Here is a 128,579-nt window from a genome sequence, read left to right as displayed (position 1 = left end):
AACCATTATGTCTAGTAACATGAAATTTGTGGGGGTGTTTTTTCTGCAACATTAATACATCATCATACCGAAAGACGTCCACTGCTGGACATAGGCCTCCTCCAAGGCTCTCCACTCAGGTCGGCCTTGTGCTTTCAGCATCCACCGCGATCCCGCAATCTTAACCAGGTCGTCGCTCCATCTTGTTGGAGGCCTACCGACAGCTCGTCTCCCGGTCCGCGGACGCCATTCGAGAACCTTCTGACCCCATCGGCCATCAGTCCTGCGCGCGATGTGCCCCGCCCACTGCCACTTCAACATTAATGCATATCGTTGGTATTTTTCTAGGAATAACAAAGGGCCTTTTTTGGGAAATCATGGTGTTTCAATTCTAATGATATGATAGGTAAGGTTATCGTTCGCTGAATGGTAGATACATCATAGCTGTTCCATTTAATTTTTAACTTCTTACTTATAACCTGTAGGTACAAAATCTACCTGTGACAGCGAAATAAAAATTGATTGATTGATTGAAATAAAAAAAGAACGAAAGAAATAAATTTTATGTAAATAAAATATTGAAGATTGATCCCTGTCTATTCCAGAAATACTAGCTCGATTCCCCATTTCGCTGTAGTTACCGAGTCTACCAATTTAGCATACTGTAGAACTTATTTGCAAAATAAGAGATTTTTAAACAGAATAATTAGCGTAATTGTGAAAAAAAAAATGTTATTTGCGGATAACGTGGCTAATAAAAGTGTAACAAGCGTGCCTAGACTGTATAAATCATACTAATGGCTTATTTAGTACGTGTTGTAATGCGCTTGAAGGTTATGTGTGGTGTTAATTATGGTATCGTGTTATAATCACTGTGCATGTTTTCGCACATACTTTCACGACTTATAATTCACTGACTTTATAACACTAATCATTTGCAATAGTACTGTAACTATTATTAATATTTTTTTAATTCTCTCCTATTTACATGCGTTTTTACTTTTTAGTTGGGTTTTGAAAAATCCCTATAGAAAGAGGTTCTTTTGGTCATCCTAGAAGCTTGAAATTTGGTATGAAAGTCATAATCATAATAGCACAACCAATAAAATCTAATCTGATCTATTTCAGTCACCACCTAAAATGTGTCCACACAGTGTTCCTTTTTGCTTAGGAGAGGGGGTCCTTCATCCTTTATAGATATGAACCTACAAATTTATAAATATGGAATCCTCGCTGCGTGAGTCCGATTCACTCTTAACCGAATGTTGTAAAGAATAACTTATTTTCAAAATAAGAAACAATAGAGAAAATTGACATCTCGTTTTATTCCGTATATCACTCTTGTCTGAAACAATAGTACAAGACATCCAGAAAGCTTTTTAAATTTAACAAACTCAATACGTCAAACCAATCGGCTTTTCGTACCTGGCTAGCCGTCTTTATGGTTTTTCTCAATTTATTTCCTCTAGTTCAGAAAGCTCAAGGGGACGCTAAGACGGGACTTTTTATACCGATCGAAATTTAAAACTTTGGAAATCCACTCAATATATTCGGGTCGATCATCGTGTTCGATTATGTTCGCTTTTGTTAAAAAATATAAATGTTAAGGATTCCTAGCTCGATAAATATGCGGCCCTTTGAATATTTTATACTCTTATACTAAAGGCTCATTCCAGAACGCAGCTCGGGCCAGGTGTTTGACAAGAATGAATGTCTGGCACCGCGAAACTCAGTTTAAGCGGTGACAAACGATGCCTGTTGTACAGTTTGCGATGATTCAATGCGATTATTGCTTTTTAACCGACTTCAAAAAGGAGGAGGTTCTATGTTCCAATGTTTGTATTTTTCAGTGAAGAGTTTTTCAGTCAACTTCGCAAACTTAGGGTTAAACACGTGGTAAAAAATACGCGAACAAACTCATCTTCGTCTATCAAGCTTCAAAAAACAACATTCAAAGACCATTGTGCATTTCATCGCGGTATCAAGTAGGTAAGAAATTTTGCAGAGCGCTGTCCGTCTATAACCAACTAGTCAATAAAACTGTAGTAGTAAGCTATTAAAAAAAAATTGTAAGTTATAACCTTTTTGCTGTTCTAATAGACAAAGAATAGGTTGAAGTAAACTAGATGAATTTTTCATTGCGCTGTCTACCTTTCTGTCAGTTTCAATCCATTTCTTTTGTCAGCTTTTATTTGATTTGTTGATACTCTTATATTGTTTACAAACTTTTACCCGTGGAGACCCGTGGCTTCGGTCGTGTGAATTAATTGAATTAAAATTCCGGGATATTGCAAATATTCCCGCGGAAATTCTCAAAATTTACATCCGGAATACCATTAACGTTGTATTTAAAAACTATGCCGAATTTCATGTCTCTAATGCCAGCACTTAAAATTTTGGGATTTCATCCCGATCCCGTTAGGATTTTAGGATAGAAGTAGTCTACTTGTTATTCCAGATGCATTTATTTACATACCTACCTAACTTCGTCTGAAATTCCGGGATGCCCAAAATTCTCGTGGGAAGCCCTCCTTAAAAAGAATTATAAAAAAAAGAGTTTAAAAATTAAACAATGTTTATTCCCACAAATAATAAAAAAAAATAATTGCCTACTGCTAGATATTTAAACATCGACATCTATGTACATATAAACTGCATGTTTTTTACACCAAAACGGCGCACAAAATTTGTTCACAGCACGGATTTGTGAACCTTTCACTACAGTGTGTTGACGTCCGTGACAGAGGTTGTGTCAAAATAATATTGATGATTGATGCGCCGCAGCGTTTTGTACGAAACAGCCAGTAATGTATTTAAATATAGTTCAGTTAACGTGAGCGAAAACCGTGGCTAAAGTCTTATACTAAAATAATTCAAAGACTAACACACCTGACATATTTACGGCCTTTATTAGGCCGCGTACGTACACGCAAACTTATAATTGTTATGTTAATTCTAAACACGAATGTAACTTTTGACTCGTGGATAAAATTTATAGCTAAACTTTGCCCCATGTCTTCCTTATTAAAATTTTGTCCCGGGCTCTGACGCCGGGGTCATTATTTTATTGCATAAAGAACCTTTTATTAAATAATTCTAACGCAGCACGTTTTCAATTACGTTTATGTTAAATGTTTATCGGGTTTTCGCTAAGCCGGAATCTATGGTGGGGACGAAAAAATTAAGCACAAACGTAGGAAGATTGTGCGTTTGTTTCATTTGAAGCTGTTTGAAATAATGCTCAAATTGCCGAAATGCAAAGCTAAGCGTACAAATATTCTTCCTTACCCTATTTATTTTTCAGGGGTTGCAGCTATTATTAGTTCTCTGTCCTTTTCCACAATTTTCATTTGCTATAAAGTAATGTGTTCATTACTAAACACAGTTTTTTATTATTATTATTTAGTTAACTTCATCACATCATCTCAGCCGTAGGACGTCCACTGTTGGACATAGGCCTCCCCCATAGACCTCCAGTCGCTTCGGTTGGAAGCGGTTTGCATCCACCGTGAACCCGCTGCTTCAACCAGGTCATCCGTCCATCTCGTTGGTGGACGTCATACGTTGCGCTTGCTGATTCGTGGTCACCATTCGAGAACTTTTCGGCCCCAACGGCCAATGATATTTTAGAATATCCTGACAACACTACAGTTTCAAACAATCTCTAGTAGGTATATGAAAACGACAGTGATACAACATAAAACTACCACCGAATTTTAATAGAAAAGGTCATTAGAATCATCGTTTCGTCTCATGATCAATCCAAAGCAATTTATCTCAGTCTTTAGTTTATGTAAGTACTGGTAAATTTCCAAAATTGTCGTCTTAATTCAATAACCTTTCCGCATCAGTTTATAAATATAGCACCACCAATCGACAAACTTACCATTTGTGAGCTGACCAAACACGATTTCATTTCCCATAGATTTTATATGACAATAGGTAGCTATAACGTCACTAATTTACCAACTCAATCGAATAACTATTTCTTTGTTTTAAATCGACTCGAAATGTAATTTTGCCGTTAGTTAATATGGTTTTCAGAGCTAAACTAAAATGTCATTTACGTATATTATAGAAAACGTGACATATCCTATATTTCGTTCTAAATTAACCCCGAATACAAGCCGAATACATTTTAAGGCAAAAACTTCAAATTTTGGAAATCCCGAACTCCCGGAAAAGTTAAGGTATTGTTATCAAGAATTAATTTATGGTCCCGCAACCAAGAAAGGCGTTTAGTCATTCTACTCACAGAATACACAGTAAAAATAACTGAAACAGTAATACTATAATATATTTGTTAAACAACAGGCAAACAAACTACTACAAACTTAGTGGTATTGGTTAGAACATTTATCATTATCAATGTAAAGGTAAGATGAAAGGTTTTTCCATTTTGCACTTAGACTGTGCACGTAAAGCAATTTCATTTTGATACTAAGTACATTACTACCCACAAAGAGAATAATTATCATATTTAGATTGAATCAAAATACATCTTCAATTCAAAATATTATGTACATTACCTATTCTCAACGTTTTCTGCTGTGCTTCAAGTTTTAACGACCAAGATCTTGAGTAGACCTAAATGGTATCTCGCTTGTGTTTTTCACTTCGATTGCGGACAGTACTGGACAGAATTTTTATAGTCCGAGGAGATTGTAACGGGTAATCGTACTGTTTTTAACGTGTTGTGTAGCTCCACCTAACAAACAGCAAACAAACAATTAAATCACAAAGGGTTCTAATTGTCCAATTTCAGGATATTTAAATCAGAAACGGCACCCGCTTTGTTTGTTATGACAATAGAAGAAAATTGTTTGATTGCTGAACGAACTGCGGACCAAAATACATTTGCACCTTTTGACAAAATAATACTGCGAATTGGAGACTCTTTTGGACCGGTTGTGGAATTTAAACAAATGGCAGACAAAGCGTAATTTTTAACAGCCCTAGTTCATAGTTACAATCAGTTAAAAAATAATATTCGAAACGGGATTACGGAATTCGAACCTGCAGTTGGTACCTACACTTGGAAAAATCTTGACTTTTCCTGAGCAAACGTACCTACTGTCAATAAAAAATAAATTATATTAAGCGATAATTTTGTAGCTATGAGATTTACTTATATCGTTTTTGTACAGAATATTCATAAATATGATTTAAAAACTCGGCTTCCTAAGATCATCTTCGTATCAGCCGAAAGGCGTCTGCTGGACAAAGGGCAATCGTTCTAACGCTATCCGCATCCTACTAGTTCCTGCGACCTTTTCTAGTTCATTTCCACGCTTCGTCTTCTAATTTATGATCACCACTTTAGAAACTTCCCCATCGGCTGTCGACTCTACGATCAATGTGCCCTGCCCTTAAAACTTAAGTCTGGCAACTATCCGAGCCACGTCAGTGAATTGGGTTCACCTGCGAATACCTTTACATCAGGTTTAATCACGCAGTGTGGCAAGAAGCATAAAAACAAGAACAAAACAACGGAATCTAGAACTTCCTCCTTATGAAGTCAGTTAATAAATACTCGTACACAACAGACGCTTCCTCAATGCCACAAACCGTAAATTATTCACCGAACAGAATTATCTAGTACCTGCCTCGCCGAACCGGCCCGAGATCATTATTCTTAAATTTTTACTAATAAAAGGAAAGTCCAAAATACACTCTACGGTGAACATTGAGTGATGGGTTGACATTTATTTCCTAAATACATCACTCTGCCATTGTTGGCTTCCTTTATGAAGAAAGATAAAATATTTCCCGAAGCAGCAGGCATTGTGGGAAATGTCGCGGGGGGCAGAAGGTTCTGAGAGGGACAAGCCACAGGAGGGGACAGTGCAATAGGGATGTTGACACCATTAAAAAATAATTCAAAGACACGACTCCAGCAAAAAAACGCTTTATTTTAGCCCTGAAAACTAGATTAATTTTCGATTAACTGCAAAATTAGATTTTTTGTTGCTTGATCGAACAAGTGACGTCATATGTTGCTATTTTCATTCAAACTCTATGCGAGAATTGTGTTTTGACAGCACATAAAAAGTACGTCAGTTGATTGGTGGAATCAACATCCCTATTATAAACACAAAACCGAGTTCGTTCTTCCCTTTCATTCTAAAGGGAAAGTTTCCTTGTGTTTCAATGAATGTCGTGTGAAATCCATTATTGCATCTCGTCCTTAAATTACCTAACAACTATGGAAAGACGAAGCGATTGGCAAATACATTTTGTCCTCCTCGTTAGAATTAATAAGAAATAATATTCAATTCCAACGTCAGTGTTTTTGGATGGATAAAACTTAGGGTCCTTCAAGATTAAACCGAATAAGCTACTGAATTAGTAAAGTACAAGTTTGGATTAGCCTCCAATCCTTTATGTACGACAGAGATAATTTTTGAACCTTGTCCCTGCTGCCAAGTTCCATTACCATACTACCCGACGACCGAAAAGTAGTTTTTATCAACATCATCCTGATAGATGCTCCTCCACTGTACGGCGTTTCTTGCCCCGTTACGTGCAAACTTTAGAATGGACTGGTAGGAGGGGTCTCTATCGTTTGCCCGAATTTCATATGCCCGAATGTATTGTTTTCTAGAATTTTCATTTGCCATTCAGAGTCTATATAAAACTAACCTAACCTACTGCATTCTATATGATGACATTTAAAAAAATCCTGAAAACAGCACGGTTCTATTATACTGAGCGGCAAAAAATGTGGCCCTTAAATGTATGCAGTAAAAGGTAATTTTGTATGGAGAGTGGGCCAAATTTTGTGCCACTGAGTATATTTTATGGCAAACGTTGGTATGGCAAGTGAAATTCGGGCAAATGAAATTCGGGCAAGTAAAGGTAAACGCTGGTGGGAGAGGTACTCCCGGCATGCTACAACATGGTTGCCTTTAACAGGCGAGTCAACCACCTTTTACAAAGCCGGCAACGCACCAGCAGTCCCTATGATACTCTATATATCACTTTCCGTCAGGTGAACTGCATGCCCGTTTATTGGCTTTTATATAAAAGAGAGAGTAAAAAAGATTACCATTGATTTTACCATTGAATGATTACTATGATGGAAAAAAAAATGTCTTCCATACTCGATAATAAGCGCTTTCCCAGAGATAAGATCAAGCTAGATCGATTTGTCATACCCGAAAACCCCTACATACCAAATTTCATCGAAATCGTTGGAGCCGTTTCTGAGATTCTGATTATATATATAACAATTGCTCGTTTAAAGGTAATTTAAAGGTATTAAGTAGATAAAATATATAAGTACTAATATAGAATATAGAGAAAGCTATTTCAAATTATTTAAAAGTCCGGAATCTTTAGCAAAATATTCGACATGTTTAGTAAGTACTCTAAGGTTTTTCATATATTTTTTTTACTCAGTATAAAGTAACTCCTTTGAGACGGTACATTTAATTTTATTTACAATATACATAGACAATGTCAAACGTGCTCAACCTCTAGCCAAGATATTCCACGTTCGTTCGTAGACTTCGTTCATAGAAGGGTCTAAATTAAAATGGTATAACATTTTGAGTTTGTAAGCTGTTTATTTGAAGTGTGATATATAAGATGACTATTCGTGAGTTACTTATAAAGTTGATCAAAGCAACTTGCCAACATCATTAGCCAGTACTAAAACTTTCACCGATTTTATTAAGACTAGTAAAAGCATTGAGCAAATACTTAGTTCCTAACGTAAAAGTTTTTTCGGTTTGTTTTAGGCGGAAACCTCTCCAAACTATTTATTTGATTTCGGCGCCTTATAGGCTTTATCTCGTGTTTACTAAACAGAAGTGCACTTTTCCGATCCCTTAATAGAGCTACAATCAAAATTATAGTATTTTCTACAAAACTACGGCAAGACCATTATTTTGTGTTGTAATCGTAATTAGAGCTATCAGAATAAAAATCAAGTCACTGGGAAGTAATAAAAATAATAATATAATAATCTTATCTCAATCTACAAACCCACTTAATACAAGTTCATTTAATGTAACTTTCACTTAATTATTTTTTATTTAATATAATATCAGTTATACTTAATGTTATTAGATACAATGTACTGTAGATATAAAGTCAGTTTTCTTTATCAAACATCTGGCCAACGAGCTGGCGAGTCACCTGATGGTAAGTGATCACCACCGCCCATGGACACCTACAGCATTATTAGGACTGCGGGTGCTGCGGTTGATTTACATAAAGAACTAATTTTATAACATCCACACATAATATAACCTAAACCTATTAAAGATATAAACCTCCCATTTCACTACTCATCGTACATACAATATTATATGACAAATATCTGTGATGTTGTATGTGTTTATTCGAATAAAACAAACGAAAAAACAGAAAAATTATCTACCATATAAAATTTATCAAGTAGTTGCGCGGTGAAACAAAAAAAAAACCAGGCGCTTCGCTGACCACTGTATCATACACTCGCTCGACCTTTAATTCTATTGATGCTTAAAAATTAAATTTTATGTACAATAAATGAATCGTAAACATCTAGTAATAAAAAGTTGAAAAAGCTATAAATTTATACTTATTATAATGCGGCAAACGGCGAAGTTGGTTCAATCAACCGTCATAATCATAGCTATGTGAAATAAACAAAATACAAATATTACTACACAAAATTAATGCCCTCGCAGAAACGTTGAGTTTGAAAATTCGAAAACGAAAGCGGATAATCTCCTTAACCTTTCAGAATAGATATAAACGCGTCCTCCTCACCCTTGCGTCTCGCCATTTCTTTCCAGAACCTTTGCACAAAGGAAAACGCCTACGTCAGTGAATTGACGAATATTTATATCCAAAACTCACTGTCTATTGAACTGCCGATATTCCGTTGTAGCATTTAAGAAGGGACTGGTTAATTTTGTACCTTCGCAAAGGTTTGTGCTTTGATAATGTCGAGATATCTACAGATTATAATATTCAAAGGCTCGCTTGTCATGATCTGACGAAAAATAAATAGACGAGGAATTGAGGATAGACTTTTTACAAGCTTTTATTTTAGCAGTAGGTACTTGTGTGTGGTAAGGTTATGTTATAACTTATAAGTCAAATTTCACCCACTTTTGGTATTTATCTACCCAATCAAATTGATACAAAAGTAGGTAGCTACAGATATATAATATAATTAGGATGACAATGCAAGAAAAATCAACAAAAAGTGCAGTTAGCAAAAAGTTTAAGTAAAAACCGGCCAAGAGCGTGTCGGACACGCCCGAAATAGGGTTCCGTAGCCATTACGAAAAAATTAAGTAATATTTTTCAAAGGATTTCGTTTTTATACGGAATCTTCCATAGTTTAAATAGGTATATTTTATATCTTAGGCTGCTATTTACTCTTAAACTACTAATAATTCTCAAGCAAACTTAGCCGTTATAGTTTTCCTTAAAAGTTTGATATACTTACTACCATTCTGAATATTTTCAAATTTTTCCACCCACCGGTTTGGATTTTAGAGGGGGGGGAAGGGGGACGCTCGATTTTAATGAAAATTTGCACTTTAAAGTTGAATATTTCGCAAACATATGGCTGAATCGAAAAATAGAACGGTTTTAAAAGATCTATCCAACGATACCCCACACTATAGGGTTGGATGAGAAAAAAATCACCCCCACTTTACGTCTATGGGAGGTACCCTAAAAATTTTTTTTTTAATTTTAATTGTACCATTTTGTTGGCATAGTCTATACATATATCCCTGCAAAATTACAGCTTTCTAGCATTGATAGTCCGTGAGCAAAGCCGCGGACGGACGGACAGACAGACAGACAGACGTGGCGAAACTATAAGGGTTCCGTTTTTGCCATTTTGGCTCCGAAACCCTAAAAAGCGTTTAATAATAGAAAAATATTAATAATATCTGGAACATTGAAGTATTAGAGTAGAGTCGAAGAAAACCATATAAATGTCAAGTAAATGCTAATAACAACTTTATCAACCAACTCCCAACATTGTTAAAACCATAATTTCTAGAAGATGATTCGTAAGTGCTAATACTTGTCGCAGGAGTCATTTTTTCCCATCGATACGAACTTCGGATCGAGTTGCGAAAAGCGTTTGAAATTTTGTCAGAACTTCCCGATTAGATAAGAGTATAAGAGGCGCCGCTAAATCCTATTGAAGAGTTTTCCTTTCCATATTCCTGGAAAAGATTACGCCCATTCTTGGGAGTTTTAAGTGAGCCTGGTTAAGAAGTCGACTAAGTTAGAATTTTCTTTACCGAATCTATTTCGCGCCAACGTAACTTGAATTTTCTTCGCGGGATAATCGCTCTTGTACCTATTTGTAACGGGTTAACTAACTAGTTAGACTACGTGACGGTTAAAATATGTGCAGATTATTAAATAATAATTAACGTCGGACTTACATTATAAGAATGTTAAACGCGTCAATCTGCCCACTAGAAGTGGGTAAAAATTTGGCCCGAAAAGAAAAATGCTTGTTTTTATCCTGTTATCTAAACATTTCATCACCATCAGGGACGAAATACTTACTCATAAGGTGCTTTCACTCAATATTTTCCGTAGCATGTTTGTTCAGAATCTGAACACGGACACAACGATAAGTACATCGGCGTCCGAGTGGCCAGCCGCCGGGGGCATTATTGTTACTTTCCGTGAAATTTCGTGGATGGACCAACTTTACTATTTCGGGAAACAGTTTTTGCGCCGCGGTCTGCGGCCAACGCTGGATAATGTGGTGCAAAGTTGGAATTTGGGAAGTTTTATTTTCGAAACGGGCAAAAACGCTGCTGTTTGAATTTTGTGTTAATGTAGTGTTTAATTAGGGTGATTCTTCTTTTGGCAATCTTCACGGCTTTAGATATAAGAATAGGTACAATTTTTATTTTTCCTTTAAAGATCGAATGTACTTAAGTAAAGTGTCTTTAATAAAATAGTGTAAGTTAAATTTCATCTGGGTACTTTTAATGACCAAATTAAATTTGGTACAAAAAAGTACCTATGCACAAAAAAATAAAATGCAGGGATATTCTAGTCATCATAAAAAGCTTGTGTGACGATTTTTTTAACAAAAACTATTTTTTTGTGATATCGTTGAGTAAAAAATTTTTTATTTTTGAGTTGTTATTTTTGTCCTAGTTCGCACCTTTCCACAACTCTCTCTCTCTCTCTCTCTCTCGCTCAGAAAAAAAGTCCACGAAATAAGAAATAACATTTACAAAAATTGCTAAAAATATTTTTTTTTTACATCGACGCCTTTAAATCAAACTGTTTTTTAATTTACATTTGATTTAATCATCTATACAACAGGGATATTCAAGTAGACAGTTGACGTTGAAAAAATGTAACCATGAAGAAAATTGGAGGCAAAAAATTACTAAGCACCCTTAAATCTCTGCTACGAAATATGTCATTCATTTGACTAGGCGGGGAGATGTCGAATAAATTAGGCTCGTGATTTGGATGATAGTTCCATACCGTGGAAGTATAATGAAAATGTAAAGCTGTTGAAAAAAATACAAAAAGATCTATCTAAAAATAGTAGATAGTACAACAAGTGCACAAAATGCAGCATTTTTTCCGAGACGTTTATATCCCACCAAGCCCAGACGAGGGTTGATAGTTAAGTTGAGAGCAAATGGGTTTCATGAACAAGTTTTCGATTGCTGGAAAAGTAAACAGCACCATTACAAAAAAAACAGTTCCTAGATTTCATTCATTATATTTCATTGCCTGTATTGCCTGCATTTTGCAGGTGGTAGGACCTTGTGCAAGGTCCGCCCGGATTGCTACCACCATCTTGCTCGCTAATCTTGCCGTAAACCAGCAGTGATTGCACTGTTGTGTTTCGGCGTGGAGAGTAAGACAGCAGGCGAAATTACTAGCACTTGAGGTACATCCCATCTTAGGCCTCTAGGTTGGCAACGCATCTGCAATACCCCTAGTCAATACATCATGCTGCATGGAGACCCACTTGCTCGTTTGACATCCAGTCTAATAAAAAAAAAGATCTATATTGTTTTCAATTATATAAAACCCAGATTATGAAATAAAAAAAAACTTTATTTTATAATGCACTTTATTGTTCTCGGCTCCTGATTGCCTTGCTCAGAGACGAAAGTTTGGTTTCATGCTCTAGAACATAAAAAAAAATTATGCAGCATACATCCAGAATCAATACGAAGATTATGAGCATGAGGAGTGAAAGTAACATTTAATGGATCTGCGGATTGATAGGCTACGTGTAATTTACTTTAACGATGAATGTTAGGATTTATTTTAATACTAAATATGTGGTGAGTTTTAAATTAATAGATTCTAAAACTCGCATTCATTTATATTTTAATCAATCAATATATTTTTTACAACTGATATTTTTTGTTTCAGGTAAAATCTGGTACACGAACCAAAATCAACCCTTTTCACTGCCACAAGCTCCCCTACAATAAAAAAAAAGGTTTTTTCGTACCCTTTTTGAGATACACCGAGAAACTGGAGACTTTAGACCGGAAGACATGATCTTGAATAATTTTAACCTCTTAACGGCTGTGTTTTTTTTCGTTGAACTGTTTCCTTTATACTTACCTTTTTAATGAGAGGGTATTATATTTGGAGCTGTATCTTTGACTACATTTCCTGTATCATTTGTATTTTTTTTTTTATTATTTTTCAATACCTATCTGTGGCTCGCTTTATCAGTAAGTATCTCGAGAAAACTATGGAATTTTCTTCGATAGCGAACGGCTATCCAATGTCCTCACCAGGATGTTAAACTATCTTCCTACTAAAGACAGAGATAATTATTTATGCACTTATAATATATTGTATTGTATTGTAACTCTTTATTGTACATAAAACATATGAAAATTACAATTAACAAGAGAAAGAGATGTGCAAAGGCAAACTTATCCCTTAAAGGGATCTCTTCCAGTTAACCTTTGAACGATTAAAAGGTAAACAGAAACAAGAGTAGACACTACAATGGAAAGATAAAAGGACTGAAAATTTTAAATTAACCTAAACAATACATAAAAAATAAATAAATAAACAATAGTATATTAGTATAGTAATATTTGGCAAAAAAAAATATTTTATGTAACATTATCTAGTAGGTACTTATGCTAAAAAAATAAACTTTTTTTTACATAAAACTGACCATGATTGATCCCTATCTCACCTGAGTAAAGTAAATGTGAAGATATAAAGTGCAGATGAGACCAAAGGTGATTCAATAACAGCCTATTCACTCTAGCCTTGAAGAGCCCTAGATTGTATTTATCCGGAAATACAGACGATGGGAATGAAAATCTACACTGTGTGTGAATAAAAAAACACTCGCCCGGTTTTTTAAAGTATCTGTTGTATAGGATCGTTTCTGTTAGAGCAGAACGGATTTTTTGTTTCGTGATCCAAATAAAAACATGAAACAAAAAATAACAAAAACCAGACTGATTTGCACTGGAGTCGACTTTATTGTGGGTCATAAAATGAAATTGAAAATGTATGCCTGCAGGAGCCAACGGCTTATTTTAATGGCAACATTAAATTAGAACCGTATCGGTCGATATAAACCAATCAGTTTGTATATTTCCGTAGAAAAATATAATATTAACACGAACACAGCAAGCGACCGGATAACCAAGTGGTTAAAAAACATACTATAACACTTGAGGTTGCCTGGAAGTGATCGCTCTTAAGCGATAAGGCCGCCTATTGCTTACCTTGTAATTTTTTCTCTGTGTATCTGTTTTCTGTATCGCTTACTATGTCTGATGTACAATAAAGAGTCTTTGTATTGTATTTTCCCGGGTTTGATCCCCGGTCGAGGCAGAAATTATGTATGAAATAATCAAAAATCCAACTGCTTTGTAATCCCCTTTCATACATGCCATACATTTGTCAAGGAAATCATAGCGAAATTGATTATGAAAAAAAAGAGGTTCCACCCTGGTACGTAATTCAGGTTCCTTCTATATCTAACAAACAAACATACCTACTCATATTCGTATTTATAATATTATTATTAGATAAGGATTACTACTGAGAATAGTCTCAGAAATGCCGTAATAATATTTAATTGCGTCGTAGTAGCTCCGAACTTCCATGTATTTTTGAAATAGAATGAGATTATATTATATTACCGCTATAACCAGGGGTATCGTTAAATATATAGCTTAGTAGTGTTAGATTTCTCTATAATTTATTGAACCAGGCGTTCTTTACGGAATTCCATATTAACCCTTTAACCGCCATTGTTTGAATTATAAGATAAGACACAAAATCCAGCTAATTTCACCAAAGTCTTATAATTAAGACAAAATGTCAAATAGTTTTGGTGTAGGTGCAACACGGGCACATACGAATGAAAACGTATTGGCTTGGCGGTTAAAAGGTTAATGACCTATAAACAATTACTTTGCTCACCCGCGAATGCGCTATCTATCTATGCAATTAATGTTGGTTCATGCAACTCCACTCCACTTACACGCTATAGGAACACATAAAACACACCAATTCAGCCATCCATCACCACCACCACACTACGCTGACGCGTTTATAACTCAAGCAAAGTTCATACTCAGGGCAGCACAACCGTTCAACATGCTACCAGATGTTAGCTGTACCATATGAAGGGTCCACGGAAAGAACGTGTCTAGTCACCTAAGCAACTTTTGAGTTATAGCGGTTTGAAAATTATTCATCACGAACAATTACTATGGTTACTGTTTATTAAGAAGTTAAAAAACTATATTTTTTATTGTTTTCATATTATTTAATTAAATGGTAAGTCATAGTACTTTGCGAGCTCTACATTTTGAGTTTAAAAATCTCAATTAAAAAAAAATGGTGGGTAGGCATGTTCTTTCCGTGAACCCTTTATATAGGTACAGTGTGCTACCGGCAGCCAGGCTTTTTTGGGTTCCGGAGCCAAAATGGCAAAAACGGAACCCTTATAGTTTCGCCATGTCTGTCTGTCTGTCCGTCCGCGGCTTTGCTCAGGGACTATCAATGCTAGAAAGCTGTAATTTTGCGCGGATATATATATAAACTATGCCGACAAAATGGTAATACCTTATTTTAATCGTAATGGCTACGGAACCCTATTTTGCCGGTAACACACTGTAAAATTTATTGCATAGACGTAGCTATCGCTATTTCGCGGTTGAGCAAATTAATCGTATTCAGTTCATAAAATTTCTCTATGTTTTTTTAAGTTTAGACCCCTCTGGGTCTAAAAAAATAACTTAATTATTTTTACTACACATTTTTCTGAGAGCGTCAGTTTAATTCGTAATTCAACGATGCCAATGCTCTCTGGTAGAACGAATCACCGCTGTAACCTAGACAGAACAAAACTTAGCTTATATAACTTTCCTCGAACAACTGAGAACTATTTCTTTGGCTGGCAGTAAAAACTTTTATCATATTGTGCTTAGTGCATTGGAGGGGTTAAATTTACTGTTCATCCATGACTGTGAGTCTAGAGCCAGCTAAATTAACTTTCTGCCATTTATAAATGCTTTAAGGCGATGCTTTTTTCACATCATCAAATCAAATTTCAAATATCATGGGAGACTTGACGCCAACTGACCTAGTCCCAAACAAAGCTAGTACTATGGGTACTAGGCAACGGATGAACATACTTATATAGATAAAAACAAACTTAAATACATATATTAAACATTCAAGACCCGAGAACAAACATTTGTATTATTCATACAAATATCTAATAAATCTAATAATACTAAATAAGTACACTATCAAAAAACACATACACACAGTACATAATACGAGTAATAACACAACTATAACAATATTACTCAAAAGAAAATAAGGGCCCACTTGGTATTTCCATGCAAATTGCCGAAGAACCAGAAGCTATAGAGACTCTAAGGGATTTCTAGAATAGTCAGAAGTATCTAATTATTTAGAAGCGTAAAATTTGTTATGAAGAGAGCACAAGTACAAAACAAAAAACTGAAAAACGAAAATGAAAACCACGATGTAAGTTTCGGAAATAACCACGAAAAGTTACTGAAATTTCAAAAGTTCAATTCAGCTGCTCTAGCATGCTCATGATTAACGCGTGCGAAGCCGTGGATAAAATCTAGTTTCAAATAAATCAGTGCGAGGTAATTTTCACGAAAATTTAAAATTACACTTGAACAAAAAGTACATCCTTTTTGTTCCAGTGAAGTCGATACTTCAAAGCGCTGTATGATTAATGCAGGGTTCTCAAATTTTTATATGAACAAATGATCTTTATTTTGAAACTGAAAGTACTTCAGAATTGTTATTAAATCAACCTAAACTATAAGGTTCTACAAGATAGTCCTGAAATATATCCTGAACAGTTTACAGTTTTAGTAAAAAAAAGTCGGTCTTATTAAGCAGTTGGGAAATGAATTAATGATTTGCGAAGAGAATTTTCGACTAAAAGCTAGTAACCCGCAATGCAGCATTTTAGTCTTTCGGTACAGGTCCAAAGGTGTATCTTTAGGTGTAAACGAAAACTCATTATTTCCGTAGTTCTTCCAGTCCAACTGAAAAATAAAATACGGCACTCCCCTGCGCGTGATAGAATGACAAAGACATGCAAATTTTATAGTTTTACAACTCCATAAAAGATCACACATGTCAAAGCTAATGTTTTTACTACCCAATTAATGAACCAATTATTAGCTACCGATAATTTTATAACTAATAAAAAGTACTTACTCCTAGTTAAGTTGCGAATGGTCAAATAAAAAAAAAACAAATACTGAAAGGAGTACCTAATAAATGTCTCGTGTTTCAAAAGAGCGACATGTCGGATATTAAAAATAAAATACCTATCCACGTAAAGGGAACCATCATCATCATAACCATAGAACATTTACTGTTATACACAACACACACAAACATCACGCCTGTATTCCCAAATGGGGTATGCAGAGCACACGAAACCACATTTAGCAATTTTAGGTTTTAAGTTTGACAAAAAAGGTACAATAGTGACGTTGCTAGCCTGTGTGTTGTACTACTTGTACTGTTATAGCTCGCACATTTTCATTACATTTTCATGCAAGTAGTGCACGCTTGTGTCGTATATTTAGGTTGTACTTTGTTTTACAGACAACATTTTTATAGAATTTTGTTCCGCAGACATTTTTTCTCATATTATCGTTTCATAGAGTAGGTAATCAATACGCAGAACGCTTGAAATCAGTGATTTTTGTAACAAATAATTATTTTTACGAAAAAAATTGATACGCATTCAGAACAAATCAAATATTCTTTATTCTCATATTATTTAGTTAATTTAAAATTTAGACGAATAAAAACTTTCGCGATTTCGAACCTTTTATACAGATCAAACAAACAATATTTGTTAAAAATAATTCTACAGTTAGATAAGTTTGTTAAATAAAAAATGATTAAGTATAAAATTAATTGAATTGTTTTTCTAATAAACATGTTTCATGCAAGTAAATAGTCGATGAAACAATAATATTCGAAGAAAAATACAAGGACCAAATATTATATGAAACATTTTTTGCGAAACAAAATTCTACATAATTTCTGTGTGCGAAAGAAGAGAACACCGTCATATTTCTATGAACGCGTTAGCTACTTGTACGAAAATATGCGAGCTACATGCATGTGTATTTCCAGCCTTAGACACAGGCCTCTCCCATAGACCTCCAGTTGGGAGCGACCTGAGGGCCTATCGTATCGTACCGTCCCCCTCACTCTCGTATTAAATAGTTAAAGCGTCAGATCGATGGAACGACACGAACTTCATTTCATTTCAGCTTGATACCTCCACGAGTTCCTGAGAAAACGGGTCTTGACAGCCAGACAGACTCACAACAAATACAATACAGTAACTGTCTAAAACTTTCGTGATTTTCACTCATAGTCAAAATGTCGCGCACAGGACTTATCACGCTAACACACACGAGTAATATTTACCTCGTCGTTTCGGCAACATTACAGTGGCCGTGGTCGCGAGTGAGTCTACTCGTATTTTGACTATGAGTAATTTTTAGTTCGATAACTTCAAGTAGCAGTTCTAGGTAAGCAAAAGGCGGCCTTATCGCTTCAGAGCGCTCTCTTCCAGGCAACCTTTACAATAGACAGAAATACCTATGAAATAGTTTGTAGCAGATGGTGCAATGAACAGTATATTACAGCAATAGAGGGTCCTATAGGGGCTCTTTTTTTTACAAGCTTTTATTTAGCCTGTCCCGTTGTCTGTCTGTCTTTCTGTCTGTCTGTAATCAAATCTTGCATGTTTAATTTGACCAACCTCCAATAATCAGATTGACTTGAAATTTGGAATACTTATGTAAATCGCATGACAATACAACGTCTCCGCAGGATGGAACTCTTCAACGGTTAATAGCATCGACTTGAAATTTGGTAGGTATGCAAATGTAGTTTGGATGACAATGCAAGTAGAGTCAACAAAAAGTCCAGTCAGCAAAAAAAAGTTGTAATTATTAAAAAATTACTTTTTATGGTTATGTTATTCCTTTTGAGGTACGGAATCCTAAAAAACAAGCTGATCATAACAACCAGCATAAATAACGAACTCGTAATAAAGCCTCAAGGTAGCGGCCTCTTCATATTTTTTTCAACCCTCGATAGTGGTCGCGTAAAGCATAGACTTTATATCCCCATGTAAAGGGACATCGTAACTCCCCCTTAACATCCACATGAAAAATTCACACAATCATGAGTACAGTCTTTACGTTTCTTTTATTATTGTTGACCCATAAGAAATAAGTACAGCGCGTGCCCAGCCTGCGGGCCATATTAAACGTTTCTCATAAAGCCGTAAATGTAAAGAGAATACAGAGGTAAACAAAAGCCACGTTCTTCTCCAATAAAACGTAAATTATTAACTTTTTATTATGGAAAGTTGTGTTGCGCTTGCTGTTGGTTCTTAGGACTTCTTTATGTTTGTTTTTCGTTCGCTGTCGAGTGTAGTTATGTAATCTGAAATTAATCTAACTTTAATTGTTTTGTTTTTATTTTGAAGGCATATGTACAGGCGTGGTCGTGGCCTAGTGGTTTGACCTATGGCCTCTCAAGCAGAAGACCGTGGGTTCAAGCCCCTGCTCGCACCTCTGTATTTTTTAAATTAATGTGCGAAATTACATTTGAAATTTACCACGCACTTCATGATAAAAGAAAACATCGTGAGGAATCCTGCACAAATCTGCGAAGTAATTCAATGGAATGGAATGGATGTGAATTTCCCAATCCGCACTGTGTCCGCTAGGGAACGAACCAAGACTTCTCACTATGAGAGGAAGCCTGTGCCCAGCAAAAAGATTATACTTACGTATGCTATATTTCATATCTATTCTAATATTTTAAATGCGAAAGTGTGTGTGTTTGTATGTTTGTCCGTCATGCACGTCGAAACGGAGCGACGCATCGACGTGATTTTTGGCATAGAGACAGTTTATGGGCCAGAGAGTGACATAAGCTACTTTTTATCCCGGAAAATGAGTTCCCGAGGGAACAGCGCGCGGTAACCGAATTTCACTCGGGCGAAGCCGCGGGCAAAAGCTAGTACAAACATAAATGTGAAGTTTGGGTAAACTCGTAAATTGTCATTTTTTCACAGAAATCATCATAGAATCAGGTAAATTTGAAGTTACACCAAATGAAAACAACTTTACCTACGCTTACATTTTGGCGTACATTTCATAAAACATTTAAATGAAGTCATGCGAGATGCTTTAGATTATGTTGTACATAACTGGAACATATATTTACAGTAAAGGTTTTACCAGTCATACTTCACTTCAAACAGCAAAGTTAATGAAACGTCAGTTTAAATCTCTTTCTAAATACCATGTCGTAAAATGTCGCTAGATAGACCAGAATTCTAAAAGCAAGCAGTTTTTTAACAGCTAGTACCTACGTGAAAGAGTTTTAAACAACAAAATGTTGGTTAATTAATTCGAAATTCATTGCTTACAGATTTAAGGCGAGTTTTGCAAAATAATTGGCAGCGCTTCGTTAAAGTAATGGAGTACTCAGAGTTTTAATCTTAGTTGTGGTAGTTGAGACTTGTGCATCATAAATATTGGAGATGTCTGGATGCTCATAAACGGGTGCGTTGCAGTATACATAAAATTCCCACTCCGATTATTGGAACTCCGAAAATATTATTCATAGAATTTTAAACCTGTCTATCTCTAACCATAAAACCCCTGTTATAAATTCAAATCATTCAAATTCATTACGACAGTTAATATAAGTATCGTTCGTATTACTTTTCTTTTAAGAGCGTTTATCCCTGCTGAGCTGGCAACGTTGCATTTTTGTTAGTTTTTCTCGATTATTCCATAAAAATTGAATGAAAATTAAAAATGTCTAACCCCACCAGCACCACCTCGACTTTCGGCGTCTACTCGTTGTCGACAGGTGGTCCGCGGGTGGACGCCGCGTTGACAACGAGTGGACCTCGCGTGGTCAACGAGTGGACATCGCGTGGTCCACTAATTTCCGAGTAGTATTATTATGAAATGATGGTTCACGCGAGGCAAGCGTACGAGCAGCGAGCTATCGAGTGGTCTACTCGCCGTCCGCGCGTGGACACCTCGCAAGCGAGGCTATTCAGTGACGGAGTTGATGTAATGAGCGCATGCCCATACAAATTCATATAAAGAATACTAACCGCTCGCGGCAAGGCGGTGCTGATCGGATGCCGGGTGGATCTAATGAGCTGTGACCTTTAGTTTACGTAAACATATTTATTACCTAAACAGTTGTGGACTTCAACACAGACAACAAGGTCTACCATCTGGTGGCATGGTGAACGGTTGTTGTACCTACTGAGGATGAACATTGGTTGAGTTCGAAACGCGTCAGCGTATGTGGTAGCGGTGATAGTAGGGTTTGGGTTAATTGGTGTGCTTTTACTGCGTGGAAGTGGAGGAGCGCTTGAAAATGCAATGACATTTATTGCTTCTTTAGACGTAAATAGCTAATTATGATAGCAAAGTAATTGTTTTAGTTCTCAAGATCCAACCGCAAAATCTTCATTGCATCAACCAGTCTTATCTACGGGACTAAACGTCCACTTACTCCAGCCCCGCATATGAATCCTTCGTAATGCACTCCAGACTTGATTCATCTCGCGGGACGTTGACTAAGCGGCTGTCAACGCAAATTCAGTGGCGGTCGGCCGGGATTACCGGGCGGGGGTGCCGTATGACCAACTTATGGGGCGCAATTATGGTGTGACGTGCGAAACAACTGTCTTGAGAAACTGTAGAAAATTGACTACGGTAGCTTAATCTTTTAGTCTTTGCACCACTGCGTTTTTTAAACGCGCATTTCTAAAACACTCGTCGACGAAAATTGACGAAATCGACGAAAATTGACGATATCGACAAAAATTGACGAAATCGACGAAAATTTACGAAGTCGACGAAAATTGGCAGCGCGTTTTTCTTTCCATAGAGCAGCTATAACTTGCGCGCGTATCGCGTTTATACGATAGAAATGCGCGTCGTCGGCGCGCTTAAAAAAAGCGGTGTGCTAAATTCCTTAGGCACTTTCTTTTTTTATCTACACCTTGTATTCATAACTTATCTAGTGATGTGTCGGATATTTGCATTTACTTATTCATATTTTACGATTTTTTTGTAAACAATGTTGCCCGCGATTTCGTTTATCGCTATCCCGCAGAAACGTAAATGTTAATCCGTGATGTTCTTTTTTGAGTTTCAAACTAACATCATACCAAATTCATCATGTTCGCTCGCGTTAAATTTGGGGTAACATAGATTTACTTTCTATTTACGATCCCTTTTTTCCTGTTTTGATTGATTTTTCGGAGGATTATGTGGCGGATACAGACAGTCGTTTTAGACAGATGGTGCAAATTATTGGAATTCAAAAATCAACTCAAATAATCATAATTCGTACAAACTTTGAACTCCTGTTTAACATATTCAGGGGTGGAATTCCAGAAAACGTTAATGTGCCTATATGTGTTTCTTTTGCCCGCAACTTCGTAAGGGAGACCGAGGAGAGTTGTGACAGAAGAGAGTAGTGACAACGCCGATTTTGAAGAACTTATTAACTAAACTTACTAACTACTTGTAAAGCGAGCTTGCAGTAGCACGCGTTTGATAGTTTGAGACTTGAACTAAAAAACGCGCGCTATTGCGAGCTTGCTATCAGTTAATAAGTTGCAAGAAATCAAAGTTGTCACTACTCTCCCCTGTCACAACTCTCCTCGGTCTCCCCTAGACGATATAGGATAACTTCCGCGGGATAAGAATACGTAAATTCTATAGAAAGCTACCTTGTCCCTGATTTAATTGAAACAGGCTTATTTTATGCTGATAGATATGACCCTTTCGATCAATTAAAAAAAAACACTTGCACTAATAGAAAGCTACTTTTATTGACTGATATTGGCTACCTATTTTTTTCTCGGGAAAATGCGAAATTCCCTGGAGACAGAAATAAGTGAGTTCTACATTAGGACTAATTAAATAAGTGACTTCAAAGTTCAATGTCTCAAAAACTGGACTGATTTTAATAAAACCTGTCTAAGAACCATCGCTAGAAAACCTGCTATCAAACAAAAAAAAACCGCATTCAAATCGGTCCACCCGTTTAAGAGCTACTGCCACAGACAGACACACACACACACACACACAGACACACATAGCGGTCAAACTTATAACACCCCGTTTTTTGCGTCGGAGGTTAAACATCTTTCAGTAATATAAAGCTACACTGTTTTTAATTGACATAGGCTACGTTTATCCCGAGAAATTATATTTTAAAATCCTTAATTTGTCAATCTAAGACAATGTAGCTTTCTATTATTGCAAGAATTTTAAAATCTGCCACGAAATTGAATTCACTTATTTTTATCTTTCTACAAACTCTCCACCTTTCCCGACCTTTCAGAAACTCATAAATAGCTTGCGAGTTCGTTTTAAAGAAATCGGAAACCAAACCAAGGCAACAAAATCAAATCTCAAAACTAAACACGAATAGCCAAAATGAAAGCAGTAGGTAATCACCGTCAAAGTCTGAGCGTATGGTAGCGTATATTTTTTGTAACTTATCTCTATTTCCTTTTTTTACAATAAATAATTTACAATACAATAAGTATGTGGATGCCGCAAAAATGGCCTGCCGCCTGAAATGGCAATGGGCTGGACACACAGCAAGAACTAAGGATGGTCGGTGGAGCGAAAGGATTCTGCATTGGTACCCGCGGGAGTCGGCCAGGCAGCGCGGACGCCTGTGCCGCCGCTGGCGCGACGACGTGGAGGCTGTGGCAGGCGTTACCTGGACCAGATCCACCGCTGACAGAGACACATGGCAAGAGATGGAGGAGGCCTATGTCCACAAATGGACAGCCCAATAAGAAATAAGCAGAAATCGAATCATTTATTAATTTATGAAAATAATTTAATAAAAATGTTATTACTAAAAAAGGAAAAATGTTTTACGCATGAAAAACATGAAAAATTCATAAAAAATGTAAATCAACTTGCTATTGGAAATAAAAAGGCTTTTATTATTATTATTATTATAAGTATGTGGATGACTATAATAATTATATACCTAGTATTTAATTTATTCTGTTCACTAACAGTAGATAAAAACAAATATACGAGTATATCAGCGATTCTGAACTACAAATGCAGGCCACTACATATTAAAAGTCATAATGTTTAATGGCTTTCAAAGTGTCCGAAAATTTTATGGCTTTAGAAAGAAGGAGTTACGGTTTATGGCAATGTTCACTATGACAAACATTACATTATCGCTTACAAGGTTAATGGATCGCGAACGGGACCCAAAGTATCCATTTTAATAACTGTTACAATAGTAATATTCCAAGCGTACTCGTATTATTATCAACCGCAGCGGACTAAACTAAATCAATCTGTTTTCATATTCAAATACATCATTACGAAGGGTAGGGTAAGACAGTGATCTGTCAAGTCTTGAGGGAAATCAAAGGCAGTTACTTCAGAAACGGCCTACTGTTATTGCAACGGTGTTTCGCGTAATAGCGTAATTTAAGTTGGTATGTACTGTCAGGGAAGTTGGACGAATTTAATTTGCAAAAGAATATGATAAGAAAATATTATTGAAAAAGTTTCGAGCCCCAGGCACGTGGGTGACATTTCCGTCTTACAGGTATTTTTTTGTTAAAACTTTTTATATTGTTATTTTTTTCGAGATAGAAATTGTAGTACATTTACGTATGATTTCGCCCGTGGAATCGTTATCATCTTCACTCGTTAGTATTTTTTGTTTTTCCAACTTCGGCTGCATGTTTTTAGGGTGTGTGCGTAAAAATGCCTGGCCGATGGGGTCAGAAGGTTCTCGAATGGCGTCCCCGGATCGGGAGGCGAGCTGTCGGTAGGCCTCCAACAAGATGGAGCAACGACTTGGTTAAGATCGCAGGATAGCGGTGGATGCGGAAAGCATGATTAGTAGGTGCCTACATTGTATAAGATATCTATGTGCAAAATTTCAAGTCTCTAGGTCCAGTGGTTTGGGCTGTGCGTTGATAGTCAGTCAGTCAGTTTAGAATTTTATATATATAGATTAAATTTTAGACCGATTTATTTGCCTGTTAGTACATGGTATGGGCCCACACGAAATTGTTCAATGCGTAATGACAGTGTCCAATCTGATGAGGGTCGGGCCCGGGGCCAATCTGAAAGGAATCCCGGTTAATATGTCCGTTATTCCGAATAGGGTATGTACCTACAGCTTCACGGGGCAGATGCCTCAGCGAGTCACTGTGACTTGCGATACGAGGGTTGGGCAAGAATTTGTTTAAATTTTTTCGAATAATCGACAATGGTCAAGACAAGTGACTATCAGCTTTCTAAGTAAAATGCAGACCCCTGCCCAGTTTTATGGAGAATGGCTTGGAGTTTCTTTGCGCGATAGAATCCGAAGAACATAGAGTCACCGACATAGTTTGAAGAATAAGTAAGTTGAAGTGGGTAGTCTACGTTACTCGAAGAACATGGAGGAGCATGCTACTGGGGGAAAACGTTCTTGAGTGACGACTAGGAGGCAGGAATAGGAACATGCAGCGTTGACAGACGTTCCAGTGTCCGCCCGTCTCTTGCAGGGCTGGGATGTATTTTTCAGAATGTACCTATATTACTGTGGCCGTCAAAACTAACAAATAATAACAAATAACTAATAAAATAAAGTTAAGAACTGAACTGATGCCCCATTTCAAGTAAAGTATATTTTTGTGTTTATTAAGATCTTAAGAATGTACAGCAAAATGATAAAAAAATCCTTTGTGAATGCGTCTGACTCTTAATTGGCTAGCTATTTCCGCTGACGCTATTGGTGAGATTAACATTAACTTAGCTGTCCCTTCACCTGTTCACTAATGTCACAGCCTAACAGCAGCAATCGTATAGAGAAACTTAGCTTGTACATCGTCCATTTTAGTGCTAGAATGGAATAATGAATTGGGTCGAAGGACAAAGCCAGTAATCGGTTGTAGGCAAGTTGTGAGGTGGCTTTCATCGGAAGCCTATTAAGGATATCGAATTGAGATTGGGAATGGATTCGTTTGTGTCTTTGATGTTGGTTTATGATCAAGAGTTCTATTAGTTCTGTGGCTTTTTATTGTTCAGGGTGTTTTGTGTGTTTTTTACTAGAATGAGGTTGAATTTACACCGTGTTTTTGTAAATTATACTGAAAAAGAAAAAAATTGCTGAACTAGTTTGGCTACTTGACGTTTAGCCAAAATTTACTAAGTAGGAACCAAAATAATGCAATATTGGCCTTAGTTTTGTAGTCACTCAAGTTATGTTACAAGCAATATTTTTTTTTGTTACTGTTAGCAAATCTTTTTTTTGTGTACACTGAAATAAGTGTTTAGTGTCAATTTTGTATTTATGTTATAACATATTTTGATGTAAAATGTGTTTTATGAAAGTGTTAGAAGACTTTTGACAAAAACAATTTATTAAGAACTAAGATCATCGACATAGCTCGAATAATATGTAAGTTGAAGTGGCAGTGGCCGGGCGGCATCGTTCGAAGAACAGACAACTGTTGGGGGAGAAAGGTTCTGAACTTTGTAATCAGATAATCTAACCAATAGGTTATCCGGCCACTCTTTAGTAACACACACACATACACACACACACACGCACGCTCGCACGCACGCACGCACGCACGCACGTACGCACGCACACGCACGCACGCACGCTCGCACGCACGCACGCACGCACGCACGCACGCACGCACACACACACACACACGCACACAAACACCACGCCTGTATTCCCACATGGGGTAGACAGAGCACACGAAACGGTTTTTTTAAGTTTGACAAAAACGGTACAATAGTGACAGGTTGCTAGCCTGTCGCCTACGGTATACCTTAACCTATATCCTCAGTCGCCTCTTACAACATCCACAGAAGAAATTGAGAGGTGTAATTCTAACCCGACACCACCCGGGTATTCTCTTTATTAAATGTTTGAATATCTACTGGCGCTTCGCAAAGGATTCCGTGGTATCCCTTCCCTCTGCTATCAGACCGACTTGCTGATTCGTTTTTTAATTATCTGGATCTCTCACAAGTCCCAGTTAAGAGCACAAACAAAGGTGCCTCAAACAAAAGCATACTCGGAAAGGTTGTCAGTGCCATGCCACTTGAGCTGCAAAATTGTTTCTCCAACCACCATTATCTTGCTACTGTGAAAATAAGACTGATTTTTCGGATTTAGATGTCTAAAAAAACTTTGTTTCTACAGATACTTAGGAAAACAATGATGATGTCGCCTTTTATATAATGCTTGTAATATTAATGCTTGTTTATAGAAATATTTGTTTGAGTAATTTTCTGTTCAATAACTTCAAGATGAAGCCTGCTGTGCTATGGTGGTTTCATCGTTCGAAACCACAGTATTAATAAACAACGGGAATATAAATTTTATCGTTTGCGTTACACAACAGGTGTAGCCACTTTTTCAGTACTGCCGTTTGGAAAAAATACTTTTACTTCCTAAAAACTTATCGCAGTAATTTCATTTCCCAAACAAGTCTTAGGTACATTAAGGTATATATATCTCGCAGTTTTGTTCATTTAGTCAAATTGTTTTTGGCATCATTTAATTTTGTCAAATTTTATTAAAACTATATTTAATTAAGCAATCGTTTTCTTCTGACTAATAGGCTAAAAATGTTATTCAAATTGTCACTTCGCACGCATACTCAACTTATGTATAGCACGTGACCATTTATTTTGTGATTCAGAACGGGACATTAATTTATTTAGGTCAATTAACAGGTAGTCAATGTAAAAAAAAAACGCTTTTAAAAGTAATATAGGGTAAGGCCGCGAATTTTAACCAATGTGACATAGAAATAACATAAAAAAATACGTGACGTTACACATAAAACGTAACGCAATTTTTTATAAAGCCTAGATCAAACTGGTAAAAATCCCATTAGATAACGTATGTATGAAAAAAATACATGTCATATAATAAAGTGAAGTTTTTAGTTTACTAGAACTTTCTGACGATACTGATCTTAAATCTGTCCTATATGAGATCTATAGAGCTAAACATGAGAATGTGGAAGTAGAAGTACCTCTAGTTGACGAACATCTTTCCAAAAGTGTATCTTTACATGCCTCTCTAACACTGACAATAAGGTGCACATTTATAAGCATAACGAATTTGGATGTGTTTTTTTTTATTTCAACTGGATGGCAAACGATCAAATGAGTAAGAGATCACCACCGCCCATAAAAATCTGCAACGCCAGGGGTATTGCAGACGCGTTGCCAACCTAGAGGCCTATAATGGGATACCTCACGTGCAGTAATTTCACGGCTGACTTACTCACCACGCCGAAACACAACAGTGCAAGCACTGCTGCTTCACGGCAGGATTAGCGAGGAAGATGGTGGTAGCAATCCGGGCGGACCTTGCACAAGGTCCTACCACCTAGTTGTCAGCATGCTTGTGACTTCGACTGTACAAGCTATTAAATACCTCAAAGAAATGGCCAAAACCCTAATCACAGGTTTATTTGGAAGTAGTATCTTAGTTAAGTGGACAATGTAAAAAGATGTTTTTGGAAATAAATTATTATGATTATTAAGTTTAGGTAACAAATGAACTAAGTGAATCTCTCCGTTTGTCTCTCACTTTAAATACGCTATGCATGTAGCAGGACGTGAACACAGAACTCGCCACAATTCTCTTGTGCCGATCCCTGCACCTACAGATTAAAATTTATTTAACTTCAAAATATCCATCTAACTAACTTACTGTGCGTGCAGTCATTGGAAACCTAATAATAAACTGGTGTAAGTTAGAATTTTTCTGTGTGAACTTCCCTTTACACATTTTTCGTTACGTTATGTACAAAATACGTAGCATTTTGTAAAAATGTAACGTAATCGTAACGAAAGTGTAACGTATTTTATACAAAAAATCGTTTATCATGGTGAATAACGACATTTTGAACATAATAACACATGCCACTTACATGGAAAAGATTACCCTATCGTATGAAAAAACAACCAGTTAAAAATAATCACTACTTACCCTCAAATCGAACAAGCACTTTCGACGTTTTTTCGAAAAAAAACCTCCGCGTCACTTTTGATGGCTGTTTGTCAACAAACTGATGAGATTTATTTATCTCATCGATGTTGCCCCATTAGAGTATTAGTTGCCAGTGTACAAAAACAAATTTCTACGAAATTGGCGTTAAAGGTAGCTTAATTAAGCGTCACTAAGTATTCGTAACGAAAACGTGGTTTTTTTGGCACGTGAAAAGAAATAAATATAAAATGAAAATTATTTGATTATCATGATTCCGCAATCGGTAGGACTATCGTTATATCATAAAATTTTGTTTAAACAAATCATGATCATGAGAAGTTAAATAGCATGAAAATAATAAGGTATTAAGTACTCATGGTCAAAAAAATAGTCAATTTTCGTTACGTTTTGGACGGTAATATATTTTTATTATTTTTTTAAAAGGTTTAAATCAATTATCTCATTTGCGACCTTGAGAGTTTATATCGTGTCATATAATAAAAAAAAATTAAACCTCTAGGTGTTATCAGTTTTTTTTATCAGCGTTCCAAATTTGAAACGTCCAAATTGGTCAAAATTCGCGGCTTACCCATATTTAGAAAAGTTTAACTGTTATTATATTACAAATTAAAAAATATATTAAAAATGTTTATTTATATTTATCAGAGGAACAAATTTGCTTTAACACAGTTGGTGATGTTTTTAAGTAAGAATGAAACTCTTGGCAACGTTTTTTTCTGCTCACTTAGTTGGGTAAGGCCGCGAATTTTGACCAATTTGGACGTTTCAAATTTGGAACGCTGATAAAAAAAACTGATAAACCTAGAGGTTTAATTTTTTTTTTATTATATGACACGATATAAACTCTCAAGGTCGCAAATGAGATAATTGATTTAAACCCTTTTAAAAAAATAATAAAAATATATTACCGTCCAAAACGTAACGAAAATTGACTATTTTTTTTTGACCACGAGTACTTAATACCTTATTATTTTCATGCTATTTAACTTCTCATGATCATGATTTTGTTTAAACGAAATTTTATGATATAACGATAGTCCTACCGATTGCGGAATCATGATAATCAATAAATTTTCATGTTTTATATTTATTTCTTTTCACGTGCCAAAAAACCACGTTTTCGTTACGAATACTTAGGTGACGCTTTTTTAAGCTACCTTTAACGCCAATTTCGGTAGAAATTTGTTTTTGTACACTGGCAACTAATACTCTAATAGGGCAACATCGATGAGATAAATAAATCTCATCAGTTTGTTGACAAACAGCCATCAAAAGTGACGCGGAGGTTTTTTTTCGAAAAAACGTCGAAAGTGCTTGTTCGATTTTAAGGGTAAGTAGTGATTATTTTTAACTGGTTGTTTTTTCATACGATAGGGTAATCTTTTCCATGTAAGTGGCATGTGTTATTATGTTCAAAATGTCGTTATTCACCATGATAAACGATTTTTTGTATAAAATACGTTACACTTTCGTTACGATTACGTTACATTTTTACAAAATGCTACGTATTTTGTACATAACGTAACGAAAAAATGGTAAAAGGGAAGTTCACACAGAAAAATTCTAACTTACACCAGTTTATTATTAGGTTTCCAATGACTGCACGCACAGTAAGTTAGTTAGATGGATATTTTGAAGTTAAATAAATTTTAATCTGTAGGTGCAGGGATCGGCACAAGAGAATTGTGGCGAGTTCTGTGTTCACGTCCTGCTACATGCATAGCGTATTTAAAGTGAGAGACAAACGGAGAGATTCACTTACCTACTTAGTTCATTTGTTACCTAAACTTAATAATCATAATAATTTATTTCCAAAAACATCTTTTTACATTGTCCACTTAACTAAGATACTACTTCCTAAATGGTAAAACCTGTGATTTAGGGTTTTGGCCATTTCTTTGAGGTATTTAATAGCTTGTACAGTCGAAGTCACAAGCATGCTCACAACTAGGTGGTAGGACCTTGTGCAAGGTCCGCCCGGATTGCTACCACCATCTTCCTCGCTAATCCTGCCGTGAAGCAGCAGTGCTTGCACTGTTGTGTTTCGGCGTGGTGAGTAAGACAGCCGGTGAAATTACTGGCACGAGGTATCCCATCATAGGCCTCTAGGTTGGCAACGCGTCTGCAATACCCCTGGTGTTGCAGATTTTTATGGCGGTGGTGATCTCTTACTCATTTGATCGTTTGCCATCCAGTCGAATAAAAAAAACCACATCCAAATTCGTTATGCTTATAAATGTGCACCTTATTGTCAGTGTTAGAGAGGCATGTAAAGATACACTTTTGGAAAGATGTTCGTCAACTAGAGGGTACTTCTACTTCCACATTCTCATGTTTAGCTCTATAGATCTCATATAGGACAGATTTAAGATCAGTATCGTCAGAAAGTTCTAGTAAAAATAAAAACTTCACTTTATTATATGACATGTATTTTTTTTTCATACATACGTTATCTAATGGGAATTTTTACCAGTTTGATCTAGGCTTTTATAAAATTTGCGTTACGTTTTATGGTAACGTCACGTATTTTTTTATGTTATTTCTATGTCACATTGGTCAAAATTCGCGGCCTACCCAGTTATCACATCGCCTTCAGAACCGATTTTCCGCGCGATTTTTAGAAAACGGGACAATTTCGCGCCCGGTTTTCATTTTGGGGACACCGGGACTCGTAATCAAAAAAAGGGACAGTCCCGTTCAAAACGGGACGTCTGGTCTGTATACCAGGGAGTCAGCAAAGCGAGCAATGAAGAATATTCGGGGCAAGAGCAACTAGGAAAATATTTATGTTAGTTTAGAAGACTAAAACTCAGAATCTAATATTTTTTGACAGCCTGGAGAACCCTTCGTAACTGGGTAAGGCCGCGAATTTTGACCAATTTGGACGTTTCAAAATTTGGAACGCTGATAAAAAAAAATGATAACACCTAGAGGTTTAATTTTTTTATTATTATATGACACGAATATAACTCTCAAGGTCGCAAATGAGATAATTGATTTAAACCCTTTTAAAAAAATAATAAAAATATATTACGTCCAAACGTAACGAAAATTGACTATTTTTTTTGACCACGAGTACTTAATACCTTATTATTTTCATGCTATTTAACTTCTCATGATCATGATTTTGTTTAAACAAAATTTTATGATATTACGATAGTCTACCGATGCGGAATCATGATAAATCAAATAATTTTCATGTTTTATATTTATTTCTTTTTTCACGTGCCAAAAAACCACGTTTTCGTTACGAATACTTAGGTGACGCTTAATTAAGCTTCCTTTACCAATTTCGGTAGAAATTTGTTTTTGTACACTGGCAACGAATACTCTAATAGGGCAACATCGATGAGATAAATAATCTCATCAGTTGTTGACAAACAGCCATCAAAGTGACGCGGAGGTTTTTTTTCGAAAAGCGTCGAAAGTGCTTGTTCGATTTTAAGGGTAAGTAGTGATTATTTTATGTTGTTTTTTTCATAACGATAGGGTAATCTTTTCCATGTAAGTGGCATGTGTTATTATGTAAAATGTCGTATTCACCATGAACGATTTTTTGTATAAAATACGTTACATTTCGTTACGATTACGTTACATTTTTAACAAAATGCTACTATTTTTTGTACATAACGTAACGGAAAAATGTGGTAAGGGAAGTTCCCCAGAAAAATTCTAACTTACACCAGTTTATTATTAGGTTTCCAATGATGCACGCACAGTAAGTTAGTTAGATGGATATTTTGAAGTTAAATAAATTTTAATCTGTTGGTGCAGGGATCGGCAAAGAGAATGTGGCGAGTTCTGTGTTCACGTCCTGCTACATGCATAGCGATTTAAAGTGAGAGACACGGAGAATTCATTACCTACTTAGTTCATTTGTTACCTAAATTAATAATCATATATTAATTTTTCAAAAACATCTTTTTACATTGTCCTTACTAAGATACTACTTCCTAAATTGGTAAAACCTGTGATTTAGGGTTTTGGCCTTTCTTTGAGGTATTTATAGCTTGTACAGTCGAAGTCACAAGCATGCTACAACTAGGTGGTAGGCCTTGTGCAGGTCCGCCCGGATTGCTACCACCATCTTCCTCGCAATCCTGCCGTGAAAAGCAGGCTTGCCTGTGTTCGGCGTGGGTGAGTAAGACAGCCGGTGAAATTACTGGCAGTGAAGGTATCCCATCATGGCCTCTAGGTTGGCAACGCGTCTGCATACCCCTGGCGTTGCAGTTTTTATGGGCGGTGGTGATCTCTTACTCATTTGATCGTTTGCCATCCAGTCTAATAAAAAAACCACATCAAATTCGTTATGCTTAAAATGTGCACCTTATTGTCAGTGTTAGAGAGGCATGTAAAGATAACTTTGGAAAGCTGTTCGTCAACTAGAGGGTATTTAGCTTCACATTCTGCATGTTTAGCTCTAATAGATCTCATTAGGACAGATTTAGATCAGTATCGTCAGAAACTTCTAGTAAAATAAAAACTTCACTTTATTTATATGACATGTATTTTTTTTTTCATACTGCGTTATCTATGGGGAAATTTTTACCAGTTTGATCTAGGCTTTAAAAAATTTGCGTTACGTTTTATGGTAACGTTCACGTATTTTTTTTATGTTATTTCTATGTCACATTGGTTAAAAATTCGCGGCCTTACCCAACTATGAAATTTTTAATTAGGATTAAAATTTTATGTCAATATAAATGGTATATTTTGGGAAGAGAATGTGATTTCAGATGGTTAATTTACTAAATGACAAATGAAGAAAGATGACAAAACAAAATATGTCTGAGTAATTATTTGTTGAATTTTTCGATAAACTGTAAAATTGCGATAAGTTTTTTGATGATTTTTTGTCAACAGATTATTTGAGAAAAATACTTTGGGATATTGTGATAATTTCGGAAAAGATTTTTCCGATGTTACGGTACTAATCCCTTTTTCACCTCTTTCGTTGTGAAGGAGCACAAGTTTTTAAAAAAATGTTATCCTTTTGAACCACCATTTAGTATAATAGAATACCCACCATTTACCCTCTTTACGAACTGAACTGGTTTTTAAGCTATAGTATGCCTTTTTTTTAGTTCATGTGACATTTCTATTTGTCTTGCTAGTTCTGTGTTCGAGGCTAATGCAAACATTCTAAGAAATAAGCACTTGTTTTTGTAACAAAATGCCTACTAATGGTCGACTTTATCGTTGTATTAAGGAAATGAAATGTGAATGTTTTAAATGTGTACAAGATTTTCTCCTTGATGAGAGCTACTTTGGCGAACGAAGCGTTTGACTTCAGAACACTGATTAAACATTATGTATAACAATTTGGATGGTCTAATCTGCAATTTGCAAAATTCTTTACCTTTAATTACACTGGGAAAAAAAATGGAGGTTCATTTAAAAAGGTAAGGCAGCATTCAACTGAAATATTTCGTGAAAATGGACTTGTCAATAATAAATATTTCGTTGTTTTTTATTTCAATGCGTAACGTTTCTTTGAGGCCTGTGATTACAGCATTTTAAATACGTGAGTCTCTCTTATTGTTAAATAAATATATATCTCGCGTCTTCACCCAAGTTAAGCTCGACATGTTTCGCACTAATTCGTTAACCTTCCTCTCAGAGCACACGCCACGGCGTTTGCTGTAAAACGCACTCAAAGTGCGCTTGATTAAACTCGATTAAAGACGTGATTTATCCGTTTATTTCACTATTTTAGTATCCGTGTCTAATTTACTTCAAATTTATGACTATTTCTAATATCCCTGCACAGAGAGCTAAGCTGAACTTTGGCGAAGTATATCATAATTAACATTCACGATACAACTGATCCATTTTAATTCGTTTTAGGTTACTGCAAATAAATCTAGTCCCACTATCGTACGTGTGCTGTCTGTTTTGTCGGTATCCATACCAATATTATAAGTGCGAAAATGTGTTTGTTTGTATGTTTGTCCGTCTTTCACGTCGAAACGGAGCGACGGATCGACGTGATTTTTGGCATAGAGATAGTTTACGGACTAGAGAGTGACATAGGCTACTTTTAATCCTGAAAAAAAGCACAGTTCCCGTTCCTAACGCCCAAGTCAAATTTTTGAAATAAGAACATCAAACTTTATGTAATTCATGATGGAGTTTGATGTTCAAATAACAATAAGTCTTTTATAAAGGGCTGGGCGTTAGGAGGATAACCTAATTACACGCGGGCGAAGCTGCGGGCAAAAGCTAGTTTAAAAAAATAAAAACTTGCCCTTCCCTGTATAAAAAAAATAAATCCGTAAGTTAATGTTGATTATGCCAAGAAATATTTCTGCGTCTATTACAATTTGTGGCTACTTGAATCATTAGTTTTTTTTTGCAACTTAGGAGTTGCAGACTAAGAGGTGGAAATTGAAAAGGTAGCAAACAAACAAACAGACCTACAAACTTTTTTATAATATACCTAGTGGAATATGGTGTGTTAATAAATAAATCTGGGGGCACGGGAGTGCCCCCGCCAAGACGAGCCAAGCGAAGCGCAAGGGCACTACCTACCTTTTCTCGAAACGCTTCGTCGTATTTTTAAATCTTCTTAACTTGGGTTCGGATTATACCAGATAAATTTTCGGGATATGATGTCAGTGGTTGACTTATTAAAACTATAAATTTTCAATTGCATAGCTCTTATACTTTAGATTTTATTGATATATAAAATACCCCGATTTCGTCACTGACTCACTGATGATCATCAATATTCTTAAGGTTCTTCCTGAAGTCCTAGAAAGCTGAAATTTGGTATGTAAGCTGGTAATAGTATACGAACAACGAAAAAAATCTTAAAACTTGAAACTTGAAACTCAAAAAGTAATCAGATCTCTTGTAGAGCCAAGTTTCTAACCCTACGTGCCCAGCTCTAAATCTATAAGCCCTAATTTTACACTAAAGTTGCGACGAAATACTAGAGCAGTAGCTCGTAGCGCGTAGCAGCGTTTTCCCGCTATTAATCTCGTAGGCGTGCAAACCGTGGACTAAACTGGCGAGTCGGCCGCACGAACCTTTTGCAATTTGTCATATGGGCTTGAACTTAAAAATCTACATTACCAAGGATTTTTACAAGTTTTCAAATGGCTGTTTAAAACCCTAATGCTTAAAACGGTTTGAGCTGTCTCTGCCAAATATTCACCCTGACCTCAATATTAAATGTATCCGGATTTAAAGATAGGGTCACACCTAATTCATTATTTATTGCAGGACACGTAAACGTCCTTGCGGTGCCAGAATAAGGGAAAAGATGACGAGAGACAACAATATATTTATAGGAATTCGACTGTACCACTTGCCTTGGTGTTTATAAAGTGGTTTATAAATTAACCCCTTCTAAATGGATTTAAGTAGTGCTTAACATTTTACTTATTTCAAATTGTTTTGCGATTTGGCGAAATATTTCTTATGGTAAATGTATATTAATATTTTACAACAAATAAATAAAAACAGTTGGACAACCGGTTAGTCCAGTGGTTATACCTGACTACGAAGATTGAGCTGCCAGGCGCGATCCCCAGTCGGAGTTGATATTTGTATAAAAAATACTTACGGATATTTGCGCTGGAGTCTTGGGTGTTTAATGTACATTTTCTCAAAAATTTCCGTAAAAGTTGACATTATTCTTTACATATCAGAAGGTGAAGTGCATAGCTTATGGTCAGCGAAAAATTAAAAAGTTAAAAAGATTGCAGGCGCGCTAGCTCGACAATAATGAATTAGCGCGCCTGCAATCAGTCACTTTTTTTTAAAGTTAAAAGGCCATGGAAATGTTGGCACAAGTCGTATACAGCCAAGTCTAATGGCCGGTATCAGATATTTTGTTGGAACTCCGGACTTTTTCTATTGGGTCTGAAATAGCTTGTGGTGTTTTCGGTGGAAAAATACACCTGCAGTTTATTTTTAATGAAAAAAGGCGGGAAAGCATAAGAAAAATATTATAATAAAATTAAACTTTATAATATATTTTGAGAAAAAGTTTATTCTATTTCAGAATTATTCACCATTTTTGAGAAAAGCTTTATATTAGTCTCGGCTGGAATAGCAATTGCTGGCTTCGTGTTAGTTACTCATACTCAGCCAGCAATTGCCTACTGCCAGGCCACGACAATAATCTACTATTAAGTATGCATCTTTGTATTTAAGGATGTTTATAAGTACTCGTAACACAAGTTTTACTTACTTTGGGATTAGGTAAATTGGTGTCAAATGTCTTGATATTTACCTATTATTAGTAAACGCATTCACTGCCACCGACGCATATAAGCGTTTTTGGAACTTCCCCCCAGTGCCGCTGTCGTAATTATTCATACATTTTGAACGCACATGTGCGTCGGTGGCACCTGTAGTCAGTCAAGTCAAGTCAGGTGGCTGTGAATACGTTAATTTTCTAGATTTTTTATTATACACTTTTCGTCTTTATTTTCTACTTTATGGGTCAGTTCAACTTACTGATATGCAACTCCTTACTAACCTACATATGTAATCCAATCAAGGTAGGTACCTACGGCCTCAAATCTTGTCTTGCCATGTAGACACTATTTAACAATTTTATGGCTGTCGATTATGTCGGATCCACAATTCAAAGTCAAAGTCAAAATATTTTTATTCAATTTAGGCTATAACAAGCACTTATGAATGTCAGAAAAAACTACCACCGGTTCTGACAGGAGGCTTGTTTGCCCAGCACTGGGACGTATATAGGCTTGGATGATGATGATGATTATGTCGGATACAATTAACAGTGCAGCATATAAAACTGTTACCGTGGGTAACACGATAGACTGGAATTCTAGACACTGTACCTTTATTCCTTTAAGTCAGTTACGTACATGCACTTGTGTTTAATTCAATAAAGGCCGTCAAAGACGGTCGTGTCGCGGCTACGTTAGTACGTTAAAATTATGGAGCTAAACAATGTCACGTGAGACAAAAGGGAGTGGGGGCCCTTCAGTGACGAGCCCTCCCTTTGTTCTGCGACCCTGGTACCAGCCATGTTCCTATCACACTCCGGTCCAAGGCGTAGGCTTAATACCTATAAATAAACAATAATAACTATATAAAAAAAATATTTTTTTAATTATACGGAAAGTTAAACGCATTAAAAAACCAGAAAAGGAACTCTGTAGCTGTGAATCGAATTCAGTCGGACTCGCACACTTAGGGTTCTGTACAAATATAAAATTTAGCAAAAAATAATCTTTAGTGATTTATTCTTAGTGGATCAGTGATTTTGACTTTTCTTTTCCCTTCTAGTGCTATGATGGTGAGGCCTTAGTTCTCGCCAAATTTAATAATTCTGGATTGCAGCGGTCCGGGGATTGCTTTGGGGTTTAGGTTTGGTTAGGTTAGACTAATGACGAAGCATGTTACAGTTTGTTTTGATAATTATAATGTCAGCGGAAAGTATATTATAGACAGGTATGATTTCCGAAGTTTTTTTTGTTAGAGCACTATCATATAAGTAAGTTTGAATTTGCATGGAATTTAGTACTATCCTAGAATGTCCATCCCTCTGCCAGACCTTTTTACATGAGCGAAGCCGCGGCTAACCGTCATCATATCAGCCGTAGGACGTCCTCCACTTCGGATTACGTCACTTACCATAAATTAATTTGCCATAATTTCACTTGCCGTACCTACCAACGTTTGCCATAAAATAGAACCGTCCTGTTTTCAGGATTTTTTTAAATGCCATCTTATAGAATGCAGTAGGTTAGGATTAGGTTAGTTTAATATCAACTCTGAAGGAAATACTATTTCAGAAATAAATTAATTTATGGCAAATGAACATTATGGAAAACGATACATTATGGCATATGAAATTCGGGCAAACGATAGAGAACCCCTCCAGTTGCTTCGGTTGGAAGCCGCGGCTTAAAACTAATGATGAAATAGTTATTGGATAAAATGAAAGCCAAACTTTATGTGAAAAAGGATGTTCCTAAATCGCCTCTTCTATCCCCTTGTAGCGCAACATCCTATGTGATACAGGAAGTAGTGTCTCTTTAGACAACCGCGCGAGATTGCTTTTGTGTACAACAATGAAATGTTCCGTCCACTTTTACTGTACAAGCTTCAAGGTGCCCACTTTATTTGTCGGTCTTGCCCGCGGCTTGGTTAAGGGAAAAATCCTGAACGAAAATCTAATTGTGGGCCGCAAAGTTTGGTGAATCTTTGTTGTTCGTACAAGGGCTTTTAGTGCTGCATAAGTGCCCTACTACAAAATAATAATAACGAAATTTATCCATGCGTGTAACGTATGTATGTATTTTGATAAAATTTGATTTCTGAGCTGAAATTCGGGAATATAGGCTGCTTAATAATTAGAAAGTACCTGGGCGATCGAGCGAGTATAGGCTACTTTTATTCCGCGAAAGCGCAAAATTCTCGCGGGAACAAGCGAAGTTGCGGGCAACAGGCTAGTTCTTAATAAATTGCAACTGCGTTAACCTCATATTAACATCATGTGATCTGGTTATTTTGCCTCTGATTCACGTACCGATAAAATTTAAATGCCAATCAGATTGTCACAATTAAATGGAAAATTGTTTAATGAGACAGGATTAACGCTATCCATTTGTACAATTACTATTTACAGTACTAACCGCAGCATGATTGAACCTCTCCGTATTATGTCAAACAAAATTTCCAGCCGTAACCGAAATCGAACCTTCGCTTCTGAGCCCAGTTTTGGCTGCTACCGAAAATCTATTCTATTTTTACTAGCATCCGACTGATGTTTCGGTTTCGGCATAAAAAGCATGTTTTGGCCTAAGAAAGTTCAGTTTCGACCAAAAAGCTGCCTATTCTTTCGGCCACACTCGAACTCGCAACGAATTTCGATATAGTGATAGGCTCCCTAATCAGCCAATAATTTAAAACAAGCTCACTTTAATTAAAATGAATAGAAATTCCAAAATCGACGTACGTTTTCCTTGCAACTGATTTTTCCCTTTCGATTTGAAGACATCCAAATGTCACATTTAAGAAAAACAGATATCGACAGGGATTTCCACTTTTCGGCTGTTCGTAGGTATAGGTACTTAATAGAAATCCGGCCAAGGGTAGCTACGAGTATCACTATATCGAAATTCGTTACGTCGATTTTCATTTCATTGAAAACTGTATTCCATGTTGTTTTTTTTCTAATCACATAATCTTCAATTCATTACTTTTTATATAATCGATCAACTTTTCATCGTAAATCGTTATGAATTCGTCTCAAATCGTAGCGTAACGGTTCATCGAATTTACATGTCATGGAATAATCAGTTATTAATAGTATCCAATTACCGAAACATGATTCACAGACGGTGCGTCCTATTATGTACCAAAATATAAGAATAAAAAAAATTGTAGACTACTGTGAACTATCACATGACAGAGTCGACGGAGCTCCGCGAAGCGCTTCGCGCCTTGATGCAATACTGATCTAACCTATTAATCTTGATAGAGCCAAACTTGCTAAATCTGATCTGCTATCATTATCATTGTAAACGATTTACTGTGTTATAAGAATTTTAGGAACTGAAACTTACGATGAACCAAACTTCTAGTAAAGGCGATTCGATGAACGCCTATGTCGATCTACAAATAAAACGATGAAGTCAAATTCGATGAGATTCTTGTGTAACCGGTAATTCGAGCAATTATAAGCGATGTAACGAAGTTCGATAAATGCTTGATTCCTCGGTGAGAATAAATTCTGCAAACGATAACTGATGAAACTATTTTCGGTAAAATGATGGATTATGGATGGATTCGCTTGCCAAGCGAGGCGAATAGTGGTCAATCAAGCGCCGCAATGTAATGCAACTTGCACGATTTTTCTTGCAAGTCTAAACTCGGCTTAAGGGTAAGCTTATTGTTCGACGTCTTTCCACTGACGACACGTCAAAAATATTTATGAAACAGTTGCACCCCACCAAACACCATCTAAAACAAAACTTGTTTCCCTAAGAACATCTCAAACGGAACCGGGTGTCAGTATTAAATATAATTAAACTCGAAACACTCTGAACAATAACGCTCCGAGCAGATTACTCAAGTTCAAGCCTTCAGCTTAGGCTTCCCCAAATAAGCAAGGAAATTAGAGCTCTGCAAGCTTACACAGCCTTTACATATACACTTGTATAAATACTCACAAGACGGGATAAGTCTTCAAATACTTACTCGATTTCCATTTGTTTCGTATCTCTGCTGGCTACGCCGAGTTTAAATGCGCTCTGCCAAATGTGGGCTATTGTTCGATTGAGGTAGGTACAATCATCATCATCATCCCAGCCTATTTCCGTCCCACTGCTGGGCACAGGCCTCCTCTCAGAATGAGAGGGCTTGGGCCGTAGTTCCCACGCGGGCCCAGTGCGGATTGGGAACTTCACATTGAATTACTTCACAGGTGTGTGCAGGTTTCCTCACGATGTTTTCCTTCACCGTAAAGCTCGTGGTAAATTTCAAATGTAATTACGCACATGAATTTTGAAAAACTCAGAGGTGCGGGCCGGGGTTTGAACCCACGAACCTCTGCTTGAGAATCGATAGGTCAAAGGCCACCACGGTTTACGTTTAAGTACGATGTTGTAACTGAATCTGAGATCATGCTATCCTACTTATAGGTATGTATTAGATATCAAGTAGCTGTAGTCCGCGATTTCGTCTGCGAAGAATTCCTTTATAAATATCCCGCGGAACTGTGCAAATCTCCGTGATAAAAGATATCCTTTGCGTTAACCCAAGTTCTGTACTCAATAAATATACCTAAGTAGTCGGAATGAGTGCCAAGCTGTACAATAAGTTACCGTTGAAGCTGAAAAGACTGCCGCCTTTACACTTTAAAAGAAACTTTTTGTTTAAGTAGTTAGTGGAAGTGCTTTCACAGCAGTAGTATGGCTGATTACGAGTAATTAACTTTCTCGAAAAATCATAATCATAACTGAATGGCCTAAGAAAATTAACTTAATTTATATTAAAACAAAATAAATTAAATTAACCCAACTTATAATATAACCTACAAACTAAGACCTAAAGTACAACCTAAAAAAAGGTGCCCATAATGCCAGCCGCATTTCCCCGCTGTATGGCCAGCGCCACCTGCTAAACCAGTACGACCCGGAGCGGGGTCGCAACCCCTGTCCCGTAGCTACGGCCCAGCTCCCACACCAAAGACTTCGCTTCAGCCCCCAAGGACCAGCCGTCTCGACACGAAGTCATACGTTAGCTCCAAAGCTGAGTACTGAGTACTTAATTTAGGAAATGTAATAAATAATACATAAATAAATAAATATCACGGGACAATTCACACCAATTGACCTAGTCCCAAAGTAAGCTTAGCAAAGCTTGTGTTATGGGTACTAAGCAACGGATAAATATAATTATATAGATATACTTAAATACATAGTAAATACCCAAGACCCGAGAACAAACATTCGTATTTTTCATACAAATATCTGCCCCGACACGGGAATCGAACCCGGAACCTCAAGCTTCGTAGTCAGGTTCTCTAACCACTAAGCCATCTGGTCGTCTGGTCGTAATAGAATAATAATATAAGACATAATTCGTGTAATTCCTATTCCTACTAATATTATAAATGTGAAAGTTTGTGAGTGAGTAAGTGAGTGAGTTTGTGAGTGAGTGAATATGTTTGTTACTTCTTCACGCTGAAACGGCTGGACGGATTTATGATGGGAAACAATTACCGCCGTCCTTACAAAAACCCCGCCGTCTTCAATTAAAATGCGCACTCATTCCCAGCATCTGCATGTAACACAGAATTACAATTCTCATTTCCACGCCACCATCCTCGCACCTAATTTTTCCCCTCACAAAGATACAGAATTAAAATAAACTTGGTGCTGACGAAATAAAACTGTTTTTTAATTTTTTTTTAGACGTCTCTCGCCCTTAACGTTACGGGCCAGGAGTTATTGCCAATGGAAGTGGCTAGTTATTTATGGACTTTATTGTGGCTTTGCCGGCCCTGTGAGAGACTGATTTGTGCTGAAGTTTTTTTCGGTCAATAAACCTTTACAAGAGTTCAACAAGTTGGGTGAATGATAAAAATGACATGCAAAATAAATAACTGAAAAAAATCTAATACATCTGCTCAACACCCCAGCCAAACCCGCGCCAAATTTCATGTCGCTAATCCTATAAATATCATCATCATCATCATCCCAGCCTATATACGTCCCACTGCTGGGCACAGGCCTCCTCTCAGAACAAGAGGGCTTGAGCCATAGTTCCCACGCGGGCTCAGTGCGGATTGGGAACTTCACACGCACTATTGAATTGCTTCGCAGGTTTGTGCAGGTTTCCTCACCCAATCAATACACCTCAATCCTATAAATATAAATACATGTATTGGAGACTTTATACCGATCGCGTAGGTTATCGGGATAAGTAGCCTAATACTATGTGTTCCAAACGTCCAGCTATCTTCATACCGAATTTCATCCAAATCCATCATCAACGAGTAACATACACACATAACTCACAAACTTTCACATTTGTAATATCAGTAGGATACTAGGAGTCTATTTGCAGTTTATACTTGTACGGTCATGGACTTTAATTTATGAGCTTAAGGGGCTGTTTCACCATCCATTGATTAGCGTTAACCGACGGTTATATGTGATGCCGTCTCCGTCTATTCGAACAAAACAAATAGAGACGGCATCACATATAACCGCCAGTTAACACTAATCAATGGATGGTGAAACAGCCCCTTAATTTATAATTCAGACGACCAGATGGCTTAGTGGTTAGAGAACCTGACTACGAAGCTTGAGGTCCCGGGTTCGAGTCCCGTGTCGGGGCAGATATTTGTATGAAAAATACGAATGTTTGTTCTCGGGTCTTGGGTGTTTACAATGTATTTAAGTATGTATCTATCTATATAATTATATTTATCCGTTGCTTAGTACCCATAACACAAGCTTTGCTAAGCTTACTTTGGGACTAGGTCAATTGGTGTGAATTGTCCCGTGATATTTATTTATTTATTTATGAGCCACCATGGAGTCTTTTCAAAACAAAAGTCATTACGATTTTCCTTGTTAATTAATGCGATGGCACTATGACGTTTACTGTGAAATGGTTCCATGATGTTCATGAATTAAAGTCCTTGACCGTACAGTCTCACAGTAGAACGCTCTCACAGTGTGTCGTAATGACTCCCCTTGTCAAGCAATGCGATGTCAACATGACTTTTTCTAAGAAAAGGTTCCACGGTAGGTCACGACATTAAGTTGGTTCGATAATACTTATCTCAGTTTTATTTACCAACAAACTGACATAAAATACACAACTTATTGCCGGCAGACGATAACAAGAAACTCAGGCGGTAACTTTTCCATTTATGACAACAGATACAGCTTGAAAGCAACACCAACTCAACTGTAGAGTATCTGATCTTATTTAACTATAGTTCTGCGTTCAGTATAACTAACTTTACTACGAGGCAAAGAAGTTAGCTGAGACCATTTCGTGATAATTTGTTAGTTTTTCTTCTTTTTCGTAACTATTGCAAATGTTATGAGTGTTATTCCTTTTTCTTTCGACCACAATAGATATTGCTACTGTAATATTAACAGTAATGGAGTAAAATAAATCTTGGGAGACGATATAAATCGGGATTTACATTATAATTACAGGCAAAATCTACTACTAAGGACCATTAGGTACAGACGGACAGTATTCCAACTGCAACGTACTCGTATTCGTTTTACTTGCTTTAGGGGGTTTAAGGGGTTTTTACTACTTCTATAAGGATATTATGATGCTAGAAGGCACTTTTCGTTATCAACGACGGCAGATTGGCTACATTGTCCAACACATCAAAGCTTTCAAGTGACCAAAGGACCTCATTGGGTGATTGGATTCAGCATGCTGGCCACGGCTAACCAAGAGACACGGGTACAAAACGCAGCTAGCACTCCCATTTTGGGACTCTTTATTTTTACTCTTAGTTGCTGTTATGGCATGTAACAATAATTATTTGAAGTGTACTCACTCTTAACTCCCTTTTTGCCCACTTACGAGTACATACATGTATACTATTCACGCTATACATGACTAATAAGTAAGCTGCCAAAGAAAATTATTGACCAGCTCATAAACTGAGAAAAAGCAGGTGTTCACAAAACTCCAACATCTTCAATTTCTGCAATTCGATTAAAACAAATACAAAGACACACGCGCCGGCGACGTCTGTAGCGGGAAAATGCAAATTATTCCCCAAATCTCATAATGCCACATAAAAAATGTTTATGAACTCCGTCCCTTCCAGATTTTAATGTGTATGCCATCCGAGCCAATCCTCGGAATACAGAGTGTCGGAAATTAAATTAGAATAAACATAATTAAACAGTTGGCCCCCATTTGCTTCGACTTTCAAAATTACAGGATTTAGGGGATTAAATGCCGTCCTGATGTTAAACGCGGGATTTGGGTCCAAAAATTTATAATGCCTACGCGTTCGAGTTATTTTTTTAATTAATTCATTTGCATAGAAATTTCCGCGGACGTTCACACGGAATAAAAGATGATACATTATGGGGGAGAGAGTTCTGCGAGGATTTGCGTCGTGATGTTGGTACAGTCGTAGCATGAAAGGTTCGCTACCTTTGCTTGGCGGGGTTTTCTACAAGCAACAAACAATAAGAAGCTTTACTTGTTGTGTTACAGCACAAAGTAAATAGATGTCATATCAGCGAATGTGACACAAACAGTAGTGGTATCAGAAAAGGTTCTAAATTTGACACTGAATGTTAGCAATTAAAACAAGCTCGCTAAAACACAAAGTAAAAGATTAATAAAAAGACTAAAGACTAAATATATTATTATATTACCATAAGTCTACGTATTTATCAATTATTGTGAAAAAAATCCCACTGTAGTGTCGCTTGCTATTTTTTCTAAGCTGGTTCGATCACACTGCCATGTCAAGTCAAAAAAAATTGCAACTCTCTTTAATAGCACGATAATGGAACATAGACGAGGCAAAAACGGCAAACTATTTTGTTCAAAAATTAACTGTGTAATTTTGAATGTCAAATATCATGCTTTTTCCACGCAGAAATTTGCTTGCCAAGTTGGGAAAAGCCCCGTCCAGTATAATAAAGAATTTGAGAACTAACAAACTGTTTAATACCACGACTGTACTTTGTCTAGATTTTCAGTACAATAAATTTTCATTATTGCCCCGTTCTCCATTAACGAACTGCTAATTGTGAACAAACAGGACCGAGGAACAGACGACATTATTACCTATCTTAATTTGGGAATGTTTGTCATAATTTATTCACGGTATTGTTATGTACCTACTACTTAACTAACTATAAGCAGAATCAACGCAAACCCCGAAAATTATATTTTTTTCATTTAACGGAAAACCCACTTTGCAACAATCTGTCAATACTGATATCGAAAATCAGTAATAAAATAATTAATAATCATAACCATTCGAAGCGAAAACTAATAATGCATGAGTGCAAATTACGAACATGTACCAGTATTTAAACGAATTTAATTTAAGCGGCAACCATTTTATGTGGACCTTTGGTCGCTTGCACACTGGTAAATCCAGCCAGTGATCTAATTTGGATGCCAGTGCTACCATTGTAGTTTTGGCCACGTATCCAATTTATGTTTGCCACATATTGGGTTTCCGCGCATACACAGTGGTTCGGCGAGTCCGTTATACGGGAAAAAAAGTCTAGTGCTTTGTGGCAGCCCGTTTCGCGAAAAACAACCTGTTACATAACTCGCCGAATAAATGGTGCTTTTTTGATGAAACTGCGAAATTGCGATTGTCATTTTTTATTAGCTGTCACTTTTTTAATACCGCGGGTGTTTTATGTGGAGGATTTTATTCTGTGTGCTATTTCAACTTTTATTGGGTTACAAAAATGTGATGGTGTTTAATAACAAATTAAACTATTTTAACAACGTTGTAATTTTCGGAGATGTTTTTTTTTCTGTTTATGTGTTTTTTAGATTACGTATAAAATATAACACATTAAAATTTTAAGAGAGAAACGTTTATTTTTCTGATAAAATAATATTTGAAAAATAAACGTTCCTCTCTTAAAATTCAATATACCTTGGAGATTACTGTTTTTAAATTAGAGCTTGGAGATTATTATTTTTGTAATAATCTCCTCTTATCTGCTTTTAGGTATTAATTAAATAAAGCTTAACTTTTAATCATAGTTTATGAAGCAAAGCGTGCGGCACTTTATTAAAATTAAATGGAATTACCCACATAGCACCCTCTCTTTCTTAACTCGAGTCAATGATCATAGTACTTTGGCGTAATTATTATATTTTTAGTGATGCAAGATCTTTTACTTTTTTAAACTATAATCTTTTATTTGTAACTTTTAATTGCCCAGGAAGGCCCCACACCAAACCCTCGTTACCAAGTCAATGTACGGGATTTGTCAAAACGAATCACTTAATGAGCCCAAAGGCAAAGATTTTATTAATAACACAAAAGTCTACAAGCCATAAATAATCGAATTAGGTTATCGAGTAATTTATAATAAGAAAAATCGGCCAAGAGCGTGCCGGACACGCCCAAAATAGGGTTCCGTAGCCATTACGAAAAAATTAAGTAATATTTTTCTAAGGATTTCGTATTTTGTAGCCGTTATAGTTTTCCCTGAAAGTTTGATATACTTACTACCATCCTGAATTTTTTCAAATTTTTCCACCCACTGGTTTAGATTTTAGAGAGGGGGGGGGACGCTCGATTTTAATGAAAATTTGCACTTTAAAGTTGAATATTTCGCAAACAAATCACTGAATCGAAAAATCGTTTTCGAAAACCCCTAATGGTTTTAAAAGACCAATCCAACGATACTCCACACTAGGGTTGGATGAGAAAAAAAAATCACCCCCACTTTACGTCTATGGGAGGTACACCAAAAAAATTTTTTTTTTAATTTTTTAATGTACCATTTTGTCGGCATAGTTTACATATACATCCGTGCATAATAACAGCTTTCTAGCATTGATAGTCCCTGCGCAAAGCCGCTGACGGACGGACAGACAGATAGACATAGCGTACCTATAAGGGTTCCGTTTTTGCCATTTTGGCTCCGGGACCCTAAAAATGAGCTATTTTGAGCGAATTAGCTCGTTGAAATGGCAATGGGCAGGCCAACTAGCACGGAAAGCAGATGGTCGTTGGGGCCGAAAGGTTCTCGAGTGGAGACCGTGGATCGGCAAGCGCAGCGTAGGACGTCCACCAACGAGATGGACTGATGACTTGGTTGAAATCGCGGGTTCACAGTTGATGCAAGCCGCTTCCAATCGAGGCAACTACAGATAATATGATGATGATGAACTATTTTTGAAAATAGAAACTTTTAAAAAGAATAAAACATTACCTACACCTATTTTTAGGTAATTTTTAAAATGGAATTCTTAACACGTAAATAGGTACACTTAATACGAGTACCTATCCATTAAAATAACATGAATATTTCTCAATATTTCTGACTGCAAAAATCTCATACATATTTCGGCCCTAAAAAGGGCAAACATAAACACTGTACATGCATTCGCACTCATAAAAGTCAGCGAAAAGATTTATTTTGGTCGAACTGATTAACATTTTTTTCAAATGCCCGAAATATCCACAGCGGCTGGAACAACATGCTGTAATTTAAGGCAAGTGCACATTTACGCGAGATTTTTTTTTCACGGCAAAAGACAGTCTGCACGAGTGATTTTATAATGTCTAATAGGTACCTGTTTGTCAGACGATTTATGCAATGGCGCAATGTGATCAACTAAAACTGAATAAATTAAGTAACTAGTAGGTACTACCACTTTATTCACACAAAAATCGGTTTAGTTTCTTATCTGATCAAAACACAATTTATTGTTAGTCAATAGTAGCGACTAAGGTCAAGCTGTCAGTAACTAGAGCAAAACACCATTCATAAATAACTTTAGCAAACAATCATTGTATGTACCTACATATAAATCATATCCTATAGATGCAGATTACACTTAGTTGACCGAGTAAACTATACTATCATAAAACCAACCATAACATGACACTAATACATTGATGACTCACGCCTCGCCGAATCAAACAACATTCGGACTAAACGAGCGATAGTAACAGAACATTGCGTTAAGCCCACCTCAGTTTTGCGCATGAACGCAGTGGTTACTCCACTGGCCGAGGATCCCTAAATTCAGTTGGGTCCGAATCGTACTAGCGTTAACCTGTGCTGCGCTCTTCTAATACTGTTATAAAGTTTCGTTAGTTCAGTTCGGTCCGCGACTTCGGATCTCCCCAGTGGTTAAATGCAACAATAGAGAAGTTTGGATGTTTGTGAAGCGAGTTGCTGCTGATTCTTGTGGTAAGTTCTTTTTAATTGTATATTTTTTATTATTATGTAAGAAATACAAGTTTTTAATGGAAAAGTACGAATCACATGGTCGTCGTGTGGGATCACGCATGAAGAATTTTAATAAAACACGGATTCATCTTCCATGGCTATTAAAATAAAATTACGTACTAAACTAATAACTACGTTATTAAAGCTCACTTAATTTTATATTCTTAGTTACTTCATCATTACACCTAGTAATTAATGAAATACTTAAGCTATTTGCTTAGTAATTTTTGCTCAAACTTTTATTCATTTATCAAAACGGCTTTGAATAGCGAAAACCATTTTTCAATTCAATGTGATTTTTCTGACGGCCGTTCTCTCCTGGGATTCAAAATGAGAAATGTCTCTCTGGAAAGTTAATAATAAATGATGGGAAAAATTGAAGCCGAATTCATAGCTGTAAATATTACGTTACATCCGGGATAAACCTGCGTCTATCCATGTTAATAAGATGGAAATCTAATCGGCATCGGAATGGTAAAAACGTGATACTTTAACGTCATGACTGAAGGTTGAAGGAAGGAACTTGAATGCGATCGACTATTCGTCAGCCTAGAAAGGATACTTAAATATATTTAATAAACGTTAAAGTTTGCAAGTTCATTGTTTCATTGTTTGTATGTTTATGTTTCAATCAAACTAGAACGGTTTTACGTTTTTTTTTTATTCTATGCAAACAGACTCACTGAAAATTTTTAAGCGATACAAATTAAATTTTCTAGCGTTAGTTGAATTGGGAACGCTAATTTTGTGTCACGCAAAAAAAACGTTTTGTTTAAGGATGCCTAATAGACAAGGACAACATTTAAGCCTTCATTATTTTAATTATGTGAGTATTATAGTTAATTATGCATCTAAAGATGAGGAAAATTTCAGTCTTCTGATGCATTTTCTTGAGGCTCAAGTGCCCTTTTAATGACCTGAGGCTGTTTCTACCGTAATCCTTTACCGGGATACGGTTATAAGGAAAAAAGGGAAAGCGATTCCGATTTCGAGTGCGATTGATGATATTGATCGAATAATAGAGATCGAACGTAGCTAAAGTTCACACCAGACTTGAAGATCTCGTGAATCTTATCAAGTTCACTTTCACGTGGGGCCGCGCTCTCTTTTACCAATTTAGTGTTTGAAAAACTTATGAAAAAAGGTGCGTCTATTATTTATAAACAATATTTAAGCAAAACGATACCCAACATGCACCGTTTTCTATTTTTAAATAATTTTCTTACCTTGACTGACGTAAAAGCTCTCCGCATTACTCCGTTAATTGTGCAACTGTGTTCAAATTCGAACGGCTGTCAAACGTCACTGTCCGTTTTTGACATTTTATATTCGTTCGGAAACGCGTCATAAAATACAAGAGGTGTTTTTTCGTGATTAAGATGATAAAAATATTTTTTTAAAGTTATGTATAGAATAATATACAAAATTACTTTAAGGGTTAACAAAAAACTTATAAACCGCTTCTTTCTGTCACATGGTATATGACGAGGGTAGACACTAGCGACCACGACCAATCAGTCGTAGCGATTTAGAAGAGAAGAGACCTAGTCTATGATTACTTAGTGGTAGAAAGATTGTACCTTTTTAACCCCCGACGCAAAAAGAGGGGTGATATAAGTTTGACCGCTATGTGTGTCTATGTGTCTGTCTGTGGCATCGTAGGTCTTAAACGATTGGACCGATTTGAATGCGGTTTTTTTTTGATAGCAGGTTTTCTAGCTATAGTTCTTAGACATGTTTTATCAAAATTGGTTAAGCCGTTTTTGAGATATTGAACTTTGAAGTAATAAAGTCGGGGGTTTCCAACTTTTGTTGGTTATTGCTACAAACGCCATAATGACTTCTGTAGCAGGCGACGATGTATCTGTGAGCTATATTGAGAATATATAAATCCCTTGTTTGACACTAGTGTTTTCTCGTCATGTTTGGAACTTGGTCAGTAAAGTGTAAATGTGTCGCATGATAAGTATTTTGATTTGCCGATTTGATAGGCACATTGTGGGCCAAAATTGCCACTGAGTGGAGTCCCACAAACTCGAACGGCAACTCGGAAGACCTGAGAGCGATGGTTTCATGAACTGGATTTTATTTCGTGGTGCTAGTCGCTGGCAGTGGAACCAATGAGGAGTAACGATTGCTAAGTAGAAAAACTTCCACTGTGATAGAAAAAATAAAAAATATATAAATCCTTCGTCTTCTCCACTATAGCAAAATTAAATGCTAAAGTTTGTGAGTACGCATTGTCTTTGTTACTCTTTCACGCTGTAAAGGCTGTACATAAAGACAGATTTACATGAAATTTGGTATGTAATAGCTGAATCTTTGAAATAATACCTGGGTTGCTTATTATTATTATTATTAGTTATTTATAGAACGTTCATAAAGACCACAATGTAATTTTTGTAATTTCTCAAAGGAACTTTATAAAATCTTGGAGCTTTATTTCAACTGCCAGACTTAATTTAATGATTAACATGAACAAAGCAATGTAAGTGCTATAATTTATATTATTAGCTACCTTTGCGTACAAAGAAGTCCATGCAACGAGCAATAATTTGAGTCGATGGCTGAACATTTTTTGTAGGTCTAAGTACTTAAAAGATGAGAGTCAGCGAGAGGCTTTTAAAGGGAAGTAAGAGGAGGAAAAGTACAAGCTGGATGAATAAAAAAGGGACTCGGAAAATACGGAAGTGTCTATCAAGAATAATTAATTATGCTTAATCAGGTTTCGAAATTAAAGGAAAAAACATGGCGTTGGATTGAGGAACTCTTCCTGTTTTTGAAGCCACATAGTTAACGTTATTTGTCATTTATATTAGCAGATTTGGGGTTTTTCGTAACTCGACGACTTATGCAGCGTGCCTATTTTATTTTACATGATCGGCTGCAGGTACTAGCTTCTGGATTCCTCCAGAACTTTACCCAGGCCTTGCAGACCCTTCACGTTGCGGATCACTTCCTGGAGTGACCCGGTAGTGCCATGAAACGTTATTTGTCATTACATCATCTCGGGAACACCCAAATACTCCGAAATATTTATTCCGAATTTGCTTATTCCGATTTTCAAAACTCAGATTTTCACAATTCCTAAGACATATAATTCCGATTACTTAAAAACACTAAATTTATTTTTCCGAATCACAACATATCCATTTTTTTTATATCCGATTCTTATAACTCCGAAGAATGAAAAACACGAAATGTTATTGGCCCGAAGTACAGTACTGTATTCCGACTATTAATTTTCCGAAATGACATTGTTAATTCGACAAACTAAACTTCGTGGTTTTAATAATCGGAATCTTGATCCTCGAATCTCGAACTAATATCAATCAAATAATATCAAATTTAGGTAAATTGACCTGCGTAGGTAAGGTTAGGTTAGGTTAGAATTGCGTCAAGGTGCGTAGCGCCTTAACTGCGCGGAATAGGAGCTTCGCGAAGCGGAGCTCCGTCGACCTTGTGTCTTGTGTTTTAGGCTAATCTAACCTACATAGCTTACGTTAATAAGTCGGGATTTATTATTGATCGGTGTGATGATATTCGGAATTTTGAAATTCGGTATTTTAGTAATCGAAATTCGTATTTTTGACATTTCGGATTATTATTGAGTCGGACTTTTTATTGTTCGGTGTTTTAGAGTTTGGAATTTTGAAAATCGTAATTTAAAACCTTAGATATTTTTAATTTCCGGATTTATAAAAATCGGATTTATGAAAATCGGAATAGTCATATAAGGAGTTTAAAAACATTTGGAATTATAAAAATCAGTATATTTTGAAATTCGTGATTCCGACTTTCGGAATTTCAAATAAATGGAATATCTGTCTTGCTCCTCCGCCAAGTAGTGAGGCCAAGTCGTGCGAAACAGCTACGTTTGAGTTGGAAAAAATGTTTTTTCATGCAATTTAACCCACCTTCCCTCTACATAAAAAAAATCGTAAATAACCAACGCAAACGTAACTGAATCCACCACCAAGAGAACCACCACCACCACAAGCATAAAGAAGATCCCGAACACTTGTTTCGCTTCTCTCCGAAGCATCATCAGCGGTTGTTCACCCTACGACACTTGGCCGAAGAAACCAAGCCAAGCGTTGGACGGTCAACAAACAATTGCATGAAAGAATATTTTTTCCAACTCAAACGTACCTAGCTGTTTCGCACGACTTGGCCTATATATATATATATATAAAAGAGGGGGAAAACGAGCATGCGGGTCACCTGATGGGAAGCAACTACCGCCCATGGACACCTGTCAACACGAGCACCTGTTTCAGCTTAGAAGTGGTAAAACACACACACGCACACACAAGGAACTAAACATGTTAATTTCAATTGTTACCATATTCTAGTAGGTAGGTACGTTTGTGTCAGTTACGTAGAAAATGGCGCTCATTTAATTTCTTCCCTTTATCCTTGCGCTTTAAAGAAGCTGGAGTCTATTTTAAAATAGGACAGAGGGACAAATTTAATCAGTTAAATAATAAACAAACTGAATTAAACAATTAAAGAGACTAACTTCACGGTTAAATTACTTTGATCAGTAAGAGGGAGAATTGGTGTCGTTTTAAAAGGATGACTAGCATAGGAAGAAAGAAAGGAAATAATTTCTTTATAACAGCAGTGACACATTACATTACACAGGTAAGAAAAATGCATAAGTAGTTGCCGTTATAAAAAGGGTAAGAGTAGGGTGGCTTGCCTTCCAAAAGGCCGAAATAATAATAACTTACCCGAAATTTTGCAAGAGCCGAAATTGTGAAAGGTCCGTCCATACTGCTAGCAGCATCTTACTCGCTAATCCCGCTAAGCAGCAGTGCTTGCGCTGGTATATTATTGTGGCGTGGAGAATGAGGCAATCAATAAAATTACCAGCACAGGAGGTATTCTATTTTAGTTTTGTAGGTGACTAACATATCGGTAATATTCTGGCTTTGCAATCGTTCATAAATGGTGTTACTTAGGTATTTACCATTAGGTAACCCGCTTTTTTGTTTTCCCCATATTTCATCCCTCAACCCCTTAAGGTGAACCATGAACCTGTGGCATGTCATTTATACATTATATAATATAAAAAACATAAATATTTGGAATCGCAGCAAGATGGATAAAATCTGACTTTTCCAGCAACCTTTAGCTATTTAGGAAAACAGTTAAGCCTGAAAGAAAAAAAACCGGGGCAAATAAAGGGAAAGGAGCCCCGTAAATCATGAGCCTTAGGCAGCGCGCGAATTTCGTTTAATCTTGTATACAATTGTCTAATACCGTTTCCTTCCTTGGCGTAAATCAAGCCAAACTAAGCCTGACCTTTTGTATCGCCAGTGAGCACTCGCTGAGTCATATAGTTACAATGCTCGGGTCTAATTTAGGTTTTTAAGTTTGTAATGTTGTTAATAGGGTACGTTAAAAACGAACAATGAGGGTTATTCAATTGTACTAAATCGAAACGATAGTTATAGATAAATGCTATGTTTAGCTATGTTGATGACATGAGAGTAGGCATTTAAAATGCATTGATTTCTGATTTTGGTGCACAATCTTTACTAGTGTATACCTCCATTCATCCTTACTAATCCCTACTAAATTATAAAGGCGAAAGTATAACCCCGTCTGTCTGTAACCTTAGACGACTGAAGTGGTTTAGACGAACTTTAATTATTTTAAAGCCGCAAAACTGTATAGTTCTCGCAAAATAGCGATAAGCCAATTCTTAAAATACAGAAAAAAATCAAATGAACAAAAATGACTAGTCACGCTTAGCCCAAAGCTGTGGAATTTTGTACAAAGTTTTTATTTATGATGGAAAACAGTAATGAGGACTGTTTCACGAAATTCTTCCCGGAAAAGAGTTCTAAGCAAAGCCGTGTCTTAAGCTGGTAAAGTATAAGAAAGAGAGAAAGGCAAACAAATGTTTATTGCTCTAATTAAAACTAACACATTGCACTGCACTTTGCTAACCGTATTCGCATTATTTAATCTACATTTGCATACCAAATCAAAAATCAAGTCTATTGAAATACATAGTAAAAGTTACATAAATATTTCTGGTTATTGAGATAAAATAGCTCGTAGCTTCTGTTGCACTATCCCGCAACACTTAGTTCTAGTTTATTCCATTCCAATTTCAAACTCGCATCTCAACGTAAAACGTTTTCCTTTAAAAATAACCCGGTGTTCTGAAATACCGTTTTATTACCGGTAAATTTATAGTTCGCAGTAAATAAAACGTAAAGGAGACGGCGAAGTTGTGTCAGTTGTTTAAAAATTCAAGCAAGACAAACGTGTAGTTCCGCGAGTTTTAGAACCGCTGGCAACTTACGTAGTGGCTGGTGAAGTTCCAAAATCGTGATGGGATTTGCAAAGGTGATATTAAACGGTTTACTTTGGCAAAGCCGGTTTTAGAATAGGACAGAACGATCTCTTTTGAATTAAAATAAAAACTTTAATTCCGTAAGTAGGCTGCAAAGGGCTCTTTTAAGGGTGAAGACCAAAAAGCTGCACACCGTTAAAACTGCGTTAGCAGGTAGTTAAAATTTACATTAACTTTTTCCATTGTGACACGAAAATTATTGCATTTGTATGGATAATTTTCGTGTCACAATGGAAAAAATTAATAGTAATTATAAATATAAATACCTGCTTTAACGGTGTGCAACTTTTTGGTTTTCACCGTTAAAAGCTTTAACTTGCTATGTATATTTAATGTATGACGTATGTACCTATCTATGTATGTGCGGGTCAATTTTTGCAAGTTGAATTTGACCCACTTCCTGTGGTCAGACTGACTTGAAATTTGGCTTACTTATGTAAATCTGGTGAATGCAATAATCTAGTAGTAACATCCTAGTGGTCCAGCCAGGATCGCGTCTGCAGGGCGGAACTCTTCAACGGTTTATGGCATCGACTTGAAATTTGGTACAGACATGTAGTTTGGATGACAATGCACGTCAAAAAAAAGTACTATCTACAAAAAAGCTTGTATTAAAAATGAACTTTTTACCCAAAACATATTAAGTACTTGTATCGTTATTATATTGTCAGCGTTTTCCAAAAGGCTATCATTCCCAAGAAGAATGCGCAGCAAGAAACTTGACACAACAACAACTACAATATAGTCAAACAAAGTAAATAAAAATACCTATTTACTTCATTTGACGTCTTGTCAGTACTTATAAAGAATAAGTATATGTACACTTAAGTAAACGTCCAAGTGCTGGTCACTGTCCCATTAGTTGCAATCTTTAATTAGATGTCGTTAGCAATGAAGCTGATAGCAAGGCGTCATTCTGTTGAGTATTAAAAGTATGATATTAGCACTTTCTGGTGCATTTAACTAAAACATAGTGGACGTCTTTCGGCCGATGGTAATTTATTTAATTATTTGTCAACAAAAATTTCAGCATTACAGTTTAAACACCAATGCGCTGTAAAATTCAAATTATACAAAAAAAGACATATAAAAACACAAAAATTACATACAAAAAAAAAACTATTTAGGGATTTTTGAAAATCGTCTTGGTCGCTACCCTAAAACAACGGAACACCACACACACCCTCCGGCCAGAAGTCGGAGCGCAGGAATATCTGCTGGTGCTTGGCAGGTACTTGGAGTCTAAATGAGCTTAAATTGTTAGCCCTTTGAGACTCGAGCGGGAGGATGGGCAGCTCTAGATAGGCTCCCTGTAACCGGGCCTTTACTGCCTCGCGGACGTGTTCGAACACCTTCTCCGGTGTCGTCTTCTTGTCCAACCGAGACAGGTAGATGTCCACCATCAGTACTAGTACATTAATGATGAATCTACTTATTTTTATATCAATATAGAAATTAGAACATTTAACAGAGAACTTGTTATGGAAAAAAATGTTTATCTATGTAGCTGTTCGCTGGGTGAGTGCAAGAGTGGCACAAGTCAAAATATAAAAATAAATTATAATTAACTGTACCACTGCACTCACCCAGCGCGTGTGTACCATCCAAAGAGTGTAGATAAAGGCAAACGGCTAATACAGTTAAGCATAACAAAGCTAAAGCTTATGAATCAGTATGTGAAATGTTCAAACAAAACACTTTATTTACTCTCTCGATTGATGATCGAACGTCTCGTCTCGGCCCTCTAATATCTCCGGCGATGTTCTTGCAAAATATCTATCCGAGATTAGGCTATCAATCAACCGAATATGTGACCAAATAAATCAACCAGTTGATGAAGAAGTTGACAGAATGGTTGACAGATTCTGTTGGGATATTCGGGAGACCGCCTTTTCGGCACAAACCGTTTGGGCACTGGATGGAAATTTCAATGCTACCTTTTCGTATGGGCAATTTTTTTTTTCTGCCTTACAAAGAACGATGGGTCACAAAAGGACAGAAATCTTCAGAAGCGTTCAGAGTTTAACTGTTCAGAGTGACCTGTGAAATCTATTTAATGTGATTTGATGCATGTAAACGTTTAGAAGAACTTTACTTCGATTTTTGAACCCGTGAACATCCTGCATTTGAAGAATTGCGAAACTGAAGTGGGCACATTGCTCGCAGGACTGATGGCCGATGGGGTCAGAAGATTCTCGAATGGCGTCCGCGGACCGGGAGACGAGCTGTCGGTAGGCCTCCAACAAGATGGAACGACGTCCTGGTTAAGATCGCGGGATCGCGGTGGATGCGGAAAGCACAAGACCAGTCTGAGTGGAGAGCCTTGGGGGTGGGAGAGGCCTATAACCAGCAGTGGACATCTTTCGGCTGACATGATGAACAATGAACATGTGTCGAATTACAGAAACGCGTTGAGCAGTGGAAAATTATAATTATTTACTAAGTATTGTTTTCAAGTTATTGAGAATTTTAAAGCCGTAGTGTTCTAGTGGTTTGACGTATGTATTATCCTTTCAAACATTAGGATCGTGGATTCAAACACATTCTCGCAACTTTGAATTTTCAAGATTCATGTGCGAATTTACATTTGAATTTTTCCGTGAGCTTTACGGTAAAAGAGAATTATGGCCCAAGTCATTCTGAAAGGCCTCTACCCAGCAAGAGTATATAGGCTGGAATGAGTTGAAAATTTTATTCCAGCAGTAATTTTAAAGAAATTTGCATTTTGAAACGGTTTAATCACCGGTGTGATATAAAAAATCGGCCCCTTTAAATTAACATTTAATTTTGGCTGTTTGTTTTTGTGAGTCACCAATCCGTCCAATCTCCCCTATACTGAAATAAAATCAGCTTTTAATTCTTTATCCGTTCCATCAAAATTTAATAAAAAACTAGTCTCAAAATTTAACGTTTTACATCCAGGAACAAAGAAAATCCGCTAAGTTGCCGTGTGTACATTGTCTACATTGTGTGTCCTTAAGCTGAGAGAGATGGCGCTATAATAATCACATAAGCTTGTCCCGCTCGCTTACTTTTTTAAGACCCTTTGTTGGACAGACTCGTAAAGCTCGAAAAATGAGAGGACGTACATTTCCTTGCGTTCCTAAAATTAAGTATGGACAGTCGTGAAGAAAAAGAATTTGTTCAGTGAAGTTTTTAAGTGGCTTGAGTGCTTCATAACTTCTTTGAGGAATTATATGATCTAGATATTGCTTTTTGAACGGTGAACTACCTAGCTGTACGGAATTAGATTAGACATGTGGTTTTGAAATTAGGTACTTCCAAGGCTTTGTGATTTTTTTACTCTGAGTAACTTGGTCAAGATCTGATCTAATTTTCAGTTACGTGAACATAAACAATGTCATCGACATAGCTCGAAGAGTATATACAAGATGAAATGGCTATGGGCGGGCCACATCGCTCGAAGAACAGATAACCGCTGGGATAAAGAGTCTTCGAGTGACAACCACTATCCGAAAGACAAAGCATTGACAGGCCTCCCACTGACGAGTTTTGCAAAGTAAGGGGAGGGCGTTCTAAGGGGAAGACCTTTGTTTAAAGATGGACGTCTTCCGGCTGATGATGATGATGACACATAGTGTCGCACAGACGGAGCTTTGGTGCAGTGCCAGTGCACGCTTGGTAACGGGGAAACAAAGGTAACAATATTGTAGTTAATTTATACAGGGGCTGTTTCACCACCCAATGATTAATTTTATTTGACTGATAAATGTGATGACGTCTCCGTCTATTCGAACAAAACAAACAGAGACGGCATCACATTTATCCGTCAAATAAATTTAATCAATGGATGGTGAAATAGGGGGTTAATAAAGCAAACGTTATTAATTTAATAACTTTTGATACAGAAAACGAACTCTTGCCTACAAACTCTTACAATTAGACGACATAAGCTCTTCAAGAGTGGGAAGGTCGCATTGTGATCACAATTCTTGAGCCTTTCTTCATTGTTAAGTTTGTTGGTTGGTAATGACGTTGTTAAAAATATCAAAAATGAGAACCTTTTGTGAATAATGCCAATAATTGTGTACCTAAGCGACCGAGCTTTGCTCTGAGTTCTTTGTTTGGTTTATTCGTACTTTTTTGGAAAAAATACGTATTTAAATAAGTTTAAGAAGTAGAAAATAAGCTAAATAAATACAATTATACATAAAAAATAAAATAGAAACTAAGTCTCGCCTTAATCTACCACTCCTCCTGTATCCCTCGGTCCTCACTAAGACTTGAGGACATACTTAACTAATTTTAATTTTCTCACATTAAGGGAGACCTATTAATTCGATTTTTTGAATAAATACCAGTTTCGGCAAAATCACTTCCAGGAGCACAACATCAGCGGTTTTAATAAAGAAAAAATAATGCATATACCTACTTTAAGAAACAGTCTATAAGATATAGAATTGCAAATTTTAAATGTGAATACAAAAAAAGCAATAACTTCACTTCAATAGATTAATCTCAATATTCATCTCAATACAGGCAAAGGCGAATGGCTCAAATGATCGAATATCAAGAAAGATCTCTCTAATGTCATTTTTCTTAGCATTTATTAAATCGTGTTATCTGAAACATCGATGTCAAATTTCAGACCAATTTTGATAATTTACTTGCGATACGCTCTTCGCATGGAAATTCTTCGACGTAATTGTATTGGCGCTGGGACAAAGACGAACACAAAATGTTACTTCGCGATCTTTTCGCGATGCTCCTCCAATATGCGATGCAACGTATCAACATAGAAGCGTAACGATCAATCGATCTGTGGCCCAAACGTTTCATACGACTCTAAGGACGATAGGTAAGGTAGAAGATGCTTCAAGTCACATAATGTTACATCCGATCTTTGTGCATCTTATGCGGAGCCATATCGCTGGAAAAGTTACAGGTAAATGATAAACGTTCTCTTTGAAGTTCGTAACGTTCTTTTCCCCGACAAAGGTTAGAGGAATTGATATTTCTTCTAAAGTTGAAGGCATGCCCGCAAGTTTCCTTGATCTTTACTGGATGGTTATTACATTGAGTAGTGTTGGAGGGGACCACAATCTTTTTATGTTTCATGAAACATTTGGTTTTTTTTTCGTAACTCTTGCGCCAAGCGTTTAATTGTAACAAATTGACGGATTTGGATGACTGAGTTATTTTCATCTTTTTGAGTACTTAAATTGAAGCATTTTGTAAACATGTTTTTTTTTTTATTAATCTTCACCATATCGTTACATATTGCTGACGTGCTCATTTTTTTCTTCAACAATAGTGTCTCGAATAAGTTTTCGTTCTTTCTTTTTTATTTATACCAGGTTTATGAGCAAATAATTAAAACATAGATCATACTCCTCAAACTGAACAACATTAGTTCAGCGACTTTTAAAAATAATTAGTTTTATAATTTTTATTACACTTTTAAGTTTATTCGAAGAAGCAATGTAAAGTAAAATGCTTATTGTTTGTTGGGTGACAGGCGACGTCAGTTGGGTTCTAGGATGGCGTACATTGATCGCAGTATTTAATTTGTATGAAAAAAGAAAAATTCAAAGACTCCATTGTTATATATCCAAAAGTCGCTGAACTAATGTTGTTCAGTTTGAGGAGGACGATCTATGTTTTATTTTTTTGCTCATATTACAGGGCCTCATCCGGTATACAAAAGTAAGTATGCTAAAATTCAAGTAAATTCGACATTTGTATGCAAGTCAATACACACATACAAACATTGCAAGGTATGATAAAGCTCGTAATAGAAACTTATGTTGTGAAAATTAATTTAAAAGCCGATACATTTCATTTTAAATAGTATAGTAACCAGATATAGCGTCGGAAAATAAGTTTAATTTTTCACATCAATTTCATTCTTTGCTGGATGATAAATTTAAAAAAGTAAAGATTAAAATTTATATCATTTATAAAATCAAATTTAAATACAAACTTTTTGGTGTTTGCAGTATGCTGTAGCGTTTGAACTGAACTGGTATCTATGTATCCTCAATTCGAAATCGATTCATTAATACCGTAACCGAAGAGACGACTACATCATCTAGCCATCCTTTACTATCTTACCGGCTTGTGCATATATTATACACCCTGTTTCAACTGAATCCAACACCCAAACGTTTGCGCTCAGTATATGTTATTCATAAACTAGTGGTGACGAGGACCGCCTGTCTAACTAGACGCCAGCCAAACGAGTAACGCGTTTAGTCGAACGTCGTCGCCGGGTGAATAATGTATAAACCCCCGCTTTGATGGACGACGCAGACGGCGCAAGCGACAGTAGACAGCGTGGAAATAAACAGAACATCGGGTAACTGTACGTATGGCGCTAAAGATTATATTCTCTTAACCATACCATAACTAGATACTACCTTAGCCGTACCTAACTAAAGTTCTCGAATTGAGATCGCGAATCGGCGTGCACAGCGAAGAACGTCTACCAATGTGATAGACCGATGAGCTGGTTAAAGCTGCGGGTTCATGGTTGATGCAGGCCACTTCTGAACGAAGCAACTGGAGGTATATGGGGGAGGGGACGTCCCACGGCTGGTATTAAGATGATGACCGTAACTAGATCAGATAAGGACCCGGCTGTGGTTCCCAGCTCCAGCTTATTGTTTCTGGTCAGACCTTGACAGAGATATTGTAGCGGTGGCTGAGGACTGAGGAGGTAGTGAACGTGGTGCAAGGGAAATGCCCTCCATGCCGCGCAGTCCGATGTTCGTAGTTGGCATAGAGAGCGCTGCTGCCTAAATCAAGTCTCAAAACCCACGGGAAGAAATAGGTCCGTTAATTCTGAAACTGGTCACAACGAGAACTTACGTTTACAGAGCTACGTATATTTAAGTAAAATAATTCTTAATGGGGCAACCGTATAAATAAATACTTAATTCGGGAAATAAAATCTCCGGGGTTTTAACGGCCCGAGCACGACGACGCGCGATCGTTTCTCTGTTATTGCGCGGCTGAGGCGCTCGCCGCACATGATTATAAAACCTTCAGTGAAAATACCAGACGAAAATGGTATAAATCACGTTTTTAAAATACGAGAAGTATATTAGAAAATTACACCTCTAAATAATTTTGTTATATAGTCCAAAAGTTAAATGGATTGGTAATTAAGGTAGCGATTCACAACTATTAGGTACATAATAAACTAGAACCTGTCTCTTAGAGTAAGAAAAATCGCCTTGCTGGCACTATTTTAATTAATTATTTGATACACTAAATTACAGCACTACAGTAAAAACCAATGCGCTACTAAGGTCAAAGCGAAAATATTTCTTCAATTTAGGCTATAACAAGCACAAAATATGAATGTCGAAAAATCTACCACCGATTTGGAAAAAAAAATCTGTTGAAGGCGAGAAACTGAACAACGTATGCTTTTTAAAAGCTTTTATTTAGTGTCACCTGTCCCCGTTGTCTGTCTGTCTGTAATCAAATCTTGCAAGTTAAATTCGACTAACTTCCAGTGGTTATATTTGAATATCGAAAGTTAAAATATCAGCGGCCGGCGAGTGCTAAAAATGACTAGATTATGTAAAAAGAATGCTATTAAGAGAAAGGACCAATAAATAATCCATTTGTAAGTGCGATATTTTAATTTTTGACATTCAAATATGTTGACATTTACAACTTAGATATATTGGCTATGGATATTTTTACTCATTCGATATTTTAATCAATCGACATTTCAATCTTAGACATTTTGACCATAGGTATAACAACTTTCGATATTGTGATACAATCGATAATTTAATTTTCGATATTTTGAACATCGACATTTTAACCGTAGGTATTTTAATTTTCGATATTCAAATATGTAACCCTTCCAGTAGTTGGATTGACTTGAAATTTGGTATACTTATGTATATTGCGTGATAATACAATAATCTGGTAGTGACATCCTGGTAGTCCGGCCACCCATAGGACGGAACTCTTCAACGGTTTATGGCATCGACTTGAAATTTGGTATGCAAATGTAGTTTGGGTGACAAAACAAGTACAGTCAACAAAAAGTCCAGTCAGCAAAAAAAATGTTTTTTTTTCCCAAAAAAAAATTTCATTTTTTTTTTTTCAAAACGTTTATCATAAAAGTCGCACTTCTAATTCGTTACACTCTTGGCAGACGTGGTGGTCGTTGGATGGAATTAGTAGTGAACTTTCATGACGACTTTTGTTGGGAAAAAAGTGTGGTTTCCCGGCCTTTCATAAAATTTTCACTATCATATCATAAATGTATCTAGTTATTGTTACGTTTAGTTAATTGTATATTTCATTAAAGTTCGGGCTCAGCTTGATAAAATATCTGAGATCAAACGTCACCCAGATTAATTCCAGAACAACGTATTTGAACGATTCATTTATTTTCATATATTAATTTTACAAGAAGGTACGAAATAATGAAAAAATAACACGAAACTAATACATATTCTCGAAATACTTACTGAAAAGGTATTTTGTTATTTCAATCAAAGTAGCATCAATATTGAAACAAGATAGCAAGAATTTGTGAATGCAGGCTTGTAATGAAAAGTCTGGAGGAGATAGATAAAACACTTTGTTAGATGTTCTTAGAAATACGTAATAACAGCCAATTGTCAAAAATCATGTTGTAAGTTCATACCTAAGTAGGTACCTTTTCATTATTAGAGTCTAACATGGTGAACAGTTATGTTAGAGCATAACATCGGGTAGCATGGTGAACTGGGGCGCGTTTGCTCTGAGGATGAACCCCAGTTAAGTTTGAAATGCGTCAGTGCAGTGTGGTGGTCGTGATAGTTGGGTTTGTGTGATTCGTGTGTATTTTTACAGTGTGGAGGAACTGCCTGAACACATATTTCTAGCATAGACGTAGTTATCATAATGTCGCGGGTGAGCAAAGTTAGTATTGTTTATATTTCATAGTTGAGGACCGCAGAAAAGTAACGCCTGATTCAATAAATTGTACCCACTTAAGCTATTGTTTGATCACAATAAATTTAGTACAAAGTTAGCCTAGAAATGGTTATTTTACTCCGAATGCCAATAAATAAGGTAAAAATAATTGTATAAATAATTCATACTACCCATGTTAAACCTACGAATATTACCATACCATTACTTTATTATCATTACAAGGGACTTAACTACGACTAAAAAAACATTTGTAGTAATAACTATAAACGAAAAACACAAAAGTATAAAACAATCACTTTATTTAACTTGGCCTTACCCAATTTATCCATTATTCATAAACGCTTCTTAAACTTCTGTTAATTTAACATTATCATCGTCTTTAAATTACACTTCGACATTGGCCTTCGCTAGACACAGTCTAAACAATTTTTTACAAGATTTCTAACTTTTTATTAAAAACTTATAAAGCTTATAAAGGTCTGTTTTAGTTATTGTAATATTGTAAATTTGTTTAAAAAAATATTCTTCTCAACAGAGGTTTTTCCGAACCGGAGGTAGATTTTTTTTTTGACATTCATAAGTGCTTGTTATAGCCTAAATTTAATAAAGATATTTTGACTTTGACTTTGACTTTGTCCCACTAAGCTAAGCTTTCACTTAACTTCCAATGTTTATACTATGTATGTAATATCTTCAAATCTTGCTAGTCAAAATCACTCTTTTGGCAATCTGATGAGCTTGTAATTTGGTACTACGGATATGTGGTTCTGATGTCAAAGAAAGCTTTTTATACTGACTGTCATACCTAGTGCCATCCACGAAGACGCGTGATTTTGTCAAAATTAGACATTAATGACATTGAAATAAGAACTCCCACAACTCCTCAGCACGAGCCAGCAGGAGTGGACCTCTACCTCACCTACTCGTACGCACTATATATTGGGCTTCAATCACTCCTGCTGGCTCGTGCTGAGGCACCGACTTTAGACTAGTAGAAAATTATTTTCATAGTTTTTTGTAGTCTGTTAAATTTTTTGTTATAATTTATTTTTTACGCTTTTTAGTGTAAATAATCTAAGATACAATAGTTTAATCTCAACTGCTCGTCACCTTTTACGAAAGATTGCTTTTTCTGATGCAGAGACGTTCATAATTGAGGAGTCCTGGTGCTCCACCACCTGTTCCATTTCAACATATGCATTACCAGGAGCATAAATTGCTTAGCAACTGTGTTAAAATAATTGCAATTAAAACCGTGAAATACTTGTTTTTGAGTAGTACCTAACTCCGGTGGTCAATTGTGGTCTTCACTTGTCTTTATCATTAGTTCCACTTCACCAAATGATGATGTTCAAGAGCAAATGCACGAGTTACTACTAAATATATCGAAAACACCATAGGTGCCCCTACAATATTTGAAGAGTTCCCTCGATTTCCTTAGGGTCCAAGCATCCGATCCTGATTTCGTGCCTGGGAACTAATTGGAACTAACTATACAAACGATTTTTTTTTTTAAATCGATTCATAAGTAAATGACGGAGTTCTGAGGTATCAACCAAAACATGACCCAATCAGACCGAGTAGTGCATGTGGCACCCCTTTAACGTTAACGCAGGGGCAAACACAAAACAACAACAAACGTTTGACATGACGGCTTGTCGATAGATTTTGTGTTACTGGCAACGCTAGCGATTAAAATGTTTTTAGTTTAAAAATTTAAACGTTGCTTCAATTCAATTAAATTTTTGGGATAATATGGCCCCATCGATCCATTAAACTTTGCTTAAATAAGTGTTGCTGTAGATCTGTCTACTGTCACTACTGTGACGTCTCAAACGCTATAGTAGATTGTTCAACGAGGGACCAAAACAAGGCATAATGATGGGATGGGATGTTTAGCAACAGGCTAAACATAGGGCTATAGTTCGAGCGTCATTATGGTTATTTACGAGTAGTCTCGCGTTAAACACTACTTTTTATTTTGAATGCGAGGAAAAAAAACGACACTATTCAAAATTACAGTATTACTTTTTTAGAACGTACGCTCAATACGAGTACCTATTGAATATCTGTTTAACATTCAAATAGAAAAAAAATGTGCCACGGTTTTTTTTACAAAAAACGTGACGCTTTAAATGCTTGCACATTTTGCCAACAGATTCAAACTTGAAAACTATTTAAAACTAATTGGACTATGCATAATAAAATGAATTCATCGTTAATATAATTAAATATGTTCATTTTCGTAATCATTAATTGTGTTTCACGAAATTAAATCTTTTTTTTATATTTTTGCAGTTGCATTTTGAAGTTATTTCCACACCATATTTTTTTTTCTATACAAAATCAATAAAAATGGCGATAATCCTCTATTCACAAACACCGCAATTGGCTGTTTAGAGGTTTCTAGAGTAAATTTAAAAAAATACTTTTATCCCTAGAGAATAATAAGGAGCTTTAGTCCCGATATGCCTCTGCATGGAGCTTAAGTCATTTAGAAAATTTGAAACGTTTTTTTTTATAAGGACACGTTACTACTTCATACAACAGGTCATTTAGTTAAGTTTTTCACATATACAAGGCCCCTCGTTTATGTAGTACGTAGTAGCACTAGTTAAAAAGAAATTGACACCACATAATGCGGCGAAGCCGTTTCCAAACTACCGTTAGTTCGACAAGCAGAGTTTGTTTTTATAAGTATTTTAGTCTTATTACGTTAGACGCCATCATCAGAGAATAAATAATTTTAACAAATTTAAAAATTATTTATGCTAATCTAACCTAAACTAACACAGTATAATATACATCATAGTTACAAATATTATTAATATTAATAAAAGAGTAGGAAAACAAATTTAATCTCCGTTGTAAATATAAAAATTAATACAAAAAAGTCTTAACGTATTTTCTAATAAACATCCATTTGAGTCCATAAAAATAATTAAAACATAATTTTCTACTTAGCGTTAGTTAACAAAATTAAGAAGCGTCCGGTCACTAAGTAATCTAATACTTTTGGGAGTGCTTTTAGAAGAAAATGGGATATTGGGTCATAGCTATTAGAGGTTGGAAATAGGTACCTCGTACAGTGTAAGGTGGGTACTCATGGGACCGGTAAAACACCTGACTAGAGTACTGACTCGCGATAAAATATGACTTCCTCAACTTAGGCCATATTTCAGGCGAATTGCGTTGAAAGTTGTACTCATATGGAACTTATTTAGGCAAATATGTAGATACTTTGTGTTGTTACACAAGTTTCCCGGGCTATTCGAAGGTGTTCTCCGTAACTTTTGCACTTGGTAAATGTAGGTACACTGTATGACAGCGAGTGTGTGTCAAAATGCATTAAGTTTAATTAGACTAATGGACAAAATACATAATGCTTTAATGTTTGCTGATATAAAGTTCCTATGCGATGTAGGCGAAATTGCAAGCAGCAACTAAGTATCCAATAAATAAAAGGCGCTATGTGTAGTTGTTACCATTTTGTGTACGTTTGTTTACATGTTTCTTTAAAAATAAATTAAACTGGTTTACTTAAAAAGAGTTAGAAATATTACTTCAATTACGTTAGTTTATTATTTAAGATTTCTCTACGATTTTCCTATAATTAATGTCATATCTCTTGTACGTCAACAGCAAAATGTTTCTTTGTTACAATATCTTGCTCCACCGCCCGACTCTACTTCTTTAAGCCACACGGAGGCAATGCCTGCTCGAAAGACATCTGCTGAGTCATGGCCCTCCGGGAGCGCTAAATATCGCAGACACCCTTAACCGAATAACTGCTTACCGGACAGACAGTTGGCAACTTCCTGCTTCTGAATTTAACTGCAGCGCCTTGGCTTTTGAAATTTTAAATCTGTTTTCACTATTTTGGAGGTGGCATATAAAATTAATACCGGGTTAAGATCGCGGGATCGCGTTGGATGCGGAAAGCACAAGACCGGTCTGAGTGGAGAGCCTTGGGAAAGGCCTATTATGTCCATCAGTGGACGTCATTCGGCTGACATGATGATGATAATGGTGATATAAAATTAACTGTCATTTGTCTTTGATAAATCGTAAAAACCCGAAAAAACCTTCTATGAAAACATGTACATATTATTATGTAGGAGGGATAGTTTTCATAGAAAAATTTTTCGGGTGATCGAATTTGTTCTTTCATATAATTTAATTTATACTAAAACTAATGACATTCACATTCTTTTTTTTTCTGATTCCGAATATGCATACTGTATACAACTTAGAAAGAAAATGACGATGCGCCTTCTTACCGCAAATACGGCAATAATTGCTGTTATAATCAAATAAAACGAAGACCTTTTTCATGAGAAAAAATCTTTTTAATTATAAAAGAAACACACACACACACACACACACACACACACGCGCGCACAACATCACGCCTGTATTCCCAAATGGAGTGGAGGCAGAACACACGAAACGTTACTGCTTCGGAGCCACTTTTTGCAATTTTAGGTTTTAAGTTTGACAAAAACGGTACTATAGTGACAGGTTGCTAGACTGTCGCCTACGGTATACCTTAACTTTTAAAAATAAAGCTCTTATTTATTTTGCAAATACCATTGTCAGGAGCGGAGTAGTTGGCTTATATCACAAGCCAGCTACATATGCAATGGGAACTGTTATCTGTCTGTATTTCTTGTTGAATTCCAACTCCCACGAGGCTTAAAATTCATACATGTGTCCTCGTGAATATTACACTGCTTGCAAATAGAGCTTTCGATTCATATGAAAACTGAATGTTTATTTTAAACTAAAAGATGCACGAAGTATTTGATCTAAACCTGTAATGGAATTTATGAACAGTGTTCATATACGAGTAATACCTAAAGAAACCTTTTTACCGGTATTTTATTCACGAACTCATAACGTTGGCTCTTCAAATACTGATAAATATATACGTATAATATTTATGAATTTGTTAGCCTAAACTGTATTAATATTATGAATCATAATATGCTCAATTCTGGGTATTTTAATAGGTAAAAAGTTATCTGCAGTTCAGGTAATTATGACATTTCCGTAACCTATTTTTCAAGTGGCTTTAGCTGTGCTTCGTCAGTCAGTCACTTATCTTTTATAGGCATGAATTAACAATTTATGCATTATTAAGGAGTTATCTTATATTCATCATTATCATCTCGAATCGGCCTATATACGTCCCACTGCAGGGCACAGGCCTCCTCACAGACTGAGAAGGCTTGGTCTGTAGTTCCCACGCAGGCCTACAAGTAGTATTTCTTCGCCAGCGTTTGCTGATTTCTGACCATTTCGTGATATGCGCATTTAAATTTTTATTCCGTGTTACAATTGAATGTTTTCTCTCTTTTCTCACAATGTTTCTCTTCACAGTGAAGCTCATGGTAAATTTCAATTTCGAAAACAAACAAAAGTAGCTTTGTCGCCCGCGGGATGTACCCCATCAACATCACATTCCGTTTTTTTGCGAGCACATACAAAACCTCAATACCACGAAACAGCCTTTAGGCTGGGCACACATTATCAAAAAATTAAGTAGTTATATTGATAGTTGCAACTGAAACCAATATATTAAGCGTGTTAAAAATGCAACTAAATTGAGAACTTTGTCTTTTTGTCTATTCTTTTGTCTAGACTCTACCCAAAGGAGGATTGTGCTTTTCGAGCGTGTGTACGTACGTAACTATGTATACGTACATATATAGATATATGTTATTTTTTTTGGTTCTCTTTGTAGCCAGGATGGTTCTCAACATAGGTAATGAGGAATCATTAGATTCGACAAAACAGTCGGAGTGACATAGGGTACATAATATAATAGGTAGGTATTACATTAAAATTAAAATTGCATCCCTAAAAATAATATGGAGGATTGTTTTTTATTTAATAATAATAAGCTTAAGGTTAATAAAAGTTGCGCTCCTAAATACCAAAAATTCAAAGGTCGCATTTTCGGCTCGAACCCACGACTCTCTACATGACAATAGGTCACCGTTCTGCGGTTCCTGCATACAAATACAAATTCCATGTATCCTTCGTTCGTTTATAGACGACGTTCCATCCAACATAGCAATACCGCGGCATGTCTGCGCCGGGCCTAAGCGACCCTAAAAATCCGAGCCGCCCATAACAGAGATAAGCCGGCTTACCGCGGAGTGCGGCTTAATAATTCAAAATACCCACAGTTCCTGGATAGCCTACGAGTCGCGGACTATGTCCGGGGAGCCTTTATTCTGCAGTGTGCAGCGAGACGGAAGATAATCCCTGTAAGCGGGGACATTCTACTCATCCTACTAGTACAAAGTCACACATTGTATTTCAGATAGGTATGTCAAAAAATTTAAAAAGAAAAGTCTTCCAAATAGGTCGTCATAGTGATCATAAAAAAATATTTTCTTTCTTTCTATATAAATGCGAAAATATGTGTACATATGTGCGTGCATGCAATAATTGTGTTTGTTATTCATTCACGCTAAAACGGCGTGACGTATTTGGATTAAACTTGGTATGTAGATAGCTGAATGTCTAGAATGACACATAGTGTCGGGGATACTGTAAATCCGATTTTTTACTTCATGTCTTTTTTCTAGGGGTGGTTTTAACTTCATGTTTTATGTTCATGTTTTTTGTTTTATGTCTTCATGTTTGTTTTCTTAGTTTCTTTTATCCCGAGATTCCCACGGGATCCATGTAAAATCCCAAAATCTTGTATGTATGTATGTAAATACTTTATCCATACTAATATTATAAATGCGAAAGTGTGTTTGTGTGTTTATCCGTCTTTCACGCCGTAACGGAGCGACGGATCGACGTGATTTTTGGCATAGAGACAGTTTACGGGCCCGAGAGTGACATAGGCTACTTTTTATAAAAAAAAGGAAAAATGCACAGTTCCCGAGGGAACAGCGTGCGATAACCGAATACCACGCGGGCGGAGCCGCGGGCAAAAGCTAGTTCTACATAAAACACAAAATAATACAAAAAGAAAACAACAAAACCAAAAGAGTACAAAGGTGAACTTATCCCTAAAAGGGATCCTTTCAAGTTAATCTAAACTAGAAAGGAAAACTCAAAGATAGGCGATCAGTACCTAATTTATACACAGTGAGAAGAAAGAAATAGGCAGCAACTTATCATCATTAGCCGCAACCAACTGTCAGAAATCGAGAGTACTGATGTGCCCAAGGAAACTTTCCAATATTGCGGAATTTTTCATACAGGAAAAATTCGGAAACTTCTCACAGTTCTGTATATAAGGGGGATTGAAACTTTCCGTTTCTTAAATTTAAATCCATACTAACTAATACTACTAATGTGTTTGTATGTTTATATGTTTGTCCGTCTTTCACGTCAAAACGGATAGTTAGTTAGAGATAGTTTATGGGCCAGAGAGTGACATAGGCTTTTTATCCCGGAAAAATGCACAGTTCCCGAGGGAACAGCGCGCGATAACCGAATTCCACGCGGGGGAAGCCGCGTGCAAAAGCTAGTTTCCTATATTTCTTGTGAAAACTTCCAGAAATTTCCGAGAACTTTTCCAGCTTTTTGTAAACTTCCTCAACTTACACATCTGTAATCAAGAGTAATTTAGCACATAAATTCAGAAAAGCTGAGAGGTATGACCACAAAGCACAAAGGCGAAACCACTAGGCTACCACGACTTATTCACTAGCACTAGCACGTAATTCTACAATCTAAAATGAGATACAAATCTCGCCGTCGACTCGCGCTGATATCACTTAACAGTCTCAAAATAGGGGCTCGGACAAGTTGCGGCGACTTTCACGGATTAATTGTTTCTATCAGTGCAAAGAAGGTTTAACTCCAGACCAAAGTTTGGTGATTGAGGGCTGGCAGTTAGACCTTCTATTTTGTTAAAGACGTAACTTTTCAAATAAGAACACGTTTAAAACTCCAAGTTCGTGCGGTGATTTAAAGTAACGTGGTTAAAATGGTTTATATTGTTCAGCCCACGTTTAACTCTAATTGGGGAGAGTATATTTTTAATATAAAGGAAAAATTATATAATATTATAACTAGGTAAAGTCACTTGTAAAGAAACGTTAACTCTTTTCTAATATATTTATACTACGTAATTTTCTAAAAAAAATTCTTATATATCCTGAATAAAAAATGCTGAATAAAAAAGTAAAAAAATAATTCTCAATAACTTACGCACTAGAACTTACGTAACATTTTCGTGTTTGGTGTTTTGGAGTTTTGGTGGTTTGGTGTGTGGTGGTAACTAATATACCTACTAATCGAATTTTGTCTCCATCTCAGTCCAGTACGTTTGGTGCATTGCAGTGATAGACTGACAGACAGCGCAAGGAAGGTTTACGTTATCTCACTTGAACATACATAAATCCAAAACGACCGAAATAAGCACCAGATACTTGAAAAAATCTGCTGGATTACTCCAAAAGCCGATACTCTTCAAGATTTTATCACCAGCCTTTAACACCTTAAACCAGCGTTTCTTAACCTTTTTCAGTCCGCGGACCCCTAGACAATCAAGCATGATTTCAAGGACCCCTTTTATAAAAAAATTTGGAATAAGTTTAGGTCAATTTTTATTAATTCAAATGTCTATAGATAAGACAGCGGACCCCCATACACATACTCGTGGACCCCCCAGGGGTCCGTGGACCACAGGTTAAGAAACGCTGCCTTAAACCATAACGAAAACAAATACCTATGGCTCCCATAAAACCCACACCCACTCAAACACTTTGATATGGGCAAAGGGCTGTAAATTTCACAAACACATAAGATTATTCTGCGTCAACTTACACTGGCGTCAAACCAAGCCAATTCAGTTCTTTACACCTTCACTTAAGGTCCACGTGAGAACCCTAATGTGCGCGTCGCGTCCTAGGGTTGCCATATCTGGCTGTAAATCACACATATTAAATTTTGTGAGCCGGAGGGCAGTTGACAAGGAATTAGGACCCTTATTGGGGCACATCTGCGTCCCTCAAAGCTAGGCTGGCAATAAAGCTAGACTGCTGAAAATGACATGGAGATTTCTATATTTGTACAAAAGTTGGAAAGAAGCTTGTGTACATGGTGTATTTTTAGGCGAAAACGACGCGTTAATGTGTTTCAAATGGGAGTCAGACACTTTTGTGCTAGCTTTATGAGATTATTTGGAGCCGTAAACGTGGGTTCACGAAACGTGCGGCAAAGCGTTTAACGTTTAACACGTTGAGGCGAGCCACCGTGATAATGCCTCAATTATTGACGGGATTCATGTTATGACACAACGTATAATCTGTGCTATTCTTTTGTGTATTTGACAAAACGATTCCCAGTGCAATAAAGTAAGTATTACTCAGTTACGTCAGTCAGTCATACCTTGATAGGTATAGTTACTGTAGACTCCTATTGTCACTAGTTGGAGATTTTTTAGGGTTCCGTAGTCAACTAGGAACCTTTATAGTTTCGCCATGTCTGTCCGTCTGTTTGTCTGTCTGTCCGCGGCTAAGCTCAGAGACTGTTAGTACTAGAAAGCTGTAATTTGGCATGAATATACATATCAGTCACGCCGACAAAGTGGTAAAATAAAAAACAATAAAAAAAATTTTTTGGGGTACCTCCCATAGACGTAAAGTGGGGGTGTTTTTTTTCTTGACTAACCTTATAGTGTGGGGTATCGTTAGATAGGTAGGTATTTTAAAACCATTGGGGGGAAGGTCGCCTTAACGGATTTTCAATTCAGTGATCTGTTTGCGAAATATTCAATTTTAAAGTGCAAATTTTCATTTAAGTCGAGCGAACAAGATTGCTTGAGAATTTTATTATTAGTAGTTTAAGAGTAAATAGCAGCCTAAGGTATAAAATATGCGTAAATTTAGAAGATTCCGTACACAATACGAAATCCTTAGAAAAATATTACTACTTGATTTATTGTAATGGCTACGGAACCCTATCTTGGGCGTGTTCGACACGCTCTTGGCCGGTTTTTTAGTATTATGTTGCCTGCTCGCGTATTTTTCAGGATTTTTTTTTGATACCAAGAAACAAATCCAGGACTTCAAATTCCATAGTCAGAGTTCACTATCCACTGGTTATCAATTGAAAATTTATATAAACTTGCCTGTGCGAGTTAATAATAGGTATCTATTTATGAACAAATTCCAATAGCCGAGTCTACACACTTTTCCGTTATAATTTGCTAACGCAAGTATTATTTTTCCCTTAATTTTCGCTTCACTGGCTCTTAGTTCAATGTAAACACCGTAGAAGGTACACAGGCTAATGAAAATATTACCTTTCGCGTCTCAAGGCAATTGTACATCTATTATAATAAAGGGAACGGCCTCTGTAATCTCCAAACATTACTAAATTACGCTAAGTAAAGCTTAGTGCCAGCGCGGGCTAATTTACTTATCACTTTAAACGGGCGTAGCCATTAAATGAATGACTGACATATCTATTACAAATAAGTTTTGCTGGCTCCTTTTAGTTGACTGTACTTGCATTGTCATCTGAACTACATTTTCGTACCAAATTTCAAGACGATGCCATTAACCATTGAGAAGCTCCCTCCTGCGGAGACGATCCTGGCGGGACCACCAGAACTGTCACCAGATTTACATAAGGATGCAAAATTTTAAGTCAATCCGACCATTGCAGGGGGGGGGGTTCAAATTTAGCTACCAAACCACATAAGCCACAATAGAGAAATCAGATGACCAGAATTTTACTACCAGATTAATCTTTAATACTCGTATGTAAATACGCCAAAATTCACGTCAATCTGACCACTGGAAGTGGGTCAAATTTGTCTTTTAAGATTGATTACACAGACAGGGGAACCGGTGAAAGTAAATAAAAACCTGTAATTGTAAAAAGAAAGGAATATTTGAATATAATTTCAGCACATGGTTAGATTAGTTTGACAGAACATCCCTGTAGGGCTATTAAAACTTCTTAATTGTGGTTGACAAATTTTTCTTTATATTGCATAAAATTTCTTTATATTATATTGCATGAAAATATTATTGAGGTTTTGAAACAGTATGCAATAAAATAATAAACTTAAATAATAAGACACATTGTATAATATGTATGAGGGACTTGTCATGGCCCATGGGGCCCCAAAATACCCAAGTTATCGGAGTTTTCATAAAAGGGCGCATTGCGTTTTGGACACGCAGCGAAGGTTCACTCTGTACATTTTAATACCTATCAGATTACGAAATTCAATTATTAAGTGAACCAAGTAGGTAACTTAACTTAATTAAGGTGGACCTACGGATCCCATATTGCTAAATACTCAACTTGGATATATTATTTCGTCTACCGGTTATACAACTGTTAACACTATTACAATGCACACAACATTAACTCCTGATTTTGATCAATGCGTAAACAAATTTTGGGAAGCTGAAAAAGCTCCCGATTTATTTCATGAATCTTTTACAGAACATGAATACAGCGAAAAAAAGGTATTTAAAGAATCAGTTTCAATAGAAAATAATACATACGAGGTCAAGATCCCATTGAAAGTAGACTTACAGGATATAAATCCTTCCAATTCGTACGTTATTTCCTTACAAAGATTATATAGTATAGGAAAACGATTCAGCAAAGATCCAGTTTGATTACGGCTTCGGGTGACCAGAGGGCTGGCTTTTTCTTAGCACAAAGATTAAGCATTGCCATACAGCGTGGTAATGCTGCCAGCCTTCTGGGCACCTCACCACCTGGCAGTGATTTTGGCCAACTTTTTTATTTATAATTTTAGTTTGTATGTAGTTTTAGTTACCTTTATTTTGTTTTATATTATACAGGCATTGTGTGATAATAAATTACAAACTTGATTTTGAAAAAAAAAGTAACTTACAAAACTTATCTAAATCTCGTCAATACTATTTTCTACAGGATTGCGCATCCGAACCTATATTAACCGCTAAGTGAACACATTATCTTCCATAGAATAGACACGTCATTATTCATAATAGAATTTCGTGCGTTGTACAAACAAAACCATGCGGAGGTTACGTTAATCTCGCGTGATTAGTGCGTTCTTTGAAACTAGTTTGCCCGTAACTAGTTTACTTCTGACTGTGGCAAAGCGTACACTACATTGTAGCCTCATGTATAATAAGATGCGAGAAATAACGTTTCAGTATATAAATATTATTATCAAGGTCTCGACATCGCACAAGTAGTGCTTGTACCGTACGCATAAAAAAAGGGAAACAATTAAAAGTTTTTTTTTTCTATTATAACGAGGTAACTTACACGCTTTCTCATTTTTAATATTAATAAGGACTACTTAGTACATACAGTAGAACCCGCTTAATACGATCACGTTTGATCCGATTTCTCGCATAATACGCCATTTTACGCCGGTCCCTGCAATTTTAGGCCTGTTTTCATACATTTTTTCACGGTTAATACGACTCGCGTCCCGCTTAATACGCCATCTAAAATTATATTAATTAATGCGATGTCACTATTACGTTTACTATGAAATGGTTCCATTGTGGCTCATGAATTTAAGTCCTTGACCGTATACTTACCTACACTTAGATTTTATTTGTTTTAAGTTTCAATTGTTGCGTTAAGTTCAGTGATGTCAAAAAAAAAAGAATCACTGCAAGAATAAAAAGTGATCATATTAAAAGTTGAAATCATATTATATCATATTAAAAGATGAACAGAAACAAAAATCAGGTAGATACTTGTTTTTTTCACGTTTAATACGATTTCCTGGTTAAGACGTTATTTTTGCTAGATCCCCTCAAAATCGTCTTAAGCGGGTTCTATTGTATTTTAGTCAGCGTTTTTTTATAGTGACTTGTGGTCGGTATGTGATGGAAACGTAATGCATAAGACATCGCTGCGTAGGTGCGTCAGCGTATTTTAAACAGCAGTGTGTACGGTGCGTCAATCTATTGAAACAGCGGTGTAGTTGGTCCTTTACAGTCAGAAGTCATTTTCACCAGCGCCACGAAATATGGAACTGTTGTAGGTATGTGTGTACATACATCAATGTGTTTATTTCAGTTTCTCAACTAATTCAACGACACCCTTTCAACTTAATGAAAATACTCTCCGTTTTCATTATGTCGGTGTTCGAGTAGGTAAACTTTGGGATTGCTGGGCAACTACTAAACGTCTAGCAACTTCGTTTGACGTTTATAAGGGTCCGTACAAGCGGTTTACGCTAAGGCACGTAAACCTAATAGGAGCGGTAAGCGAGTGAGAAATTATTTCGTGGCAAAATTATTATACCTATTTTCAGGAACCTATAGTCAAGAAGAATGAAGGATATTAAAAAATGCACGCTTTTTTTGCTAACTGTACTTTTTTGACTGTACTTACAGTGTCATCCAAATGACATATCATCTCGGCCTATTGACGCCGCATTGCACGGGACGGGACAAAAAGAAGGCTTGGGCTATAGTTTCCGTGCGGGCTCAGTGCTGATTGGGAATTTCACATACACCATTGAATTACTTTGCGGGATTGCGCAGATTTCCTCACGATGTTTCCCTTCATTCAGCATCGTAAATTTCAAATAATTTCACATATGAATTTTGAAAAACTCAGAGATCCGAATTTCAACCCATGATTCTCTGCTTGAAAGGCCATAGATCAAATCATTAAACTACCACGGCGTGCAAATTGCATTTAATCGTATCAAATTATCGGCAAAAATCGGTTAAATGGAAACAATTTAAGTATACATGCGGATATTGCAAGTCAGATAAAAGCTCGTTAAAAAAAGTTTAGTTCAAAATAAGATGTGTCGTATTCCTTGAAAACTTTGTACATAATGTGATCTTCAAGTGTATTTTATTTCAAAATAGAAAATAACTCAAAATTTTACGCAGATTACGCAATTAAGGTTAAGGCAGTAAAAACACATAAAATGTTAGTATTTATTAACAATTACTCCATGAAAGTATAATTTAACGACTGCAGGTCATTGCCCTCTAAGACCTCCAAAGAGTATTCGAATAAAAGAGATTCTTTCATTTATTAGATGCTATGCTGTCCTCGCTTTAGTTTAAATTGACGTTGACCCACTTAAATGGATCAAACAAATTATTGGACAAGGATAAATAGTACTTGCCATGTACAACCATAAAAACTGAATTGAAAGAAAGAAAGAAAGAAGACATTTATTCACATTCACAAAGACACACAAATACAACAAAATTTAAATATAATAATAAACAACAAAAACATAAGAAATACATATAAGTACACGATATTGTGTGTCCCCGTAAAAGTTCACGTACCAGTGAATGATTTTATATTATAATTTATAAGTAATTATGCTCACAAAACATCCGTAAAACAAGCTCTTAATGCGACAGCAGCACACACGCATACACATTTTATGTCCTTTTAGCTCCTGGTATGAAAAACAAAAATCGCATCATAACACAAACATCTATTACTAAAATTAGGTAGTTAAAGTCTATACAAATTGCTTTGTTAATGACAGATTCATATGAGTATGACAGATGACTGCGCCAGAACTATTTCTACTTTTGGCCACCATGAGCGCTGCGATAGATTTCATCACCCCCACCAAGTACTTCGCACCCTCCCAATACTACACAACAGAAAACAGGCGCCACTTGAATTCAATGGTGAAATATTATGCCGGCTGTACACACTCTAGTCTTAAGCTCTCGACGATGGTACACACTCTGCACGTGAACAAATATGATGCATGTGATAGATTTCACGAGTTCTGTCTTTACACAAATACAGTACTAAATGAACACAGTTTACTCCTTTGACTCAATCATGTAGTCATGTCAGTTTATGAACAAATATGTATGTTATGCTGACAGTGGTTCTGTAAAATGTAGATAGACCTCGCAAAATGTCTAAAAAATATATTTTTTACATTTTCATCGACTAGTTTAATGTAAACTTTTTTTTTTTCCTTTTTGTACAATAAAGAGTATAAACAAACAAACTAGTATGCCCGCAAATACTTTTTTTTGCGTTTATTCAGATAAATGCAAATGTATTTTTAATATTCATTCTAAAGGTAAATTTCAAGTGCTTATTTTTCTTTTTTTTGAGTATTCTACTTGCATTTTTGCCTCTTTTTTAAATTGCGTGAAGCAGTTTCACCACATGGTTGTTTAAGGATAGGTACGTGGAATAATTCACTACAGTATTTATAACTATCACTCCAAACATTACATTGAATCTTATTTGTTGCATATTAATAAGTACGAATTTTGTCTAGGCAAGAATCCGGTGGTACACTGTGCGTGGACCAACAAGCTCTAAGTCGGTTTTTAGGTCTAAAATTGACATTTCAATATAGTAGTCTTCGATAACCTATGGAATCGTTTCGCAACCACTAATAGGTAAGTAGTGCTTATTTTCATAATTTGCATTTCATCAAATTTTGTGTTAGGGTTTAAAATTTAAATCCCTAAGTGGTCCTAAGTCTTTGTAAGCTTTCCCTTTGAAAATGCAGAGCCTTTGCGCTCTGGGAATAGGTAAATAACTAAGAATAACCTCGGAAAGCTTATTATTTTTAAGTTCCTGGCTAAATTTTAAACCTGCAAGCATTTTTGAGAAATAACAATGTTTTTTTCTCAAAGTAAAACTAACTAAGTAACAGATATGCTGGCGTGAATTGTAAAACAAAGTATAGCAGATTAAATAGTGAATATGAAATCTTTGCATAAAAATTGAAACATAAATAATTTTAGCAATAGAAAGAGAAACGTAGCATTGGTAAGAAAATTGTGACTAACTGGCAGACCGATCCGGTGACACAGAAGGTCCAACCTAAACCACTACAGCCTGAGACTTGAAATTTGGCAGCCATTTTTCTTGAGGATGAGAGCGCTGTACTAACAAGGACTTTTTTTTCTGCGGGATAGAGAACAACCCAATTTTTCATTCTTCCGGGAGCAATGACACGGGATAACGCTATCATTTATTATGTTTGTTAGGATAAAAGCAGACAACAGTACAGACACAATTATAATGAAAGCAAATTAAAATAAATATCTGCTATTATATAATCCCTTAACTAATTCGCACTGTAAGTTATCGGTAAAGGGGTGGCAATGGTACAATAAACGGTTTACTAACTGGTTAACTGGCACTCACACCAGTAATCAGCCTTAAATACGTGTTAATTTCACAAAGATGCCGTATACAATAAAAATAATAATTCTGGTGTACAATAAAGACTAATTGTATTGTGTTGTATTGTATTGTATACATAAGTTAAAGCTACTGCATACAAACGTGTATGTGTGTATCTTTGACGCTAAAAATGCTAAAGAAATATTTGATTCAAATTATATAATTATGTATATAGCTGATTCTCTGGAATAACATACAGGCTACTTTCCGTTTTGATCCGCACGGGATCTGTATACATTTTAAATCCCAAAATCAACAGTGTAGAAAGACTGTATATATTTTGTTTTACATGTGTTGCCAGTACAACGTCAATGAAGACCACAATGAAACTTCAAATATCTGTTAATTCCCATGGAAGTGTAGTGAATTCCCAGAATTTAAATTTAATTTGCAGACTGGTTCACGCGGACCAAGCCGCGGGTAAACTCTAGTTATTTATACGTTTAAGCTTATTGTCGTTATGCTAAATGATGGTAACTCCGCCCCCGGCGCACGTTCGCCGCATCATACCTAAACAAATAGACAATGCCTCCAAAATGTCATAACCGCTAAACTAAATTTACCAAGACCTTTGATGTTTGCCGGCTGCTAACTGGATTTCCTCTAAAAGCAGAGCATGCTACGCCCCGAGCGGAATAACTTATTGAAAACTTCTCATAACGGGCAACTTCATCGATAGATAATCGATATGTCGAGAGAACGTGTACTTAATGGAGCTCGATACAATAACAAGAGATTAGGCGACGGATGTGGGTTTAGCGAACAGAATAGCAAGTTTAACGTGCTTTTTGAACTAAACAAAGACCGTTTTCTTTGTTGAATCAAAGAAAATTAAAAACTTTTACTTCAGTGCAATACCATCATTTTCTGGAATGATTTCGGCGTATTTTTACGTCGTGTCTAGAGCGGCACTAAATTATATTAGAAGGCTGAAATTCTGCTCATATTTTTTTAATGGCCAAGTCATTGCGTAGTCCCCCGCAACAGGCTGGATTTTAGCCTAGTCTATATATGCGATTTTTATGAAGAGATTTGCCACGTTTATAGCATGTGTCAGTCAGCTTTTCAAAAAATATCGTACACATATTTTTTCTTTTGTCAATTAAACAAAGAAATTATATATACTATAGCCAGTCACCGGCCCTCACTCCCGAACGTCGACGCGTTTCATCTTTGTCATTTTTAGTTTGATTTACAAATGATAATGTAACTGACAAACTAAATAGAATATTATTATTTTTTACCCAGAAATCCACCAAATAATCTAAGCATATCTTAAATAAAACAAAAGCTATGTTTGACTTAACGTACATATATACGTGTATACTTAACTAAGTGATAGCATTTAATGGGGTTAACCATTAATCACCTCCTTATAATTATATTATATCTCCTTTACTTCATTAACCCCACAAATCCATGTTTTAACATCATAAGTTACGCATGCGTGATACGGGACAGTAACAAAACAACAGACTACTAGTATAGTACCCTATTATCTATTCTGTGGTACGAGTATAACTTAAACTTGAGAACTTGTAATTACTCCTTTAGATTGTATTAGGTTTTTGCTTACGACCGTGGAGCTAAATTCCTGGGTGACTTAATGAAGCAATTATCCTTTATATTTACATTAAATTAATAGTTTTTGCCCAGTATTTCATCCCAGCCTATTATGTGCCCCACTTCTGGGCACAGGCCTACTTTCAGCCCGCGACTTCATCTCTTTCCATCTCTTTCATCGATTGAAGCAAAAAACCGGCAATGGTTCTCACGAATGTTGAAAACAATCACTCGTTTTAAATGGATTGATAATTTGACATTTCAAAATCACTGATACGCTTATTTTTTATTTTTAAACTAAAAACTTTCACTTTTTTACCACGTTCGCTCAGTCACAGTAACAATGACCAAAAAAAATTAAAAAATCACACAAACGAGTGAGTTGTATAGGAATTTAGTCATAATTCCTATTGCGTCTATAAAATCACCCAATTTGTTTGTGTACTTCTAAATTTACTCTCGTCAAAATAATCATCAGCAGCTGAAAGACGTCCACTGCCGAACAAAGTCCTCCGCCTTATCCACAGTAAAGGACAACTCGCCACTTGAATCCACCGGTTGCCCGAAACTTTCACGATGTCGTCGTCCATGTAGTGAGAGGCCTGCCAACGCTTCGTCTTCCGGTTAAAAATCAATAAGCACAGTCCAATTCTACCAGAGAAATAAAATGTTCACTTATCCAAACCATACCATGCCACTTTTTTTAAATATAACGACTGGAACACAAAAACATTTACCCTACATTAACCATATCATCATTAATAACGTTTTCCGTATTTTACAGAAGATAAGCCTCGCCCGTAATGAATCAGATGCTATAACCTGGTCAAAATGAGCCCCTAAATCTCGAGCAATAAAAGAGAAATGTAATAAGAAAACATAATTATGCCACGGAAACTTTGTAACCTTGTGTATACATGAAGAATGTAATATTCGAGAAGTAATTTTAAGTTCGAGAAATGAACATAAATAGCTGTTTGTAAGTGATGTTAAATATTTATTTGGGCTCAAAATAATCATGTTAGCTAACGTAGCTACAGTACTACTGCGACCCCCCCTTTTAGTTCATGGATGTCCGCAAAAGAACGCTTTGTGAAACTTATCTTACTCGTAGAGATATGATTCATATCGTTGTTTTTAAGTTTTCATTTCTCTAAGTAAATTTAACATTTCAACTTCCCAAACAGTTGAAAGATAACTAGCATTCAGCAAAAATTTATAAGAAAAATTTCAAAACGATTCCTATGAAATACAAGCGTGACAAACAAACATACCTACTCACTTTCACATTTATAATATTAGTAAGGATTACGTTTCAATAAATTTAAACATTTCTGAGACAGTAGACCTTCGGGCAAACCGTTATCATGTACTTGGCGCAAAACCTTTTCATTTTGGTTTCGTTCGCGAAACTGTTATTTTTAAACCGGTTTTACAGGAACATTACTATAAAGTTCTTGCCATTAACCGGAATAAACCGGTTTTTTAGGTTATAGTTAAGTTCTTAAAAACGTTCGCGTTCTTATAAAAATTCGGAGTTAATCCGAAATGAACCGGTATTTACCGCTATTTTATAAACCGGTTCCCCTTGCGCCGGTACCTACGGAATCCAGATTCTGTTAGCTTATTATTTATTTTTATACAATACGTCCTAAGATTTATTGTAAAATAACATAAAATATATAATTTAATATAATCTAAGTTTGTCACTTAAATATTTTTATTTAGGTTGTAAGCGCAGAGCGCCATCTGTAGTTAGGTTCTTGATCAATAAACGTATCTGAGCTGATATATATTGTTAAACATGATATGATATAATATTACGTCAATTAATAGTATAAACCACTCAACTATCTCTCGGAAGTCATGAGTATAGCAGTTGTTTGACTAAAACCATAGCGCGCCATTTTAACGACTACCGACTTACGGAGTGGTGGTTGGGAGGGAGAATCGGAGAAAAGGTCATTACTGGATGGGCAGTTAAACAGTGCAGACGTAAAATAAGGTGTAACGCTACTGTTTCCTTGAAAACTAACTCCACACTTCTTTTAAAATAATTTTCCGTCTACTTACTTAGTTTTAATAACGCGATTTTATGAGAGCATTATTCTTTCTCAAAGCACAAAGTTTAGATAAACTTTCAGTAAGTAGTTTTATAGCTTCCGCGGCGAATATGAAAAAAGAGCTCCAAACTGTAGTTTTAAGATTTTCCATAGACTTTGTTGAAAAGAGGATGAAAAGTTACATTTTGCGGAAAAAAATTAATCATTCTTTAGTCTTAAACACGAGCACAATCTCGAAGCAAAGGAATTTGAACTTTTAAAAAGCAAAGGCTGGCAGAATGTTTTAAATAAAAGCGTAAGTGAGACACACAAACTCATATAACCATCTTCGTCGATGGGAAGTAACTTTTTTTTCTTTACACAAGTAGTAATAGCTCATCATCATCAATCGAAACACGTCAACTGGTGAACAAAGGTCTCCCCTTGAGAACGTTACATTGAACGACAACTCGCCACTTATATCAACCAGTTGCCCGCAACTCTCACGATGACGTCACTAGATGTGACTAGATGGACTGACTCTCACTTGTGGGAAGCCTGCCAAAGCTTCGTCTTCCGATTCATGGTCGCCACTCGAGGACTTTTCTTCCCTAACGGTTAATCTGTTCTTCGAGTGATGTGGCCCGCCCAATTGACGGCAAACTACGAAACTAGACGAAACGATGCGATTAGTGGGTGGTTCTGCAGATGTGTCTGATCCCGCAGCCAATCCGAAATGATATGCTCCAGCGCGAAGAGTAGATAAGTACCTGCACTGCGACCCTTGGCTTTTACCAACTCATCCCCTGGGATTGGATTTCTCTTTCATCAGAGTGAGGTCGCTTGTAGACGTCTGTTGTTCACCGGATAACGGACCGTTTTTTGCGGTGTTGTATGGCTTCGTCGCCGGACAAGTGTCCGGTACGTGTACACACATTAATTGTAAGTCATACAACACCGCAAGTCCGGCAAAAAAAACGGTCCGTTGTCCGGTGAAAACAACGGACAGACAAGCGGCCTGATGCTATGTTGTTTTGGGCCTACCCCATTTCCTCGTTCCATACAGACGCCACTAGAAACCTGTTCGTCAAAAATTACAAATACTTACACTGCCCTAAATACCTATTCTACCGGCTTTTGAAATGTTTACAAAAGTAGATAGATAAATGGTATAAACACCATGAAAAACCAAATCTGACACAAAATATTAACTCTAATGAGATACTCAATTGAGTTTATATCTTAACACGTCCCTTCCAAATGTGTTATTCAAGTGGCTTTCATTGTGTGTTATGTCTTTTTGAGCATGAACATGCACGTGGCGGGCTCTCATGTCCCCTGTCATTTAAAAACGCCCGTCGAGGTTTAGGTTGTTAGGCGATTTTTGATAAAGCAATTTGATACGGTGTCTTTTTTCGGATTCCGGCCTGATAAATGACTGTCTTTTTAAACCGACTTCAAAAAAGGAGGAGTTTATCAATTCGGTTGTATTTTTTCTTTATGTTTGTTACCTCAGAACTCCGTCATATTTATGAAACGATTTGAATTTTTTTTTGCGTCCGTCTGGAAATGTGTTCAATTATGTTCCATAAGCACCAAATCAGGATCTGAGTATTGGATCTTAAGGAAATCGAGGGAACTCTTCAAATGTAGTAGGGACACCTATAGTAAATTGGATATATTTAGTAATAACTCGTGCATTTGCCAGCCGTGGGACGTATATAGGCTGGGATGGGAACTCGCGCATTTGCTCTTGAAAATCATAATTTGTTGAAGTGGAACTGATGATGAAGACCATAGTTGACCACCGGAGTTACTACTCAATAACAAGTATTTCACGGGTTGAAGTTTAATTACTTTGACACAGTTGCTAAGCTATTTATGCTCCTCGTAATTCATATGTTAAAACGGGTGGTGAAGCACCAGGACTCCTCAATAATGAACGGCTCTGCATCGGAAAAAGCAATCTTTCGTAGAAGGTGACGTAGAAGTTGATATTAAACTATTGTATCTTAGATTCTTTACACTAAAAAGCGTGAAAAAAAAATTGTATAACAAAAAATTGAACCGACTACAAGAAACCACGAAAATAATTTTCTACCAGTCTGAAGTCTGACGGTGCCTCAGCACGAGCCAGCAGGAGTGATTGAAGCCCAATATAAAGTGCGTAGGTGAGGTAGATGACTACAGGTCCACTCCTGCTGGCTCGTGCTGAGGCACCGACCGACTTCAGACTGGTAGAAAATTATTGTCATGGTTTTTAGTAGTCGGTTAAATTTTTTGATATAATTTTTTTTAATTAGATGGTGTTACGGTCGAGTTCATAAACTTCTCCGAACCGGTGTTAGATTTTGTTTGACATTCATAAGTGCTTGTTATGGCCTAAATTGAATAAAGATATTTTGACTTGACTTGACTTGTGAAAATATCTGAACGCGACTCTATTGTTAACGGCGTAGAAGCGTGTTCAGATATTTTTGATCACATTTTTGCTCACAAGTTTATGAACTCGACTGTACCAACCTTTGTTACCTCGGTGTTTGTTACTTAATACGTGTGATAAGATAATGATAATTGGACTTTGATCGCACCTTCCCTGAGTTTAATAGTAGCCAGGAACTGGAAGTATGCATTGAAAGGGTTGATTTGTTTGAATTGCAGAAAATTAAGTACCTAGCTAAAAAAGCCGTGGTGGCCTAGTGGTTTGACCTATCGCCTCTCAAACAGAGGGCCGTGGGTTCGAACCCCGGCTCGCACCTCTGAGTTTTTCGAAATTCATGTGCGGAATTACATTTGAAATTTACCACGAGCTTTGCGGTGAAGGGAAACATCGTGAGGAAACCTGCACAAACCTGCGAAGAAATTCAATGGTGTGTGTGAAGTTCCCAATCCGCACTGGGCCCGCGTGGGAACTATGGCCCAAGCCATCTTGTTCTGAGAGGAGGCCTGTGCCCAGCAGTGGGACGTATATAGGCTGGGATGATGATGTGATGATGAAGTACCTAGCTTGAACGAAATCATTCGGGTATATAGCGTCCTACTGCTTGTCACTAGCTTCGTATCAGAATAAGAGCAGGGCTTGAGCTGTTGTGCCCTGATGAGTCCACTGCGGAATGGGAACTTTATACACTATTCTACTACACTTCACAGGTAAAAAAACGGTTCAGTGGCGTGTGATTGTGTATGTGTATGTGAAGAAGTTCCCACGTGGAAACGTGCCCGCGTTGAAACTACAACGTACCTAAGCCTTTTCCTGTTGAGAGAAAAGTAATAGTAATAGTAAATTACAGCTATGATTATTTTATACACTAGTTTCACTAGTTTGTGTACGTTTTTACATTAGTTTATGTGAACTGTATTTTTGTAGAAAACAGAGATTTGTCACTTTCATCTCCAGTGCCCAGTAACTACCAGTATAAAGTCTAGAGATGTTATTGATGATGATACATTAGCTGTTACATAATACGTAATTCAAGACAGGTGTTTCCTTGAATACATTGATCGGATGGCGTAATTACTTGAAAATTTTACCAAGAAAGTTATTAGGTACGTCATTAACAATAATTCATTGTTACAGGTAACAATTAAACCCGTATCAAAATGGAGCAGATAACAAAACACCTTATAATTATCGCGTCGCTGATGACCGTGCGGCCGGCGTTCACTGTGAAGGACGACAAGACCGATACCTACTACCAAATACCGGTGTTCACCAACATCTGCGACATCGTCGACCGGCGCTCGCTTGTCCACTGCTACTGCGATAGCACTAAACCCAAGGTGGCCACCAGAGCCGACTGCTGGGTCTTCACCGGCGGCATCACACCAGAAGACCCCATCTGGCCCAGTTTCTCATCCCAATCAGAAATAGAACATCTCATGTTCAACGTGCGCTCCGACGAAGCACTCACCTTCATACCAGCCAAAGCCATCGTTAGACTAGAACGACTCAAACACATATCCATACAATTTGGGACGATCCAAAGCGTCCCGCCTTACGCATTCACAAACTCTTCCACAATAAGACAGATTAGCTTACGCTCCAACAAAATCAGCAGTCTGGAGCGGCATTCTTTTGCGCAGATGATGATGCTAGCAAACCTAAGCTTAGACGATAACCAAATAACAGAACTGAGAAGAGATGTTTTCTTCGGCTTACCAAATCTACATGTTTTACATTTGTCAAATAACAATTTAAGTTTGATTCACGAAGGGTGCTTCAAACATCTTAACAATTTAATAGAGTTAAAATTAGATTTAAATTCCATAACGGTTGTGACGCGGGAAATGTTCGAAGGACTAGAGAATTTATCTAGATTGAATTTGAGGAGCAATAGGCTGGCTATGGTCGGCAATTTGGCGTTCAGCGAGCTATGGGGCTTAAAGGAACTCATGTTGGATAACAATGCAATCGAATACATATCAGAGCGCGCGTTCGGCGGCCTCACACAACTAAGGAAGCTTACTCTTTCCGGTAACAAACTGACGGCTTTTTACGAAGACATTCTGGAGGACATAAGAAGCCTAATAATATTGGATCTGAGAGACAACCTTCTTGAGACGATATCGTACGAAACCATTAGGCCAGTGGTTGAAAACGAGAAATCTGCGTCGACAGCAGTTTATTTGGACGGTGAGTATTCCTCGTTTTATATTGTTCCAAAAAAATTCATGAGTAAACGCTTTTCCACTTTGAACATCCTGAATAAATACTTAATTATGTAGGGGAAAACATTTTGTGTACAACAAAGCGAGCTCTAGGTTTTGTAATAAATCTCAGTTGTATTCATGTAGGAAGATCGTTTGTTTTTGCGTTGGCGGATTCACGTTGATATAAGGATAGCTGTAGAAAGAATGCTGGTACATACGTACATAATCCAGTTATTTCTTCGTTACGTAGATATCTTGAGCGTAAATCACACTGCGGGGGATCGTTCCTATATTTCGCAAAGAGACCCGATAAATTTGCTCTGCCCGCTCCATCGAGGGATAGCTTTTTATTTGCAAACAAGCTGGCTTGTTTATTAGCCGTTTTACAGTCGCTATGCTGCTGTTGGTTATTCATGAACCAGTTTACCCAGTTCCGGGTTTGTTTTGACGTATAAAATTAAGAGTCGGACGGAGTTTAGCGTGTATTGTAGGTACTTAGGGAACAAAAAATACGTGACGCATTGGAATTAGATCTCAGTTTAGAAATACAGCCGAACAAACTAAATGGCGTACCAGGGTGAAACCATTTTGCTATAAATGTTATGTTGAAATTCCATGCATCTAGCAAAGCAATAATTGACAAACTTATTGTAAAAAGGTTCCATTCTGATAGGCAATAACTGTGACAATACTTAGGCAGTACTATAAACAACCGTAGTTACATTCTTTAGTCGCTTACTATAAATGTAGTTTTTTTATTGAGTTACTATTAAGGTTTCAACATTTCCATGATATGATTATGAAGCAGCCAACAACAAAGAAATATCAGTTTACAACTGTACCTCTACTTTACATAATAAGTATACTACGTAGGCAGCTTCGCAAAGGCGTACTATACGAGTACAACCGTAATAATAATACATTCTTTAGTCGCTTACTATAAATGTATGTTTTTTTATTGAGTTACTATTAAGGTTTCAACATTTCCAATACCTATGATATGATTATGAAGCACAGGCCAACAACAAAGAAATATCAGTTTACAACTATGCACCTCTCACATCTATTGATTTCGAACGTTCGTTCTCTTTATATAAATGGATCCTCAATTTTAAAAAGAATCGATTGACAATATTAAAAATAGAAAAAATAATGATTATTTACTATAAAAAAATACATTTATTTTGAACAACACCGACTTATCAGTATTAGTCATTCATTACTATTCATTACGTAGGACGTCAAAGTGTCATAAAATGCTTCCGATGGCCGATCACTAATCATAATATTGAACTTGGCTCTCTCTCATTTCACATTTATATTTTGATGGGATTAACTTTATTGGTAAGGAGTTCCGTCCTTTGTTTTATGAGAATTTGATTAAAAATAATCTACATCTTCTCCTGCAGTCCATTGAGAAAAATCGTCCAGTCTAAGATATTTACTTATTATTTACACAGCTTTCTGATTTCAACATCCCAGCCTATATACGTCCCATTGCTGGGCACAGGCCTCTACTTAGAATGAGGCTTGGGCCTTAGTTTCCACGCAGGCCCAGTACTTGTTTTACAGGTTTGTGCAGATTTCCTCACGATGTTTTCCTTCACCATAAAGCTCGTGGTAAATTTCAAAGCTTTCTGATTTGCTTTCCCACAAACTGCAATGGCTGCAATCCAGGCGGTAAACACAGCAGTGTAAACAATTAAATAAATATAAATCTGAGGCGGAACAAACTAGTTCCATTTCCTATTTAAACAGTCTTCAATTTGCTTCTCCGTGGCACTGAAAGCAAGCCTAGAGTCTAGACAAACCCGTAAATACCTCCTCCGTGACACGACACCCGATCTACAAGGAACAAGAAACAAAGCACTAGTAAGCCCTGTTGGTTAGAGGGTTTAGCGTATTGAACTTGGTGATATTCTCTGTAGTTTTATTAACATGGAACTATTTGAGCTCTGGGTCATTTATTATTCTTGTATATTATTGATTTTTTTTCGTGGGCATATTTAGGTTGACATGGTAGAAGATTCTTTTACAGTTTCCAGGTTATCTAGTAGAAGTGTAGGAAGTATAAAAATAATTATATTTATTTACTACTAGCTTTAGCCCGCGGCTTCGTCTGCATGGAATTCGGTAATCTCGCGCTGTTCCCTCGGGATTCAACACTACTTTAAAACAAAATATATATTTTTTTACTTTTTTCCGCGATAAAAAGTAGCCTATGTCACTCTATGGCCAATAAACTATCTCTATGCTAAAATCACGTTGATCCGTCGCTCCGTTTCGACGTGAAAGACGGACAAACATACAAACACACACACTTTCGGATTTATAATATTAGTATGGATTTTATTTTTTAATCTTACGAGTAAATGCTACCAAATATAGTATTTGACTATTTTTTAAATTTTTTATAAATTATAAGATCACAATGCATGTTATCGAATAGAGTAACAATTTTTAAAGTACCTTTACAAATAACAAAGTTATCATCATCATCATCATCCCAGCCTATATACGTCCCACTGCTGGGCACAGGCCACCTCTCAGAACAAAGTTATAAAGGTTTGAAATTCAAGATTAGACAGAGAAAGACATACTTGCATGTGACGAGTAGTGCCATACTTGCTGCACAGAGAAAAGCGTTTGAGAAAGAGAGGTATACAGATTGTTCAAAAAATCATTATAAATCCTTTTTCCAACCGACTCTGTATTATCTATATTTTCATAGTAAAATATAAAACATGGCGAATTCAGGAGTTGTCAAATACCGTATTATACCTAGTGCCATCCACGAAGACGCGTGATTTTGTCAAAATTAGACATTAATGACATTGTAATAAGAACCACGGCACGCGTCATCGTGAATGACTCTACCTATAAAATGTGACCACGAAAATTGAGGCGGGTAAAGGCTCAAATAATGACCCCTTTACGGGGAAGGGAAACTTTGTGAAGGTGTCCTCATGATGTACATACATCTGAAGATATTCAATGGTGGGTGTGAAGTCCCACTGAGTCCACGTGGCGTCGCCGGGCTCACATAACTATGCCAAATTTCAAGTCAATCTGCCCACTGGAAGTGGGTCAAACTTCAAAAATTTGATTACACACAGACAATAATCAAATGTTTTGCTCCTTGTGTCGATCCTTGTTTTTTGATTGCTCCTCTACCACTCAAAGGTTGACTGGCAGAGATCCCTGCAGGGATAAATCCGCCTTTGTACTTAACACTACAATTTTTTATGACAATTTTTTGTTGTTTCTATTTGTACAATAAAGAGTATAAACAAACAAACAATATAGATGAAAGAAAAAAAAAAAAACCTTATAAAAGGTAAACTCTCTCCATACCAAATTTCGTCAAGATCGCTTGAGTACTTTAAGCGTGAAAGCATAAAAAGATAAACGAAGAAACTCACTTCCGCATTCATACCTAACTAGCTGTTGTCCGCGTAGAATTCGTTAAAGCTATTCCTCGGGAACTATGGATTTTTTTCGGGATAAAAATTATCCTATGTCCTTCCCCGGGATTTAAACTGTAGGTATACCGAATTTCATCTAAATCGGTTAAGCGGTTTAGACGTCATGAGGTAACAAACAAACAAACGGACTTACAAATTATCGCATTTATAATATTAGAGGGATATTAATTAGGATGCTAATCAATACGTACTTTACATTCAGTTTTATTCCACGTTCAATTAATGTCAACATCATTAAGATTGTTTTTTTTGGATATTTTTGTAATTTTTAATTCAATTCCAAATTTTTACTTTTACGGTCATCCCGTAAAACCTAAATTCAAAATACAAACTGAAATATAGATGCACAGAAAAACCAGAAAAATAAGACCATCACTGGGAATCGAACCCAGGTCCTCGGTATTCCGTACCGCGTGCTATACCGCTACACCACTGATAGTCAACGGTACCGACACAAATTTCCCCTATGCACCACATATCTCAGCTTGTTTGTTTCTTATTTTAGCCACTTAAGCAGCAGCAGCAGCAGTGATGTTCTTATTTTTCTGGTTTTTCTGTGCGTCTATATTTCAGTTTGTACATATTTTCAAGTCAACATCATTGTCAAATTTTAATGTTTGAACAATGGTTTAATCCATCAGGCAATGTTTCAATACAATTTGATTGCGAATTTCTATAAAGAACAAGCAAACAGAGTTCTAATTCAACAAAATATTATTCCATTCTGAATGGTAGTTAAAACTGGGGAATCGTAACAGTTCCGCAACAACACAATTCGCATCAAATAAACCAGTTCAATCGAAGTTTTGTTTTAATAACAATCAAACTTATTACAAATATTAATATTGCCCAAACTTATTTGTATCCGGAAAGGATCAAAAACTTTTCAAATATGCCTTTGTAAATATAATTCCGTTTAACCGCGTCTGTTCTGAACTACCTTGTTATTACACGGTTGTTTATGTTTTAATAAAATGGGATGTGACAGGTGCGTGACAGCATCGCTTTGATGAACTTAGTATTGCTGATAAATATAGGCTATTTTTAACCGCCGAAGGGGGTGTTATAAGTTTGACCGCCAAGTGTGTGTATGTTTGCTGTGTGTCTGTCTGTGGCACCGTAGCTCTTAAACGGGTGGACCGATTTGAATGCGTTTTGTTTTTATTTGAAATCAGGTTTTCTAGCGATGGTTGTCTACATGTTTCATCAAAATAGGTTTAGCTGTTTTTGAGATATTGAACTTTGAAGTGACAATGTCGGGAGTTTTCCAACTTTTTTTTGGTTACTTTATATAGTTTCTTTTACCGTAGTCAAACCCGCTAGACACTGAATTAAAACAATTACATTGTTCACCCGCGACCTTATCATATTTTCGTTATGAAAGAAATGTGTGTTCATGCAGTACTTCCACCTCCACACTGTAAGAACATACACAAATCACACAAACCCATCTATCACCACCACCACCACACTACACTGAAGCGTTTCGAACTCAACCAGAGCTCAGTACTCCTACGTCGTGGAGGTGGAGGTAATGCATGACCACACATATAAACGTAGCTATCATATCATTAATGCCCAGCAGTGAGAAGGAAGTAGGTATATAATATACAATACTAGCCTAAACCCGCGGCTTCGCCCGCAATAGAAATAGCTTAATGCCGTCTCATGTATATTATTTTGAAGTGTGTACTTACACAATTCTGTTACCATGGCAAAGCAATAGATAAAGGTCTTAGAGTTTGGCTTGAAAAAGGGTTACGGTAACAATTATTTGAAAGGACGTTTGCTTGCATAACGCCATCTATTGATTGCAAAAGAAGTTAACACATCTTCTTGAGAGCCGAGTTACGGTACGTCACCGTTCTTGGACAGCGCCCTCTATTCTTGTTTAAACTTAAAATATAAAAAATTATCCCACAGGAACATCTTACAGGGATATCAAGTATCCTAGTTTCAAAGTATCCTAGTTTCAGTAACAAACATCTAAACATCCAAACCTTCACAAAATTTCACATTTTTATTATGTATTAGTAACTGGACACCTTTTGTCCCAGGTATACATAGTCGTCAACAACTTCGAACGCAGAGTCTTCGACTATTACGGGAGCTGGCACAACATGGACATTACACATGGCTTTCGTCTTGTCCATGTTCACTTTCAGGCCAACTAGGTCGGAACTCTGCTGAGATCAGCGAGCATAGCACTGAGCACTCAATTTGTATGGTTAATCATTATAAGCACGTAAAAGCCATTTAATGGGGTCCATTAGTCTCCACCCCTAAATGGTGTTCTGTTTGTTTGTTTATACTCTGTATTGCACAAAAAGTAAATAAAAAAAAATTACAAATTAAAAATATTTTTATCATAATGATGTAACTAAAAATGTATGCTTTTCGCATTTTTTCATTTATGTTGCTTCATACCTAATTTTAAGATTCTGAGTTCACGGGAAGTACCCTGTAGGTTTTGATTCCCTTGCGAGTGTCAAAAATTTGCAGCATAAACGCCTGTATTTTTTGATTGCGTTGGCTTAGAAGTTTGATTTTTTCAAAGCTCCAAGGGACAGTAGACTTAATATTTGATATAAATTTCAGCTTGATACCTCCACGCGTTCCTGAGAAAAAAGGGTCTTGACAGACGGACGGACAACAAAGTGTTCCTATATGGAACCCTAAAAAGAGTTAAGTACAAAGGTGGACTTATACCTGAAGGGATCTCTGCCAGGCAACCTTAGAGTGGTAGAGAAGAGCAATCAAAATAAAGATCGACAAATAGAGAAAAACACATAAATGTTTTTTTAAAGGTTGACAATATCAAATACTCTGTGGTCAGTACTATTGCTGCATTAGATCATGTTTTACCACCGATTGCATCACTGTATCTTTTTAATGGATGGGGTAAATAAGTGTCACATAGAAAATGACCTAGAAAACACGCAAACGAGTAATACATGTTGAAAGCTCATTAATAATGGACTGTAATTATTTGTCACTGTTTATAGCATGTCCATGTATCATTAGGTACCTCTTTCTTTATTATGGGAGGGAGGAAAACGAGCAAGTGGGTAATCTGATGGGAAATGATCACCGCTGCCCTTGAGTACTATTGAGTACCAACTACTCAAGGAGAGTCATTGGTCCGTTGCTGGCCTTTTAAGAAAGTATTTAATAAGCCCTTTTCTTGAAAGCTCCGATGTCATAGTGGAGTGGAGTGGACATTTTCGTTACTCAACTCGAGATTGAGAGAAGCATGACTGAGCATGAACAAGCGTGCATCTGATACGACTCTATTTCTAGCGCCGGAAGGACGTGTCAGATATTTTTGCACGCTCCGCTGTGGCAGATATTGATGCTGGTGACTGTACTTATTATTTAGGTATGTTTAAGCTTGTCGAAACGTCAATATCCATCAGCATCACAGCCTATACGTCCCACTACCCAGGCACAGGATTCGTCTCAGAATGAGTGCTTAGGTCGTAGCTTCCACGCGGATCCTGTGCGAACTGGGAACTTCACACATCAAGATATAAAATTCAAAGTCAAAGTCAAAGTCAAAGTCAAAGTCAAAATGAACCTACGACATCAGCCCAGACCCCTAGTCCCCGGCGGCCCTGCTATTCCTGGCTACGGTAGCGGCCACGGTAACGGCGGGGCAGGGGGTGCTACAGTTAATCACCGGCAGAGTCCCGGCTACCAACAACGACAAAGATCGCGGGATCGCGGTGGATGCGGAAGACGTAGGTGATTGTTTCAATATATGTATAATGTGAAACTGAATAAAGGTCGGCACTAGTAACCGTGTACTTAATTAATTAAATTTTACCATAACTTACACCACATCGTAGAACAGAGTAACTACGACTTTTACCTGTATAAATTAATTCGACAACCGGTTGGCCATGTGGTTAGGTTAGGTTAGCTGGGGCAGATATTTGGATGAATAATACGAATGTTTGTTCTCGGGTCTTGGATGTTTAATATGTATTTAAGTATATGCAGGTATGTATTTATCTATATAAGTATGTTTATTTGTTGCCTAGTGTCTATAGTTACAAGCTTTGCTTATTTAGGAACACAACACAAGATACAACAATATGATCAGATAGAAAACAAAATAAATATAAACTACATAAATATACCTAACTATAAAAAGTAAACTTTGAACTTTGCTTAGTTTGGGACTAGATCAATTGGTGTCAAGTGTCCCATGATATTTATTTATTTATTAATTAATTATTACATCTTGTGAATAGTCTTGAATTCCATCTTTATCTTGATTACTTACCTTACTCGTATGTTGTATTTTTTCCCCGCGCCTATTTTTCTGCATTTTTTTTGTTTTCTATTTGGTGTACAATTAAAAGTCATTATAATTGTATTGTATTTTTAACATTAACTCCACGTACCCGACAACATAGTTTTGTATGGTAAAATAATAGTGCGGACAATCTATACGTTCCTTTCCCCGAACTAAATGCTATGGTCATAAAAGTATGTTTCGAGGGAGTAAGAATGTATAACAACCTACCAAAGCCTATTACAGAAGTCAACTCTTTTAACATCTTTAAAAATATACTAAAGGTTCATATTATCAATAACATACCTGTATCCTAAATCTGAATCCGTCCCTGGCGGTCTGTCGCCAGGCGCACGGTGTACGAGTACTTACATTTTATTTAACTTTAACATCAATAACTAGATCTACCCGATATTTGTTTGTTTGTTATATGCAAAGTAATACTCACGTTCGCTATGTACCTATATTTAAGGCATTGTTTTCTTTTGTGAAAATAAAATTCTTTAACCTGAAATAAAAAACACAACTTCCTACAAGATATTTCGACAAAAGCCACCATTACCTACCGCTTGAAACATGAATTGTCGTCCAATATAAGCGAAAATAATGAGTGATAAACTTCCGCAATGAAAATCGTATCTAAAACTTTATTATCTCCAATATTGTACTGTGTGTCATAAATCATAATCCTGTCATTGGGGCTCCTTGAAGCTCAACGCGGACACGTCCTGCCAAGTTCGGCTAGAACCCATTTTTCTTAGTTCAAACTATCTGCTGCAGTGCGGTGGATTTTATTGCTAAGGTTGGCACTTATTGTGTGTTTTACCCGGCTACCCGAAGGAGTGTTATAGTTTGTTTGTATATTATTTTGTTTGTTTGTTTGTTTATTTCTTTGGTCCTCTATGTAGCCTAAACAAATAGACGGGTTTTAACATATGAGTTTTTTTATTATTGTAATTATCTAATTGTAATTATATTTTTAAGTTACTATTTTCACAGGTGCATTAAAAAATTACAACATAGAAAATTATTGAAAAAATTGCAAAAAGTTGACTGCTTCAAAAAAACTTTAAATAAAAACTAAAAAATAAATTAAATAATGCACTGTAATCTAGAAATCTGTTAAGTAACTAAAAGTTCAACAGTCGGCACCCATTACTAGACATTTTTGAGCTTGTCACGACTGAATGGGTCCCGAATGCTGAAATTTTATTTAAAATCTTTAATTTGGCATGTTAATACATAATGGTAGACAATGGTAGACAATGAAAATAACCTAACCATAAATTTTTCATTTTTAATACAAGATTTTTTGCTGACTGTACTTTTTGTTGAATGTACTTGCATTGTCACCCAAACTGCATTTTGCATACCAAATTTCAAGTCGATGCTATTAACCGTTGAAGAGTTCCGTCTGCGGAGACGATCCCGGTTGGACAATCCCGGCTGGATCCTGGCTACCAGGATGTCACTACTAGCTAGATTATTACTTACTTAAGTATTCTAAATTTCAAGTCAATCTGACTACCTACTGGAAGTTGGTCAAATTTTACTTGCAAGTTTTAATTACAGACTGACAGACAGAAAACGGGACAGGTTTAACTAAATAAAAGCTTGTAAAAAACTCTCCTGCATAGGCTGCATACAAAGTAGATATTGTTTATTTTGTTGTCTAGCCCATGGGATAAAATAAGAAAAAATACGTATACTTACTTATACTCGTAATATTTTCTAAAAATCTAACTGATGGACTAATTAAAAATTGTGGGGACACAGTTAAAACTAAAAACTATTAGTTAGATTAAAACTAGACTGTCACGGATTATTCATTTCCATTTATTCCATTAATTGCAATGCAATTATAAAATTACATCTTATTATGTCATACCCCGTGGTTAACCCGCGTGGTGTCGGGTTAGAATTACACTTCTCCATTTCTTCCGTGGATGTCGTAAGAGGCGACTGAGGATATAGGTTAAGGTTTACCGTAGGCGACAGGCTAGCAACCTGTCACTATTGTACCGTTTTTGTCAAACTTAAAACCTAAAATTGCTAAAAGTGGCTCCGAAGCGGTAATGTTTTCGTGTGCTCTGTCTACCCCATTTGGGAATACAGGCTTGATGTTTGTGTGTATTTGTATCTTATTACATTTAACCATAAAAGGTTTGCCACACACCTGGTAATCGTCACAAACTCACTACATCGCTAAAAAAAAACTATCACAAGTGTAGTTACCAAAGTAAAAGAAACAAACCGCGAGAGTTTACGTCAGTTCGAAACTTAGCACCGATATAAATTTAAGCGTTTACTGCCAGAATTTCCCCGCATTCTGTTTAGATCTACTTTATTCGCACAAATAGAAAATAACGCTGAATATTTCCGAGAATAAGACAATGAAATAAACCGCCAAAAAAGTCGTAAAAATGGTAGTATTTGTTTACTGCCACGGTACTCCATCCGAGTAAATTTTTCTGGAATGCCAGTGGTGCAACGACTGTTCGAGCAAGTTCCAATTCGGAATAAAACATTGAAGACTACACTTTGTCGTCGTGTTAAGTGTTTTCTTAATAAAATGCGGTCTTAGACGATGCAGTTTCCGTGATTACGTTTAGAATAAACCAATGCAGTTTTCCAGTCATACTAAATCGAAAAAAAAGCCGTGGTGACCAAGTGGTTTGCTCTATGGCCTCTCAAGCAGAGGATCGTGTGTTCAAATCACTGAGTTTTTCTAATACATGTGCGAAATTACATTTGAGCTTTACCATGATCTTAACGGTGAAGAAAAACTGTGTAAAAAAACCGAACAAAGTTGCGAAGCAATTCAATAGTGTGTGCGAATTTCCCAATCCACACTGGGTCCGCGTGGGAACTACGGCTCAAACCCTTTCCGTCTGTGAGGAGGCCTGTGTCCAGCAATGGGGCGTATTATATACGTATTATATAGGCTGGGCTGGGATGCTGATGATGATGATCGTGACTAAATCTGACAAGTTTCTTGCGCAGTCTTCTTCACAATAAGTTTTTACTTCAATTGTACTCGTCGTACAGTCACTAGCACCAATATCTGACACAACAAGCGTGCATAAATATCTGATACGACTCTATTTCTAGGGCCGGAAGGACGTGTCAGATATTTTTGAACGCTCCGCTGTGGCAGATATAAGTGCTGGTGTCTGTACCATTAAGATATGCGTTTTTTAAAATAAATTGCTACCTATTGGAAAATTCATCGGCACCGTGAACCCGGGGCTTTAACCAGAGGATTAACTAGCCACCAGAGTTATTTGATTGCGATCGCAGAAATGTTAGGCAATACGGCCTCATGTCGTCCATCATGGTGAACGTCCAACGCTGTGCTTGCCTATCCGCAGTCTCCAGCCGAGAACTTTTCGGTCCCAACGGTTATCGAGCAAAAACCTTAATAAATAAATAAATATCATGGGACACAGTCTTGTCACGAATACCTACTTATTTTTTTTTCTAATTCTATCCTTGGTAATAATGGTCTACACACGGTGGTATAGAACCGTACCAAAGAAAGTTTGATTTGCACTCGGGTTGGTTATCGTATACTTCAAGTTTGTTTTGTTAAAATTAAACTTAATTTCACAACGGCGAAGTTTTAAAATCAATCGGAATCTTGCGAGTCGATCTATGCAAAAGTAAGCAGTTTGGCTATATTAGGGACTTAATGGGTATCCAGAGTTAGTAATTGTGGGCAACAAATCACAGATGGTCCCACGGGAAAGCAGTGGACGCAGCGATGCTCGGTTTCCGGTAATTGCGTTGAATGCAATTGAATGCAATGGATTTCAAATAAAATTTCTAAGCTAAAATCATGTTTTATTTATAGCTAATGCAAAAAAGAATTGAAAAGCAGGCCTTTGTTACAGAATCCAATTTAAGGTTTTTAAAAAATAAAAGTATTCGTTTCAGCCATTTCAATCGTGAAAAATGTTAAGAATTACCCCTAATTAAAAATTTCCTACAAAATTGGCTAGTTTATCCATACGCATCCAGAAAATAGTTTTCTAGGTGAAAAACTAATATACAAGGTGTTAATGAAGTTACTGAAAACCTGAAAGTAGTCGTTCAGAATCGAGAGTAGGTAGAATCCAATTATATTTGACTTTAAAGCGGGTTGTGATTTTTTTACATCCCGTTCTTAAGGTGCCGAGTCTAAAAGTTATGAATTCAGCATACATCCATTAAATGTCTTAACGAGGTTGCATGAGAACCATTAATATAATTAATTTTAACAATGGCCGTTCAGTTTGATTTTGATACACATAAGTTTTTGGTAAAACAAGGTTTTTTTTGCCGTCTGTACTTGTATTGTCACCCAAACTACATTTGCATACCAAATCTCAAGTCGATGCCATTAACCGCTGAAGAGTTCCGTCCTGTGGAGACGGGCCGGACTACCAGGATGTCACTATCAGATTATTGTATTGTCACCAGATTTACATAAGTTTACCACAAGTCGATCGGAATACTGGAACTGGTTCAAATTTAACTTGCAAGATTTGAACCAAATAAATAACAAGTAAACGAACAGGGCAAGTTAACCCTTTATAAGGCCCCATTTATTGGAGCATACTACCACAGAATCAAAAGCAGCTATCGAATACATACCTGACAAAGAATATTTTTAAAGCTAGTCGTATTTTCAATAATTACAATGGAAATTGTGACGTAATTTGAAAGCAATAAGGTTTAGTTTCCAACTTAATGCAAGTGATCGCTAAATCGCCTCTACCTTATTAAGGGTTAAGTAAAAGCTTGTAAGAACGGCGAAGCACAACTAACAAGTAGGTACTTAGAGGTGCAATTACGAGTACCTAGAGTTCGAAAATACGAGTAAGTACATAGATTTACAGACTGAGCAAAATATAACTAATATTTTTTTGAAACAATTAGGTACTCATACTCATACTCATACTCTTTTATTGGTAATATCATTATTACATGTCATTTTGTTAAATTAATCTAATATATTCTAAGAACTAATTAATTAAATAATTTCAGTAAATAATAGCCGTTGGCTGAAATTTAAGGAACTCATCAAAAGTGTAGAATGTGTGCTCGACAAGCCAGTTTTTCAGTCTCGAAAATACATGCAATAAACTAACTTAAAATAAAAAAGCTGTCGGGGTGTCTGCGGGTTTCAGTTGTTTCATTAACACTTTTTTTATGTAATGAGAGTAACATACCGAACTGATATTAAAACTTATGAAACTTATTTTTTTTATATGGAACGTTAACTGGTCTTATAAATTACGCTACCACTACACGCGTGGGACCTTGCTGATATTAAAAATTCAAGGTAAAAAATAACTCTACATGACGTAATATGTCGGCGGCCGTTAAATCCGCCAATCAGCCGAAATTCCTAGGCATATCGTGAAATGGCGCCATTTCATGAATTTGCTAAGGGACATCCGCCATATCGTTAAAAATTCACCGTTTAACGATTTGCCTAATGACGTTTAGGTAGATCATGAAATTCCTAGGCATATCATGAAACGCCGCCATATCGGTTGTGGCACTTCGCCGGCCGCTGCCGTGGCACGCTCGCTTCGCTCGCTCGGTAGTCATAATTCAATTAACTACTAGTCGTGCCTAAATTTTTCTTTTTTTCGGCGTATCACGATGTGCCCGGTATAGAGCTAGGAATATCGACGAATGCATTGCTCTAATCGCTCTGCCGTCTTGTTTCTCAGGCACATCTTGATATGCCTGGGCAAACGTTTAGGCATATCGTGAAATGGCGCCATTTCACGATATGCCTAGAAATTTCGCGATCTGAAGGATTTAACGATCGGCCGCCGACTTACATAACCTTTAGCCAGCAGGTTACATAGACGTACTCATAACTCTTCCCAGAATCACACCACTATTGGAAATCAAATTCATATTCCTGAAATATTATTTGAACGCTGGCAACCCTGCGCGGAGTTGCTCCCAAACGTGCCGGAATTTAAATAACTGGCCATTAAAATAGTATTAAACGTTACATAACTGCTAGTTATTTTTTACTGTGCACTTAACGGGCACATGTTTAAAGTGCATATGTGACCTAGTTACACGTGTATAACCGAATTCACTTTTACAATTGTCTAGTTTTATATTTGACTAGCTGTTGCCTGCGACTTCGTTTGCGAATAGTTCGTTTATCGCTATCCCGCGAGATCTACGCTATTTTTAACCCCGATGGAAAAAGACGGGTGTTATAAGTTTGACCGCTATGTGTGTCTGTCTGTGGCGCCGTAGCTCTTAAACGGGCGGACCGATTTGAATGCGGGTTTTTTTTATTTGAAAGCAGATTTTCTAGCAATGGTTCTTAGACATGTTTTATCAAAATCGGTACAGCCGTTTTTTTGAGATATTAAACTTTGAAGTGACAAAGTCGGGAGTTTTTTATAACTTTTTATTGGTTAGGTTATCTACGCTATTTAAATTGTGTGGTTGTTTTAGATAGGATTTAAAATGGCTATAAATATCATATCGTCTAAACCGCACATTAGTTTAGATATTGGGGTAAAATAATACTACGTAATATATTATTAGTACTCTTATACGTACACCTACATTGTCATTTTTAAAATTCATTTGAGAATAAGCTTATCGAATCAGTTTGATATCTAAATTATAAATGAATACATGCTTGAACTTATGTTATATATAACTTAAATATAACATACATTAAATAATTTAAGGCATACATTTATTTGTGCGTTGAGTAAATAATTTCAAAGAAGCACATACTCGTACAAGCTTATAGTTAGTCTTTATACGTAATAAGAACAGAAGGCATGTTTGTTTCATTAAACAGTTTAAGACTCTCGTGTTCAGAAAAATAATTATGTTTCTAAAATGTAGTTTTACACGTGCTCAAATAATACCAGCCAATAACAATTTAGCTTAACACAACGCTTTTACCAGTGTTTCTCTGTTAACAAACTGTTGTTAACTATAACTTGAGAAAACCTTGTTGAAAATACCTTTTCTGAATGTGGGTTATTTTCTACCGCGTTTCGGACGGAGCTAGAATTTGCAAGGAAATTTAATAAAGTCTAGCCTTACGGTGGCAGTGGACGAAATGTTCATTAGCGAAACACTTGTTTCGTTGTGCCCCGCCATATCGTTTAGAAGCCGCAGCTTAATAACAATAAAGTGCTGTGTTTAAACGTAACTGTATATTGTAAAAGTACCCAAAATAAAATATAAGTGGAAGCTTTTTCGTGTTATGTTTCTCTTTTAAGTTTTTATATTACTTGTGCAAATGCCGGCAACAGACCAAGAATGGCGGAAACAATATACCTACTACTATAATATTGTTATGGTAACCAACACAAAGTTGGAAAACCCCCGGCTTTTTCACTTCAAAGTTCAATATCTCAAAAACGACTAAACCGCCACAAACAGACACACATAGCGGTCAAACTTATAACACCCCTCTTTTTGCGTCGGGGGTTAAAAACGCGACGCCACGCCACGTCGTCCAACGCATGTTTAGTAATGACTGACTAGTAAGTACTGACACGCATTGCGTGGCGTGTCACAGGCGTCGGGTTTTAATAAGTATCTCCGCAATATGACTCTCCTTGAGTTGTTTTGTTGGTACATACTCATGGGCGCTGGTGCTCATTTCCCGTCATATGACCCGAATGCATATTTGCATAAAAGTTACTTTTTCATAATAAAAAAAATCTATTAGCATATGTACAGTCGAGTTCATAAACTTGTGAGCAAAATTTTGATTAAAATATCTCAATACGACTCACGACTATTATTAATGGCATAGAAGCGTCTTCAGATATTTTTGATCAAATTTTTGCTCACAAGTTTATGAACTCGACTGTATGTTCTCCTCAAAATTTAAAACCACTTTACGATCACCATAACCTGGTTGACTTGAAATCTGGAACGGATATTTGGATGTACAATGCTAGTAGTCTCAAAGAAAATCACCTTTCATGTTTTTGTTACATAATATAATTAAACATCAAAATACAAATACAAATTTAATACAAATATCTTTATTTTGCGTAAAAATGTGGTACAAAAGCTGGTATTACATTTTATGGTCTCACGCATTTCACCAGAAACTGGCATGCAAAATGAGCACAGAAGAGGCAGTAACAAAAGTGTATGCTTAATATAACGAAACATGCCTTGACAATCATTTACAGTACCTACTTAAGTTTAATATTATAATGTCAACATGAACGCCTAATAACGTGATAACAAACAGCTCAACTCACGACTCTGTCGTTAGTGTTAACTTAACATTAACTTTGTCTTTGCCAGATACAACATTAAATTGTAACTCGTACATAATTCCGTACTGAACGAAACCCTAAAAATGTGAATATTTCACATAAATATTGAGGTACACGAATTGTATGCATTTAATTTTATTAACTTGTGTACCAAGCCGAGCAGGTAACGCAAACAGCAAAAAAATTACATGTTCCCGTAACTTTTTTTCATTAACGTTAACAGTAACGTTTTCCAAATTGATTGACGATGAAAAACTTTCCTACATAATTAAAACTGTGTATTCTTTTATAATATTTAAATACCAGATTAACCCCCCTGTTTCACCATCCATTGTGATAAATGTGATGCCGTCTCTGTTTATTTTGTTCGAATAGACGAAAACGGCATTACATATATCCGTCAAATAAAATTAGTCAATAGGTGGTGCAACAGTCCCTATCAGATTTCAAAAGCCGTGGTGGCCTAGCTTTGAGATTTGACCTATGGGCTCTCAAGCAGAGAATCTTTTCACACCCGGGGCTCACATTACAGAGTTTTTCGAAATTCATGTGCAAAATCACATTCGAAATTTACCACGACCTTTACGGTGGGAGGCAAAACATCGTAAGGAAACCTGCATACCCTGAGAAGCAATTCAATGATGTGTCTCTGGGCCCGCCTAAGAACTACGGCCCAAGCTCTCTCATTTTGAGAGGAGGCCTGTATCAGCAATGTGATGTATATAATGTAAGCTGGGTTGACGATGAAATGACTTCAAGCAACAATGCGGATGCGGTCTTATCGCGTCCTTCCATAGAATCCGCGGGTATTACGAATAGCACAGGGTCCGCCTAAGACCGACCTTTACTCATCTGTTTAATAGATAAAAGCGTTTTGTACTAAATTTAGTATGAAAAAAAAGTGACTAAAAAATTCCTGGCCAAAATAATAAAACAAAAAAGGATCATCATTCATCAAACCACATTTTTTGCAAATAACCCTGAGTCATCATGTCTGCAATTAAATAGCGCTTGTGATATAAGATTTATTTATTAAGCACATGGGTGAAAAATAACTATGGTATCGACTTACCTGCCAACCTTACGTCACAAAAAAATAGATAACCCGACCTTTACACATTTCATTATGAGTAGTTGGTATGGCAGAGGTTGGTATTAAAGTAAGTTTATTCGTTAAATTTATGACTGCGATGTTAAAATAAAAACGTTTATTTTTTATTTTTAATGCCACTTATAATATATATAATATAGTAAATATTATAAATGCGAAAGTTTGTAAGTCTGTTTGATTGTTTGTTAATATCACATCTAAGCCGTTAAGCCGATTTACTCGTAGATGAAATTCGGTAAGTATAGAGATAATTTGAGCTCCAGAAAAAGAGATAGGATAGTTTTTATCCCGGAAAATTTCATAGGTCCCGCGGGGTAGCGATAAACGAATACTACGCAGACGGAGTCACGGGTAACAGGCTAATTATAATTTGAAGAGGATTCTTTTCTCGAACACTCCCGACGTATTTCTTAATAGACTACAATATAAAAATACTTTTTCACTTCTCATGCTCGTAAAGTTGGTGTTTATGCTGGATCTAGGCGACATAAAATGACTTTTTATGCACTAGTGCATAAAATAAAATCTTCCTCTAATACCAACTCAAGACCAAGGTTTTCAGGTGTCAACAGCCACAAACAAAAAAGTTTCTATATATTTTTTAATTTATATAAAACTAAAAATCAATCATAATAAATCAGTAAAATTAAAATAATGGAATTATTATTAATGCATAAAAAATAAAAGGTACATAGAAAGTGAATTATTGTTTCCACTGTTGCTATTTCATTTCCTCGCAATCTAAGTGAAAAGCAAATTGTAAAACTCGAGCATTAAACCCATTTTCCCCTCGACGTGTCTATCCAACTTCGCCATACCGGCTCGGGTGGCTATATGAACATCTTGGGTAAAATGGCTCGTTTTATGCTCTTGTTGTACAATCTACTATTTATCCGAGGGTGCAAATCCTCCCTAATTCGGATCTTAGACTAGGAAGGGTAAATTACCATTTCTTCGCAAAATAAACAATTCATAACAGCGCTTAATTTAAATTGGATTCCTCGCCACAAATAAATGAGATCCCTCAGTTATTAAACTGAACGTAAACGCAAATCACTGCCTTTTATGTCTGTATCTCGGGAGCCCCTCAGGCCACACGCTGGTTCCAGAAACAGTCGAAGAAAGGACAATAAAACAGCACCTCATAAAACTCCATTAACGTAAAATGTTTTTACTGTATGAGTCGTTAAGTACGCTAAAGTATGTAGGCTCATGACGTGCTTTGAACGAATTGTTTTCCGGGCATAAAATTATTAACCCCACTGTAATGGATTTGTAAATGCGAGGGTTTTACTCCGACACAATGCCGTTACTTAACCGTATGTGTGCGCTAGCTTTAATGATAGCAAAGAGTGGTTACTATTGTGAGGTATTTTAATATCTAGGACACCAAATGGGAATAATTTTCACTGGGGAATATGCTGGAAGTAGCATAATTTACGAATATACTGACACTAATAGGATTTAAATGAAACTGGACAAGTGATATTAGGTACGGAAATATCCTGTGTTACTTTAAATACCATACACTTCTCATAGGTTTTGCTGTACTTTCTATAAAGTACAAAGTAAAGTAGTAAGCCGTGGTGGCCGAGTGGTTTGACCTATTGCCTCTCAAGCAGAGGATCGTGGGTTCAAACCCCGGCTCGCACCTCTGAGTTTTTCGGAATTCATGTGCGAAATTACATTTGAAATTTACCACGAGCTTTACGGTGAAGGATAACATCGTGAGGAAACCTGCACAAACCTGCGAAGTAATTCAATGGTGTGTGTGAAGTTCCCAATCCGCACTGGGCCCGCGTGGGAACTACGGCCCAAGCCCTCGCATTCTGAGAGGAGGCCTGTGCCCAGCAGTGGGACGTATATAGGCTGGCATTATTATTTTATTATATAAAAGTCAGGGTGCGCTTCTTCTTCTTCTTGTTGTTGTAATGAATGCGACAATGTCACAGATTTCAATTTCTAAGATGAGTGGTTCGCTTTGCTTCTATGCGAAGTACTTACACCCATAAAAACGCGCGAAATCTGTTATATTTAAATACATTTTAGACTGAATTAAAATTACATAATGGCTGTCGAAGCAAGTGTGCTCCCCGCGTGCCAGCACCCTTACAACCCCCGACTATGCAAACATTCTACTTAAGTGCCTTTTGATTACACAGTGTACACGAATCCTAATTCACTCTTTCATTCCAGGGAACCCTCTCAGCTGTAATTGCCGGCTCTCGTGGATATACCACTTGCGGAACGAGACTAAGGACAGTACCCTGAAGCATGCCCTTGAAAAAATATCATGTGTCGCCGATCCCGTAGATAAACATCCAGAAGACAACAACGCAATCGACGAGAACACACTAGCTGATGAAAATTACGAATACTACGATAAAGGTGAGGAAGAGAGCAAAGAGAAATTACAAGCAAAGTTTACTAAACTAGTAGATATACCGCTTGAGACGCTCCCGTGTCCGAAGGAGTTGATGCAGTCAATAGACGAATCGTATGGACACCCGATCCAGAACGAGATCAGATTAAAAGCGTACTCAAACGTCGCTAGTGTCGCACCTAGCTTAGTGATCGTCCTAATGGTTATATTAATTTAAATGTTAAGAAAGAAACAAACGTATTTGTGATATTAGACGATATTCTAGTAGCAGTTCCAGCATATTTTGATCTTTTCAGCCCAGTTTCGGCCGGTTGCCTTTTCTGAATGGCTGTATGATTTATATTCTCGATGATTTCTGCGCCACTGCTCTGACATATTGATATCAACGTAGACATATGTAGTCGTAATTGTAAATTGAACGTGTCAATTTTAAGTACTTTTCGTGTATGATTGATTCTCTTGTTGGATAACGTTTGTAATATATTAATGTTAAATTATATGTAAATTGTACGATACTGTTAAGCATGTTAACAAATTAATGATGTTTTAACTGTTGATTCATAGCATATTATCATACTATATTCAAGTTATGTTTCTATGTTACTTTAATAATATACCTTTCAAAAAATAATAACTGTACTGACTGACAGACAACGCACAGCCTAGTCTATTAGAGCTAAAGACATTAAATCCGGCAGTCATATTCCTTAATTATTATAGACGTCCACTAAAAAGGGATTTTTTCGAAATACTAACGGGATAAAGAAATAACCTATTTTTTGGTTCTTCCACGGGATCAAAGCCTAGGCCCTAAGCTAGTTGTTGGATTTAAAAAAAATTGTGAATATTTTTCTCAAATGTTATTTTGCTCTTCATTTTGTTCAGAAAAAAAAAATACTAGATACTGTGTACTCGAAAAACAAACTTGACGACCAATTTTTTTTTTTTCATACTTAGCGATTGTTATCATCAACGTAATCTCTATTTTCTCTGTGTACTTAAAAAATCTAGAAATGTTTAACGTCGAATAAAAATTTCTAACTTTGTCTAGCCCCATGTGGCCCTAAATTAGTTTCTTTAATTTAAGTACCTACGAGTATTTAAACAAAATTTTGATAGTTTTTATCACCTATTATCAGTAAACATTTACTGCTATTCTTGTTAAATCTCTGCTTCGATTAATATTTTTACTTCTTTTAATTTACTCTCAATTAAATAGAAATCCTATGTACAAATACTCTTTATCCCCCATTATCCTTCTGTACAGTAATATACTTAATCTACATAATTTTATTTGATGTTGAAATCGCTTTGATTCATTGTAGTATAACAAACAATATCATTTACTAGGCTATGTAATCTAATTCTGTTGTAATAAATATTTCTACCCGTGTTTGATCTGTTTTTGTTCGAAACTCCATTATCTTGGTAACTAGTCTGCGTATAATGTGTTAACTTCGGTTTACACACAATGTTTGAGTTATAAGGGACTACGGGTATACCTACTTACACCCAGAAAGCACCATTAATGGTTTCGCTAAGTGACGTAAAACAAATGTTTCTGAGTGCTACAAGACTTTCTTAAGTAAACGTAAATAAAAATAATAAGCTATCACTACACTTCGTATTTTTAAAGGTATTGTTTAGACAACTTGAAAACCTTTTTGCTTGAAAAATAGTCTCGTAAGACTGAAGTCTCGCATGCCCTTTTTTGTAATAGGTACTTATTTTGTGAACTTTTTAGAGATGGTTAATATTTAGATATTTGTTTGAAAGAATAAGAAACAAGCCCTCGAACGGTATTACCCTGAGGCATTGTTGAAAAATATTAAAAGTTTTTAGGCTCACCCGAATTCGGGTAAAAGTGGAATTTAAGGAATTTGAGGGATCGTTCCATATTCTTATCTAACCAGCCTATATCGATCCTCAAAGAGTAAAAATGTATACATGTTTTACATGGCTCTGAACAAAATAATGATAAACTGAGCTTATCGTCACACAGCGTGTACACTAAATATTACTTTTAAAAATATTTCGAAATGTTTCGTCTCGCGAAAGCAGGTCCAGTTACCAAATTTAAAGGCTTAACCTCTCATATGACAAATTAAAAAAAAACCTGCTCCTTTAGAACGCCACGACGAACGACATCTCGACACTGGTTGCCGGCAACCCTTGCGTCACTGGGAGGCCTGCCAACGCTTCGTCTTCTAGTTCGTGGTCGCCAAACAAATACCTTTAGACCGTAATAAAAATGTAATCAAATTCGCTACGAATCTGTCAATAGCTAAAAAAATTACTTACATTATGATAACTACAGACTTACCAGTGCCATAACTGACTGACAGATAATCATGCTCAGCCTAAATGGGTACTTGTACTTACGAACCAACTGATTCGTAATCGACTGTATCCTTCACAGCATCAGTCATAGTGAAGTCGCATTGCTTGACAAGGGTTTCTAGAAGCTTGTGAAAACGTCTTACGGTGGGTTACAAATCAAAATGGTTTAATAGTATATAGTACTTATAATTCACTAAATATTAAGATCAAAGTGGCTTAAAATGTCTCTTCGGGTGAGTACGAGAATTTGAATTTTTTTGGAAGCCTTCCCAAACGAACCCAACGGCCAAGCTACGATATCACTGCTACTGGAGGTCATCAGCGAGAGCTACCTGTAGATACAGTGTGTTACTGGCAGCCAGGCTATTTTACCCCACTGCTTAAGGGAGGTTAAAGTAACGTATTTCTGTAACTTAACACAAGTAATAATCAAAGTATCTGTCAGCTGTAATATCCACTTACTTGTCATTTACTTTGCTTTACATTTCTGGCAATTATAACTTTGTTAGAAAGTTAAGAAAGTCTAAATTTTAGTTTATTAATTAAATTAATGTCATGATTAAGTTAAAGAAATACGTTACTTTAACGAATACGACGGCATCTGAAGTATCAATCAATTACTGTTATTAAACGAGTAGTATTTTCATGTCCATTATATAGAATTTTACTATTTAGTGTCAATTGACAAAATGAAAAATGTACGGGTGTACGATGGGCAACGAAAGAAATAATTTATTGACAGAGCATGATAGTTACGAACTTTTCCGATAAAATACTATAGTAACTATTTTGCACAACATCTATACCTACATATATTGTGAGAAGTAACTTAGTAGGTACCGTAAAAATAAACGCATTATAGAACAATGTGCGTTTTAAAATCATATTAAATGCGAAAGTTTGCGAATGTTACGTGTGTTTGTTTGTTAGTCCTTCACGCTAAAAGGGCTAGCTAGATGGACGACATTCTGAGAAGAGGCCTCTGCCCTGCAGTGGGACGTATTGGTACAGGCCAAGTTATGACTAGTCCTACTAGAGCTGGGTCGTTACGTATTTTTTGTGAAGCGAAACGTACCTAACAGTTTATTTTTGACAAATAACAGTTTCGAGAAACAGTTACTTAAAAATCAGTGTCTTTGCTACGGCTTGGTTTCGTTTCAAAGGAAACGAAAACTTCGTTATCAAATGTAACTCCTTAGGATATTTGAACAGTTTGCTTCAAGAAACAGTTTGTTTGGTTCTGAAAACTGTTTTTATATATCATAAAACGTTTGTCGTGAAACTAGTTTAAGATAAGAATCTGCTATTTGTTGTTGTGAGAAAACTTCCTCATGTCAACGCATGTATCTGATAGTCTGTGGTATAGTTTCTCAAGTCGAAATGTATTTCTAAAGAAACTGTTTTCATCATCTTTAGTACTACTACTATGCATTTTGATTTGCTTGTGTTTTAAAACTTGCTAAAAAGACAGATGGACATCAAAGTGACCATTGGGAGTCACAATCTTTCTTTTTGAGTCACAAGACCTTAGGATTTAACTAAGGATCATTATCGTCAGCCGAAAGATGAAGACGGCTGGACAAGGTGTAAACGCTCAAACAACTGGTTCTACACCACTTGAATCCATCGGACTCCTACGACCTTCACCAGATCGGGTACGTATTATAATGTATAAATTTAAAATACATATCGGTTGAAATACATACAGTTGAAATACCGAAAATACCCACCAGATCATCAGTCCACTTTATGGGAGGCCTACCCTCGCCGCGTCTTCCACTACCTACTTATCGCCTCTCAAGAACACTGACACTTTAAGTTTGGCAATTCTTCGGGCTACGACGCGTCGCGTCACGATGTTTTGGAAAATTATTAGAATGCTTAGCTCCGTTGGTATAGGTTCGGTTTCAACTTGAACATTGAATAATTGTGTTACTTAAAAAAATACAGCTTGACTGTTCGAAATCATTAGCTCTTCAAACAGCAGCCTCAAACACCCTAAACTTGGCAGTGTATCTTATAAGATACATAATTTTAGATCATCTTTTTCTATTTTTTTTATGTTAATTTTGTTAGCTCTACAAGAATCTAACGAGGCTTGAATTCAGAAGGCCTACTACGAAACACGAAACTCGAAATTCGTATCGTACTGTCCCTCTCGCTCGCGTATTAAATAGTATAAGTGTCAGAGGGACCGCACGACACAAACTTCGAGTTTCGGGTTTCGTAGTAGCCCTGCAGTACACTTGTCTCAACTTGCCAAGTTTAGGATTAATAAAGTATCCAAATATTTATATTAATAATAGTTTTTACAAACTACCCAAAAACAATTTAGCACCTATTACGATTCTCAAACTGGGGAATATTAAAAGGTAGGTATCTATGTATTACCACTATAAAAAAATAAAAGAACAACTTAAACCTATAACCTACAATAAGTAAAACCTAACAAGATTAGAATGAATAGTTATTTGTGTATAAGATATTCTTCCCATCTGCCTATTTTTATTTGCTTTTTAATGTCATTTTTATAATTTATGATGTATTATATTGAATTAATGAACTAAACTAAACTAACTATTGCACTTATCTATAAAAAAAGATGCCAGAAATAGCTTTGAAATATTCACATCCGGCTGGCGTACAAACGCTAACGGCCGGTTTGAGATATTTTCACTGAAGCACATAAAATTTAAGTAGATATTGCATACCTACAGTACGTAAGTAACGTTGGATGTTGGATTGAAGTAATGTTGGATGAAGAAAGTACGGGGAAAGCGAAACAGTAGTTAATATCCATATTTAATTTTTATCCAATCATAATCCAATATTTTAAACTAAATACGCCAAATTCCTCTTTCTTAACTTGTATCTAAAACCTGCTAGTTCAAAAGATATTCTGAGAGATAACCAAAATCACATTGTACCTAAATGATTTGAACGAAAGCAAAGTCCATCCCAGCTGACTATTTATTCTGAAAACACTTTTATAGCCATGTTTAGCAGTCGACATCAGAGATTTTCTTAATGGTACGGTAGATAAGTTGGAAGCGACCTTTCATTTCTACGAGATAAAAGGACAGGGCGGCGAGGTACTTACTCTTACTTATTTGAAATGAATAATTGGTTGACCTCGATAAAAATACCCCGTGATTCACTGAACGTTCGCTTTTATTCACAATATCTCGCTTTGTATTGTTTAGTTCTTTTAAGGGTTTCGGGAAAAAACGTTATTGTCAGTGCTATTGTCTATGTGCCTTCTTTGTCTCAGCCTTTGTTAACTTTTATCACAATCACACAATATTTCCTCGGCAATAATAATAATGAAGCGATTATGAAAGAGGGAGAGAGAACATATAAATGAAACCGCTTGGGTATAAAGTCAAACAAATTGAAAATATCAACTTTTTTCATTAATAAACCTGCAGGTTTTTTGTAGGGAAAATTGCTAAAACATTTTCCAATCCGACTAAGGCTCTAATCCCGTAGATATTTAAAAAAAACCGTAGCTCAGTGGCATCCGGGCGGCGGAACATGCTGCCAATTTGGATGAGTTCCAACATCAGGCCACAACTTAACGTTAATCTCGCACTGCAAATTGGTCGGATTACATGCAGTTTAATCGGTGTTATAATAAGTAACTTATCTTAAGTCTTGTTGACAGCGCGGAAGACAGTGAATTATTCGAAGTAAACCACAGCAGATCCATGATCAAAATTTAAGTGGATGTACTCTCCGTTACCAACAATCGGCATCAGCAGTCGAAATCAGCATAGTCCCCGCGGGACAGGGATAAACAAATTCTTCGCAGATGAAGTCTCGGGCAACAGCTAGGTAGAGCATAATTATTTTTTACTTTTTAGTTGTCTTTTTTAGCTGCGTTTTTATTTTTATTTTTGCTGGCGTTTTTTTATGTCGGGGTTTTTTTTAATTTAATTTTTTTTATTTCATGTTTTTTAAACTTTGATTTTTTTTTAAGTGTACTAGTGTGTTCGATATCCTGGCTGCAGCATCAGCTCATCTTGTTGCCACCATTGCATTGTATGTAGAATCAAATACTGATCAAAAGGAATCAAACGACATCTCTGCTATTATTTTTTCAAGAGTATACTGGTGTGCTGGATATCCTGGCTAGCATCAGCCAGCTCGTCGTGTTGCCACCACTGCATTGTATGTAGAATCAATTACTGATCAAAACGAATCCAAACACGACATAATTATGTGCTATTATTTTTTATAGAGTATACTAGTATGCTGGATATCCTGGCTGCAGCATCAGCTCATCCTGTTGCCACCATTGCATTGTATGTAGAATCAAATACTGATCGAAACGAATCCAAACACGATATATCTGCTATGGTTTTATCAAGAGTTTACCTACTAGTGTTCTGCATATCTTGGCTGCAGCATCAGGTCGAGAATTCCATAATCTTGCATAGTTATATAGCATATATGGGTGTTTCAAATTTTAGGTCCCAAATATGTTTGGAAGTAAAGTAAATACCCGTTATTCGTCTAAGATTCCTACCGCAGCTAGAGGCTAAGATGGGATACCTCAAGTGCCAGTAATTTCACCGGCTGTCTTACTCGTTCGTTACTGCGTTCTCCGATTTTTAAAGGGGTGATGCTCCGTAGGAAAGAAAATATATTTTGTCTTTATTTAGCGCATCGGTTGTTAATAAATTAAATAAAAATAAATAAATATCACGGGACAATTCACACCAATTGAGCTAGTCCCAAAGTAAGCTTAGCAAAGCTTGTGTTATGGGTACTAAGCAACGGATAGATATAATTACATAGATAGAAACATACTTAAATACATATTAAACACCCAAGACCCGAGAACAAACATACGTATTTTTCATACAAATATCTGCCCCGACACGGGAATCGAACCCAGGACTTCAAACTTCGTAGTCAGGTTCTCTAACCACTAGGCCATCTGGTCGCCTAATGTAATTAATGCTGTATTGATTAATAAATAAAAACTCCGTTGCCCTTGTTCCATATAGTGAATAAACAAGGTGATTCCCGCAGTCGTAGTTCTGTCAATTAATTTTATAAGATAACGATATATATTTCAAAGAACTTGCGCGAGAGATAAAATTAAACGATCCCAGCCACTAATTGGAAGCAATCGGAGGTAATTAAGGGAATCGAACTTCCAGGTCTTGCAGGGGTCTAGCTTTACTTAACTACAATAAACGACGTACTATTTTTACACGCTTCGCCAACTGTGATCTTCTGGTTCTTCTTAGCCTGATCAAACAAAGGCAAAGTAAAGGTAAAGGTAAGGTAAATGTAAAGGCCATTCATATTTATAAACTTAGGTTATAAATAAGGGAGCTATCACAAGGATGTACAATGCACTGCTAGCTATTTATTTATTTCTATTATCTTGCAATTATTGAATAGATTAGTCCACAAACACTTTGTAAAAAAAACATTAAGTACGTATCTCGTATACAATACGCGCTAGAATACTAGGTTTAGATAAAATAACTTTATTACAATTCTAATATTGCATGTTTCATACGACATTTATTGTCAAGTATCTGTGTAACAAGCAGCAAAGTTGTGGAATGAACTCCCATCAACGGGTTTCCCTACAAACTCTAGAATGGGGGTCTTAAAATTGGATATAAACGGACTAACGATTATCTTTTATTTGCCGGTTTTCATGAGTGGCGGAGATCGGTTGGCATCATAAGACCCGCTTGCTCGTTTTTCTTTTTCCTTCATTATAAAAATAAAATGGCGATTTCAATTCCTCGTGCCCATTACAGCATAAATCTACCGATCTTAAAATTTGCTGAGGTATTCAAACCGCTACAAATGTTACCTTTATCGACCAATTCAAAGGTTAATTTTGTATGAAAACAGTAACGTAGTCCATCGGTACCGCCTAATTCCTTTATTTTTGCCAGTTTTCTGCTCAGCTTAACGTGTAGCCGAACTCAGTTGGCTCACGGCCAATGTTCATCCTAGATTTGAACTATAAAAGAGCGAAGATTCAAGGAGCTTACATGAAAAACACGGCTGATCGTACCAGTTATATTATTAAGATGAACAAACGCATAAGTACATAGACATAATGCTGGCTAACAAGCCTACGATTTCATCCGTGTAGAATATATAAAAAGTTTCTTAGCATAAGTCAAGACTTTTTTTTTCATGGTTTATTTACATTTAACTAAAATATGTACTGTACCATTTTGTTCGATAACTTTTTGCCATCTTGTGTGTAGTGAACATGATCCCGTTGCTGTAGACATTTTTGGACTTCTGATCACATAAATGCGACAAGTAGTTTTGGAAGTCTTCTCTGGATGTTAGCCAGACACTGCCTAAAGAATTCTGAAGAGACCAAAACAGTGGAAACCTGAAGGTGCATTCACACCTCCCAGCCAATAACTCTCTTAATTTTTGCTGAGTGGCTAAAGATGAGGTGGTCTACACGTTTTCAGTTTAGGCTCTAAATGAAAGCCTACCATCATTCAGTTTAGGTTAACAGGAACTCATCAGGTATTTAACGTATAAGCTGTCAATTTAATCATTGTGCTATTGTTCAGACGTGATTTCAGCGATAGATTACATTAATTTATTTCCGGTTTTGAAAAAATGACATTATACAATAATACATCGTTAAGTTAGAAATTCACAAAAGATTCGTCAAATTGTATTACAGAAAAATAATAATATAAACATAGAGCAAATTACGCTAAAATGTCAGTTAAAATAGAATTACAATGTCAAATTAGAATTAAATTTAAAAACAATAACAATAATTAAGGGTAAAAACATAAAAGTTAAAATTACAATTACTATATCAAATTTAATAAATTGAAACGATCGATCAAATACTCGTAAACAATAAAAAAATAATTAAAATGTTATGCGTTATTGTTATTCTGGTAGCATATTTTTAATTATATTTCCAGATTCTAAGATCAAATCCAAACAGCAGAGTATGTCTAGCCGTTTTTAACGTGCAGAAATTACTCTAAAAGATACCTGCGTTCACAAATTGTCCACGTAATAATAATTATTAGATATTATCGAGTACCTGTAGCCGAACTAGGTCAAGAGCTGACCTTCCTTTATGACATTTAATATTAAAGCATCTAAGTAAGGATCCTCTCATCTGCCTGTCCATAAACTTTCAGATCTACCGGTTGAGTACATACGTACGTACTCAACCTTATAATACTTAGGTAGCTCTGTGTTTGGTAAGAAGGAGAATAAAACTACACTTAGTCGGGTATTTATATACCTAATCACAATACAACAATCCTCCCGGGTGCGCCGGCCAATCAGCTAACTATTTCTAGCCTGCACCGCTCGCATAATACATCGAGTGAGCGAAAGCGCGAGCGAAGCATTTCCGTTTCAGTTTGTCCAAAAATACTTTCGCATGTTCGGCTGTCAATTTTTCTCTACAGTTCGCATTTCTCAACTGATGCTCTTGAAATTTTGTGAACAGGTTCAGTAAAATTGTGTTATTTTTAATTAATTTAGTATTTATAATTTTTCAAGATTGCGATGCCATGGGGGTTGAAAATGGCATTCAGACAGACTTGCGAAATCTGCAGCTCACAGACATACATACAAACTAGATATTGTCAAGATAACTAAGACTCAAAATTAAATGTAGTCAGGTATTTGACGCGATACACTTTGTACCATCAGCCAAATGTGTGGTCTACCACCCTAAAGTTGATAATCGTTTGCATGTCATAAAAGAATAATGCCAATAGACGTGTCTGTCAACTTGAAAGTTCGACTTTAGCGACATATTCATTTAATAGGGTCTTGTTTATATAAATTATATAATATATATTTTTCTTTGATGGTACATTTCTCAACTACAGCAATAAACCAGCGCTGCAATTCTTTAACCGCTAAGCTATCCAGAGGTTTTTACTACAGCACTTAACACACTCTGAATCAGAATCATTTCCATCACTTCTTTCTGTCACACTGTATAGGATGAGTCCGAGTTTGATATTTTTATAGGGTTGTTTAAAAATTTAGACAATTTTGATGGTACTTTTTATAACCCTTTTCTTTGCTAACTATCCAGAGGTTTTTATTGCTTAACTCTGAATTTTTTCACTTTTTTGTCACACTGTATAGGACATTATGGCAACATTATGGCAACTAGACTTTTTAGCAATTTGTTGTTTTGGTAACTGGACATTATAGCAACTAATCGTTTTAGAAAATGGTTGGTTTTGTAACTGGACATTATGGCTACTAGACGTTTTAGAAATTGGGTGTTTTGATAACTGGACATTATGAAAATTAGACTTTTTTAGCAATTTGTTGTTTTGGCAACTGCATATAATGACACCTGGGCATTTTAACAATTGGACATAAATTTCTTGACATTTTGTCACCTCGACATTCTGACAATGGGCCCGACATACCTACTACGGAGTCCAAAAAATATTATGAAAAACTTTTACTTGGAGTGTCCAAGAACAATCTATCATATTCTGTAACATTCCAGATTCATTTTAAAACATCTTGTATATCGGCTAAATTTATGCTAAAGATTATTCCGAAAACGAATCAAAGCCAGCAAATCGTTAATTAAAGTAACTTAATTGGAGCAATACCAAAGACTGTAAAACTTAAACACGATAGGAAACCAGTAAAATTACTTCAAGAACGAGTTCCCGAATTACTTACTGTTTCAGCTCTATTCAGAACTTTTCGAAAAAAGTTTTATTAAAAATATTTTTTCATGATTACGTTTGGCTAATTGTCAATCTTCATAATACAGATGTATTTATAAAAATATCAAAACAGATTATTTTAGTGTAATATTAGTACAGAAGGATCGATAACCTGAATCACATACCAGGATGCAACTGTTTCATAATCAATTTCGCTATGATTTCTTTGGCAAATATGTAGGACGTCAACATGACATTAGTAGCGCAAAGGTTCCTCCTTGGTACGTGATTCAGTTTCCACTTGTCACATGTTCTTAATTTGGCCATGTAATGCTTTTCTAGTTTATTAATGACAATATTTACTATGATAATGTATAACCCGGCTAAATTATGAATCAATCATGGTTCGTGATTGTCCATGGACACATTATCGAAATAGATATTTTAGTCATCTACATTACATTTAAAATAAGGAAGTGTAATAAGTTTTTGGTAAAAAAAATATTTTTAATAGAAGTTTTTTTTGCTGACTGTACCTTTTGTTAAGTGTACTTGTATTTTCATCCAAACTACATTTGCATACCAAATTCCAGTAACCGTTGAAGATGCCATTAACCGTTAAAGAGTTCCGTCCTGTGGAGACGATCCGCCTGTCCGGACTACCAGGATGTCTCTACCAGATTATTGTATTGTCACGCAATTTACATAAGTATGTATAGGTACCAAATTTCAAGTCAATCCAACTACTGGAAGTTGATCGAATTTAACTTGTGCAAGATTTGATTACAGAGAGACAGACAGAGAGACAACGGGACAGCTGAAACTAAGTAAAAGCTAGTAAAAAGGAGTAGGTACATTTATCGTAAGAGTAGGTACATTTATGGAGTTACGTTTAAGTACAGGAGTACACCTTTTGTTGGATAAGTACTAGTAGACATTCACTGTTTGCGTTCTGTTCTGATTCAGTCAAAGAGAATGCTGCACGCTGCACTGCCCGCATCTTACGTAATCTGCCACTCGCAATCCTTTGATCACACCGTAGCCTGACAGAAAGAAATGGTGACTGCCATTTTGATTTTGAATGTAGATCTACTTCGGTTTAGCAATAGGAATGACAAAAATCATGACTTGTCTTTTTATTGAAAAATCTATAATTGCTAAAAAAAACAATTCGTAATTCCCGTGATGACGTCATAATTTGAGAACGACTTTATCGATTCTCACTCACTTTATCGACACCCATCTCTTAAGCCCCGACGCAAAACACCCCTCGTTTTTAAGTTTGACGCCAATGTCTGTCTGTCTGTCTGTGGCATCATAATTCTCAAACGCATGAACCGATTTCAATTCGGTTTTTTTACGTGAAATTGAGTTTCCTTGCGATGGTTCTTAGCTATAATCCCTACTATAACATATATATCCCTACTATATAATATTATAACTGCGAAATTGACATTAAACTATTGTATCTTAGATTATTTACACTAAAAAGGGTGAAAAAAAATTATAACAAAAAATTGAACCAACTACAAAAAACCATGAAATTAATTTTCTACCAGTCTGAAGTCGGTGCCTCAGCACGAGCCAGCAGAAGTGATTGAAGCCCAATACGTAGTGCGTAGGTGAGTGAGGTAGGCAACTATAGGTCCACTCCTGCTGGCTCGTGCTGAGGCACCGACTTCAGACTGGTAGAAAATTGTTTTCATGGTTTTTTGTAGTCGGTTAAATTTTTTGTTATAAAATTTTTTACCCGACAAGTTCTTTTTATTTCTACAAGGTTTATTTAAACGTCCTACTTTTGGGATTACTTTTTTGTTCGACTTAGACGGATTACGGACTTAGGCATTCGCGCAATGGTCCTGGGAACTGGCTTGGTTCGCAAGAAACAGTGATTATACTGGCTTATTTAGGACCAGATGATTTTTATTATAAGACCAACAAGATTTACTTAATTAAAGAATACACAAAGAATGGGTTAAATAAATCCTTCATAGGAATAAATTTTTGAGTAACTTTCTATTTATTACAAAACGAGAAAGTTTGTAAAGATGTTTGAATGTTCGTAACTTAATGACGCTGAATGGATTTAGGTTGAACTTGACGTTCGTATACATTCAAAGATCTGGATAGAGACATGGGATCTCTAATATTCAGGAAGTGCGTTCCCATGGGGCAATATTTTAATTCTAAACAACAATATATATATCGGTGTATCCTTGGAATTTTTTGGCCTCGAACTATCTCAAACGCAAGACTGTGGCAAAAAGGTGGCAAATGACTGACCAGAAGCCAGTAAGCCGAGAAGTTCTGACAAGGAAATGGCGATGGATTGGACACACGCTTTGAGGGTCGAATGATCACCTGCCCAAGCAGGGTCTCCGTTGACAATCTACTGGCAGAAGACGGCCAGGACGTCCTCGGACCACGTGGAGGCGATCAGTTGAGAAGGAGGCTGGCTCAATTGGTCTCGGCTGGGAAGAGCTGGAAGAAGCCGCGCAAGATCGAGCCAAATGGAAAACTCTTCTACGAGCCCTATGTCCCTAGTTAGGGATAACAGGATCACATCATCATCATCATCAATAGAGAGCGTTTTTTAAAGACGTTGAAATACAGTCACTAGCACCAATATCTGACACAACCAAGCATGCATAAATCCCTCCTTTCCCAACGGTTCACTAATATGTTGCATAAAATCGAATCTCATAATTTCGTTTTCATAACAACCTTGAGCAGAATCATTATATCACCGAATTACTTTTCGCATATATATTTTTTCTCATACTATCATTTCTCATAATTTTGTAAGGCAAAATATTAACATCACATAATATCGAAGAGAATAATATTGTTATTATCGAATAGTTGCTACGCAGAAAGACATATCTCTCAATATTACTTTGCATAAGGATAATAAAAAGCAAAATAAAATTTTACTAAACATTCCTTGCAATTAAATTACTGTTATTATTTAGGCAGACAATTACGGTTATTATTGTGAATCTGACACTGGCTCAGTATAATACTGAAGCGTTAAAAACATCCCAGCGCTGTTTTAATTGTAGTTCTATAATGAACCTAACCTTTATTGGCAGCAGTAAGATTCTGGCGCTTCGCCGGCCGCTACCGCGGCACGCTCGCGCGCTGTTGTGGTCGCAGTTCTAACCTAACCTAACCTACTATGTAGCTGCTGTTCTGTTCTGGCGCTTTGCCTGCTGCTGTTACAGTACGCTAACTTTGCTGGCCCTACTTTAACCTTAACCCATTCTTATGGTAGCTGTTAGTTCCTTTAACTATGTCATTACGCCATGTGAAAGTCAGCGCTATTTAAATTTCCGTGAAAGTAACTAAAAGTAAAAGTAAGTCGAAACTAGTATTTCGCTATTCCATTATGCCATATAACAATCGGCGATACTAATGTTCTGCTATTTAATATTCTGCAGAAGTATATTCGACGATAAGAGTGTTCTGCTATTTAATATTCTGAGAAATGACTATTATTCGAACTGATAATTATGAAAAGTTATGATTATGCAAAAGTATCATTCGGCTAAAAAAATATGAGATACCTGTTATGCGAAGTGTATTTCGGAGAATCGATATTATGCAAGATAAAGGGAACCCGGCCCAACAGCCTCCTAGCCACGGTGACGGATAACCCAGCTAGTTCAATGGCTAAGCACTGGAATTCCATTCATATGGCTTCCAGGAGCGGCATTTATAAGCTCATGAATTAGAATATTCGTAAAATAATTTTTAATTTTAACTTTAATTTTGATTGCAAGTTTGACTGTATTTTATTTTGATTTTGACTTTAATTAGGTACCTAGACATTTTGATGATAATTTTATTTCTTTGTGTTACTAACCCCTTTTAAATAAGATTACACGTTACTAACAACCTATTTACCCTGGTCTGTAATAAACGTAAATATCTAATGTGACTGTTTCTAAGGCCGATAGGCCGTGTCAGTTAATTTTCCACGCTCTACTGTGGCCGATATTAAAGCAGGTGACTTTACTTACCTTGGCATTTATGATGTTTTATACGTATGTCATAAATAGATGGCGTTGTCCGCGCGATTGTGTTCCTTCTCTGTGATTGTAAATGTTTCTCATGAAAGTAAATTTCTAATACGGGAAAAGCCGCGGGTTATGTTTTTAATACATATCAGTAAGTATGTTTTTAGAGTTGCAGAGAACTACGACCAATTTCGTTTGTAACTTGAAATAGTTCGAATTAAAATGATAAAATAATTAAAAACTCACTATCTGTTTTAATTAAACCGAGAACGCAATTAAAAAAAAACTCTACAAAGCTGAGTTTTCGTACTCTGAGGATTTCTGATTTTATAAAAATATTCTTCCGTCGAGGCGAAGTGTCAGAGGCTTTACTCTTGCTTATGAAAGAAACAACTTTGAAAGCCTTTAAAACAAGTATTTTTTTACCCGGCTTTATTTTAAAGAAACTTGTTCGCAAAGTGATAGATATTTTATTAGACGTCTAAGTTTGTTTTTGGTCCGAAACATAAAAGGCTTAAACCTTATTAGATTTATCACTCGCCCTGCGTGGAATAAGATTTTCCTTCGGGATAAATAGTAGTCTATATTCATCTTTACTTGAATGCTTGAGCCTCAAGACGAACAAGTAAACAACTTACTTTCTCATATAACTTATTTTCCAGGAAAAGGGCACCCGTCTCCTTAAATATTTGTTTTTTCATGGTTGAAGCTCATATTTTGGCGAACTTTTAAGTTATGTATATGTTTCAAAGTGCCAAGTAAAGTTGAAATATGTAATTTTGAAAAATAAGTAAGACGAGTAGATTGATAGTGGGGTGATTTTGTTCAGTGTAGCTTACCAGAAATGAAATTTATACAAGAATAATTTCGATTAAATTAGTGTAGGAGCAATTTCACACTATTGGATACTTTGGATGTGCTTATGAGGGCAACACTAATATTCTTCGTAATAATATTTTAATAAGAAGTCTTGTCAGTCTAGTGTTTTCGGTAGCGAGTCGTGGATTCGTGAACGGTTCTGCACCTCTGAGTTTTTAGGAATTCATTTGCGAAATTACTTTTGAAATTTAACATGAGCTTTACGCTAGAGGAAAACCTCATAAGGAAACCCATTATGAGAGGAGGGCTGTGCCCTGCAATGAGACATATAAATGTAGGGCGAAATGGCTAACAATTTTCGCTCTTTTAGACTCCAAGTGCAGATTAAGCACCAGCAGATGTTCATGCACTCCTACTTCAGCCCGGGGGGGGTAGTCTTCCGTCGCTTTAGAAAGGATGAAAATCCCTAATTATTGTTATTTTATTTTTTGTATCCCTTTTTTCCTCATGGCGTCCTGAGGCACGGTGGACGGACGACCTTAAGAGGGTCGCTGGCGGCGGGATGGTAACGTGAGGGGCTGTTCGAATTCGTATTACCGTGTCCTTCTGTTCGCAAAAACTAATTAGATCAGTGGGTACTACGAAATTCGAAAATTAAGTTCCGTATGTTCCTCCCTCTCACCCTAGTGTTTAAAAATATAAGCGCAGCGGACCGTAAGATACGAAGATGAATCTTCACTTCGTAGTATTGAAATTCCAAGGCCTATAATCTAACACACTTGAAATCACAATAGTTTTCATTAACACAGTGTAAGAAAATGTTGAAATGTTGAAAGTTCTTAGACTTTTGCTTACTATCCTACTAATATTATAAATGCGAAAGTTTGTGAGTGAGTATGTTTGTTACTCCTTCACGCTGAAACGGCTGGACGGATTTGGATGAAATTTGGTATGTAGATAGTTGGACATCTGGAAAAACACATAGGCTACTTTTTATCCCGATATTCCCACGGGATAGGGATAAAATATCGAAACAACAACCGCTGGGCTTAGGGTCATGAAATTTGACAAGATTGTTTTTAATGTAACGTCAATGAAAACCACGATTTAACTTTTGGAATTCCCGAAATTTCAATTCAGCTGCTGGATCTAATGACTTACGTGTGCAAAGCCCAGGGTAAACACTAGTGGTGGATAAGGATATAAAGGAAAGGTAGGATAAGATATGGTGATTGCGATCGCGCGCGTCCGGGCTATACGCAATTCAGCCACAGGTCCTAATGAAATAAAAAAAATCTATGTTAGTTTATACTAGACTTCGCAAAAACTAGGCGAGCTGACATTAGAATAACCTAACCTAACCAACAGAAAGTTGGAAAACCCCCGACTCTGTCACTTCAAAGTTCATATCTCAAAACCTGCTTTCAAATAAAAAATACCGCATTCAAATCGGTTTACCCGTTTAAGGGCTATGGTGCCACAGACAGACACACAGACACATAGCGGTCAAACTCATACCTAACACCCCTCGTTTTGCGTCGGGGGTTAATAAAATATACATAAGCCTCTTCAGCCTTCTCTAAAAACGCTCGTTTCCTTAAATTATCAAATCGCTACAGTCCAAGCCTTACGCCGTGAGACGTGCCACTCTCAACACCAAGCATTTTTCTGAGAGTGCTCAACAAAAAATCTTTTAACTTAATTCCTTTGAACTCAACCAGGTAGGTAGGAATTAATTCATTTACCCGACTTCGGTTGGCTTAAGGAACTCAAAGACTCCGACTGAATCAAACAGAAACCCCAAAGCGGTGAATGAAGTGGATTCCTGCAGGGATTTTGAGTCATTCACAACACAGCCATTGTGTGCGATGCTCGATGTGCCTTACTTAATGTTAGTTTTTTAACTCCCGACGCAAAAAGAGGGTGTGTCTGTCTGTGGCACCGTAGCTCTTAAACGGGTGGACCGATTTGAATGCGGTTTTTTTATTCGATAGCAGGTTTTCTGGCAATGGTTCTTAGATATGTTTTATCAAAATCGGTTCAGCCGTTTTTGAGATATTGAACTTTGAAGTGACAAAGTCGGGGATTTCCAACTTTTTGTTGGTTAGGTAAGGTTATAAGTTAACTTAATTGATACAAAGTGCAACACTTTATGGCCATATAAATAAAAATGAATCGTAAAATGTGTTGCTAAGCGCAAAACTCGGGAATGACTGGTCTGATTTCGCTAATTCTTTTTCATTACACTTGCTCGTAAACAGTGTCGAAACATGCAGGCTACCTTGGTTGCAACCCCCCAAATAAAACCCTCGACCTTAATGTGCTTGTCATGAAACCGTGTCGGTGAGTCATTGCGCGTACAAATGAAGCCGGTCAATGTGCGTACTGAAGCTGCTGCGCGCACTGCTGCAGGACCACATGCACACGCACGTTGCGGCGCATGCTGCGGGAGGGGGAGGTAGAGGGTGGCGCTACCAAGAGCGCAGCCTAAGGTGTCGCCAATATTTGGAAAAATTATATTTGTTCTTTTAGAAATAAAATTTTACTCGCAAATGTGATGAAAAACATTGTATGTCGCACGGGCGGTACTAGAATTACGAACATCGACTTATTAAAGCCCTCAGTCTTCGACTTCGGGCTTCTAATAGACTCTCGTTCGTAATTCCTTATTTACCGCCCTTAAGACACAATGTACTATTATTGTTGTGTTCGTTACTGCCAGGAGAAGGTTTTTATGGAAGAAAATACAGAAAAAATACAACGGGGGCGAAGCTGCGGGCAACAGCTAGTTTTCTATAATTAAGGAATCAAATCAAAAATTGTAAAACCTTTCTAAATAAACAAAGTTCATTCAATGTCATTGCTAAACCTACGTAATGATTTACGTGCAAAGCGGTAAAGGCTACTAAAAATATTTAAAAAAATTCTAATTACTTATACTTATTATCCTTCCTTATTGTATTTTGGTCAGCCCTCTAAAATACGTTGTTAGGGATGTCAAGACGGTCTCTCCTGGGTTAATTATGAACGAGAAACCATCACGTGCTACTCATCCACGCCTTTCTTCTTTTCAAGTGTAGCCAAGTCTTTTGCCTCGTTTGTTATCTTACTAATATTACAAACTAGCCGTTACCCGCGACTCCGTCCGCGTAGAATTCGGTTCACACTATCCCGCGGGAACTATGCAATTTTCCGGGATAAAAACTATCCTTTGTCCTTCCCGGGACGCCAATTATTTGTATACAGAATTTCATTTAAATTGGTTCAGCGGTTTAGACGAGATGAAGTAACAAACCGACTTACAAACTTTCGCATTTTTATTAGTGGGATGCGAATGTTTATTAGTGTGTATACGCGCGTTATAAGTGTGTTTATTATTACTGATCATCATCATCATCCCAGCCTATATACGTCCCGCTGCTGGGCACAGGACTCCTCTCAGAATGAGAGTGCTTGGACCGTTATTCCCACGCGGGCCCAGTGCGAATTGGAAACTTCTCACACACCATTGAATTAGGTACTTCGCAGGTTTGCTCACGACGTTTTCCTTCACCGTAAAGCTCGTGGTAACTTTCAAATGTATTTCGCACATGAGTTTCCTTTGCAAGCAAGAGAGGCGATAGATCAAACCACTAATATGGCATGTAAATAGAGGGGAATAACACATTGGCTACTTTTTATCCCGATATTTCCACGGAATCAGGATGTATGTATAATATCCCGAAATCACAGATAACCTCGGCTAGCGACATAAAATTTGGCTTGGTTGTTCTTCCTGAACAATTTTTAATTTTGTAATTTTATTGCCTTGACATTTTAATTATTTAATTATTTGTTTGATTGATTGTTCCTATTTCATGAATTTAATATAGATTTATATTCTTGTTTTTATCTTTAATTATTAGGTATTATTATTTAATTTAACTCTAATTTGACATTGTAAATTCTATTTTTTATTTTTGGCTGACTATTTATCGTAGGTAACATGATTTAATGTTTTTATACATTTGATGATCCTGTTGTGAATTTCTTATAGATATTTACTTGACATGAGTTTAAAATGTATTTTTTCAAAAGGTAAACCTAATCTAATCTAATCATGCAATATAAATTCATAATGAAGACCACCTACAGCTTAAGTTTTGGGAAATTGTACAGAAATTTTGCAAAATCAAAAAATATCAATCTAAGTGCCAAATTGCCAAGTGCCAAGTTACGGATTAAGACTAGTAAAATATATTTAAAAGAAAAAAGCCGCAGCACGGCCACAATAAAATTAACAAAGGAAGAAAACAAAACCGTGACCCAAAAACGAAATCAAGGAACGTATCGTACGATATTTTTTTCCGATTTACCGTTACCTAGGAGTTGATCTTCTCGGATTTTGTCGAATTCTATTGTCAAAAGTTTTCGCTCG

General features: G+C 36.4%; 1 protein-coding gene across 1 annotated transcript; it reads left to right on the top strand.

Annotated features, from left to right (window-relative positions):
• The first annotated feature begins 48,852 nt into the window (after positions 1-48,852).
• On the top strand, positions 48,853-109,644 carry LOC141429437 (uncharacterized). The gene is made up of 3 exons (XM_074089743.1): positions 48,853-49,001; positions 87,667-88,722; positions 108,117-109,644. The coding sequence occupies exons 2-3, from the start codon at positions 87,690-87,692 to the stop codon at positions 108,518-108,520; spliced, it is 1,437 nt and encodes a 478-aa protein (XP_073945844.1). The 5' UTR covers positions 48,853-49,001; positions 87,667-87,689; the 3' UTR covers positions 108,521-109,644.
• The last annotated feature ends 18,935 nt before the right edge of the window (positions 109,645-128,579 follow it).

Source organism: Choristoneura fumiferana, chromosome 7 (assembly GCF_025370935.1).
Source record: "Choristoneura fumiferana chromosome 7, NRCan_CFum_1, whole genome shotgun sequence".
NCBI lineage: Eukaryota > Metazoa > Arthropoda > Insecta > Lepidoptera > Tortricidae > Choristoneura > Choristoneura fumiferana.
This window is presented reverse-complemented; position numbering and strand designations above follow the sequence as displayed.

Coding starts and splice junctions, on each gene's coding strand:
- LOC141429437 (XM_074089743.1), top strand. CDS start 87,690: ATGGAGCAGATAACAAAACACCTTATAATTATCGCGTCGCTGATGACC. Junction 88,723..108,116: donor GACAGCAGTTTATTTGGACG/GTGAGTATTCCT, acceptor CTTTCATTCCAG/GGAACCCTCTCAGCTGTAAT.